The 118,433-nt window shown below is 54.5% G+C and overlaps 7 protein-coding genes across 7 annotated transcripts; 5 read left to right on the top strand and 2 right to left on the bottom strand.

Moving 5' to 3' along the window:
- The first annotated feature begins 13,049 nt into the window (after window positions 1–13,049).
- On the top strand, window positions 13,050–42,933 carry COL7A1 (collagen type VII alpha 1 chain). Its single transcript, XM_054281206.1, has 120 exons — window positions 13,050–13,108; window positions 13,836–13,926; window positions 14,035–14,215; window positions 14,298–14,457; window positions 14,551–14,644; window positions 14,728–14,886; window positions 15,087–15,250; window positions 15,349–15,478; window positions 15,556–15,678; window positions 16,204–16,353; window positions 17,042–17,161; window positions 17,279–17,425; window positions 17,584–17,700; window positions 17,775–17,924; window positions 18,171–18,299; window positions 18,384–18,530; window positions 18,694–18,819; window positions 18,889–19,032; window positions 19,114–19,239; window positions 19,313–19,459; window positions 19,540–19,668; window positions 19,746–19,892; window positions 20,060–20,179; window positions 20,264–20,410; window positions 20,486–20,622; window positions 20,704–20,830; window positions 20,908–21,051; window positions 21,122–21,279; window positions 21,372–21,413; window positions 21,554–21,580; window positions 21,696–21,740; window positions 21,952–22,044; window positions 22,359–22,430; window positions 22,720–22,755; window positions 22,830–22,883; window positions 23,080–23,148; window positions 23,233–23,346; window positions 23,645–23,671; window positions 23,816–23,869; window positions 23,986–24,048; window positions 24,170–24,229; window positions 24,371–24,406; window positions 24,532–24,576; window positions 24,774–24,809; window positions 24,911–24,955; window positions 25,062–25,097; window positions 25,177–25,203; window positions 25,304–25,333; window positions 25,507–25,578; window positions 25,676–25,735; window positions 25,832–25,867; window positions 26,003–26,083; window positions 26,208–26,243; window positions 26,543–26,587; window positions 26,676–26,747; window positions 26,872–26,916; window positions 27,021–27,047; window positions 27,124–27,165; window positions 27,754–27,834; window positions 27,987–28,022; window positions 28,118–28,153; window positions 28,239–28,319; window positions 28,494–28,529; window positions 28,689–28,760; window positions 28,959–29,003; window positions 29,187–29,222; window positions 29,367–29,402; window positions 29,494–29,598; window positions 29,757–29,792; window positions 29,972–30,007; window positions 30,176–30,223; window positions 30,342–30,377; window positions 30,620–30,751; window positions 30,886–31,095; window positions 31,188–31,223; window positions 31,370–31,414; window positions 31,582–31,653; window positions 31,775–31,819; window positions 31,960–32,022; window positions 32,109–32,153; window positions 32,515–32,550; window positions 32,832–32,867; window positions 33,052–33,096; window positions 33,308–33,340; window positions 33,496–33,558; window positions 33,643–33,678; window positions 33,766–33,846; window positions 33,934–34,002; window positions 34,087–34,122; window positions 34,215–34,256; window positions 34,389–34,433; window positions 34,966–35,010; window positions 35,127–35,162; window positions 35,272–35,331; window positions 35,457–35,582; window positions 35,716–35,787; window positions 36,162–36,197; window positions 36,430–36,489; window positions 36,642–36,686; window positions 36,763–36,798; window positions 36,911–36,946; window positions 37,035–37,091; window positions 37,294–37,365; window positions 37,615–37,686; window positions 37,773–37,808; window positions 37,888–37,968; window positions 38,042–38,095; window positions 38,310–38,363; window positions 38,438–38,500; window positions 38,589–38,651; window positions 38,923–39,039; window positions 39,391–39,468; window positions 39,548–39,601; window positions 39,801–39,849; window positions 39,946–40,059; window positions 40,414–40,503; window positions 40,852–40,935; window positions 41,028–41,144; window positions 41,696–41,863; window positions 41,977–42,933. The coding sequence occupies exons 2-120, from the start codon at window positions 13,845–13,847 to the stop codon at window positions 42,024–42,026; spliced, it is 9,147 nt and encodes a 3,048-aa protein (XP_054137181.1). The 5' UTR covers window positions 13,050–13,108; window positions 13,836–13,844; the 3' UTR covers window positions 42,027–42,933.
- A 2,259-nt stretch (window positions 42,934–45,192) lies between these two features.
- LOC128939948 (urocortin-3-like) lies at window positions 45,193–45,642 on the top strand. Its single transcript, XM_054281205.1, has one exon. The coding sequence runs from the start codon at window positions 45,193–45,195 to the stop codon at window positions 45,640–45,642; it is 450 nt and encodes a 149-aa protein (XP_054137180.1).
- Window positions 45,643–47,773: 2,131 nt separating this feature from the next.
- On the top strand, window positions 47,774–67,289 carry COPG1 (COPI coat complex subunit gamma 1). The gene is made up of 24 exons (XM_054280836.1): window positions 47,774–47,927; window positions 50,465–50,517; window positions 51,273–51,353; window positions 51,451–51,522; window positions 52,314–52,393; window positions 53,629–53,704; window positions 53,823–53,915; window positions 54,248–54,334; window positions 54,484–54,641; window positions 55,275–55,408; window positions 55,975–56,042; window positions 56,769–56,957; window positions 57,413–57,508; window positions 58,911–59,154; window positions 59,524–59,599; window positions 59,899–60,002; window positions 60,115–60,240; window positions 60,636–60,704; window positions 61,061–61,203; window positions 62,637–62,808; window positions 63,772–63,869; window positions 65,184–65,322; window positions 66,271–66,369; window positions 66,931–67,289. The coding sequence occupies exons 1-24, from the start codon at window positions 47,891–47,893 to the stop codon at window positions 67,059–67,061; spliced, it is 2,625 nt and encodes an 874-aa protein (XP_054136811.1). The 5' UTR covers window positions 47,774–47,890; the 3' UTR covers window positions 67,062–67,289.
- A 137-nt stretch (window positions 67,290–67,426) lies between these two features.
- HMCES (5-hydroxymethylcytosine binding, ES cell specific) lies at window positions 67,427–80,086 on the top strand. The gene is made up of 6 exons (XM_054280872.1): window positions 67,427–67,609; window positions 76,596–76,739; window positions 77,075–77,194; window positions 77,738–77,898; window positions 78,355–78,547; window positions 78,962–80,086. The coding sequence occupies exons 1-6, from the start codon at window positions 67,427–67,429 to the stop codon at window positions 79,166–79,168; spliced, it is 1,008 nt and encodes a 335-aa protein (XP_054136847.1). The 3' UTR covers window positions 79,169–80,086.
- Window positions 80,087–81,635: 1,549 nt separating this feature from the next.
- On the top strand, window positions 81,636–83,277 carry LOC128939725 (histone H2A type 2-B). The gene is made up of 2 exons (XM_054280871.1): window positions 81,636–81,673; window positions 81,745–83,277. Exon 2 carries the CDS (start codon window positions 81,810–81,812, stop codon window positions 82,188–82,190), a length of 381 nt encoding a protein of 126 aa, XP_054136846.1. The 5' UTR covers window positions 81,636–81,673; window positions 81,745–81,809; the 3' UTR covers window positions 82,191–83,277.
- Window positions 83,278–87,099: 3,822 nt separating this feature from the next.
- Window positions 87,100–88,247, bottom strand: LOC128939724 (histone H1.10). Its single transcript, XM_054280870.1, has one exon. The coding sequence runs from the start codon at window positions 88,179–88,181 to the stop codon at window positions 87,525–87,527; it is 657 nt and encodes a 218-aa protein (XP_054136845.1). The 5' UTR covers window positions 88,182–88,247; the 3' UTR covers window positions 87,100–87,524.
- Window positions 88,248–97,731: 9,484 nt separating this feature from the next.
- RAB7A (RAB7A, member RAS oncogene family) lies at window positions 97,732–102,110 on the bottom strand. Its single transcript, XM_054280873.1, has 5 exons — window positions 102,008–102,110; window positions 100,809–100,935; window positions 99,818–100,036; window positions 99,184–99,312; window positions 97,732–99,065 (listed from the first exon to the last, which is right to left on the bottom strand). Exons 1-5 carry the CDS (start codon window positions 102,058–102,060, stop codon window positions 98,970–98,972), a joined length of 624 nt encoding a protein of 207 aa, XP_054136848.1. The 5' UTR covers window positions 102,061–102,110; the 3' UTR covers window positions 97,732–98,969.
- Between the last annotated feature and the right edge of the window lie 16,323 nt (window positions 102,111–118,433).

Raw genomic sequence — 118,433 nt, 5'->3', positions numbered from 1 at the left:
TCAGGCTCAGCTAGGCAATAACTGAGAACCTTCTCAGGCCTGAACCCATAAGATAATCTCTAGATCTGAGTAGTTGGAAGAGCTACCCAGCTCTGCCTTTTTGGAGTTAAACTGGTTGTTGCTCTGTTGTCTTGCCTCTGGGAAGCTGGAACATGGAACAGAAAACTGAGTAAGGGGCATGGAGAAAAGTTTCCCACCAGGTGGCACTAGCCTGTCACAGCTCCCCTTGGAAGCTGCGAGGTATTCCTGTTTGATTTTCCTCTTTGGGATAAATGTCTCTGAGGTTCTCATTTAATTTCCAGGTTCTGCCCTGACAAGGGAGATTTAAAAATAGTGTAGAAGTTTCTCAGAGTTAGTCATTACACTTGAGACTAATCCAGTGTACTAAATCATTTGTGCTGAATCTGGATTCTTGATCAGAGAGTCAGTGTGTCTGAGCCCATTGCATATACTAGGCAAGTTTGAAACTGTTAAATGCTCTTGATGCAATTTGGGTTTAACTATTGTCACAAGCTCTGGCTTGTTACAAGTGCACTGAGGGCTGAACAACTTAACAAGCTCACTTATGCCTCCAGCCTTGTGGAAGCAGTAAATGGTTCTGTCTTGGTTTTGTGACTGCAATCAGAGTGTAATCCTCTTTTATCTTCCACTGCTATATACTTTCCCCTCTTGGTTAATTTTCCAAAGTGTTATGCAGTTGGTGAGAAATACAAGGAAAGAGATCCTTGCTTAGCATTTCCTACAAGTTTTCTTCTTTGGAGGTATCTCTTTGAGAATGTATGTTTTCCTTGAGTAATTAATTCCTCAGGCTCTTCTCTACTAGTTTATTCTAGGAACACATTCAAAGCCCTCAGCAACGGATGCTTTCCAGGTTGCTCTGTTTTTCTGGAAAAGCAGCTGCCTGTGCTGAGCCTTGCTCCCAGCACTTCAGCAAGGACCAGCTCCTGACCAAAGGCTGCAGGTCTGCTGGGCTGTCTGGCTTATGCAGCCTTAAATGGATTTTGTAGATGCTTTTTTCTTGTAGAACTCTGAGTATCTGGGCTGATCTGGATGAGGAATTGTGCCCTGGTGAGTGGCACTGGATGCAGAGGACTGTTGGGTGCCTGTTAAGAGTTAAGGCTGAGCTGTGCCCGGGATGTTGGCACTTTCAGGCTGCAGTTGTGGTGGCACTGTGCCTTGTAGTGCTTGTTGTGTTTGTGTGCTGTGGCAGTCCATGCCTCCAGAAACATGAGTGTCTCACCAGCTCCAAGGATTGAGAGGTTTGCCATATTATTTTTTTCCTTGGTAAACAACAATTGGGGATGTAAAAGGTGGGAAAGGGAAGCCCATTCAGGAGTCAAGTGTTCCTGCTTGGCAAAGTCACCCATGCTCTGAGCCTTATCAGGGGCTTGGGAAGTGTAACCTGGAATTGGTGCAGAGTCATTAAGCATTTGGCAGCCGAGTGCTTTGATACTGGAGGAGCTGAAGCTCTAATCTCATTGGCAGGTCTCCTGCTTTTGGAGCTGTATGGGGGTGTTTCTGTTCCTCCAACAGAGATTCCAAACTGGGAAATGTCTGGCATGACAGAAGTGTCCTATCTCAGCTTTTCCTGAACCTTGAAAAAGAAATCTTTTGCTGGACCTCTCCCCCTTCCCTCCCCGCAGTTTCCGCTGCCCAGTGAAGGACAGTGCCAGAGGATGGAGTTGGAACCATCCCTAGAAGCATCCCAAGTTCACTGTAACTGGAGTGGCCTGGGTGACCTAATAAATCTGTTTCCTGGCTCCATGGACAATGCAGGATTGTTCAGTGGGGCTCTTTGACCAGTTTAGTTTTCAATGGCTTAAGTGTTTTATTTTGCTACTTGGAAGGTTACTTGGGATCCCATTAGTCTGTGCTGATAAATTTAGCCTGGTGTATGGATTGGCCTTTGCTCCCTCCCCTCCTGCATGGTCTTACCCTCTCCAGGTTAAGTGCCCTCTTTGGAGCTATTGTGATGGCTTTTACTCCATGACACCTTGACATTCCATCTGTTGGCTGCTAAAGGAGAGGATTTGGAAAGCTGGATACTGTGTGCACCCTGTGCAAGGCTCTGCAGTTTCCTGGACACAGGATTTCAGTGGCTTGTCTCCACTACACAGAGCTATTCCAGGAATGTAAATCTAGCAGTGAAAACGGTGGGTGCTCACTAGAGCCCTGTGCTGAGTGCTCCATGCTGTCCTGGCCTCTGCAGGCAGAGCTGCTGGTACCCCCAGTGCAGGGCTGCAGGGCCCAGCAGATGCACAGGGTGGATCTGCCTGTGGAGCAGGCAGCCCCTTTGATATGTGAGATGCTTGTTTGTGATTCGGGTGCTTGCCAAGAGAGGGGCCACAGCAGCCAATTGTCAAGAGTTGCCTCACCTGAGCTAATTACCCACCCTGGAAAGTACAGTTGATACTCATCATGGGTGCTGAGCCAAGCCTGTCCTGGGGAAGCAGGGAGCTGCAGGGAGTCTTTCACAGAAATGAGAGGCTTGGAGCTGTGCCATTCCTTGGTGCCAGAGAGCTTTTGGGAGGAGAGCCCACAGCCCTCTGGGCCTGCTTCTCTACCTGCTGTCCTGCCAGGGCTGGTGAGAAATGGCAGTGGGAGCCATAGGTGAGTGGGGTTTAGAAGGCAGGGCAGCTCTGTGGTGTCTTGTGTTGCTGGAGCCTTGCTGTGCTCAGCCCCCTGGTGATTGACTGAGGTGTTGGCATGGCTGTGACCAGGGGCTTTGTCCCCCATCCAGCCCCTGTCTAGTGTGGTTTGCCCAGGAAAGGGATGGGTTCTCCCTGTGATGGTGTCACCCAGGGGAGCTGCAGCATGGCCAGGCTGAGGGAGGTACCTGGTGCTTGGTAGTGCTGACCAGGACTCCTGCATTTCACTGCTGAGGCTCTCACCAGGAGAGAGGAACAGTGAGCAGTGATATCTGGACACATATCCAGCAATCCTGTTTCCTATTTGGGAAAGGAAATGCCTCATGTAAAGCTTTTAGTGTATTCATTGCGTGGAAAAGCGGTGGACAAAAGGCCCATCCAGGCCTGACTGCCAGCAACAGCCATCCCAGGCTGCTGTGAGGCACGAGCATGGTGGCAGGAGCTGCCTTTGTCTGCACTGCTGTGCCTGGAAGGGCTGAGCTGCAGCCCTGAACACCCTCATTAAAAGCTGCTTTACCCCACACGCCATCCACAGAGGTTGGATGGTTCTCACTTTTCCATGCAAGTCTCTGCTTTCCTGTCTTTTCCCCTTGTACATTTTCCTTCCTTGGGGCTGTGAGGTTTTAGTGGGGCTGCCAGGCTGAGGTTTGGCTTTGTTGCCCATTCAGACCATCACTGGGGGTGCCCAGAAAAGCTGTTTGAAGTGTGGGGTGTGGAGAGGGATCTGCCCAGGAATGGAAAATGGAGCTGCTGGGATGGCAGCCTGGGGAGCTCCCAGCCCTGACCTGTGGGAGCAAGAGGGATTTTTTTCTGTACAAAGAGGTGTCAGCAGTACCTGTGCTGGATCACCTGCCAGTTGCCCTGGAGACCCTGCTGCTGCTCAGTGTCCCACCATCCACTGCTGAGCCTCTGCCATGGTCTGGGCTTATTTAAGGCTCCATATCCTGCTGTAGTGAGAGAGCTGCACAGCAGGGACAGCATGAGGACAACGAAGGAAGCAAGATTAAATGCCTGAAGCAAGGTTTAAGATACTGAAGAATGAGCCTGAATACCTGAGTGCTGTTCCTGGTCCCACCAGGAGCCTGCAGTGTGACGTGGAGCATTCAGATTTTGGGGCACTGTGGGTGCTGACACCAGGTGCAATGCACAGAAATAAAGCTGCTCCCCATGCACTGCCCTCAGCACAGTGACTCAGGTGCGCAAAGCATTTTGTAAAGCAGCCCCAGTACTGTGCACTGCTTTCTGCTTTGCATGTGGCTTTTATTCCGAGTAGGCACTTGGATAATGCTCTGAAGGGAACGTGCTGCTTATCTTTGATTTGTTATATTTAGGGAAGAATGAGTTGGCTCTTCTGGAGGGGATTTTTTTCTTCCTCATTTGAATGTTTAATCTAAGGAATTGCAGTGATGTTGCTTCAAGATTTAGCAGTGGATGTATTTCAGCTTCAGGAAAGTGCACTCTGAGTTTATCGGGGTGCACTGTAGGGCTCAGCATTGTGCAGATTCCTGAGTACCAAACCCATGGGCCCCATTCAGGTCATGTCACTCTCAGAGTGATGGAGGAACAGGCTCAGTGCTACCCATGGCACATGGAGGGTGGGATTTCCAGGTAGGGATCACTGCCTGTGCCAGGGGGTCTCTCACAGGAACTTGGTGCAGAGTGGCTCTGGGAACTGGAGCAGCATTTGTCTGTGGCAAGTTCCTGCCTCTGGTCCCCTGGCACAGAGGATGCCCTGGCACAGCAGGAGGCTGTCAGGGGGAGGAGATGGCAGGTGAGTGTGCTTGAGTCTGGGCATCCCAGCTCCACGTGGCAGTTCTGCTTTTTGCACCCCTTCCCCCACTGGCCGCTGCGAGGCTGGAGGTCCCTGCTGCCCCTGGCTGCTGTCCACTCTGGTTCTGTGGCTTCCCCTGCTTTGTTTACTGCTGTTCCAGATGTGCAGCACTTGGCAGGAGCCCCTATGACGTGGGAACACAAGCATCTCCTGTTCCTGCCTCGCACGAGCAGCACTGACTCACAGGTGACCTTGCCCCAGCCCTGCTGAGGGGGACGGAGGATGAGATCCTCGTGGTTCAAGGTGAGTCCTGGAGGTGGTGAGGGGGCAGAGACAGGATGCTGTGCTCTTCCCTTCTTGGCGGCAATGCAGAGGGGTGCAGAGGCGCTGGTGATGTGGTTTCTGCAAGGACCTGGAGCTCTGAGAGCCCCGAAGTTGTCACTGCTCTGGGGGTGCACTGTGCTCAGCCTTGCCCTGGAGCTCCCCAGCACCTGCCCCACAGCTGGGGGGTCCCTGTGTGGCATGGACGTGTCCCCCCGCCCTGTGCCATCCTGGCGACGCCCTCCTGCTCCGCGAGAAGTGAAATCATCCAGGGGAGGTCTGGGGAGGGAGGAGTTCCCATGGTGACAGACAGCGATTCACCCGGCAGGGCAGGGCGGGTGCTTGGTCCTTTTGATTCCTTTCTTCTGGAGTCGGGCACCCAGCCAAGGAGCTGAAGGAGCAATGGCACAGCCTCGCGGGGGAGAGACACAGGACAAGTCTGGTCTCGTGAACTGCATTAATCCCTCTGGAGCAGCTTCCCCTGCAGCCTGGCTGCTGCCCCACACGTTGGGTGAGCCTGACCCTTCCTGCAGCGTCGATCCCCTGGGTGCTGGCTCCCTGCAGCCTCCTCAGCACCCCAACAGACTGACAGACAGACCTTGATCCTCCTTCCCATGGATCATCGGTCATGTGTGAGACATTAGGGCAGGATCCTGCAGCTGCTGAGGATCCAGCACTGTTAGCCAACATGGACAAGTGTGGGTAAAGAGCTTTGTGCCATCCACGTGCCTTTATCAGCGCCCAAGGCCTGCAAAAACCCCTTACCAGAGGCTGCAGCATGGCCCAAACTCTCCAGGGGTAAGAGCCCCTTCCTGAGCCCCTGGCCGTCCCAGGCAAGGCCCTGCCACACCCAGGTATGAGCTGTGCCATCCCTCCCTGGGAGCACTGCCTGCAGGTCCTGGCTGGGCTGCCCATCCCAGATCCCCTTGTGCAAGCAGCAGCCAAGCCCTGGGAGAGTGGGACAGGGGCTCTTTCATGAGCCCTGCCAGAAATTCATATAGAGCTGCAGCTAGTTTTTAGGGGAGTTGATGCAGGTTGTGAAACACTTGAGTAGAGGTAGAGAGGAAGCATTGAGCAACCACCCTGTCCTCCCAGCCATCAGGCCTGCATCCCAGATACAGAAGTGGGAAAATGAGAGCAGGATCATGCAAAAGAGGAGTGAGAAAGGGACAGCTTTCCCTGGCACAGAGACTGTGAGAAATCTGGATTTGGAGAGATGAGGTGGGCAAACTCCTTCTTGTGCAGCTCCAGAGTGAGTCTCTTGCTGTCACTTGTGAGCACAAGCTGGTGTGCTGCTCTGCCAGGGCCAGTGGAACCAGTGCCTGTAGGCTGGCAGCAGGAGGGACTGAGCACAAGGCATTAGTGACTGGTTATTTCCATGTCTTGGGAAGGCAGAGTCAGTCCACTGTGAGCTGTGTGCAGCAGCAGAGTCCAGCATGTCCATCCTTGGGGGGTCAGGATAGAATCCCCTGAGGACTGGCTCCTTGGACTCACAAGGAATAGCAAAGGTACTCCTCCCCTGGGAATACAGCTATCTTGAGCTCCTGCAGTCAGGGAGGCATTTGTTGCTGCCATTGAAAGGAAGAACAAATATACCCAGCCCCATCAAGCTGTGCAAAGCCCCTGCAAGGAGCAGCTCCTTGCAGCACAGCTGGCAGCATCCCTGGAACAGCTCCAGCTCCCTGGGCCCACATGCTACCTCTCTGCCCTTCTTCCCCCATACTTGGTCATTGCTGTCACCACCCTACTCCCCCCAGCAGCCCATGCCATGCTGCTGCCTTCTCCTGCAGGTTCTCCAGGGTCCATGGGGGCTCCCAGGGTTGGGTTAGCCTGCAGCTGGCCTTCTGTCCTTGGGTGCTGTGCTGGGAGCTGGGCAACTGCTGCTTCCTAGAAAAGCTCAACATTAGGCACAGAACAGATTCCATGTGCAGGGAAGGTGGTGCTGCCTTGCCCATCTAGCCCTGTACCACCTGCTCCTAGCAGTGTGGGGAAGGAGGGATGGGGCAGCCATGGCTTCATGGTGCTTGTCCCACTCTAATGGGGAGTGGAGATGGTGCTGGGTTTGGGAACTGATGGCAGCTTGTCCCCACATGTGGCAGGGGCTGCTGTGTTCCTCCTGCAAGTGCCCTGGCTCTGCAGCTCTGGGCTCTGTCCTGGCCTTGGCTGCTGCTGTGTGCCCCTCCAGTCCCCTGAAGCCGTGGTGCCCCTGGAAGCCAAATGTGGGGCAGAGCACCTTGCAAGGCAGGAGCAGCCCTGCTGTGACACCTCCCAGCAGCCAGCAGGGCCTGAGCTGTCCCATCTGTCACCCACCTTCTCGGCGGGATGCTGCTGAGGCCAGGAGACGGCCAGAGGCGCGGGTGGCACCGCGCTGTTTGCAGGTAAGACATTTCCTGGCTTTCCCGGCGCTCTAGGGAAGCACCGGTGACCCGGCCTCGCCCCGAGCTGCTCTCCCAGTGCAGGAATGCCACCTTTCACCTCTGCATCCCTCCCCTGGCCCGCGGCAGGGCCGGACAGCGCTGGGAGCCCGCAGAGCACAGAGCGCGGGGCAGCGCTGCTCGGGCTCAGCCGCCTGGCCCGGCGTGTCCAGGCCCGCCCTGCGCACCCCGGCCCAGCCCGCACATGCCCCGGGCTGTGCGACGTGGGCTGGCAGCGCTCCCTCGGCTTCCCTTCGTCTCCTCCTTCCTGCAGGCACCGGGAGGAAGGGGAGCCGCTCCCTGTGCTCTGCCGGTGCCGGCTCCTGCCCTGCAATGGGTCCCTGGGTCTCTCTTTGGGTCCCTGGGTGTCTCTGTGCACCCCAAGCCCGGCTGTGCCCCAGGGGCTGCCGGCCACTGCCTGCTGCTCCCTGCACACCCTGCAGCCAGGACTGGGCTGGCAGCACCTCAATCCTCATAACCCCAGGGCAGGGAATCTTCATCTGCCCCTACAAAGAAGTAGGAGGTTCCTTTTCACAGCTGTGTGTGCTAGGCTGGCTGGGGCATCTCTGTGGCATAAACCCCATGGGATTGTCAGCTTGAGCAAAAGGCAGCACTGCCCCCATGCAGAGGTGCTGGGGGAGCTTTGCTGCACCTGGGCCCTGCATTTCTGCCATCTCCTCCATGCCCTTTCTCAAGGGCAAGGTGGGTTGATTTTACTGAGCCTGGACCCAGCTGCAAGTGGGGGCTGCAGGGCCAGGAGTGAAGGGCAACAGCTCCTGCCTCAGTCAGTCGAGGAGCTGGATTCCTGCAGAACAGCCAGGCATGGGGGTTTCAGCCCCTGCCTGCATTCTGCTTACACCTTCCCCTTGCCTCCCCCTGGGTCCCTGACACCCAGCCCCAGCCTCTCTGGGTATCCCCAGCATCATCCAGAGCCCAGCCACAGGATGCAGCTGAGAGCAGCTTTTTAACTAGGGACTCTAGAGCCCCATTCACTGCTGCTGGCTCCTTATCCTGCTTCCATCATCCCCATTGTCACCTTCCCTTTCTGGCATGCTGGCCCCATGCCATTGCAAAGCGCTGCCAGCCCTTGGCAGAGCACTGGTAGTGCCTGGCTCTCCCCTCACTTGCTGTGCCTGAGAAGCAGCCTGGCCTCTGTGGTTGGGCTGACCAGGGCTGCCTTCTCCTGCACTGCTTGGCCAAGGGGAGGGTCACGTCCCCGTGGTGTCACCATTCCCTCCTGAGCCCGTTCTGCACGGCCAGCGGGGCCTGGCCACAGCCCAGCACAGGTTCGTGCGATGCTGGTGTGCAGCTGTGCTGGCAGCTGCCTCCAGACACAACAGTTTACAGAGAGGAAAAGCTTTCCATCCCTCCACAGCAGCCGTGGGAGAGCCAGGACATGCACCCACCCCGTGGGGAGCCCTGGTGGGGGGGCACAGCAGGCTCAGCCTGACCCCAAGCTTGGCTACAGTGACCACTTGGCTCCATCTTCATTCTGTCACCAGACTGCTACTTGCTGCCTCCACAGCAGCTAAGGTCCCCCAAAACAGGAGCATCCCCTTAACTTTGGACATTCCAAGAGCTGCTGGGCAGAGAGGGAAGCTCACTGGTCGTGGCTTCATCCTGATATCGTACTTTGACTCCTTTTGCCACAGGGATGTGGCCTTGGGCAGCAGCAGGATGGAGGGTGCTCTGGCACAGAGGAGCTGTTTGTTTCTGTCTGTTTCTCTTGTGAAGTGCAGCTTGGAGGGCTGGCATGGCTTCTTCCTACCCCAGACCCATCAGGGTAGGTCAGCAGGAGGTAAGGGCCGACCATTTCCCACCCTGGTCCATTTTGTGGTCTCTTGGGTTGCTGGGTTGTCCTATGGGGTGGCACAAGCATTCCCCAAGGCTGCACTGTGAGTGTCACCCTGTCCCTCTGGGCTCTCCCTGAGCTGACTGGTATAGCCAGGGGTTATGGGCCCCTTTTCTAGGATGCTGGGCTGGGTGGCTGGGTGCCACATCATGGAGCTGGCGGTGCCTGGTGCTGGAAGACATTCCTGGAGCATGTCTCAACTGGCCTCTGTGGCAGACAAGGTTCCCCCTCCAGGCTCTGGCCAGCTCCTCCACCCCTCCCCTGCCTCGGCACTAGCCCCTGCTGCTCCCCTCCCCAGTGTGAAGGGCTGGGAGAGGTGGCTTCTCCCTCCCAGCAGCCCCAGAGCTGCCCCATGCATCCCCACTGGCTGGGAATGCTGATGTCTGCTGGGGTGGGGAGCACTGCAGGAACACAGCAGGGCCAGAAAACTGAAATCCTGTAAGGGTTGTGCTGAATCCCAGCCCATGGCAGATCAGCACCAGAGGCAGTGGAGAGGGTGGGCAGGGGATGGGGGCAGCAATCCCCACAGCAGCACAAGTGCAGCAGGCTCTGTACCCCACCATGGAGTGTGACTGTGCAGCAGGCTCTGTACCCCACCATGGTGTGTGACTGACTGTGCAGCAGGCTTTGTACCCCACCATGGTGTGTGACTGACTGTGCAGCAGGCTTTGTACCCCACCATGGTGTGTGAGTGACTGTGCAGCAGGCTCTGTACCCCACCATGGTGTGTGAGTGACTGTGCAGCAGGCTCTGTACCTCCCCACGGTGTGTGACTGTGCAGCGGGCTCTGTACCCCACCATGGTGTGTGACTGACTGTGCAGCAGGCTCTGTACCCCACCATGGTGTGTGACTGTGCAGCAGGCTCTGTACCCCACCATGGTGTGTGAGTGACTGTGCAGCAGGCTCTGTACCTCCCCATGGTGTGTGACTGTGCAGCAGGCTCTGTACCCCACCATGGTGTGTGAGTGACTGTGCAGCAGGCTCTGTACCTCCCCATGGTGTGTGACTGTGCAGCAGGCTCTGTACCCCACCATGGTGTGTGAGTGACTGTGCAGCAGGCTCTGTACCTCCCCATGGTGTGTGACTGTGCAGCAGGCTCTGTACCCCACCATGGTGTGTGAGTGACTGTGCAGCAGGCTCTGTACCTCCCCATGGTGTGTGACTGTGCAGCAGGCTCTGTACCCCACCATGGTGTGTGACTGACTGTACCCCACCATGGTGTGTGAGTGACTGTGCAGCAGGCTCTGTACCCCACCATGGTGTGTGACTGCAGCAGGCTCTGTACCTCCCCACTGTGTGTGACTCATCCCGTCCCAGAGAGCTGAAACCTCACCTGGGGCTGAAGATTTTCTTCTTTCCCATTAAGGCAGCAGTGAGGCCTCATGCCTGGCAAGCAGGGGCAGGGAAAGGCTCAGCTCCTGTGCTTCCCTTGTGCACACTCTCAAACCAGGGGGTTCCCTTCCCAGGGGTAGCATGACTCCTGTGAGGCTCAGGGTTAGTGCTTGCCTGGGCAGTGCCCTGCAAAGACCAGGGTTGTGGAGGTGTCCTGGAATGTCTCACGATGTGGCCAGCTGTTGAGTGTCATTTGGGAGCCAGGTTGGCATGCACAGGTGAGGATCTGGGGTCAGGGCCAGCCCTACAAATGTTGTTCAGTGTCTGCGCAGAGGAATCAGCACGCTCTGGGGCCGAGCCAGCTGGGAGATGGGGAACCCCAGGTCTGGGCTGTGGCAGTGACTGGTGGCTGGGCTTTGAGCAGGCTTTCCAGCCTCTCAGGCTGTCCCCGGAGGGGCTGGCGTGCAGCGGCGCGGGGGTGCCCGTGAGTCACTCACACCTGGCGCTCTCCATCTGCACGGGCAGGACCGTCCCGCGCCGCCGGCCGCAGATTCCTTCCCTGCTCCTGGTATGCGGAGGGAAGCTGGGAAACACCGCGGAGGCGGAGACACTCCGGTTCTGGGGACCCAGCAGCCCTTGTGCCCCGCTCCAGCGCACATGTAAGGGCAGTGCTGCTGGCAAGGTGGTCAAGATGCTGCCGTGGGTGGCTGGGGAGCACCCCAAAGCAGTGCCTGCCGCAATCCTGGCTGCCCAGGCGGTGGGCAGAGCCCCTGGCACGGCTGTGGAGTGTCGCTGTCCCGGTGTCCGGGTGCCGCTGGGCGCTGCCCGCCCCGGCGCTGCCCCCTGGCCGCGGTGACCCCCGGCCGCCCGTGCCCCGCCGCCGGCACCGCGCCGTGGGGCGGCTCCGCAGCTCCGGGCCCGGGGCCAGCCACAGAGCCCTTGGCAGGCCCCTCCGCTCCCTGTCTCACCAAGCCCCCGGTCTAATTGGGACAGCCGCCCTGTCTTCATTAAACGGGCTCTGGCGGGAGGAGGCTCTGGGGACGGTGCTGACCTGAGGATGCTGGGCTGCCGGCCGGACCCGCAGCGCTGGGGCAGGCGGGGGCACAGCTGCGGGCACGGCGAGCTCCGGAACCCGCCCGCCGGCCCTGGGGGCCGGGGCTGAGCTCTGAGGAGAGGAAGGCTAATGAAGAGGAGGGGATGCACTGCTTGCTGTACCTTTAAGAAGAGCGAGGGCATCGCCGCTCCTCCCCTGCCTGGGAACAGCTTGTGCCTGGGAAAGTTGCCTGCAGCCGACCCTGGAGCATCTTTGCTCGGTGGCCGGTGGCCCTGCCCCCGGCCCCCAGCTGTGAGGTGGCCCTGGGCCCCAGAGATCCCCACTGTTGCTCCTCTTGCTGCCCGCAGGAAGATGCCTCTGGAGCCGTCTGTGCATTGCCCTGCCAGGAGCCGGAGGGGAGCCCCTGGGGCAGTGCCCAGGAGGGCACAGGTACGTGGGGTGCTGGGGACAGGGAATGAGGACTGACCAAGGGGACAGAGGACAGGTGGCAGGGGGTGCATGGCAGGTTCCTTGAGGCAGTGTCAACCCCAGGTGAGCTCAGGCACCAGTGGGGAGGATGAGGTGCTGTGTGATCTGCCCCAAGGAACGCTGTGGTCCCACAGGTGCCCTGGGGGTGAGGAGTACCCTAAGGGTCAAAGGTGCACCCTGGGCTGAGGAGGAGCCTCAGGGGACTGTTCCAGTCCCTTCCACCAGTCACAGGATGGGCAGAAGTGAGACCAGGGCAACACGAGATCTCTGCCTGCCTTGCTGGGCATTTTCTCCCTTTCTCCTCCTCCCAGCAACTGCAGCCACATCACCAGTGGCTTTCCAGCAAGTGTCTCCAGCTCCGGGGTAGGTCTCAGCCACAAGCCTGCAGTGAGATGGTGTTTTGAGCAGGGCAGGATGATGTTCCCACAGCTGACTCCAGCTCAGTCCCTGTACTAGATCCATGGGTGCCAGGGTCCCACATGCTGGGTACCCCCAGACGGGTGTGCAGGAAGGATCCTGGACGAGGCCTGGCTTCCTGCAGCCTGGTGGGAGCTGTGCTGGCATGGGGAGCAGCCCTTCAACCCCAGTGCCCTTCCCAGGGCTGGTGCTCAGAGCCAGGCTATAACCCAAATTGTGTCAGGGGCTCAAGTCCCTGTGGCAGCTCCAACCAGGTCTGCCTGGATCCAGGCCCCAAGTCTCCGGGACACATTCCCCTGGGATGGATGGATGGATGGATGGATGGATGGACGGACAGATGGATGGAAGTGGGTGGCCAGCTCCTGGCTGGCAGGTTCTAGAGCTGCTCACCTTCCCGAAAGATGCTGGAGGGAAAACTGCCTTGAGCCCTACTGGAGCCCACTCAGCCCCTCACGGAGGTCTCGGTGGCAAACCCAGCCGCAGCCGTTCCCGGGTGTCCAGCCCTGTCCTGCTCCATCCCCATCCCGGCGCCGCTGCACGCCGTGCAGCCGCGGGGCAGCCCGGGTGGCCCTGGAGCGGGGAGAGCCTCAGGAGCTGCTTTCCTTCCTTCCTTCCTTCCCTCTCGGGAGCGGTGGGAAAAGCCCTTTGGGAGGCCGGGCTGGGCGGGGGCCGCGCCGCTCCGCTCCCCCCGGCCCGTGCTCCGGGCCGCCCTCCATAAAGGGGCGGGAGCGCCGGGGGCCGGTGCGCGCCGGCACCGCCTGCGCCCGGCACGGCTCGGCACGGAACGGCTCAGAGCGGTGCGGGACGGAGCGGCCCCGCGGGGGCGGCGGGTGAGCCTGGAGCTGGGGGAGGGCACCGCGGGGAGGTCGGAACCTCCTCAGGGGCACCGCGGGCACTCGGCCGCGCTCCGCGGCGGGGCTGGCACCGCCCGGGCCGGGCTGGGCTGGGGCTGGAACCCGGCGGAGGCACCGCGGCGGTACCGAGCCAGGTGCCCTCCGTGCGGCGGGGCTGGGGCTGGAGGCAGGGCTGAATTGCGGCTGGGACATCGCGGCGGTACCGGGCCAGGTGCCCTCCGTGCGGCGAGGCTGGCACTGCCCGGGCCGGACTGAGCTGAGGCTGGAACATCGCGGGGGTGCCGGGCCAGGTGCCCTCCGTGCGGCGGGGCAGGGGCTGGCAGGCCGGGCTGCCCGCGCTGCTCCCCTGCCCTGGAGCGCCTTCCCGGGCCGTAGGAGCCCCTGCGGGCGGGGGCCAAGGGCGCTGATGCCCATGCCGTGCCGTGGGGCAGGGGAAGGGGTGGCAGAGGCAGATCCCGGGCTGTAGCCGGCCCGGGGCTCTCTGCATTCCCCCCACCGGCTGTTCACGGGCCGGCTCCCGCCGCCTGTCCCGGCCCGGAGCGGGGCTCTCTCCGCGCCCTGGGGTGCCCGGGGCGGCGCTGGCACCCTGCCCGCCCAGCGCTGCCAGGCGTTCTGGCACGGGCGGTGCTGGGAACCTCCCGAACTGCTGTCCCCAAGGCTTGGGGCTGGTGTGGGACCGCGGTGGCAGCATCCTGTCCTGCAGGCTCCCACGATGAGCAGCCAACTCCTGCTCCTGGCTGTGCTCCCGGCGCTCCTGCGTCCTCCAGCTGCCATGGCACAGAAGAAGAGCCAAGGTAGGCGCTGAGTACTGGGTCCACACGGTGGGTGGGACAGTAAGAGGGCTTCAGCACCAATGTGCCACAGCGCCAGTCTGTGCCCTGAGTGCTGTCACTGCTCCGCAGCAGTGTGTGAGGATGTGCTGGAGGCTGACATCGCCTTCCTGGTGGATGGCTCATCCAGCATCGGAAGGAACAACTTCCGAGCTGTCCGCACCTTCATGGAGGAGCTGGTGGGGCCCTTTGTGCAGGTGGTGGGTGAGAAGGCAGTGCGCTTTGCCATGGCACAGTACAGTGATGACCCACGGTGAGCCCAAGGCAGGGGGCATGGGTGGGGTGCAGGGTGGCAGGGCTGGGTGACAGTGACAGTGTCCCCCTATGCTCTCCAGGGTGGAGTTCTCATTCTCCCAGCACACTGATGGCACAAGTGTCCGAAGGGCCATCCAGCAGCTGAGCTACAAGGGTGGCAACACTCGCACAGGCGCTGGCTTCCGCTACATTGCTGATAACTTCTTCGGCCCCACGCAGCGCCGGCCTGGGGTCCCCCAGGTACGTGCAGAGCAGTGACCCTGGCAACATGGGGAGAAGTGTCAGGTCCATGGACCCCGTGCTGGACCCCACAGCCCTTTCCTGGCCCTGCAGATCTGCATTCTCATCACGGATGGCAAGTCCCAGGATGATGCTGAGGGGCCAGCAGCAAAGCTGAAGAGCCAGGGCATCAAGGTCTTCGCTGTGGGTGAGTGAGGCTTCTGCAGCACGTGAAAGAGTCTTCTGCTTGGTTCAGGTTCCCCCCTCACCCATCACCTCCCTGTGTCCCAGGGATTAAGAACGCTGACCGCAAGGAGCTGGTCCGTGTGGCCTCGATGCCTACTGACGCCTTCTTCTTCTATGTGGGTGATTTCAAGCTGCTGGACACGCTGGTGCCACTGATAACGAGGAGGGTGTGCACCACTGCTGGGGGCACCCTGCGCCTGCTGGGTATGGGCCGCCATCCTTCTCCCAGGGGCACAGGGGCTGACAGTGCTGGGTGCCAGACTGTGCACCTTTAGCATCCATCCCACCCCCAAAATGGCCTTCTGGCCATCCCATCCCATCGGGCACACATGTGTGCTGCCACAGCAAGATCTCCTCTCTGCTTCATGCACTGTGGAGCCAACAGCCCCTGTGCTACCCCACAGATGGGCCAAGCCACACTGGCCCCTCCAACCTGGAGATCCCGGAGCGGGGCCTGGACCATCTGCGGGTCCGCTGGAGAGCAGCCAGCGGCCCCATCACCGGCTACCGGGTGCAGTACGTGCCGCTGACAGGGCTAGGGCAGCCTGTCCTGGCAGAGAGGCAGGAGGTGAGTGCCCCCAGCTGACTGCTCAGAGCTCCTGGGGGTTCCTGGTGGCTCCACGTGTGGCCTGGGGAAGATGGGGGTGTGACATTGTTCCTGCCCAGGTGAGCGTGGGGCCGCGGGAGACAAACGCTGTGCTGCGGGGACTGCGTGTTGGGACAGAGTACCTGGTCACTGTCACCGCCCAGTACGCCAACAGCATCGGCGAGTCTGTGTCCGGCCGAGCACGGACCCGTGAGTGTCCATGGCTGCAGGGATGGGTGGGTGCAGGCATGGGGCTGGGGACTCATCCCTGCTTCTGTGTGCTCCAGAAAGCCGTGCTGGCTCCGTGCTGGATTTTCGCGTGGTGGAGGCCGGACCCACCTTTCTGCGGCTGGCCTGGCAGCCTGGCCCCGAGCCCCCCCGGGGCTACAGCCTCAGCTATGCTGTGCAAGGTGAGGGCATGGGCCCTGTGAGGGCAGTGCTGCCTGGGCTCCCTGCCTTTGTGCAGCCCCTGGGCAGAGGGATGCAGGGATACAAGCCCAGAGTGCTGTGGGTGTGTATCCACCCACCCTCACACAGCAGCCGGCACGCGTGTGCTGGGTGTGGGGCGCGTGCTGTGCAGGCAGCCTGTGTATTCCTGCACCCCGAGGCTTCATGTGCAAGGTTCAGGGTGTGTGCTTCGGCATGCACAATGGCTTGGGGCCTGGCGTGTGCCCCCATGGCTGCTGCACATGGGGGGCAGGCAGCAGACCCCCGTTCCAGCCAGGGACGGGGCTGGAGCCACACACCTGGCAGCCTCACCCTGGCCTGGGGCGCTGCAGGGGGTGCCCCTGCCCTGGCCCACGTCCCAGTCTCTTCCCAGTGCTCCCCACCCCTGGCACTGACTGGCATCCTCAGGGCAGGGTGCAGGCCCACAGACACCCCTTCCCTGCTGGGCCTGGTGTGTGCTATGTCCCTGTGCCCCCACACCCCTCCAGGAGCACCTCAAAGAGAGGAGAAGAGCCTGACAGCCAGCGCACAGTCAGCCACACTCAGCAACCTGCAGCCCAACACTGAGTACGTGGTGATGCTCCAGCCCCACTATGCACAGCAGCCCGCTGCCCCTGCCACCCTCACCGCCCGGACACGTGAGTGCTGTGCCAACCCCTGGGCCCAGTCAGGGCTAGGAATAGGTTTCCAGCCCAGGAATGCTCCCCTCCCATCACTATGCCCCATTGGGATGGGGCTGCCTGGCCTGTTGCTGCCTGTGGGAGTGGGATGGGGACACAGGTGAGCATGGCTACAAGGCGATGCTCTGGGCCCCAGAAGTTGCTCCCAGGGCAGAATGCAGCACTGTGTGCTCCCAATTTCCTTTGCAGCCTTCTGGGAGTGTTTCCACCAGAGCTTTCTTCCCATGATGTAAAAAATGTTGACTGAAAAAAATGCAGGGTTTGAGTACAGTGCTCTGTGGGAGGAAAGTGTGGTTTCCACCAGGGCAGAGGCTGTTGGAAAGCATCTCCGGGTAGGAGTGGGGCTGAGGCCCCAGGGCAGCACCTTTGCAAGCATCTGATTTTGGCAAACCATTTCCTTCAGCTGCCCCAGGCAGTCTTAACCCACAGAAAGTATTTAAGGCATTAAGAGGAAGACATTTGAGCTCCATTTTGCACAGTTTGATGCTTTGAAGGAGCCGCCTGAGCGCGGGCTGCACACAGTGACCTCAGTGTGGTTGGCATTGGTGAGCAGGGCAAGGGGGTTCCTGGAGACAGCGGTTTACAGGTGAAGGTGCTTCCTGCTGCCCCATTCCCTTGGAGATGGACAGTCACCTCACTTCCACAGGGCACCTGGTGGGCGTGCAGCACTTGACAGTGCACAACGTGTCAGCACAGAGCATGCTGCTGGCCTGGCAGCCTGTCAGCGGCGCCACCGGCTACCGCCTTTCCTGGGCAACCCGCACAGGTAGGTGCCTCTCCCACAGCTTGTGCCCCTGCTGCTGGTCCCTGAGGAAGGACAGGAGGGAGCTGGTGGCACCTGCTGCCTGACCTCCCCAAGGGACTGCTGCACTGGCTCCCACAGGGCAGGACAGGCACAGGGTGGACCTGGATGCCGGGCAGATGTCACACGCACTGGTGGGGCTGCAGCCCAACACCGACTATGTGGTGACGGTGGCCCCACTCTTCAGGCAGCTGGAGGGGCCCGCAGCCACTGTGCGGCAGAGGACAGGTAGGTGTTGGGTACAGGTGATGCCATCCTGCTGCTGTGCATGGGAGGGGGCTGGACCAGCCCTCATAGCCCCTATCCTTGTGGGGGTCAGGGACATGGGCTGGGTGGCTGCAGCAGGGTGGCACAAGGTACTCTGGCCCATGGGGTCCCTCTTGCAGAGGCAGGTACAGACCAGACGCTGCAGACCAACATCCTGGGCCCCACATCCATCCAAGTGCTCTGGACCAGTGCCCGTGATGCTCGTGGCTACCGTCTGGAGTGGAAGAGAGCCACAGGTAGGCTCAGGGTGCCTGTTGCCCCTGTGGGCCCTCCATGCCAGCAGCTGGCTGTGATCCTTCCCTTCCTGCAGGACCAGAGCCCCCCAGAACAGTGTCTCTCCCCAGCAGCACCAATACTTACCAGCTGACGGGGCTGAAGCCGGGCACCGAGTACCGCATCACCCTCTACACGCTCTATGATGGTGGGGAGGTGGCCACCCCTGTCACCACCTTTCAGACAGGTCAGTGCTGCTGTGGGTCCCCTGAACTGTCCCCCAGCATTCCAAGCCTTGGGCATGGAGGGATGTAGGATTTCCCAATGGGCATTGCTCAGCCTGAGGACTGCCTTGGCCATGAGAACCCCAGCTGTATGGTCACAGCCCAGGATGAGTGTGGGGGTTGTGCTGAGTGTGGGGGCTGTGCTGAGTATGGGGGTTGTGCTGTCCAGGCTGTGCCACTCCAGCTGTGCCTCACGTGTCCCCTCACAGGCGTGGAGGCACCCGTGGGTGCTGTGTCAGACCTGCGGCTCGTGGAGGAGTCGGGCAGGCGGGCACGGCTGAGCTGGACCGCTGTCCCTGGTGCCACCGAGTACAAAGTGGTGCTGCGCAACACCCAGGGTGAGTCTGTGGGCAGGGCCAGGGTGGCACCAGGGGGATCCTGACAGCTGGCACCCAGCCGCTGCACTGCCCTCCTCCTGGCAGATGGCACGGAGAGGACGAGGCGTGTCCCAGGCAGCCAGAGGGGGCTGGAGCTCGGTGATCTGCGGGAGGGTGTCCCGTACCTGGTGCGTGTCTCGGCACTGGCAGGCAGCCGGGAGGGCAGTGCTGCCACGCTCACCGTCCGCCTCAGTAAGTCCACAGCAGGGTTTGGTGCCAGGAGTTCTGGTACTGCATGGTCCCACTCTGGCATGCAGCTGTCTCTATCCCCCTGCAACCCCTTGGGATGGCAGCCTGGCTTTGGGGTCCCTTTGGACTCCCCAGGGTGATGCTGTGGTGCTATGGGGTGGTGCAGAGTACCCAGAGGTGGGCAGCGTCTCAGATCTGCGGGTGATGGAGGCCGGTCCCAGCCAGCTGCGGGTCACCTGGCGAGGGCTGCCAGGTGCTGGGGGCTACCTGCTGACGTGGCAAGGCAGTGATGGTGAGTGTATGGACCATGGGGTACTGGGGCAGCACTGCTGGAGCCCTTCCTATCCCAGCCATTTTTCAGGTGTGAAGAAATCCCGCTTCCTCCCTGCTGACCCCACCACCTTCACCATTGATGGGCTGCACGCCAACATTGTCTACACTGTCAGTGTCTCAGCCATTGTGGATGGCCGTGAGGGCAGCCCTGTCACTGCCACGGGACGGATAGGTGAGGTAACCCCTACCTGACAGTGCTGTCTGGTGCCATCGGCTGTGACCCATGATGACAGTGGCCCTCTTGGTGTCACAGTGCCAGAGCAGGTGGGGAAGGTGACGCAGCTGGAGGTGCAGGCATCCAGGAGCAATGTTGCCCGTGTCACTTGGGTCGGTGTGCCAGGAGCCACTGCCTACCGTGTGGTGTGGAGCCGCAGGGACGGTACTGTGGGACGGGGATGGGGGTGGGCTGTGAGGGCAGCAGGGTGGGGGCCTCATGCCACAGTCCTTGGCAGGGGGTTCGGAGAACAGCCAGCGAGTTCCTGGCCACACCAACTCCTTCGACATCCCCAACCTGGAGGGAGGCGTCTCCTACACCGTGAAGGTGACGGCACTCATTGGCAACCGGGAGGGGAACCCCGTCTCCATTGTGGTCACCACCCGTGAGTGCTGGGGCAGGGGCCATCACCCCAGGATGGCACTGGGCACTCCTGTCCCTGACACCTGCCCCTCTGCCCCGCAGCGGAGGCAGTGCCCCCACGCCCCGTCAGCGGCTTCCAGGTGACCGAGGCCTCGGAGCACCGCCTACGCCTGGCCTGGCTGCCAGTGCCTGGCAGCACCGGGTACCGCCTGTTCTGGCGCCTGGCTGAAGGTAAGCACAGCTGACTGGAGCCCCTGCATCCCTGCCAGCCCCACCCGCACCCCCTCACCCCTCTCTGCCCCTGCCAGGGGGGCCCCAGCAGAGCCAGCAGCTCCCAGCCACCTCCAGCTCTTATACCCTGTCGGGACTGGAAGCAGGCCGGCACTACCACATCAGCATCACCAGCCTGGCTGGCGGCCGGGAGAGCGAGCCAGCCACCATCACTGCCATCACCAGTAAGGGACTGACTGACTGCCTGGGGCCAAGGCAGCATGAGCCCCCTGACATATGGCTTGAGCCCAGAGGGGCACCCAGGGATGGATTGTCAATGCATTGGGCTGGGGAGGGAGCACGCTGCGGGTTGCATCATGTAGCTGGGACACCCTTTCCTCCCCCTTGGTAGCTGCCCCGAGCCGCATCACCAGCCTGCGGGTGACAGAGGTGCAGAGGGATTCGGTGACTCTCACCTGGACCCCGGTGCCCGGTGCCTCTGGCTATGTCCTCTCCTGGAGCCCTCCCGCAGGTGAGACGAGTGGGTGGCCCCAGGACGGTGGGCGGCATCCCCGCAGGGGCCTGCTGATCCCTCTGACTGTGCCCTGGGCGGCAGCTGGTGGGGAGAGGGCGCGGACGCTGCCCAGCACTGCCAGCTCCCAGCAGGTCCCCGGGCTGCGCCTGGGCCAGCGTTACACCTTCACCCTGCGGCCGCTCCTGGGGAGCACTCCGGGAGCCGAGGTGTCCGTCAGCGAGCGCACAGGTACTGGGGGAACCTGCAGGGTGAGCTGGGCTTGTCTGCACCCTGGTGGTGGCTTCACCCCTTCCCATCCCGCAGTCTGCAGGGATGCCCTCGGTGACGTGGTGTTTTTGGTACACGGCACCCGCAACAGCTCCTCTGGAGCCAGCGCTGTGCGCACCCTCCTCTCCAACACCGTGTCAGCCCTGGGGCGCCTGGGCCCCGAGGGCACACAGGTAGGCTGCTGCCACAGCACTGGGGGAACGGGAGGGTTGTGGGTGGGCCCTGGTGCCCACTGCTCCCCTGCACCCTTGCAGGTGGCCCTGGCCACGTACAGCTACCGCAGCCTGCCCTGGCTGCTCCTGAACCGCTCCAGTGACCTGCCCGCCGTGCTGGAGCAGATCCGCACCATGCGCTACGAGGAGCCCAGCGGCAACAACATCGGTGAGGGGCGACTCTAGGAGCTGGGGCAGTGTTTCTGGGATCCTGCTGACTGTCCCTTCTTCCCTCTCCCTGTCTAGGGGCAGCCATGACCTTTGCCAGGACGTACCTGCTGAGTCCTGGCGCAGGGCGCCGTGCCGGGGTGCCAGCAGTGCTGGTGGTTCTGGCTGACAGCCCCTCGGGGGATGATGCCATCACTGTGGCCAGGGATGTCAAGGCTGGGGGTGAGGATTAATAGGGTCTCATCAGGGTGCGCAGGGACTTCTGTGGGTGCTGAGGGTGCTCTCTGCTCAGGGGTGCAGGTGCTGGCAGTGGGCATGGAGGGGGCAGACCGGGAGCAGCTCCGGCGCATGGTCACCAGTGAGGACCCGCGGTACCTCTACCATGGCAGAGACCTGGCAGAGCTGGAGGGAGATCTCACCGATGACCTCTGCACCATCATCTCCACCAGGGTAAGGGCCAGAGTAGCTTGGGGGTGTGGAGGGGGAGCAGCCCATGTAAGGTCTGATCCCTGGATTCATACAGGCTTGTCTTTTCTTGCCAGCCGGAGCCAAAGCCAAAGCCCTGCACTATGAAGTGCCCCAAGGTGAGCTTCTCAAGGCTGTGCCATGCTGTGCCACAGGTGCTCAGCATGGGTCATGGACCCCTAGCTGCTGACAGCAGAGGCCCAGTGGGAGTTAAGCACAGGAGTGCCAGTCCCTAACCCCTTCCCTCTGTCCCTTGCAGGGCGAGAAGGGAGAGCGCGGTGAGGCTGTGAGTGCTTTGGGGACACCCTGCCACCAGCTGGTGGCTTTGGGAGGTTTGCATGTCCCACACCAGGCTAACATCAGCTCACAGGGGATGCTCACTACTGGCCTTGTCTCTGCAGGGACTGCAAGGACGGATGGGACCACCAGGCCTCCCTGGGCAGCCGGTAATAACCTGATGGAGGGGGGCACAAGAGGGGCAGCTCCCTGCAGAGGGCAGTGCCATGGTCCCCATGTCCTCGTGTTCCCTGGTCCCTTTGTCCTGCCAGTGGGTGGGTGTGGGGCTAGGACCTGTCCAGCCCCTGCTACAGGGGTGGACAGGCAACACCTCTTGACCACCACCTGCCACCCAACCTGTCCTCTCCCCTGTGTCTCCAGGGTCGCCATGGGCTTCCCGGCTCTCCAGGACCACCAGGGCCACCGGGTCCACCAGGAGAGAGTGCCGAGGGTCCGGGCAGGAAGGGGGACAGGGTGAGTGCCTCTGGCCCTCACCTAGGCACCCCAGGATCTTTGGACAGTGACCTGGCTCCATGGGGCCTCTCGCTGCCCCTTGTCCCTTTGGTCTCCACACCTACGCTGGAGGAGAACTCCTGGTGAACAACCCCAGCCCCACGCTGCACCCTCACACCCCAGCTGAGCACATGGGGAAAGGCAACCTGGAACCCAGCTCTGCCTTGAGGCTGCCCTGAGCTCCCAGGGCTGGGGCCAGCACTGCCTGGGGCACTGAAGGAGTCTGCAGTGCTGGGGTACACCAGATGCTGGCATGATGCTCCTCTGTCCTGCAGGGATTTCCTGGAGCTGATGGGGCACCAGGAAGCCCTGGACGCCCTGGGAATCCTGGATCACCTGGGCAGCCCGTGAGTAAGGGTGTCCCGTGGCTTTGCTGCTGCACATTGGGCTCTCCATGGCCCTGCCTGCTCCCTGAGCCAGCCCCTGCTTCCCTGCTCCCTGTGCTGGGGAAGGCTCAGCAGCTGGCAGGGGCACTGCTGGCTCCTATGTGTGTATCCCTGGCAAAGTGAACTGTCTAGCCTTGCTTTGGCTGGCCATGCCATGCCATGCCGTGCCACCCCATTCCATCTCATCCCATCCCATCCTCACTCCCTGGCTGGCAGGGATGTGTTCACCTCGTGAGCTGTTGTTTTCTAGGGCATCCAGGGCATCCCTGGTCTTCGAGGGGATCCTGTGAGTATGGCCCCAACCCTCCCCAACCCTTCTCACACCCAACACCCCCCCTCATTCCCATCTTTCCTTCCCAGGGAACACGTGGGCCCACGGGACTCCCTGGCCCAAAGGGGGAGAAAGGTGACCCGGTAGGTGATGGGTGGGGGGCTGCCCCACAGAGGGGTCCCTGGGGAGCTCTGGGGACCCTGGTGGGCACAGCTTGGTGCCTGGCATCTCCTGGCCCCAGGGCCTCCCCTTCTCCCTGCCAGACCCCTGGCACTGTGGCCACAGCAGGGCACATGTGGCACACGTGGTCACTGATTTTTCCTCCCCATCCTGGTGCAGGGAGAGCCCAGGGTGCTCACGGATGGAGGGCAGGGGCTGCCAGGCCCGAGAGGGGAGCCAGGTGTGCCGGTAGGTGTGGGGATATGGGTGTGAAGGGGTCTCTGCCAGCACCCCAGCCCACACCTGAGCTGATGGAGCCTCTCTGTCCTGCAGGGCAGCCCTGGCCCACCTGGGATCCCTGGCCCACGGGGGCCCCTTGGTGACCCAGGCCCCCCTGGTCCCCTCGGACCCATGGGGCTACCAGGACCTCCTGGGGAGTTTGTGAAGGTAAATCCCCCAGTGCTGCATGGGGAAGGCTGGGGATGTGTGGGCAGAGGGATGGGGAGCAGGCAGCTGCTTGGAGCTGCTCCCTGTGGGCTCCTGCTGGCCCTGCCTGTGGGCTGTGCCTGCACAGGATGCTCGTGCCTGAGCTGATGCTGGCACTGGGCATTGTGGGGAGAGGCACATGGCGTGCACATATCCTCATGCCACTGATGATGGCTCTACCCAGTATGTTCCTCTCCTGTTCAAGGAGGGCATGGGAACAGCCCAGAACTGCCCTAATTTGCTTTTTTCACCCTTGCAGGGAGAGAAGGGTGACCGAGGGGAAAGGGTGAGTGGCTGTGCATTTCCCTGACTCCTCTACCCTACTGGATGGAGGTTCCTTGAGTGTCCAAGGGCACTGCAGCCCCTCAGGGTGCTGGGGAGGACTGAGCCCTCAGGGCAAGCACACAGGAGCTGACCTTTCTCTCTGCAGGGCCCCCCTGGATTCGTGGATGGGGCAGTACCTCGAGGGGACCCTGGACCCCCAGTGAGTTGAGCCCCCAGGCCCACAGGGCTGGCAGAGGGGATCAGGGCTGCACTGGCTGTGTGTGCCCAGGGCTGGGTCACATCCCAGGAGCTGAGATGGACCCTTCTCTCTTGCAGGGGCTCCCTGGGGACCCCGGGCCTCGGGGACCTGCTGGGCCCCCTGGGCTGAAGGGAGAGAAGGTGAGAAGGTGGCAGGGATGCTCCCCACTGGGGCTGGGCCTCTCACCACTCTGAGTGAGGATTCCCATCTAATGGGCATCCCTGTGTCATGAGCATGGCTCTCACCTTTCCGCACCCCCAGGGTGATGGCACAGAAGGTTTCCCAGGATCACCCGGCCGCCCCGGGGACCCAGGAGACAGGGTGAGTGTCCTGGGAGAAGGAAAGGCAGGCAGGAGCTGCCCATGCCAAAGCCAGGCCCTGAGCTTGAGCCCTCCTGCGCTGGGCAGCCTGGGCATTGCCTTGTCACACCAGAGGTGACAATGTCTCCCTTCTCCTCTGCAGGGTCCTCGGGGGCCGCCGGGGGAGCAGGGCAGGAAGGTGAGTGGTGCAGGGACCCAGGGATGCTCCTGCCATGCCTTGGCAGAGAGAAGGGGATTCTGGTTCTGTGCCAGCATGTCCCCAAAGGTCCTGCTGCCCCTGACCCTTTGTTCCTCCTGTACCAGGGAGACCGTGGGGCGCCGGGCGAGCTGGGAGAGACGGGCGAGAAGGTGAGAGGTGCCCAGGCAGGGTCCTGGTGTCCCTGGGAGCTGCTGGCGGCAGTGCCTGGGCATGGCTGCCACAGCCCAGGCGTCTTGGGTGTGATCCAGGGCTGACTCGCGAAGAGCTCTGGGGCAGTGTGTGAGATGGGGGCAGTGTGATGCAGGGGGAGGAAGGCTCCCTGAACCCTCCTCTCTTTGCTCTGCAGGGAGACCGTGGTGTGCCAGGCCCACAGGGTGAGAAGGTAGGTGCACCTAGGGTGTGGTGGAGTGATGCCCACTCTGCCCTGGAGCAGCCAGGGGGTGGCAGGATGCCCCACACCTTCCTCTTCCTCCTCTCGTGCAGGGTGAGATGGGAGCCCCCGGACACCCGGGGCCATCAGGCAGAGAGGTGAGTCGGGGTGGTGGCTGTGCTGCTGTGGAGCCAGGGGCTGCCATGCCCTGGGTGCACATTCCCAGGCACTGCCAGCCCCCTGAGGTCTCTGATGTCACCACAGGGCGCTCCAGGACCGAGTGGCCCCCGGGGGGAGAAGGTGAGGGCAGAGGAGGGTCCTGGTGGGGTGGCAGGGGTCTGTGGGGAAGGGGCTGGCAGTGACACCTGTCTCTCTGCAGGGTGACCCAGGACCACCTGGCAGGCCAGTAAGTGATGCTGCCCAGCAGCTCCAGCTCTTCCTGCCCCAGCCCTAGCACAGGGAGCCATGGGCAGTGCCCAGCATGGTCTCCTCTGCTTCCCCTGCAGGCTCCCAGTGTGGCTGGTGTTGGAGAGAAGGTAACCCTGGCCCAGCTGTGCCCTCCAACCTCTGGGCATGGCTGTGGGCATGGCTGTGGGCATGGCTGGGGACGGGGATTGCACAGCTGGGCTCATCCTGGTCCTAAGCCTGGTGCATAGCTGTCTTGGGTGGGGAAATGGGTGGTTTGGGGTGCTGATTTTGTCTGCTCCAGGGTGACAGAGGTTTCCCAGGACCAGAAGGACCTCCTGGCCCCAAGGGTGACACAGGAGATAAAGGTGCCCGTGTGAGTACTGCCTTGAAGATAGCAAGCACAGGGCACAGCCCTGCCCAGCCTCATGGTGCCTGTGCTGTTGCTCCATGCTGTGTCCTTCCATGTTTAGGGTCCCCCTGGCCTGAGCATCCCCGGGCCAGCTGGCCCCAAAGGCGAGCAGGGCGATCGGGTGAGTCTGGGGGCACCCTGGGGACCCCTCCCCTGGCCTGTGCTCACCGAGCTGCCCCTCCCCAAGTGACGCCTGCTCTTCCTCTCCAACAACCAGGGCATCGTTGGCCTCACAGGCAGGAGTGGCCCAAAGGTGATGTCACTGCCCTTCCATTCATCTGTCTGTCCATCTGTCTGTCTGGCTCTAGAGGGGCTGTCCCTGCAGCTGTGCCCCTTCTCTGCCCAGCTGCCCAGCCTCTGCCTGACTGTTGTCCCTTCCCCTGCCTAGGGTGACCCAGGAGAGCCGGGGGAGAAGGGGGAGCCGGGCCGAGCGGGAGCCCCGGGGCAGCCGGGGCTGCGAGGCAAGGAGGTAGTGTGGGACACGGGGCTCTGGGCACTGTGGCCCTGAGCACAGCGGGGCTGCCAGGGAGCAGGGGGATGCTGCTGACTTGTGCTCTTCTCTCCTGGCCGGTGCCCACTGATTTGTGCCTCAGGGAGAGCGAGGAGAGAAAGGTGACGAAGGCACCCCGGTGAGTGAGGGTCCCCAGGACCGCTGCCCCTGTTCCCCCTGCCCCTGTTCCCCCTGCCCCTGCTCCCACTCCCCCTGCTCCTACTGCCCCTGTTACCACTGCCCCTGTTCCCACTGCCCTGGTTCCCACTGCCCCTGTTCCTACTGCCCCAGTTCCCACTGCCCCTGTTCCCCCTGCCCCTCTTCCCTCTGCCCCTGTTCCCCCTGCCCCTGTTCCCCCTGCCCCTATTCCCCCTGCCCCTGTTCCCACTGCCCCTGTTCCCCCTGCCCCTGTTCCACTGACCCCCTCTTTCCCCACAGGGAGAAGCAGGCCTGCCTGGCAAGCCTGGAGACAGGGGTCCCCGGGTGAGTGCAGGGCTGCTGGGCACCCTGGGCAGGACAGAGCCTCATGGCCTCTCCTGCTAATGCACAGCTTCCCTTTGCCCCCACCCAGGGCCTCCCTGGCTACCGTGGCCCCCCCGGGGAGAAGGGTGACCTGGGGGACCCAGGACCTGAAGGCAGGAATGTGAGTAGCCCCTTGTGTGTGCTCCATGGACACCCACCAGCCCTCACAGCTCACTGCCCCACAGGACCCACACCCCACGGGTCCCCCATTCCCTCCCCTCTGACTCCATCCCTCTTTCCTGCAGGGCAGCCCTGGAGCACCAGGGAGCAAGGGTGACCGTGGGGACCCAGTGAGTGATGGCAGGGCCACACGTGGTCCCCCACCCCAGAGCCAGCTGTGCCCTCCCCAGGGCTGTGCCAGCTCCCCTTAATCTTTCCCTTGCCCTTCTTTCAGGGGCCTCCCGGACCCCCAGGACGAGTTGTAAGTTCTGCCTCCCTGTTCTCCCTGCCCCTGGGCTGGTGTCCAGCCCCATCCACAGCTCCTCTCTGCCCCACAGGTGGATGTTGGGCCCGGAGGAGTGGGGGTAAAGGGTGAGAAGGTAATGACTGAGTGCTTGGGATGCTGGCGTGGGATACCCCTGCTGTCCTCTGGGCTCTGCCTGCCCACTGGGATCCATCAAGCCCTCCCTGCCCAAAACAGCCTCTGCCACGAGCAGCTGATGTGCCCCACGACTGAGAGGCACATGGAACTCAGGGCACAGGGGCTGACACTGATGCCCTGTGATGGAGAGGCCCTGTAGGGCTGAGGTTTCCAAAGGAGCTGGTGTGCTCCTGGCTCCCCAGCCCCACAGGGGTCCCATGGCAGCACCCAACTCTCTGGGCATTCTGCTTTTGCATCCCAGCTGAGGCTCAGGACAGTTTTGGCCACAGGTTGTGCCCTGTGCAGGGTGGCACTGTGTCCTCAGCAGTGGCTCCTGGCTCAGCAGGTGCCTTTCTCTGCAGCCACTCCCTGACCCCCACTGCCCAGCAGGAGCTGCACTGAGCCCAGCCACCTCATTTTCAGCCTGTGCCTCTTATTTTGAGACTGTTCTTCTCACCCCAGCCCTAAACCACACAGCACCAGCACTGTGCACTCTGGCGCAGGCTTGGTACAGCACAGCTCTGACCACTATGCCCTTCCCTGGCAGGGGGACCCTGGGGACCCGGGCGAGGACGGTGCCAAGGGTGCCCGGGGTGATGCTGGCTCCCCTGGCGTGCCTGGAGAGAGGGTAGGTGCTGGGTGCTGGGGCTGCTGTGGGGGGCACTGGGCAGCATCAGGGGTGATGTTCTGCAGAGCTGGGGGTCCTGGCCTGCAGGCACTGCCTGCTGAGCAGCCAGGATCCCTCCATGCCCCACTGCTGAGGGTGTCTCTTTTTTGCAGGGTGTGGAGGGCCCTCGTGGCCCCCCTGGCACACGAGTGAGTGTCCCCTTTCCCATGGGGTCTGAATGGGGACCCCGCCCTGTGCAGCTCCTGGTAATGGGAGATGATGCTCACTTCTCTTTGGCCTGTAGGGTGATCCTGGGGACCGAGGCCTGCCAGGAGAGAAGGTGAGAGGGCTGGGGGCTGAGGGCTGCCCCACAGCACTCCCATCCTACCCCAGAGCTCCCACCACCCTTCCCTGCTCTCCCACAGGGGGACCGTGGCCCGCCAGGGCTGGATGGCCGCAATGGGCTGGAAGGCAAACCTGGGCCCCCAGGGCCTGCTGGGCTGAGGGTGAGTGTGGGCCAGCCTGGGGGAAGCTCTGTGCCTGGGTGGGAGCTGGGGGGCACAGGGATGATGGAGGTGCTGTCCCCATGGACACCCCCTGCTCCAGGCTGGGGATGCTCTGCAGGGGGAGCCTTTGGCAGGGTAGCAATGTCCCTGTCCTCACCTCCTCCTTGTCTGCAGGGGGACCCGGGGAAGCAGGGCGATCCTGGTCGGGATGTAAGTACCTCTGGAGAGGGCAGGTTTGGGCTGTGTTCCTGCTGGGGCCACCAGTGTCCTGTGCCATGCTTCTCCCCTGTCCCCAGCAGAGTGCCACTGCCAGTGACACTCCCTGCTCCCAGGGCTGCCCTGTGCTCCCACCATCTCCTTTCCCCACAGGGGCTGCCTGGGCTGCGTGGGGAGCAGGGACCCCCTGGCCCCGTGGGTCCCCTGGGGCCACCTGGCGTGCCTGTGAGTACCACCAGCTGCACCCTAGGGACACATCCTGTCCCATGCCCTCTGTGGGTCACAGCTGGATCCATCTGGCAGGGCTCACCCTGTGCCCCGCTCCCCCTTCCCTGCACCTTGAGGCTCCAGTGGGGCCCAGGCACCCCTGGCTGGGGTGGGACAGCCTGGGGGGCTCCCTCACTGCCTTTCTTTTCCTGCCAGGGCAAACCCGGTGAGGATGGCAAACCTGGCCTGAATGGCAAGAATGTGAGTAGGGGAAACAGGGCTTGACTCTGGGGCTCTCCCAGGATGCTGAGGGATAGTGATCCCAGTACAGCGTAAGGGAAGGGGGGCGTGTGGTAAAGAACCCTCATGCTCTGAGCCATCCTCGGGTTTGTACCCATGTTGAGAGAGTTCAGTGGGGCACTGACAGGCAGCCTTCGTTCCCAGGGAGAAGATGGGACACCAGGAGAGGATGGGAGGAAGGTAAGGAGGTGATCCATGGGTGGTTCCTGTGTGGTCCCCATGTGATCCGCACAAGCCTGGTGGCTCCACCCTGCCCAGACCAGGAGCACCCTCCTGGGGCAGTGCATGGGCAGCATCCCTCCAGCTGCTTTCTCTCCTGCTTAGGGAGACAAAGGTGATGCAGGACTGCCTGGGAGAGAGGTGAGTACTCCCCAGGGAGGAGTGTGTAATGGGGTGCTGGGTGCCTGGCCCCTCAGGCACAGACCCTGGGGTGACGCTGCTCTCTCGGCAGGGCCGCAGCGGTGCCAAGGGCGAGCAGGGGGACAGAGGTGTGCCAGGCCCCCTCGGCCCCCCGGGCCTCCCCGGCGTCCCAGGGCAGGTTGGCCCCCCAGGCCAGGTGTGTAGTTCTCTCTCCACCCCATGGTGCCCCTCAGCACCAGACCCTGGAGTCCAGACTGCTCTGAGGCAGGCAGGACCCCCATCCATGGCTGCCTCAGGGCACTGCCCTGTGTCCGTGGGAGCTGGCTGCTATTGTGTCACCTCTGTGTCTTCTAGGGCTCCCCAGGCCTCCGTGGGGTTCCTGGACCAAAGGTAAGTGTGCTCCTGCCCCCCAGCCCCCCAAGGCAAAGGTCTGGGGAGGGAACCACATCCCAGAGGGAATAAGTCCCTGGCAGGAGTCCCCATCCCAAAGATAACAGGGCTGGACCCTGGTGCTGCAGCTGGTGCTGGGCAGCCTGACTGCTCCCCTTGAACCCTTTGCTGTGTTTCAGGGGGACCCAGGGGAGCCTGGACTGCGAGGGGAGCCGGTGAGTACCCAGCACTGAGCCTGACAGGCTATGAGCACCCCAGTCACAGCCACAGCCCCTGGCAGGCAGCAAAGTGTTAACTCTGAAACCTACCAAGGGAGAGCACTGCTCACCCCTTCTGCTGCACCTCTGTGCATCTTCCCATTTCCTCTTTTCCTCCAAACCTAGGGGCGACCTGGCAACCCTGGAGCACGTGGAGACCCTGGCACTACAGTGGTGAGTCCCTACCCTGACCTGCTGTGCTGGGGCAGCAGCCTCAGCCCTGGGGGACAGAGAACCATCCACAGCCTCTGTGGTGGGAACCTACTTTGTTTTAAATGTCTTTTTATTGCAGAACATTGAACGTAGCCTGGAAGCACTTGGCATCAAGGTGTGTATTTCCTCACTGTCAGGCTGGGGCTTTTTCCTGCCACATGGCAGCAGGAGGAGGGTATGGCAGGTGCTGGGGGATCCGAGCAATTTAGGACGGGTTGGCAGGACTGTGGGGTGCTGCTGCAGCTGGTTCCATTTATGCTCTCTCCTCTTTCCCCATGTTGATGGGGCAGCATCATGGGCTGGGGCTGAGGATGGTGTTCAGCAAGGGCTGATGGCACCTGTCTTCTTCCCTCCCAGGTTTCATCCCTGAAGGAGCTCACGGGTGCCTATGATGGCAGCTCAGACTCGTTTCCGCCGGCCATCGAGCGGCTGCGGGGCCAGAAGGGCTCTCGGGGGGATCCAGGAGAAAGGGGGCCCCCGGGCCGAGAGGTGAGTGGAGCCAGGCTGGATGCCAGGCCCCAGCACTCTGCCCCACTCCTGCTTTCTGGGCTGGCTGGGTATTCATGCAGACGGCTCAGCCCCGCCTCAGGGCTGGCTCTGGCAGCGCAGCTTTTGTCTTGCAGGGCTCCTTAGGCTTCCCTGGCGAGCGAGGACCCAAAGGTGACAAGGGAGACCCAGGTACCCCCGGCCCCCAGGGCCCCATGGGCCGGGCCGTGGGTGAGCGGGGGCCCGAGGGCCCGCCTGGGCAGCCAGGGGAGCCTGGCAAGCCAGGCATTCCTGGGGTGCCGGGCCGGGCTGGGGAGCTGGGGGAATCCGGGAGGTCCGGCGAGAAGGTGAGTGTGTGTGGAGGTGTGGGGTGAGTCTGGGGGACCTGCTCTGGGGGCCTGGGGACAGCCCCGTGACAGCCACCACGGTGTTTGCACAGGGCGACCGAGGCGAGAAGGGCGACCGAGGGGAGCAGGTGAGCTGGGACATGGTGCCCTCCATCCCCTCTGGTGCTGTGCCCCTCTTGAGGGGATGCAGGGCTCTCTGTGGGGCAAGCAGATGCCCATTTCCTCTACTCTCCCATGCCCTTTGACACTCACCCTATTTCTCCACCCTTCTCAGGGAAGGGATGGCTTGCCTGGACCCCCGGGGCCCCCAGGGCCCAAGGTAGGTGATGGCTGCTGCTGGGGATCATCATCAAAATGCCAGCCTGCCCCTCTGGGGATGGATGGCCGCATCCAGTGCCTTGGCTCAGGGGCCTGGGGAGGGCTTTGCCCCTGAGGGATCCTTCCTGAGGTGCCCTGGGTGCTGGCCCTGACTTTGCCTGCCCACAGGTGGACGTGGTGGAGGGCAGCCTGATGGGCCTCCCGGGGGAGCGTGGCCCCATTGGACCCAAAGGAGCCAAGGTGTGTGGCTGGTCTGAAAGGAGAAAGCAGCTGAGATAACCAAGCTGGGGCAGCATCATGGGCTGGGGCCGAGGATGGTGGTCAGCAAGGGCTGATGGCATCTGTCTTCTTCCCCTCACAGGGTGAGCCCGGAGCTGAGGGCGAGCGGGGACCCAAAGGAGACAAGGTCTGAGGTTATAAGTCTCCCCTGTCAAAAGGGAGCAAAGCCCTGGGTGAGGGCACTGCTGGGCACAGCCCTCAGCAGCCCTGGGAGGCCATGGGAAGGTCCCTGCCTGCCCTGTGACCCTGTGCCTGTCCCCACTGCAGGGTGAAGGTGGCTTGAGGGGTGACCGAGGAGAGCCTGGCGAGAAGGGCAGGGACGGCAGCCCGGTGAGTGCCACACTGCTCCCCTGCCTGGCACTGCCCCCAGACCTGCCTGGCACTGACCCCATCCCTGTCTCCATCCTTTGCTCCAGGGCCTCCCGGGTGAGCGAGGGCTGGCAGGTCCTGAGGGGAAGCCGGTGAGTGGAGATATGGTGGAGAGATGCAGGCTGGGACTGGGGGAGCTCCTGTGGTGTCACACCAGCCAGCACCAGCAGGAGTGTTTCTGCCTAATTCACCTCCTTCTGCCCATGCAAGGCCTGGGATTTGAGGGCCTCTTCGTATTCCTGCCCCTCCTGAGTGTTCTGGCTGGGTACCACACTGGGAATGGGGGAGCACCCCTGGGGGGCAGCAGGGCTGTGTGGAAGTGTGGGTTTCCCCTTGCCCACTGACCGTGATGTGGTTCTTTGCAGGGCACGTTGTGGTTCCCTGGGGGGCAGCAGGGCTGTGTGGAGGTGTGGGTTTCTGTTTGTTTTCTGACTGTGATGTGGTTCTTTGCAGGGCGTGCCAGGCTTCCCTGGCGTGCTGGGACGCCCGGTAGGTGTCTGTGTGTCTCCCATGTCCCCATGTCCCACCATCTCAGCGCACAGCTGGGGGCTCCTCGCTGTGAATGCTTGGTGAAACCGTGGGGGTCACCTTGCTGCTGGGCTGGGTTCTTGGCCCCCTGCATCCTAGCAGGACCTGTTCAAGCTTGTCTTACTTGGTGCTTACAAGAGCTGCTGGCACTGTCTGGGTCTGCTCTCCCTGGGGACACCCCCTGCTCCCACTGGGGAAAACCCACTTCTGCAGTGATCCCATTTCTTCCTCCGTCCCTCCAGGGTAATCAGGGAGAGCCAGGACCCCCAGGACCTCCGGTAAGGAGCCACCTTGCACCATGTGTCATGTCACTGTCATGCAAGGATGGTGTCAGCCAGGGTGGGCATTCCCCAGGGAGCAGAGGTGGGGTGGCACTGCTGGGACTGAGTGGTCCTGCTGCCCCCTCCCTGCTCTGTGCCACCAGCAAGTGCCACCCCAATAATGTCTCCTTGTCCCCTGCAGGGCAGCACTGGCCCCCCAGGGACCCAGGGCCCAGCTGGTGCCAAGGTAAGGCAACTGCACTGCCACTCCAGCCTGGCAGAGGGAAAGGGTGCCTTGCCAGACTGGGAGCTGGAGGGTGGGCCACATTTCAGGAAGTTTTGGGCTGGGGGAGGGACATTTGGCTGGACCCCTCCTGGATCCAGCTATGAAGATGTGCCTGTGACCACAGTAGCTGGGTGGTTGGGGTGGTCAGGCTGATGCAGTGTGTTCTTCCCAGGGTGATCCAGGGGAACCTGGCTCCAGCATCCGTGTGAGTACTCATACTCCCTGCCTGTACCCACCTGGCTGCCCAAATCCATCCAGCCTCCCCAAATCAGCCAGTCCCACCCCAACACACCTTCCCACGGGGGCAGCCGAGGTCCTGGCTGTGCCATCCCCTCTCTGATGTGGCTGTTTCCATTGCAGGGCTTGCCTGGCCCCCAGGGCAACATGGGCCTGCCAGGACCCCTTGGCCCCCCTGGCCCAGGGGTAGGTGTTTGCAGCACCCCAAATACCCTTTGGCTGCTCCTGGTGCTGGGATGCTGCCTGATCTCTGCTCATGTCTCCTTGCAGGGCCCGCCGGGTGTCCCTGGGCTGCCGGGACAAGTGGTGAGTGTGTGACCCCCACACCTGGCTGCCATCAGTGAGGGTGCCTGGGCTGCCTGCACAGCCCAGCCCCACTGTCACTGCCTGCAGGGGGAGAGTGGGAAGCCAGGAGTGCCAGGCAGGGATGGTGTGCCAGGGAAGGACGGCGAGGCAGGAATGCCAGGGAAGATGGTACGGACGTACTCACCCTGCCCCATCCCCACTCAGCTCAGCCTGGCTTTCTGCAGCCAAGGCTGAGGGCTGTGCCACTTGTGCCAGGGCTTACCCGGACCTTCAGGGCCTGCTGGTCCCAAGGGAGAGCCAGGGGATGCTGGAGCCCCAGGGCAGGTGAGTGCAGAGCTGCCTTGGCCAGGATGAGGGGAGCATGCCTGTGCAGCCCTGCTCACCTGCCCACTTTGTCCTCTGCCCCAGGCCATCACCGGCCCCCCTGGAGCCAAGGGAGAGAAGGTAAGGACCAGGCTGGGAGGGCTGGGCTGGGCAGGGGTGTGCTGGGCCCTGGCACCCACAGTGGGCACTGAGCACCCATGTGTGCCCTGCAGGGAGAGCCGGCGCTGCTGGAGGGTGTGCTGCTGGGAGAGCCCGTGAGTCACTCCCACTACCCTCATCTTCCTCATTGACCCTTCCCTGTCATAACCTTATCCACCACCCTGGCCTTGTGAGGGGCCAGCCAGCCCTGTGTGTGCCCTGTGCCCTGACACTGCTGTCCCTGACAGGGCTCCAAGGGTGACCGAGGCTTGCCAGGCCCCAAGGGCGACAAGGTGAGCACTGCCCTGGGGGTCACTGGGGAGGGGTCGTGTGGTCCTCAGCTCCCTGGCTGCTTGGCCACCCTGTGAGGATCTAGCTGCAGCTGCTTGTCACAGACATCTTTTATGAAAAAACCTTTCCTTAGGGTTTTTTCTCCTGAGAAGCTGAGAGGCCTCAGGAACAAAATGTAAAATGATTATCTGCTGCTGTGGAATGCAACAGGTGCATCTTTGATTGGTCCATGGTGGTTGTTTCTAATTAATGGCCAATCACAGTGCAGCTGGCTCAGACTCTCTGAGAGTCAGAAGCTTTTGTTATCACTCCTTTTCTATTCTTAGCTAGCCATCTGATGAAATCCTTTCTTCTATTCTTTTAATATAGTATAGTTTTAAAATAATATATACATCATAAAATAATAAATCAAGCCTTCTGAAACATCAGATCCTCATCTCTTCCCTTGTCCTGGGACCCCTGTGAACACCACCACAGCTCCTCCCCCAGTCCATAATCCCACACATCTGCTTTTTCCTTCTTTTTCCCTGCCAGGGGGAGCCAGGAAAGTTTGGAGAGCCAGGAGATCCTGGGGAAGATGTGAGTAGGAGACATATTGGGGTGGATATTGGAGACAGAGGATGCTGGTGGGGGCTGGCATCTGTGCCCCTGCCACCTACTGCCCAGGTCCTCCTGGGGGCTTGGTGTCTTCACAGGGAGCCAAGGGGTCCTCTGGAGCCAAAGGGGAGAAGGTATGTCCTCCCTGCCCCACCCTGGGGGATGCTCTGGGTGGCACGATGGCCCTGGCACCCCTGTGCCCCCAGCCTGGTGATGTGCCACATGCTCTGTGCCACCTTGCAGGGATCAGTGGGTGTCGGTGCACGGGGACCACCAGGGCAGGATGGGCCTCCAGGTCTGAAGGTAACCCCTGTCCCCATGTCACCCTGGCTCTGATCATGTCCCTGATGCCCCAGTGATGCTCTGGCTTGGCTGGCTGAAGGAAAAGCAGCTCCTGAGGAGCTTCATCTTGTACTTCCCTACCTCAGGGTGACACCGGCCTGCCAGGATTGCCAGGACCCCCAGGCTTGGCAGGCCCTGCTGGGATGCCAGGACAGCCAGGCCTGAGAGGGGACAACGGACAGCCTGGCCCTCCAGGTCCCCCAGGAGAGAGGGTAAACACTTCAACCAGAACATGGCACCACTGGTCCTGGTGACCCTGGGCCCTTGTGCAGTGGCACTGAGATCCCTGCAAGCCCCACTGCTTCCCAGCCCCAGGCTCTGCCCATTCCTGCTTCCTCCCTGCAGGGTCTGATCGGCTTTCCAGGCAGGGATGGCGCTGCTGGACCACCAGGACCTGTGGGGCCCCCAGGGCCCGCTGTGAGTATGGTGGCACAGCATTCCTGGGGCTGTGGGCTCTGTCCTGCTGGCTCAGACAGGCTGGCAGGGACAGCTGGCACCTCCCTGGGCCCTGGGGCAGGCTGGAGTATGCAGTGCCATGGTGGGACTCTCAGGGATGTTTTACAGGGTGCAGGCTGCTGCTGGAGTGTGCAGTGCTGTGGTGGGACTCTCAGGGATGTTTTACAGGGTGCAGGCTGCTGCTGGAGTGTGCAGTGGCACTCTCAGGGATGTTTTACAGGGTGCAGGGTGCTGTTGGAGTGTGCTGTGGCCTGGTGGGACTCTCAGGGATGTTTTACACGGTGTCTGGCATTGCTTTCCTCCTGTGGCTTGCTCACCCTTCTCCTTTCTTTTAGGGCATGCAAGGGGCCCCTGGCCTGAAGGGTGACAAGGTAGGACCAGGGGCAGCCCTACAGCATGAGGGGTGGGAGGTTGGTTCCCTTGTGGAGTGTCCCTGCAGCCTGCTCACCCCTGAGGGTGCTGAGCCCGCTCTGGATGGTGGCACATGGCACCCAGAGAGCTGGTGGGGACTGTGGGGTGTCCCTGGCATGTGGGGTGTCTGGCAGGGCTGGGAGGAGCTGTGGGCAGTGAGGATGGGGATGAGTTCCTGCCTTCCTCTGGCAGGGGGCTCCAGGGGCTGGGCTGCCGGGAGCCAGAGGTGAACGTGGTGACCCAGGACCACGGGTAGGTACTGCCACAGTCCCCATGTCCCCACAGCCAGGGACAGGAAGGCTCATGGTGCCTGACAGGTCCCTGAGCCAGAGCTGCAGCTGTCCCTGGCCTGCGGTGATGCTGGGGTGCCCCAACCCCCTTCTCACATCCCTTCCCCCTTGCAGGGTGAGGATGGACGCCCAGGGCCAGAAGGGGATCGTGGGCCAGCTGTAGGTACCCCCCTCCCTCAGCTGCACCCTGCTCTGGGGGATCCCTCCCTGAGCACTCCTCTCTTGTCCCCCACAGGGCGTGCCTGGGAACCGTGGGGAGCGTGGGGACAAGGTAAGGGACTCTGTGCTGGGGACAGTGATGCACCTGCAGGTACTGGGGTGCTCAGGGAGGTGCTGCTGCTCCCTGCTGTGCATCACTGCAGCATCTCCCCTCATCCTCACAGGGAGACCTTGGGGCCCCAGGACCCAAAGGAGACAAGGTGAGTCCTTGGGGAGGGGGCAGTGGGGAGGCACGCAGCAGGCCCTGGCCCCCTTCTCACCCCCCCTCTGTCTGCTTTGGGTGCACAGGGTGATACTGTGGTGCTGGAGGGGCCGCCAGGAGCACGGGGCAGCAAGGGGGAGCCGGTAAGAGCTGTCCCTGTCCTCCCTCTCCTCATCCTTCCTGTCCCTGTGGGAAGAGCTGGGGGAGCTTTTCCCCGCTGGGGGACCCTCCCTGGCAGAGTGTATTGTCCCCTCTCCTCCAGCCACCCCACAGACCCCATGTTCCTGCTCCAACCCTGAGCTTCTCCTCATCCCCTGACCCCTCCCTGTGCTTCCTCCTTTGCAGGGAGAGCGTGGCCTGAAGGGCACAGAAGGGGACAAGGGGGACAAGGGGGAGCAAGGCATGCTCGGAGAGAAGGTACAGGGCTGGGGGGAGCTTGTGCAGGGCTGGGAGCTGCTGGGGTGGGGATCATTGAGGGCAAGGGACAGGGCAGGGGACAGAGGAAGCAGGGCATGACAGCATCCCTGTGCCCTCTGTGCTGCTGTTGCAGGGACATGGTGCAAGGGGACCATGGCCTGGAGGTGACTGTGGCTGTGCTGTGGCCATGCAGAGGCTGTGGCTAGAGCTCTCCCTCCTAGCCTGTGCTGATCTGGGTTTCTGTTGCAGGGCACGAGGGGTGAACAAGGAGAGAAGGGCTCCATGGGCTTCCCTGGGGCACGTGGCCCCAGTGGGCAGAAGGTATGAAGCTGGGCAGCCCCACTGCTGGGTTTGCTGGGGGGCACCATCCCCTCAGCTGCCCTGACTGGTGTTTCTGCCTTCCCCAGGGAGAGGTTGGAGCACCAGGAGAGCCTGGAGAGCCGGTGAGGAGCTGTGTCTGTGCCTCTGCCACCCCTGTGCAGGGCAGGAGCAGACCCTGTCACACTCTGTGCTCTCCCACAGGGCCAGCCTGGCCGTGATGGCATCCCCGGGGCCCGGGGAGACAAGGGGGACATGGGACCCCTGGGCATGCGTGGCCTCAAGGTGGGTTGGCTTCTCTGGCAGCCAGCATTCTCCAGTGCTGGCTTGGCAGGGCTCTGACTTCCCATCCTTGCAGGGTGAGCGGGGCATGAAAGGTGCTTGTGGCCTCAATGGGGACAAGGGTGACAAGGTGAGTGGGTGCCTGCGGGGTGCTGCAGGAGCCTGGATGGTGCCTGGGGGCTGTGGCCCTTTGGATCCCCTCCCTCAGCCAGGGGAGTGGGAGATGGCTGAGGCCACACCTTGCCCTGTGACAGGCTCAGGGGTCCCCTCCTCTGCCTGTGGCTCTGGGGTGAGCACTGAGGGGTGAGGGACTGACTGCCCTGCCTCTCTCCTGCCTGCTCTAGGGAGAGCCAGGGATCCCAGGGCGCCCAGGGCTGTCAGGGAGGAAAGGAGAGCCGGTAAGCACCTCAGTGACAGCAGGGTGGGACAGGAAAGCATGGCTGGGGGCTGATGGACACTGCTTTGTCCCCAGGGAGAGCTGGGCCTGTCAGGACCACCAGGCATTCCTGGAAAGGAAGGGCTCATGGGACCCAAGGTAGGTTAGAGCAGTGCTGGAAAAAGCTGTGCTGGCACTTCATCCCCCTGCTGTGTGTCCCCTGCTGCCTGTCCCTTCCTCTTTGCAGGGTGACCGGGGCTTTGACGGGCAGCAGGGAGCCAAAGGAGACCAGGGGGAGAAAGGAGACCGGGTGAGCAGGCTGCAAAGGGATGGGATGCATTGCACCACACTGCTTGTACCAGGACACAGCCTTGGTTGGAACCACATCAGAGCCTGGTGCTCCCAGAAGAGTCATTCAGCGCTGCTCTAAATTATGGCACTAAGCAAAGACTGAGAACAGTTCCCTGCTCTTTATCAGGAGGCACCAGTGCTGGTTTTTGGGGGGTCAGAGGATATCCATGGCATCTGCTCTGAAGCTGGGGGCTCTGATGCCCCTGGCCTGACCCTCTGCTCTCCTCCAGGGTGCCCCAGGCGTTATGGGTGGCCCTGGTCCCCGGGGCAGTGACGGAGCTCCTGGCCCCCCTGGGCCCTCAGGGAGCGTTGGCCCACGAGGTCCTGAGGGCATGCAGGGCCAGAAGGTAAGGCCTCTCCACAGGTGACTGCTCCCCTGGGGCTCTGGGGATGGGAGGGCCCAATTCCCCTCGTGGGTGAGGGGTGGGTGGCATCTGGAGTCATATTCCAGCTCTGTCCTGCCCTCCTAGCTTGCTGGCTTGTGTCCTCCCTTGTGTCCCCCTGCCCAGGGGATGGAGTCTGAGGGAGGGAGTCTGGAACCCTGCTTGTCCTTGAGTTGGGCTGGAGCTGTCCCCATGCCCACCTGCACTGGCATCCCTGGGGTGCAGGCCTGGGGAAAGCAGCACCTCCATGGTGCTGGGGGAAGCAGAGAGGCTCCAGCAGCCAGCAGGCAGATGCTGAGCACGTGTCCTTTGCAGGGGGAGAGAGGCCCCCCAGGACAGTCAGTGCCCGGCGCACGGGGCATGCCTGGCATCCCTGGTGAGAGAGGAGAGCAGGTAAGTGTCTGGGTGCCTGGCCCTGCCTGGATGGGCTCCAGCCAGGGCCTGCTTCCCACCTCCTTTCTGCTGTCCCCAGGGCAGTCCTGGCACCCACGGGCCCCGTGGGGAGAAGGGGGAGCCAGGCATGACGGTAAGGAGCCAGAAGCAAGCCCTCAGGCTTGTAGCACTCAGGTCACTGTGGTGGGAAGGGGTGCTGGATCCATCCCACTGCCACTGAGGGAGGGGTTGCCCTCACCTCTGGGCTCTGCTAGACCCTGGAGAAAGGGCTTTTCCTCCTCTTGAACTGCACCACCCCCCATTGCTACCCTTGCCCCTCGTGTGCCCGGCAGGAGGAGGAGATCCGTGCCTTCGTCAGGCAGGAGATGAGCCAGCACTGTGGTGAGCATCCCCCCTGCTGCCCTGGGGCTGGGGGCACACCCTTACCTGCTCCCCTCTCTGGACTCTGCCCCTGACCCCACCCTGTCTCTCCCACAGCCTGTGGTGGCCACTTCCCACGGCACCAGGACTCACGTGAGCACTCAGGTTGCAGCTCTTCCTTCCTATCCCCCTGCTCCAAACGTGTGGCACAAAAGGAGCCCTGGCACCCAGGTGTGCCACTGGTTTTGGGGAGCTGGAGGTGGCTGGCACCCTCCATGACCCCTCAGTCAGGGTCATCATCAGTGCAGGGCCCTGCACAGGGAGAAGGGATGGTGTGTGGCAGAAATGATGGCACAGGGATCCCAGGGACAGCTGGGATGGTGCCAGTGGGGTCTGGGTGCTGCCAGCATCTGCCCAACTGAGGGGATCCCAGGAGCTGTACCCCTTCTATTCTTGGGTGTCAGAACTGGGGCAGGGGTCTTGCAGGGATCAGCAGTGCTGGAGGGAAGGGTAGGCTGGAGGAGTGGGATTGGAGGGATGGAGGCAAAGGGTGGGCTGGGATGAGGTGGGTGCTTTCTCTCCAAGGAGGCTGGGGGGCTCAGGCCAGGAGCAGCTTCCACTCTGCCCAGGGAGCAGGAAGAATCGTCCGCCAGGAGAGCGAGCAGGACCAAACAGGTGATGGAGAGTCTGGAGGGTCTGTGAGATCTGGTGACACGGGCATGTGTGCCTCCCTGTGCCCTCCCCCGTCCGTGTCCTGCTGGGCTCTCAGTGGCTGCTCTCTCTGGGCCTCCCCTGCCTGTGCCTCCTCCAGAAGCCCCCATGGCAGCTCTGGTCTGTGGTGCTGACAGGGGAGGGGGAATCTCCCCACCCACCATCCCTGTGCATGTATCCTGTCAGGCTGCAACAGGGTTGGGCAGTGCTGCACTGCTCCACACCTGAGAGGGGTGGTTTTCCCTTGGGAAATAAGGGGAAAGCAGCCTAGACTCCTTTGCCTGTTCCCTGATTCCTGTGTCCCCTTGACAGGATCCTTCTCCACTCAGCCATTCCTTGCTAGCAGCGCTCACGTAGTCCCTGTGCTCAAGTTGTCACATGCTGAGGACAATGAGGGTGTGTCATCCCTGTGCTTTCAGTCCTTGTCCCCCTTTTTCTGTGCTCCATGTGTGTGGTGAGGACTGCTCACGTGTGGTGCTGTCTCCCAGGGCAGGACAAGCAGGTCACGCTTGATGACGACGACCTCGCCTATGACATGGAGGGAGAGGAGGATGACTACGACGAGGTCCCGGAGATGGACAGCTTGGAGCAGCCCACAGGGGATGGTGAGCTTCCCTGCACTCACCTGGCACTCAGAGATAAGCTGTTGGGGGAAACCATGGAGCTGCCCCGGGTTTTGCTGGGCAGTGGGTCCCTGTGCCATCTGTCTGGGGGATTTGGGGTTTCCAGCCCTCTTGCTGGTACCTGGGAAGGTTGCACCTTCTCTGTCACTGTGCTGCCCACACCATGCAGACCTTGTGCTCTATCCCCCTCACTGAAGCCATCACCAACAGTGATGGGTGCTGTGCTGGGCTGGTGGGACCTGCTGCCCTGGCAGGTTTCCTGTGCTCTGGTCATGAGCCACAGAACAGATCCCAAAGGCCCCAGGAGATCTGGGAAGGGGTGCTGTAGCCATCATGTCCCCATCTCTTTGCCGGGAGATGTCCCTGCAGACAGAATGGAGTCTCCTGCCCTCAATTCCAGCACTTGGACAGAGCACAGAGAGTCTCCTCCAGCCAAACCCTTCCCATGCTCAGCCTTGTCCTTCTGGGCTTCCCCTCCTGTGCCTGGTGGGTCTGGCATCCCTGCCTGCCCTGACAGCAGGGTTTGCCCACAGCTGAGCCCTGCAGGCTGCCCCTGGATGAGGGGCACTGCCAGCGCTACACCCTGCGCTGGTACTACAACCAAAGAGCCACCGAGTGCCGGCCCTTCGTCTACAGCGGCTGCCAGGGCAACCCCAACCGCTTCCAGAGCAAGGAGGAGTGTGAGCTGCACTGCAGGACAGGTGGGCAGGGCTGGGCACTGCAGCACCTCCACCCTGTGCCCCGGGCTCAGCCCTGCAGAGCTGGGGACAGCGCTGCTCCCCGAGCTCTGACAGCGCCTCGCTTCTCTCCACAGCTTCCCGCGGCAGTGCTGGCAGCAAGGAAGGAGGGCAGCCAAAGCTGTAGGTGCAGGCAGTGTCTGGGCAGGCTGGGCTGCCTGGAGCTGGCCCAGCTGCTGCCCTGGCCGGGGCTGGGCTGCCCATGGAGGCAGCAGCCATGTGCCCACCAGCCCCAGCAGGAACCTGGTGCTATTTCTAACCTGTCTTTATGCTGCTCGTGGGTTTTTCATTTCATATCAGTGTATTGTCATTAAGGTGAAATTTATGTCAAATGGGAAACTGCCTCCCAGCAAGGCTCTGAACCCCCTTTCCCACTGGGCTGTTCTCTGTTTGATTTTTAAATTATTTCTGGCCAACAGAAGGGTTCTTAGCCCTGTTCCCTCTCTCTGAAAGCAGAGGTAGGACTTGGCATAGTTGGGCTCCCTCCCCTCCCATAATACCCTTGTACCCTTTCCTGCCCCCCACAGACCCCCAAACTCCCTCTCTGTTCCCTGTCTCTGCTGGGAGAGCTGCCCACATCCCTGTGCCAGGCAGTGCCTCCCTGCACAGCATCCCTCACCCTGCAATGAGCTCCATCTGAATAAATTTCACCTTTACCTCAACTAGGGCCCAGTTCCCCTTTTGTGGCTGCGATGGTTTGGCAATGACCTGTGGGGAGACTGGAGGCTCTTGCCGTGTGCTGCCCTCCAGCTCACACATCTGCCAGCAGCACATCTGGCTTTAACCTGGGGGATCTCACCTGCCCCCCCAGGCCTGTCAGGGACACCCTGAGGATGGTGCTATGTTAGAAGCAGTTCCTGCTCGCCCACACTTACTCTCAAAGGCTTTGTGAATGTGATGTTGCAGCCCCTGCTTCCCCCCATGCCCAGGGCTGGGTAGGGACGTGCCCTTCACTGCCCCAGAGCCCCAGGGCTGCTGGCTGGGCTGTGTGGCCCCACACGTCCTGCTGTTCTCTGTGTATGTTATATACAGCAAATGTCTATGTGTACCAATGCAGGGGGATGTGTATTAAAGCTGTGCTCACAGGGACATGTCACATTCTTGGCTCGTTCTGGAGATGCCTGTGGAGTTTGGGGACAGCTCTTGACTCACCATGCCCCCTGCCCCTGCCAGCTGGGCTGCCCTCTGCAGCTGCCCACTGCACTGGCTGGCAGGGCTGGCTGAGGTCCCTCACCCTCCCAGGGAGCCCAGTGCCCCATCCCTGTGCCCAGCACGTGCCCAGCTGATGCAAGCCAGGCCATGACCCCCTGTGCAGGCCCTGACGTGTCAGCACGTGGCTCTGTGCTGCTGCATGACGTGCTGTGTGAATCAGTGCTGCCAGCTAATTTTGGCTACTGGGTGTGAGTTCCTGGCTGTCCCTGGGAGGAGGAACAAAGCTGGCATTATTTCTGTTCCCTGCTGTCCTGGGGAGAGTGGCATAGGCTGGGTCACCCATGGGTTCAGACCACAGGGGTGGGCAGAGCCCTGGGTGGTCTGAACCCTGGGCACCCTGACTCCTGCCCTTGGCTGTGGGGCTGAGCACCCACAACTCTCCTCATGTGGTGCCCACACAGCCTCAGAGCCTTGGGATGCTCCCACACTCCCTAAGGGGGGAATTTTGGAACAAAATCCTTGTATAAGGGGCTCACCCCACTTGGGCAGCTGGGCCAGGCTGGAATGGTGCAGGTGCCTGCAAACCACTGGTGTCCCAGCTGGAGTGCATCAAGGTGAGCTGCAAGCCACTGGTGTCCTGCAATCCAGTGGCCAAAGCAGTGCCTGGGTTTGGCACAGCAGGGAGGTGACATGTCTCTGGACATGCCCTCCATGTGGCCAGGGAGCCTGTCAGGACACAGTGCCAAGCTGGCACCAGGAGCTGTCCTTATGAGGCACAATGCCCATGGTCCCAGCAATGTGCACGTTCTCTCCCTCCCTGAAGTGATCACAGAGCCTGACAGGAGTAGGGAGGCCTAATTAGATGGAGAAAAAACATCTTGCAAGTCAAACATGGAACAATTAGAACTGAGCTCTCCCAGGTTCCCGGAATCCCCTTCAAACAGCTGGGGGAGCTGCAAGGGGGCAACATCCACCCACATCCTGGGATGATTTCATCTGCCATTAGGCAAAATGTATTAAAAACATTTCCACACGGCCCCCCCACCTTCCCCCTGTCACTGTCACCCCCTCTGCGGGTCAGAGGTGGAGCTGGGACAGGATAAGAGCCAGGGCTTGGCAGGGAGCAGAGCAAACCCCCAGCCTGTGGTCCCTGCAGCCTGGGAGCACTGCTGAACATCGAGGACACGAGGACCTGCTGCAAATGGTGAGGCTGTGCCCTCAGGGGTGCTTCTCAGGGGCTTTTAGCTGGGAAATAGGTTGCAGGGGGTTAGGTGCTTTTCATTCCTCACTTTGCAGTGAGTTAACGACCTCTGGCTGCTGATTCTGGTGCTTTCCAAAGGGTTTCACCCCAGAGATGCTCTGCTGGGTGACTGATTTTAGGGAGAGGCAGCTATACAGCAGGATTTGTGTCCCTACACCTGCTCTGATCCCCACCCCACACCCCAGCACCCCGATCCCCACCCCATAGCTCAGCATCCTGCAATCCCTGGGGCCCTCCCTGTGACCAGGGCGAGGCATGGGCTGGAGAAAGTTGCTGAGGCTTGACACAGCTCAGGACCTGTGGCCAGTCTCCTGCCCCAATGTCCTGTGTATGCCAGTCCAAGGGGCTCGTGTCCCACCTTGGTGGGTGGCTTTTGCCCTAAAGAGCCCAGCAACACAGTGGGGAATGGCACTGCCCGGGAAGGCGTGGCAGGAAGAAAGCTCCACTGCCTGCCCTGAAACCCCAGGCAGGCATTTCCCTGGCCAAAGGGCAGGAACGGGCTGGGGAGCAGCCGCAGCACCCTGGCAGGACAGGGCTGTCTCCTTCCCTGGCTGACAAAGGGCTGAAGGGTGTGAAACTGAGGGCACAGTGTCTGGCCAGGGGCTGTGTGAAAGGACAAGGACGCCCAGGGGATTTGCTTCCCATGCCCCCTTCAGCCTCCCCGAAATTCCCCACCCTGTTCAAGGGGGTTACAATCAGAGAGGAATAATGAAAGACTCCTGAAAGGAGGGTGAAGCCCCACCAGGTGCAGGGAGTGGAGGGGTTCTGTGGGGGATGTGACCTGCCGGGGGGCTGTGGGGCAGTGTCAGGGTGATGGGGGTGATGCTCAGAGCCAATCCACTGCTCCCTGCAGGCACCCCCGGGCACGCTGCGAGGCAGGATGCTGCTCTCCCGCCTGCTGCTCTCCTGCCTGCTGCTCCTCGGGCCACCAGCAGGGGCCCGGGAGGGACCCAGCCGTGAGTGGCTCTCAGCAGCCCCCCGAGGTGTGGATGGAGGGAAGCTGCTGAGGCAGGACAGCACCAGCCACAGCAAGATGCTGCCAGGTGTCTCCAAAGTGAGGAGGGGTGACGATGGCTCTGGGGCAGGGTCTCATCCAGATGAAGCCAGCCTGCCACTGCTGGAGGGATCAGAAAGACAAGCCCTGCCCTGGCTGATGAGTCCAGCCACTGAGAGAGCAGCTCCAAGCAAAAAGAAGAGGAAGGTGTCCCTGTCACTCGATGTCCACACTCACTTACTGAAAATCCTGCTCGACCTGGCCCGAGAGAAGGAGCTGCAGGCCAAGGCAGCTGCCAATGCTGAGCTGATGGCCCGGCTGGGGCGCAGGAGATGAACTGTGCTGGGACCCAGCAGAGCTGGAGAGGACAGCAGGGCTGGCACAGGGTGGAGCAGCATCGGTGTGTCTGTAGGGAACTGACACAGCACCTCACTCCCCTGGCCCCAGTGCTCGTGGCACAGGCAGCAGCCATGGCAGGACGTGGTTTAACAGCTCTCACCTCAGCACCACTGAGAAGACACAGCTGGGTTTACCTTGGCCAGAGCTTGAGCACAGCTGGTCCCAGCCCCAGGCACTACAGGGATTTCTGTGCTGGGCTTTGCTCCCTGCCCATCCAACACCCAGATGTCTCCAAAGGGGCTGCATCCAGCCAGGCAGCTTTTCCTGGGTGTTTCTTCTCTCTGGGTGACTGAAGAACACAAAATCCTCCACGAAGCCTGGCCAAGCCTCAAAGCTGGAGTTTTGAGTGAGTGTGCACAATAAAATGAGGCACCAAACACACCTTGTGCTTTATACCTGTTCTGCACCCCTGTCACAGACATCTTTTATGAAAAATCCTTTCTTTAGGATTTTTCCTCCTGAGAAGCTGAGAGGCCTCAGGAACAAAATGTAAACCATGGTTATTTGCTGCTGTGGAATGCAACAGGTGCATCTTTGGTCTGATGTGGTTGTTTCTAATTAATGGCCAATCACAGTCAGCTGGCTCAGACTCTCTGTCCAAGATACAAGCCCTTGTTTTGCATTCCTTTTTTTTTTTCTATTCTTAGCTAGCCTTCTGATGAAATCCTTTCTTCTATTCTTTTAGTATAGTTTTTATATAATATATATCATAAAATAATAAATGAAGCCTTCTGAAGCATAGAGTCATATCCTTGTCTCTTCCCTCATCCTCAGACCCATGGGAACACTGTCACACACCCCTTTAGGCTCCCATGTTGTGTTCCTTTTCTCCAGAGGTGCTGTGACGGCATGTGCTCAGCCAGGGCTAGCACGGAGGTCATTAAATTCCACATGAGGGGTGTCAGACCTGGCACCAACAGCAGAGCCTGCCCAGGGAGCCCACAGTAGCTCTGGGCCAACAGGGAACTCATGTTGTGCCCCTGGAGCTGCTGCTTCCAGCCCAGCTGGGAGATAAGAGCAGAGCAGAGCAGAGTGCGGCCGCCCCGTGCAAAGTACAGGGTGGTGCAAGCCAGGCTGAGGCAAGAGACACCTCCAGGGGGGCCACTGGAGCTGCTGGGGGACACGGCCATGCTCTTTGAGGACTACCTGCTGCAGGGTGAGTGAGCCCTCGCACTCTGGGGTGGGCATGGCTCTGGGAAAGGGGCAGAGGCGACTGGGGTGACCCCACATTCCACGGAAGGGACGGATTTCAGGAAGGGACGTGCCAGCAGATGGTGGGTTGGGGTGAGGTGTCAAGGTGGGTAAAAAGGTTTTTTGCCATCCCTGCTTGACCTGAGGCTCAGGTGATGCCCGGGCAGTGCCTGGCCCCTTGAGATACCCCCTGCACCCACTGGGAGTGTGCTGTGGGGCTGAGCCTGGAGTTTGGGGTCCAGGGTAGAGACAGGGTCCCAGCAGCAGTGGGGGACAGCGGTCATAGGAAGACCTGCCAGAGCTGGTGCACCCAAGTGGGACACTCCAGGGCAGGAAGCCTGAGTGACAACTGTTGTCCCTTGCCACTCCCAATTATTCCTGGGACGCTGAGCCCGCGACGATCTCCTCATTTCCATGTTCTGCTCCCGCGTCTCATCTGTCCTCCCCGAGACCCAGCGTGCCCCCACGGTTCAGCCCCCTCTGCCTCTAGTGCCCCCTCACCTCCCCAGTGCCCTTCCCCTGCCCAGCTCAGGAATCCCAGTGCCACCCTCATCATCAGTGTTTCCTCTGTTACCGGTGCCTCCTGCCCTGCGCTCTCTCAGCCCCAGAGCGCCGAGCAGCGTCCCAGTGTCCCCAGGGCTGCCCCTGCAGTCCCGGTGTCCCTCCAGCGCGGACCCCTGCCAGCCCCGCCCCCGCCCTGCCCTCCGCCAATCAGATCGCGCTATTGCCTTTTGGCCCCGCCCCCTCCCTGTCAGTCACGGTTCCGTGCCACGCCCTGCAGACGTCGGCGGGGGCGGTGCTGCGCCTGCGCAGTGCGGCGGTCACGGTGACAGTGACAGGCTGGCAGGAAAGGGCGGGGGCAGGAAGGGGCGGGGGCCGTGCCGGGACCAGGATCGGGATCAGGACCAGGATCGAAATCGGGACTGGGACCGGGACCTAGGCTGGGACTGCCACGGGACGGGAGGGCTGCAGCCACAGGCCCCTCGGTAGCACCATGCTGAAGAAGTTCGACAAGAAGGACGAGGAGTCGGGTGAGGGGAGGCCGGGGGCGCTGTGAGGGGAGCGACCCCTCTGAGGGCACGGGGGGGATCGGTGAGGGGGAGCCCTTCGTGGCTGCGGGGAGAGCTGGGAGGGAAGAGACCCCTCCTGTGGAAATGGGGGGGTCTGTGAGGGACAGGGGGAGCTGGGAGGGGAGGCTCGGTGCCAGCTTGGCGGCGGGGGCTTGCTGGTGTGCATGGAACCGGTGGGGAGCACTGTGGGAGCACTATGGAAGCACTATGGAGGCACTATGGGAGCACTGTGGGGGCACTAGAGCAGTCTGCTGCCTCCTCCTCGCAGCCGCGGCCGGAGGATAAACTGGTTGTATGGGCACAGCACCCCGAGGTTACTGCCACATCAGCAGGTGCAGAGCCTGGGACTAAATGTTGAGCACATTAGCGCTGTTCACAGCTGCCCAGCTCTGGAACCAGGTGCATTATGGCCGGGTAGAATCCAGTTCGTCGTTTCTGGCCCCACAATCACTGCTACTTTCAATGGATCAGGAAATCTGAGAGCACCAAGAAAACACAAAGTTTCATGCCTGAGTTTTCAGAACTTTAGGCCGATTAGTAAGAAAGAAGTTGATATTTTATGTGGTGTGTAATTCAGGTGGAAGCGTTGTATCATAAGACAGTGTTTTCTTTCATGGTTTAGCTTTGTGGTATCTTTTTCATCTTCCTATGAAGTCTTCTACACATCTTGCTCTGCATAACAAATCAGTGTGTCCTGAAACAAATTGATTCAGCATACATCTTGGTGATTGTTCTGTGTGGCTGTGCTTTCTTTTTATCTTAATGGGCATTCAATGCTTTGCCGTTGTTTCCCTTTTCCAAGGCCTCTAGTGACATCTTGATAAGCAGAGAATTTAGTGAGGCAGCTGTTGGAGGGGAATTGCTCTTGGCTTTAATTTTGGGGATTGTCCTTCATTTGCACCTTGCCACACCCATCAAATTATTGACATTACCTATGGCTAGGGCTGGCAGGAGAAGCACAAATCCAGTTAATTGCCTTCTGTGTCTTTGCTTTCCATAGTTTTGCTGGCCTTGGATGACCTGCTCCCACTCCCTTTGACATGTCATTTTGGCCACAAATTTATGTATCTCTACAAATCAGAATAAATTGTTGTTAGTTAGCCAATATTAGGAACTTTATGAACACACAACCTTTGCTCTGCCCTCCCTCTCCATGGAAGAAAACTAATGCAGGGTGCTGTGAGGACTGGGACCCCATGTACAATGTATTTTGGGATCCTTAGTGCTATGAAGGATAAAGAGGTGATGCAGTGTTATTCATGGCTGATTTAAGGATTGTAGACATGCTGGACCATGGAAATACTGGGCTGCTGGGCAGATTTTTGGAACACATTAACATATTTATCCTAGAACTGGTTCATACTCATACTAGAGACATTTTTGCACTTTCCCCTTGCTTTGTTCTACCTCTTCAACCTCACATAAGTGTCTGTGTTTTGTTCAGCCACCTGCTGCCTTTGCAAACTTCTCCTGAGCCAGAGGAGGGCATGTTATGAACCAGGAAGGAGCCAGAGCAGAGATGTGTTTGCTTTTGTATGTAAGGCTTACACTAGAGAGGGCTCCTGGCACCAGCCTGGGATGCTTCAAGCTTGGGTCAGGTCAGATTTTGGCCCAGGAGAGGTTCTCTCTGGTGGACCAGGCTTTGGAACAAGCACTACAACAACCCTGAAAAAGGCTGCATTCTGTCCCAGGGCCAGGCAGGACATAGGTTCTAATTAAAACCTGCTTATCAATAACTAGCAGCTTTTGAAAAGCTGCAGCTCACAAATACTTGGGAGGCAATCTAATAGAGACCATGCAGAATGATAGTGCTTTTCCCTCTGATTATTCCATCCTTAATTGCTGAGGGATTCTAATTATTTAGTAATAATTTACTATGTATTTAGTATTAAATTAAAAATTAAATTATTTAGTAATAATTTACTAATAATAATTTACTCTGTTAAGTGGAACAATGAAAGTTACTTTGTGTCCAGCCTATCTAGTCTGCTGTCTTGTTCTCTTAATTTGTGATAAAGCCAAAATACTTTACTGGTGGATTTTTGTTTGGTTTATATGGGAGGGATAAAGCACTCCTGACTCACCAGTCTGGCAAGCAATTCCTCTTTCTGTCTAAGCTTTTGTTCCTAGGCCTGTCCTTTGATGCTCTAACTGCCAGCAAGCTCCAGCCCAGGGTGGAAATACGTCTTTGGGGATAGAATGGAGCACAGTTATTTTACAGCTGATCAGTCTGCCTCAGCTCACAGCAGTTACTTCTGGAGGGGATGGCAAATTGAAGAATGGTCAAATTGAAGAATGTCCCATCTGCTCTGCCTTCCCTGCCTGCCATGAAGACATCCAGTTAATATTACTTCAAAGGAAGTTCTCTCATTGCTTGGTGTTCATGGAAAAAAATCACCCCAAAATGCTCAGACTGCTTTCAAAGTATGGGCATGGTTAAAAAATTGCTTTCCCATGGCACTATCCTTGGAGAGACTTTTACTCTCTTTGTTTTGCAGGTGGGAATTCCAACCCATTCCAGCACCTGGAGAAGAGTGCAGTCTTGCAAGAGGTAAATCTCCAGACCATGTCCTCTGTGTACCCCACTGGAGAGAGTCTCTCCCTCTCTTGAGTAGGTCACTGGAGAACTTCAGCAAGGAAATGAGGATTTGTTACAGTCCTGCTTGCTCTGAAAGAGATGAGCAACAGTTCTTATTTTATTACTGGACAGATAAAGGAACAAGGTTGAAATGGTCTCTGTAACAAATAAAAGGCTGTGAACTATAAATAGTAATAAAAGGAATGAAATTATCTGGGAAAGCTCACCCCAAAGCAGGAAGATTGGGAAAGTGCCTTGGACACCCCAAATGCCTTTTGGACGACAATATTAGTGAGAGGGGTGTGAGTGGTTATTAAAGAGTTTTATGAATTTTCTCTGAAGAAATGCCATTCTCAATCCCCAGCCCCTGTTGTTTCAGCATTCTCTGTTTGCTCTGAGGTTGGGACTGGTGTTGGCTCCTGTAGCCTCAGTAAGTTCAAGTTTGTCTGTCAGAAGGGTGGTGTTTTAGCTAGCACACAGTGCAGACCAGTGTGGGTGAAAGTGTGATGAGAATTTAGCCTTTAAACCTCCATTGCTCATGGATTTGTAGTCCCAGACTGCAAAACCAGCTGTTTGAAGGGGTCCATGTTTAAGAGGAATAAAAGGAAAATTTGATCCAAAGTCATTATGTGCCTTGCCATGCCTCACTCACGGTGTGTAGCTGGGACAGGCAGGACAGTGTTTGCCAGGGGGGTCAGTGTCAGTCCTTGTCTGTGCTTTGTTTCCAGGCTCGAGTGTTTAATGAGACTCCCATAAACCCACGAAAATGTGCTCATATCCTCACCAAGATCTTGTATCTCATAAACCAGGTAAGAGAGAGAAAATACACATCTATACAGACATGTGCATCAGGCCCAAAGCTGGCTGTGATATTTGGGATTTCCTTTCTTCTTTCCACACAACTAGGGGGAGCACCTTGGTGTCATGGAAGCCACCGAATCCTTCTTTGCTATGACCAAGCTGTTTCAGTCCAATGATGTAAGTCTGCCTTTGGTTTTCTCTATTTACCTGGTGGGACAAGTTGTCCCTTGAGATATACAGTTTTGTACAATCAGCTTTTCTGTCCTGTCTCAAGCTACCTGATCTGAGTGGGAAGAGTAGGGTGAAAGTTTAGAAATGGTGATCAGCTTCCTAGCCCTTCCCAGATCTTGTAGCAACTTAACTGAAGTATGCACTGCTCTTAAGGCAGAGATTCCTCTCTCTAAATTGCCATTTAACTCTGAGATTGTGGTAGGCAGGTGGATTTTAATGTGCTTTATGTCCAGCATTAAAATATCCTGCTGACAGACAACAATTGTGTGTTTGGAGGAGGCTGAGAGTTAGTGCCCACTCACAGCAGTAGCACTGTCATTAGTTGTCCCCCAAACTGCAAGGCTTTAAAATCATGAGACCAGTGCAGAAATCCCCAGACTCAGGAATAGAAATTGTTTGCTTTCTTGCTTTTGGAGCAACACAAGGCTTTCAACCACCAAACCATCAAATAGTTCCAAGGCTTTCTCCTTGTTCATATGAATGACAAGTGGAAGATGAAACTGTAGATCCAGCTAGATCTGGTATCTCTATGGCCTCACCCTAAGACTGAGGGATTAGAAGAAGAAGAGGTGTTTTGTTCATCAGTCTGGATTTTGTTCATCTTTTACACTCAGGGAGTGATGCACTCTGAAGGTATCAGGATTGTCATGATAAAATTATGTAAGCAGGGAAAACTGAGATCCCTTCCTATCTGGGACCATCTCAGCTGATGTTCTCCTTGCTTTTTTCCTTGCCAGCCAACTCTTCGCAGGATGTGTTACCTCACTATCAAGGAGATGTCTTCTATTGCAGAAGATGTGATCATTGTTACTAGCAGGTCAGTCACTTCACTTTTCTTGCTGTAATGCTGACATGCTCTTCAGTAATGTCTGTCCAGCTTCTTGAAGTAGTCCCTGAGCAGGGTGATGATAGGGAATGCCCTTGGTGAGGAAAAAGCTTTCCTTTATAAAAGACCAATAAAATACAGACATTAAACTCGTAGTGATGTGTGCAGAATATGCTGTGTCCCCATATCCCATGCCCATGGATGTCTGGAGTGTCTCTTGGTTACATGATATGGTAGCACTGCTGGCTTTGCCCTTTTTGCAGTTTTTTTCATTAACTCCTGTCTGAATGCCTTGAAATGTTTTGAAGAATTCTGGCATAAATCCCAAGGTAGACAAGGATTTACTTCTGTAGCAGCACTGAATGTGACTTCACTAGGGAACAAAATTCCCTCTGTGAGTTATTCCTAAATTGCTGATCATGTGTTCTGGTTTGAAAGCAAAACCAGTGAGAAACTCTAAGTCAGAAATACAATTTATTAGGAAAAGGGAAAAAAACAAATACATGCAATAATACAAAAGAAAAAAAACCACTGACAGAGTCAGAATACAACCTAACACCCTGCTAGTTAGGGTGGTGGTAGCAGTCCAGATGAAATGGTCTTGTTGAAGTGGTGGTCTTGTAGAAAAGATCTGGTAGCTCTTGTCCTCTGGAAACCAGTGGGTAAGGGCTACCTGTTCTGTGCCAAGGCCCAGATTATATCCAGGTAGGGATGCTTAGCTCCTCTCCCCTGGGCACAGCATCTCACAATGGGCTGATATCCGAGTCATGTGGTGGGTCCTTGATATCTCTGAGTCATTGGCAAGGCATTGATGGGCCCATTAACAGGAGATAAGGAAAAAATAATGCCCCTCCTGTTTTCAGCAGCTCTTGAGGATGGGAATAGATTACATCTTTGTGTTGTAACCTAGGACATCATGCCAGTCAGATGTCCTGTTGGCGAGTCAGGAGCAGGTCAGTGTAGGGTCTATAGAGGGCTGAGGCAGAAGCCAGGCTCAGGTGCTGCAATATGATGAATTCCTGGCCCTTCACAGTTGGTCTCCCACTGACCTGAGTACTGATCTTTTGCTCCTGCCTTCCCACTCCAGTGGGATTTGCCTGAGACCTGCAGCTGCCTGCTTGGCATTCAGCCGTGATGCTGGCTGCCTGCTGCTCTGTGTGCTCTGTGTGTGCACCTGAGAGCTGCTGGCTCAGGAGTGCCATATTGAGAGCTTCCTGTTTCCCCAGCTTAACCAAAGACATGACTGGGAAGGATGACAATTACCGAGGCCCTGCTGTGAGAGCACTCTGTCAGATCACTGATGTAAGTGCTGCTTTTCCCATGGGGCAGCTCTGTGCCCTTCACTTTTTCCTACTTTACCCCATGCCTTTCACAGTCAGAAAGGCTTTCCCATGTCAGTGCTGTTTCCCTCTCCCTGCAGAGTACCATGCTGCAGGCCATTGAGCGCTACATGAAGCAGGCGATCGTTGACAAAGTGCCAAGTGTGTCCAGCTCTGCTCTCGTGTCTTCCTTGGTATGTACTCCCTGCAGCACAGGCCTGAGGGACAATCAGCCAGGGAGGCAGTTATCTGTGGTGGGACTGGACATCTTGGGAGTTTCAGGATTTTGTTGCTATTCCTGTCTTTGTGAACTGAGGGACTGGCGCTGACTTTGTTAGAGATCATCAACCTCCTGAGGCTGCAGCTGTCATGGCCAGATCTCTGCAGGCTGATCCCTTGTTCTTCTATAAATTGCTGCTACCAGCACATTCATGGGGAAGGCTCATTTCTTCTTAAGATAAGCTGAAATTCCCAAAGCTTCCTCCAGTCTTATCTCATGGGTTGTTGTGGCTCCATCTCCTTCCAGCACTTGCTGAAGACCAGTTATGATGTGGTGAAGCGCTGGGTGAATGAGGCTCAGGAGGCAGCTTCCAGTGACAATATCATGGTGCAGGTAGGACACCCACCTCCACCAGGGGAACAGCCACCAGCAGCTGGGCATGGAGCAAACTGCTGGAGCTCAGCCAGGCACCTCTGGGTGACAGAGGGGACAAAGGGGGAAGAACCCACCGTGGGTTTGTGACATTCTCTTTCCCTGCACAGTACCACGCCCTGGGCCTGCTGTACCACGTGCGGAAGAACGACCGCCTGGCAGTCAACAAGATGCTCAGCAAGTTCACACGCCACGGCCTCAAGTCCCCGTTTGCCTACTGCCTGATGATCCGAATAGCCAGCAAGCTGCTGGAGGAGGAGGCTGGCAGGTGAGCAGGCTCCTTTGCCCTGCTGAAGGAACTTCCTGGTCCTGCTTCCGTCTCCTCTTGCAGACTCACTTGCCATCTCATTATTTCTGTCTTTGAAGAGCAGCATGTATCTTCTACCCTCTTACTGTTGCATAAAAGCAGAGAAATTATAGGAAGTCTTCCTGGTTGTTTTGGGATGACTTCTGTGAGTCTTGCTTGCACATCAAATACTACTTTGTTTCTCTGGACTGTTTTGCATAGCTGTTCTTTGTTTTACTTCATTTTCTCTGTCTTCTGTAATTTATTCTTCTGTAATTGTTTATTCTTCTGTAATTGTTTATCTAGCATGTATGCAGTGTGGCCTCCTGATGGATAAGAGTTGTGGTGTGTACAGTCATTTCCTACTGTGTGAGAATTGAGGGGGATTCCCTTTAGGCTGTAAGGCAGAGGGTGTCTTCTCAGAAGGCAGCCTGACTGTCAAGCATGCTGGAAGTACAGTATAATAACAACTGCAAAATCTGGGGACGAAGTGGGTTTATGGCTGCTTTTACCTTTCCATGGGCTGTGGGACCTGCCCATTTCTGCTGCTGAATTCTTGATTTTTCTTGGTACCTTTGTTTTAATTCAGTCTTGTGGGGTTTTTTTGTCCCTTAGCCGCGATAGCCCTCTGTTTGATTTCATTGAGAGCTGTCTGAGAAACAAGCATGAGATGGTGGTGTATGAAGCTGCATCTGCCATTGTTAACCTGCCCAACTGCACTGCCAAGGAGTTGGCTCCAGCTGTCTCAGGTAAGTGTGGTGCTCATGGTCATGGAAAGGGAATTGTGAGCCTCCAGTGGTGACCCTGCTGATTGCCCCAAGAAACAAGGGCCTTGTGTAGTGTCAGGCTTTTTATGCTGTTCTGTCCTTTGTTGCTTTATGCTGCTACTGAGAGCCTGTGGTGTGTGGGAATTGCCTTGTTCTTGTAAAGGTATTTCCTGGTGTGTTCAAGTGTTATTACTTCATGGGTCAGTTCTGGGAAAGGAGCAGGGTTTGCATGAAATAGAGAACAGCAGTTCAAATTAATAGGAAAGATGACAAGGTGATGAATTTGGCTTTCACAAGGAGCAGAGGATAGCAGCACTGTGGAAGAAGGTGGAGATAAGTAAGAGTTAGTTGTCAGCAGGGGTGTGACAAAGGCAAAGGGGAAAAGAAACAGGGAAGAATCTGTTACAAGTACAATTGCTTCTTAAGCATTTTTCTAGTTACCTTATGCTTGCAGCTATCTCTTTGCTAAAGCTCTTGCTTTAGGTATGAAATGCTCTCAATAACAGAGTGCCTAAACATCTGCCTGTGTTGGTTTTCCCACCTTGCAGTTCTGCAACTGTTCTGCAGCTCCCCGAAAGCAGCACTAAGATACGCAGCCGTCCGTACCCTCAACAAGGTAGGAGCCAGTCCCTTGGGAGCTCCAGTAGTGCCTCATGTGCAGGAGGTGCAGACTGCAGAAGAAAGCAGTCAGATTATGTGAAGATTTTGTGTGAATAACCTCTGTCTTGTGCTACAGCCTTACATTTCATTGCTTTCTGTCTGGAATAAAACCTCAAAGAGCACTCTACAGAAGAAAAAAACCCCTGGTAGTTTTCACTGGTCTCTTAGAATGTCACTAGTCTTAGTGTTACTGCTTTCCCTTCTGAGCTTCCCATGGTGTGGAAGCTCCTTGTAAAACAGGGATCAAACCTTGGTGATGCTTCTTGCCTGCTCTGTGGCAGTCTTTACTCCAGCTTTTCCCTTCTCCTTATAAACACTATAAAAGAAAAAGAGAATAGTAGTGTCTGGTAACTGCTGTGCTTCTGCCTACAGAGCTGTTTTGCACAGCTAGTCTGGCTACATTCTTGTTGGGAATTCACAGCTTTCTTTTCTTACTATATAGAGCAAAATCAGAGAGTTAAAAATAATAAAAGACTGTTTACTGCTACTGCTTTTCTTCCAGCAAGGGGTGCAATTCTGCAGGAAACAAGAGCTGGTTACCTTAACTCCAGATTAGCTGAGATGTCCCTCATGTGCAGTCTATGCCACTCATTTCTATGGGAAGGAGTGAGTTTTGCTGGGTTTTGCCAGCTGGGCCTTTTGCATCTCTTGAGGGATTTTTATTCTTCCCTGGCTGCTGCAGGTGGCCATGAAGCACCCATCTGCTGTGACTGCCTGTAACCTGGACCTGGAGAACCTTGTGACAGACTCCAACCGCAGCATCGCCACCCTGGCCATCACCACGCTGCTGAAAACCGGCAGTGAGAGCAGCATCGACCGGCTCATGAAGCAGATCTCCTCCTTCATGTCAGAAATCTCAGATGAGTTCAAAGTAAGGAAGTGGGAGGAGGAGGGACACCCAGATTCCTGAAGAAACCTTATGGTCTTTGTCCATGTTTGTGTGTATGCTCTAAACCTGCATGGAGCTGCTTCCAGAAGCAGCAGAATATTTGCAGGGAAGAGAAAGTATTTGAGGCTGTCTGCCTAAGCCATGCCTCAGTCCTACATCTCCAAAGTCACATGCTCTCTCCTGGGGAGATGCCTTCTGAGAATTAAATCTTTCTTCTTTCCAGTGGGTGTGGGCTTTCTTTATGGGCTGGCCAGTGCATAAAGATCTATCTCCTCCAATTGTTAATATTGTACCTCCTGGAACTTCATTTGTTGAATAAACAAACACAAAAACGTGATTTCCAGCCTAGGGAGGCCAGCAGAAAATTGATACAACTCGGCTATTTTTTCCTGCAGGGTGAAACAGAATTGTTTTTTGCTTGCCCCCTTTTCCTGCAGGTGGTAGTGGTGCAGGCCATCAATGCTCTGTGTCAGAAGTACCCTCGCAAGCACGCTGTCCTCATGAACTTCCTCTTCACTATGCTCCGGGAGGAGGTGAGTGTGCAGGACAGCTGTGTGGTGAGTGTGCAGGACAGCTGTGTCTGCCTTGCTTGTGGGCATAACAGTGCTCCCTATGAGTGTCAGGCTTTTACTGATAGGGCTGTGCAGTGAAAGCCTCTCTCTAATAGGCTTGCAGTCTAACTGCAGAAATGCCCAGCTGTGCACAATTGTTATAAGCATACTGCCAGGCATATTTTTAGTGTGGTTTTCATTCTGTGATTTTTTTTTTATGGGGGTTTATTAACTCTGAAAGCAAATGCAAGCAACAGCAGATCTGTTGGCAGTCCATGTGTGTTTCACATTTGAACCAGCTTTCTTTTATACTTTGACAGCAAATTCCAAGAAGTTTTGTCTTGTACACAAAGATTCAATAACAACCTATTTATTGATGACACGGGACCACTTTTGTTCTGGTGTCTGTGCTCTGGCAGTGAAGGGATCACGAGTACCTATAACCATTCTCTGCATTCAGTCAGACAAAAATCACAGAAAGACAGCTTTACAGAGGTTTGCTGAGGCTGTTTCTAAATGATCCAACATGTCTGCAGCACAGCTGGCACCACTGCTTGCTCTGACATCACTTCCTGCCAATTACAGCCTCTCAGTTGGGAACAAACTGGAGCATCTCATTTTACCCCTGTGAAAAATGGACCATTCTCCTTTCCCATATTTTCTGTGGGTGGATGGTATCATTTTGAATGTGGTTTTGTACTTCAAAGCATTCTGTTTTAAAGCTTTTTTAATCTGAAGTAGCTCAGAAAGATCCAAATGCCCAGCACTGTGCATGTAATTGGCAGAGGGTAGTGTGCAGTTTAATCCCCTGGTGTGTACTGAGGACATCAGTAAATAATGTCTGAGATTGCCAAGCATTACTGGCATGTCAGGTTGTGGCTGTACCTGGGGAGGTATTGATTGCCTATCATCCCACACTAGTAGAGCTATTTGCTGTGTCCTGCTGTGGCAGATACAATCCTTCATACGTTTCTCTTGTGATTCATCCTCAGATGCCTAGTGCTAAAGGGGAGAGGGTGGGGTTTTTTCTCCTTCCATATGGCTGGTTTTAAGCACTAATTCTAGCAGCAGAGGATTTTGATGGAGACAAAAACCCTTCAGCCAGATTAATCCTTTTACTCTTAGGTTAGGACTCAGGTTTTTTTTTTCTCCAGTACAGCCATTCTGAAGGGAGCTGGCAAGAGAGCTTGAATATTAGCTGGCCCTCTGGGTGTAAAGAGGGTCAAAAGCGAGGGCAGAATTACTGCCCTCCTCCTTTCAAGCACACATTAAAAAGCACTGAGTGTGAGTGACCTTTCAAAGGAATGTTTCTCCTGTCTGGCTAGCTCAGAGTCTCTAAAATACTTTGATGTTTCCAGCTGAGCAGTTCCCTTTTGCTCCTCAGGGTGGCTTTGAATACAAGAGAGCCATCGTGGACTGCATCATCAGCATTATCGAGGAGAACTCAGAGAGCAAAGAGACAGGCCTGTCTCACCTCTGTGAATTCATTGAGGACTGCGAGTTCACTGTGCTGGCCACTCGTATCCTCCACCTCCTGGGGCAGGAAGGGCCCAAAACCAACAACCCCTCCAAATACATTCGCTTCATCTACAACAGGGTTGTTCTGGAGCACGAAGAAGTCCGGGCAGGTAAGTGACAGACCTGGAAAGTTCTCTGCCCTTACACAGCCATAGTGTATGAATGCCTCTGCTTTTGAGGGTTGTGATTTCCTCTAGGCCTGAGCAGATTGTTTTATACAGCAAAGATACTGCAGTAGTATTGATGGAAGAGACAGCCTGTGGCTGAGAAGTGGGAAGGCATATGCACTGGTTCTGAAACCAGACAAAGGGTTGCAGGCTAACACTTCACCTCTGCTTCTTTCTAGTCACAGTTTTACTAATGTAGACAGTTTACTAGTGTAGCATCTCTGACATGATGTTTGATCAAGGCTGAGAAATGGAGGAAACTTCAGCTGATTCCTTTGCTTTCTAATTCAGTTTTCATGACTTTTGCTACAGGTGCTGTAAGTGCCCTTGCAAAGTTTGGAGCTCAGAATGAGGAGATGTTACCCAGTATCTTGGTGTTACTGAGAAGGTCAGTTGGGTCTCAGAGTCTTTCAGCATCCTGTGTGAAATACCCTGTTTGCTTGAGAGCTTGTCTAGTCTCTTCTACCTGTGGGTCTGAGAAGGTGCACAGGGTACCTGTGATTCTGTGACAGGATCACCAGTGCATTCAGCACTACAAAGTGGACAGAAGCCATGTGTGGCAGATTACTGCTTTTCTAATATAATTGCTAGGAGATTGCTGGATTTCCCCTATGGCATGTTTTTACTGACCCTGTGATGTTTCTTAGTGATGTGGATTCTGAAGAAAGTTTTCCACTTTCCCCTCAGGTGTGTGATGGATGATGACAATGAAGTGAGAGACAGAGCCACCTTCTACCTGAATGTTCTGGAGCAGAAGCAGAAAGCCCTCAATGCTGGCTACATCCTGAATGGTACTGCAGGAAGGCCTTAAAACAAGTCTGCTCCTCTTTCCTGGTCTAACAAGAGTTAAACTAAAGACCTGGCATTGTTGTGGTTTCAGTGGCCTGTCCCTTCTGTCCCCAGGGTTGACGGTGTCCATTCCTGGCCTGGAGAGGGCTCTGCATCAGTACACCCTGGAGCCCTCTGAGAAACCCTTTGACTTGAAATCTGTTCCTTTGGCAACAGCTCCCATCATCGAGCAAAGAGCAGGTGAGGAATCAGGTCCCCTGAATGCTGGTGATTCCCTGCCCTGGGCTTGCTGAGAACTGCTGGGCTCCATCCCATTTGAATTTTGTGGGATTGCATCTCCTGGAAAGACTAAGGCCTGCAAATCTGGTTGCTCTCACATTAATGTTTCAGTTTAGTCCAACTGCTAATAATAGTAGTAGCTGGCAATCCTCAGTGGAGCTGTTGCAGTTTTAAAGCTGCTTAGGAAGCCAAGTAGGGGTGTCTAGTCTACATCAAATGAGAATGAGCTCCCTTGCTTTCCATAGTCAAATTCCTCTTTAGACATTGATCTGTTTTCTGATTTAGTGATTTCTTACTCTTCCCCTTCAACTCTTTTGGGTTTGTTTTTGTTTGAGTGCTTTCTTTCTCATTTGCAGAAAATGTCCCCGTCGCTGTAGTGAAACAGCCAGAGAAAGTGGCAGCAACACGGCAGGAAATATTCCAAGGTAAATTGATGGAAGGCCTCTGCTCTGTCCATGTGGGAGAGCTCTGTAGCCACCTCTTGCTGAGCCTGCCTTAGCCCCTCTGGCTTCTTACCTTCTTATAGGAAGTGACATGAGCTCCCAGCTTAAGGTCAGCTGGTCACTCCTGGAGGGGGGGGTGCCTGCAGTGCTCTTTTTTCTGTCTAGCAGTAGTCATGAGCAAAGGATGACTCCATTTTAAAAGTCTCTAGGGAATGTTTAGGAGTATTTGATGGATAGTTCCTTGCTGTAGCAGCTTCTGGCAGCTGAAACAAGGGGTTTGACACTGCTAACACCTCCTTGTGTCTTGAGAAGGCAGTAATTTGTGTCCTCTATTTCAGAGCAACTGGGGGCCATCCCAGAGTTCCGGGGGCTGGGCCCGCTGTTCAAGTCCTCCCCAGAGCCTGTGGCCCTGACAGAGCTGGAGACAGAGTATGTGGTTCGTTGCACAAAGCACACCTTTGTCAGCCACATGGTGTTTCAGGTGGGTAGCTATGGGGGGTGCTGCTGAGGGCTCTCAGAAAATAAGCTCCTGACTGGCTAAAAGCTTCGTTGTGAAGATATCTCTCAGGGATATCATAGAATGGCCTAAGTTGGAAGTGACTTTAATGATAATCCAGTGTCAGCCCCTCTGCCATGGACAGGGACCCCTTTCACTGGACCAGGTTTCTCAGAACTCCATCCAGCCTGGCCTTAAACACTTGCAGAGATGCAGCACCCACAGTCTGTGTTCAAAGCACAACACTGCAATGAGTAGTGCTTAATTTCTTATCCATGGTAACAGAACCCCAAAGAAAATGAATAAGGGTGGGGGGAGTGTGTCTGAACAATGCTTACAGGTACAATCAAATCCAACAAGCACTAGGTGGGGCTGTTCTCACTCAGGAGTTGGCAGGGGAATCTGTTCTTTCTTCTATGGTTTGGGCATGAAAGAGTGAAGCTTACTTCATCTGAGAAGCTGAAAAGGGTACCCAAGAAAGAGATCCAGTGGGGGAGAGCTCTTCATCTGCTATGTTTTGTTTTAGCCTGTAGCACAGGTGGTTTCTTCTGTACATCCTAGCTTTGGCTGTACCACACTGCTGCTAAATGTGGGATGTTAGGATTGATGTGCCAGTCCCCTTGCCTGGGCTTCAGGAAGTCTGAGGCACAGTGAGTCCTTTGCTAGCTTGTGAGCTGCAGTGTTTTGTCCTTAGCCAGCTCCTTCCTCAAAGCTCAGAACTGCTTACACTGCCCTCACAGGGCTTGACCTTTGTTTCTGTTGTCCATCCACCAGATGTAATTGTGTGAGCTTAAGAGATTTGGCATTGCAGCTGGAACAAATCTGATCAGCAAGTTTAGACTTGCTGAAAACTTCAGGCTTGCTGAAACTTGCTCAAGCTGTACCTTGTTCAAGCCATGCAAACAGTCATCTTTCCATCTGCTGTGAAGGCACTGTGTCCCTGTAGCTTCAAGTGGGATGATGTAGGCAACACAGTACTTGCATTTCTGTAGAGCAAAGAATTAACTCAGGAATTACTGGAAATTGAAAGAAAAAGTTCCATACTAACTGGTGGAACTGAAACAGGCAAAATCTGACACATCCCTGCCCTTACTGAATTTGTGATCCTGCCTGATTTGCAGAGGGCAGGCCTTGGACTGGTGTGTGCTGGTTTAAGTCTTGTTTCCTTAAAAAAGAAAGCTTGCTGGAGCACTGGACTCCCCAGCAGGGTTTCAGTTTCTCCCCTAAAGCATTTAAATGAGCACTTTTTAGTCAAGTTGCTCTGTCATGAGCCAGCTGATGGTGAGGTGCACCATGGAAGCACAGAGAGCTGGGGGTTCACAGGCTGACACCAGGCTCCCCCTTGCCTCAGCTGGGGCTGCTCTGCAAGGAGTAGTGAGCAGCTTCAAGCTGTTGCTGCTTTCCCCTTTCCTGTTTAGTTTGACTGCACGAACACCCTGAATGATCAGATCCTGGAGAATGTCACAGTGCAGATGGAGCCAACAGAGGGCTATGAGGTCATTGGCTATGTACCTGCCAAAACCCTGGTGTACAACCAGCCAGGTACCTGCTACACACTGGTGGCACTGTCTGAAGAGGATCCAACAGCAGGTAAACAGTCTGCACTCTTTTCTCCTGTATTGTTTATCCTCACACATTCTACCTTCCATCCCAGCCAGATATTTATAGCCTGTGTATGGGTGCAGCCCTGAGTGATGCTGAGTGTGACTTGTCTTTGCTGTTTTGGGGGCTGTCAAGCCTTCCTTCTCCTCTGCTGGTTCCCTTGTGCTGTAGCACTGCCAAGTTGAGCCATGAGAGCTGGCAGATGAGTTGTCTTTTGTGCACCCTGGGCTGTCCTTCAGCCTTTGTGTTAGACATGGGGAGGCTGATGCTTGTAAAATACTGAGTGTGCCCAGATGCTCTGGGTAGCAAAGGGGTATTTCAGACAAACTGCTAGAATTTATGGGATGTCTGTTTGAATTGAACATCCCCCTCCTGTTTTGAATTGAACATCCCCCTCCCTGTTTGCCACTGTCCAGAACATGAATCAGGCTTTACCTGTGCTTTGTTTCTCCCTGGTTTGTGCTCTGGAACTGCTCTGCTGTCGGGTTGCTGCTGTTCACTCAGCAGTACCATCTTCTAGGGATGAGTCATCACTTCTCCCAGCTGAGTGGTATTAATGAGCTGCAGCATTGCAGTGCAAGGGGCTTTCACTTCAGAGGCACAGGAACTGATCCCTGTATGTGGATCTTGCCTCTGCACAAGGTGCTGATGGGACATGTTTAGTTAGTGTTCCCAACACAATGTCAGGTTCATTAGTAATAGCACTTGATCTGAGGATTATAGTCTTGTACAACCATCATGAGCCTGTCTTTATCACTGTTTGCTTAATATTATAAATAAAGAGCTTGTCCTTGAGAGACAGAAACTGTCTCTCTAGGTCAGTGGCTAAGCCTGTGCTGCTGACAGTGACAGGGAGAGCCTGGCTGCCCCAAAGCTCCCAGGCCCATTCTGCCTCAGGGCAGTGTGGCTGTGGTGGTGATGTGAGCTTTGCCTTTGCTTTCCTGTCTCCAGTGGCCTGCACGTTCAGCTGCATGATGAAATTCACTGTCAAGGACTGTGATCCCAACACGGGCGAGACGGACGACGAGGGTTATGAGGATGAGTATGTGGTAAGAAGCTGAGCATGTACCTGATCCTGGAAACTGCTGTCATTTTGTGGGGTTTTGCAATCTGAACTTGGATCCCTGCAAGCAATGATGTGATCACCATCTCCGAAGAGGGCAGCATCATGTAGAGGGAGCTCTTGCTGTTTCTGATGCACAGGGGAGTTTGCAGAGTTTCCTTTGTCTCATTTGGGTATTCTCCTGTTGCACTGTAGGTGGACACCTGACTGTGCAGGATATGTGTGTTTTGGGAGGCCATGGTGCATCCTCCAGGTTTGGCTGACTGTGCCTTATGGGCTCCAGCAATGGCACACTCAGGGTTATGGAGACAGAGGGCTCTCAGGCATCTTTTGTTCTCCACAAGTTGCTCCTGTGGTGGCACAGTTAATTGTCTAGAGGCTTGCCTGGCAAGTTACCATCCTCATTCTTAATTCTGGGGAAGGTGGAGCTCTGGAGCTCTTCCCTCCCCAGCACTGACACTGCTGAAAGCAGTGCTGCTGCAGAAGCACCTCTCTTCCTTGGAGAGGAGGGGATGTTCTTCACAGCCTCAGCCTGGCCTGTTAGCTCCAGAGACAGTTTTCTGTGCATTGCCTGTCACTGCTGTGAATCTGATTAGAGGCACTGCTGTGCAGTGAGTCACTGTCTTCCCAGAAAGAGTGGGGAGAGTTTTTCACAATGGAACATACAAGGTTAACACTTCTTTCAGCTTCCTACCAGTCACCAAGGCAATTGAGTGATACTTAAACTCTTCCATGTGTTTCAGCTAGAATCAGGAGGAGATTCTTTTCTGCAGGAATTGTTGGAATTAATGCAGGCTGGTGTCCTTCAGGGCATTGCCTGTCCTTCATTACACACTCTGGAGGGCCAAGCCTGGTTCTGCCTTGCACAGGTGCAGTCACAGCAGCTGCTCAGCTACCCTGGTGCCAGTGTCAGGTGATGGCACATGTCTGACAGTGTCTCATTTTACCAGCCTACAAATTGATAAGCCAGAAAGGAAAAACACAGGCTTACATGCATTTCAGGGAAGCAAATGCTCAAGCAGCTATTTATAAGCTTTTGTTTTTCCCTCTGTTTTGGCCATTTGTCCAGTGCTTTGATCTGTCAGACCAAGGGCTGTGCTCAGAGCAGGAATGTGGTTTGTAAGCCCTGGAAATGGCATCACTGTGCCTTTCTCAGGCCTAGCAGTTGCTCAGTAGCAAACCAGAAATGGAAGTGGAGGCAGTCTCCTGCATTCACCTGATCTTAGGGGATCCAGTCTAAAGTCTGAGGATTTCAGGGTTAAGAACAATCGTGTTTCACTTGAACCTCTTCTACCACCAGCTTGAAGACTTGGAGGTCACAGTGGCTGATCACATCCAGCGAGTTCTGAAGCCAAACTTTGGAGCAGCCTGGGATGAAGTGGGTGATGAGTTTGAAAAGGAAGAAACCTTTACTTTATCTGCTATTAAAACCCTTGAAGGTAAGGAAGGGTGTGTGAGCACAGCAGAGCTCTTATTTTCCCTCTTGCAGGCAGAGTCCAGAGGCTCAGCCTGGCTCACTTTAGATCTGTCACAGAAAGGCTAATGGGGCAAAACCCTTCACAAGCTTTGCACCACAGCTGTTTAATAGGGAGCTGCAGTTACTGTCATAATAAGTTAGTTCAGGTTTCAAAAATACTAGTGAGTGTTTTGTGACCAGTAGAGACCAGGCTGGATTGTGGAGGCAAGAGAATAGCTTGCTTTGCTCTTGTATTTAACCCTTCTAAGCATACAGACCATAGTTCAGTTATGAATTCCCACCATTCTTCTTGAGACCAGTGATAAAAAATGAAAACATCAGAAGACATGAGGCTGGTGAGGAGGCTGGTGGGGTAAACCCTCTTCTCTTTCATCATGTGTCAGAGTCCTTCTGTTTTACTCACAAACCTGTGAAAACTCAGATCTTTTGATGCCTTACAGAATGTCCTTGTCCTGTAGCCATTTCTGTGCTCCCTTGAACAGCCCCTTGAGGTTTGAAATACTCTCCCTGAGGCCTTTTCATATTTCTCCTGAAGACCTGTGTCTCCTGCAAAACATCTCCTCCCTTTTCAAGTCTCCAGAGAAGTGAGCAGGCTGACAGGGCTGTGCAGTAAGTGCAGCCAGCTGCATTCTCCTGCCCTTGTCTGACTCACTCCCCCTCTTCTTTCTGTTGCACATTTGCTACATCAGATAACAGAACTCTCCCATGGTGGTGGGGGTTTTTGTGTGTTGTCTTTTTAGTCCTTGTGGCCTCCAAAACCATGATTCTGACCAGTGGTGTGTGTCCCTCAGGACAAGGAATGTGAACTCTAACATGTAGGGAGAGCTTGAGTCACTTTTAGGTGCCCTTTATGTGCCCCTGTTAAGGTATCTGTGACACAGAGCCCATTTTATTGCTTTTTTTCTAACAGAGGCAGTGAGCAATATTGTGAAGTTCCTGGGGATGCAGCCCTGTGAGCGGTCAGATAAAGTGCCAGATAACAAGAACTCTCACACACTGTACCTGGCAGGTGAGCTGTGGGCTGAGGTTCTGCTTCAGGGGCAGCTCTGGGAGGTGGCACAGAGCTGCCTGTTGAAAATCAGGGCAGGAGTTCCTCACTGTGCTCTGGGTTGGATTCTGAGGTTTGTTCCTGCCATGATTTCTGTCTCTGCAGCGCAGAGCAACTGGTCTTGGGATCAGGGAGGGTGCTGTGGTGGAGGGGATGTTGGGGTCAGCCCCAGGCTCAGCTGGGTGGAATTTGCTGCCTTTGTGATCTGTGGCATCCTGCTTTGGAGTGAGCCTGGTGTGGGAAAGACAGCAGCCTTACCCAGCAGAATAGATGAGTACCAGAGCTCTTGGACAATCCTGGATCTCTTCTCACCTGCCTGGAGTTTATTTTACACTTTGGTTTCATGGGTTTTACAGTAGCAGCAGTCCCAGGTATGCTACAATGAATGGGAACTGAGCTGCTTTAGGGTCTCTCCTGGCCCAGTACAAGGACTTGCCAGATTTTGCAGTAGTGTTCATCTTCAGACTTGCAGGGGAGAGCAGCCTGCAGCGTGCTCACTGCTTCCTCCCCTGTCCTCCGCAGGTGTGTTCCGGGGTGGCCATGACCTCCTGGTGCGGTCTCGCCTTGTTCTCACGGACACCGTGACCATGCAGGTCACGGCCCGCAGTGCGGAGGAGCTCCCTGTGGATGTGATCATGGCCTCCGTCGGATAAACCCCCTTTCCAGGACTGTCCTAACTCTGAGCCCCCACCGACAGCACTATAAGGATCACGGTCACTACAGCAGCTTTCGTGTTCTCTGCAGTACAGCTGTACTTGGGGCTTTGTCTATAAAATCACCATGTTTTTAATCTCCGGCTGCGCCGCGCTCTGTCCCCGCGTCGCAGCGTCGCAGCCGCCGCTCCCTGTGCTCCTCCCGCTGTGGTTCCAATAAAGCAGTGTTGTGGCTCTTCCTGGCTGTGTCGGGGGCGGGACCGGCGTTTCGGCGGCGGGGGCCGGCCCTGTCCCCGGCCGCAGCCCCTCCCCGGGGCGGGCGGGAGCGGAGCGGAGCGCGGTGCCCCGCAGAGCGGGCGGGAGCGATGTGCGGCCGCACCGCCTGCTCGCTGGCCGCCGACAACCTGCGCCGGGCCTGCGCCTACCGCGACCGCCGGGGCCGGCAGCGGCAGCCCGAGTGGGTGCGGCAGGAGCGCTACCAGCCCTCCTACAACAAGGGCCCGCAGTCCAGCGGCCCCGTGCTGCTCTCCCGCCGCCACCTCCAGCAGGTATCCCCTCCCTGGGGCCGCGGGCGGGGACGGGGGCTGGGCATCCTGCAGCTCGCACCGGAGCGAAGGGAAGGAGGCCGTGCCTCCCCGGGGGTGAGGGACTCGCTCTGAACGGCCGAGGTTTGTTTCGTTTCGCTTTGCTGTACGTGGCAGGTATTGAATTTTCTAATTGCTGAAATGTCGCTTCTTGTTAATATTTACATGTTCAGAAGGAGGAGGGGAATCGTGTTTCCACCACAGTGTTTATGTTTTCTGCAAAAATTTGTATAAGTGCTTAACCTTAGTAGAGTTTTTTGGCAAGTGTCTGTAATTGCTCTGCTGGTTTGAATTGGCTTTCCTGAGGCACCCTTTTTTTTTTTTTTTTTGATTTCATAACTCTGCGGCATGTGTCCAGGTCACATTGGTAATAGGAGAGAGTAGAGAGAAAAAGAAAATCTCAACTCCGGAGCAGAACAGTAGCTGTACACCTGTGGTGACTGTTGTCCCGCATAATTTAAGCCTTATCTGACCCCCCCCCGGACAACCTGGGCAGCCTGTACGGCTGTTGATGCTGCTCATTTGGTTTCACACACAAGGGGTGCCCGGCCAACTGCTGCTCTTTGGCGTTCAGCGGGGTGAAACGGGGTGTGCTCAGTCGGAACACCCCGATCTGGACCCGCTCTGCTGTCCCTCCCCAGCTGCTGGGGCAGCTGCACTTCGCAGCCGTTACTGGCACTGGTGATCAGGTTAATGTGGGAGCCTCGGTGGGACCTCTCAGGAGTGCCCTGGGCAATGCCATCAGCCTCATGCCCTCCTTTCCTGCTTTAGGGGTCCCACATCCCCCTGAGAGCAGGCAGTGGAGCTGCTGGAGCAGAAGCATATGGGGCAGGGAGTGTGGTACAGGTCACAGGCAGACACTTGCTTAGTTGTCCATCACCGTTCACATTGTTGGGATGCTGGTGCTGTGCAGGGTGTCCCTTTTTGCCACTCCTACTCTGAGGGACCTCTGAAAGACTTCACAGAACTGCACACATACACGTCCCTGCATACACACAGCTACAGTAGGTGTGTTTGTGTGTGTGTCTGCTGCAGTCCTTTGGGAGCAAACAGCCCAGCACTGGCAGATGTGGGCAGAAAGTGAGAGCAGCCTGGAGGAGAATCGAAAGCCACAAACTGTTTCCATTGTCCAAAGGCAGGTAATATGCAAAGCACAAGCAGTGAAAGTGCACCAGGTCAGCAGAAATCACATTATTAAAATGAAAATGAGGCTTTTGCCCCTTTGGGATTTTCGGTGTCTCCAGGGGAGGCTTTGAGGACTTTGACACCAGCCTGACATGGCTGTTTACTCAAGAGCTCTGGAGTTCATGTCTCCAGCCATTTCCACTAAAAAGAAGCTGTGTTAATTCTTCCAGAGAAAAGACATTTTATTTATTCCTGTGATGCCAAATTTTGCCCCAAAAGGCGAGAATAACTGCCTAAGAGACTCAATTTAAGTCAGCATAGACAGGAGGTATTTTATTGCGACGCGTCGGAGAAATCACAAAAGGGATTTCTGAGTGTCTCGTAACCGAAGTAAGCCTTTTATACAGTTTTGATTATGAAGTTACATCATATCACATGCATAATCATGTTTTTGCATACATATTCATAAGAGGCGTGGTGTAGGCGGAGCGTGGGCGGAGATATCTCATTTGAGGATCATTTTGGTGGTCGTTCCGGTTGCCTTCATCATGGGCAGGGGTCACCTGATGAGTCTTCCTCCTTAAACTTTTGAACTCCTATCCTAATATGGCCAATTCCCGGTGTACTTGGCCTGGTCCCATGGCTTGGCAAGGTTATTAGGGTCAGTTTGACTTTGTTGGCTCTGAACATGCTTAGCCCATCAGTTCCCCTATCCCTATCTCTCTTTCTTGTCATAGTGTTCCATGCCTTAACTGATTTATTGCTCTATATGTTTCCTAAGTGCTAAGCTTTCTTCGAATGTTTTACATTCCATGTTTTAACTCATTATTTCTTGAAGGCTATCTGTTCTTGGAGTAAGTCTAGATCTGGATACAATGGGATTACGTCTCCCGGTAATGCCACGTTATATCTGAAAGCACGCTGAGGGAATTGAGGGAAACTAAAGCCTAGTTCCAGCGTTTTCAACTCCCTTTCACATGTGAACATCATCGACTGATCTAATCTAAATGCCATCTCACACTGTGCTCTCCCTTCCTCAGGACCACTAGATACTACAATCTTTCCCGCAGGAGAGAGAAGAGGGTGGGGGTCAAAAGTTATGTTTCGAGGATGTAATTCCCCAAGCGAATCTTCTGTATAAATTACAGAGCTTCGGGGTTGTGATCCAGGTGGATCTTCCCTGAAGTCACTCCACTGACATGAAATTGGGCTCTTTTGCTGGGTCCAGACAGTGGGTTGGCCCATCTTTACTGGACTAAAAGTAATTAGGTTATGTTCAGAGGCTGGCATCAAGGGTTTAATTGTTAATACTAGCCGCCTTGTTTTTCCTTCTACCGGGTCAAGCTCTCGACACCCAATTTGGATTTGGTCTCCCTTATATGCTACCATGGAGGGCTGATTCCATACTTCACTCGCGTATGGCTGATTGTTACGTAAGGCATAAACCTCAAAATAGGGTCCCTTCGATTCCGTTTCCAACTCCGGGTGGATACACTGGTGTGCATTAGACCATGGGTCTATTGGGGCGGGGTCTTGGGGAAAAACTATACTTATCGAAAGTCCAACGATCAAAGTTGTAAAGGTTTGAGGTGGAGTCAGGATCATGATGTCTACTCCTCTTGTTTGTTCTCCGGAGCTTTCTTGACCCGTGAGTAATGGATCCACGTAGGTCGCTCCTTGATCCGAACCGCGGTGAAGGTAGTCAGCAGCACTTGGAAAGGTCCCTCCCACTTCTCTTGTAGGGGTTTTCCTAAAAGATTCTTAACATACACCCAATCACCAGGATTAAACGGATGCAATTTGCAATCAGGTTGTTTAGGTTGGTGTTCCATTATTACAGTAGCATTTTTATCAAACTGTTTCCCCACCGTAGTTACATAATCGTAAATGTACTGATTACCAATTTGGTCTATGGCGTCCCCATTTACAACTTGCATAGCATAAGGTCTACCATACAAAATTTCAAAAGGGCTTAACCTTTCTTTTGATCTTGGTTTGACTCTCAGCCTCAGCAGAGCAATAGGCAGAGCTTGATACCACTGCAAATTAGTCTCCTTGCATATTTTGGCAATTTGCTGTTTGATAAGATGATTCATCTTTTCCACTTGCCCACTGGCCTGTGGACGGTAAGGTGTGTGTAATTGCCATTTAATTTGTAATGCTTTGCTTATTGCTCTCACTACTTTTGCACAGAAATGTGTACCCCTATCCGAAGATATGCTCTTCGGTACTCCAAACCGTGGAATAATTTCATTCAACAATACTTTAGTCACTTTTCTTTCCTTATTTGTCCTGCAAGGGAATGCTTCAGGCCACCCAGAAAATGTATCAGTTAATACCAACAAGTACCGAAACCCCCCTTTTCTTGGGAGTTCAGAAAAATCAATTTGCCATACCTCACCTGGAAATTTACCTCGATTTATTGCTCCCTGTTGTATCTTAGTCCCTGTATTCGGGTTGTTCTTCAAGCATCGCTCACACTGGGATGTGACACGTTTTATGGTGGTAAATAATTTCGGTCCTGCTATCCTAGCTTGCAGGTACTGATAGAGCGGATCCAAGCCCCAGTGGGCTTTCTCATGTTCTGCTTTTATAAGCTGCCACATCACGTTTCCTGGTATTACTAACTGTCCTGTTTCCAGTTGACCCCAACCATTCTCTAGTATTTTGCCCTTATTTCTTTGAATCCATTTATGATCTGATTCCTGGTAATTTGGCTGGATGTTGGTATCCAGTTCTCCTGGTATTAGGGCCGTTACTTTCACTTCCCTAGCCCTTGTGGCAGCCAATTTGGCTTCTGTATCTGCCTTCCTGTTCCTTATTTCTGGAATAGTATTGCCTTTCAGGTGTCCCTTACAATGTATTATGGCCACTTGTGCTGGGAGTTGGACCGCCTTTAGCAGTCGCAGAACCTCCTCTGCATGCTTGATTGTTTTCCCTTGTGTAGTCAACAGTCCTCTTTCTTTCCAGATGGCTCCATGAGCATGTACAACGGAAAAGGCATATTTAGAGTCTGTCCATATATTAATTTGCATGTTCTCTGCCAATTCCAGGGCTCGAGTCAGAGCTATTAGCTCTGCTTTCTGGGCTGAAGTCCCTGCAGGCAAAGGGTTTGACTCAATTACTCTTTCTGTGGTAGTGACTGCATAGCCAGCCATTCTTACTCCCTGCTTCACGAAGCTGCTGCCATCCGAAAACCAGTTGTCTACATCTTCTAACGGCTCCTCTTTGAGGTCCGGGCGACTGGAGTAGACGGCTTCAATTGTTTCCAGGCAGTCGTGTTCGATGGGTTCTGCTGGGGCTCTCCCTTCTAGAAATGAAGCTGGGTTCACAATGTTAGCTATCTGAATAGTTACGTCATCTGATTCAGCCAGGATGGCCTGGTATTTTAGGAATCTGGAGGGCGACAACGAATGATTGCCTTTCTGTTCCAGCACAGCCGACACAGCGTGAGATACTAGTACAGTCATTTTCTGACCCAACGTGAGCTTCCTGGCCTCTTCTATGTTAATTATCACTGCGGCTACTGCCCTCAGACAGCCTGGCCATCCTTTACTTACTTCATCTAGCTGCTTGGAGAAGTAGGCCACGGCTCTCTTATGTGGTCCCAACTGCTGTGCTAGGACTCCTAGGGCCATCCCTTGTCGCTCATGGGAGAACAGCCAGAATGGTTTTGATACATCTGGGAGACCTAAGGCTGGTGCTCTCATTAGCTCCAGCTTCAACTTCTTGAAGGCCCCTTCTGCTTCGGGAGTCCAAACTAGGACATTCTCGGTTTCCTTCAACAAATCATACAGTGGTTTATCCATAGCCGACACCAACCTGTCATCCCCAGAAAGGCGTGTAGATCTCTCACCGTCTCTGGTTTAGGCATCTGGCAGATGGCTTCTTTTCTAGCTGCTCCCAGGGATCGCTGTCCTCTGGAGACTTCGTATCCCAGGTACACCACTTCCTTTTGCACCAGCTGTGCTTTCTGTTGAGAGACTCGATATCCACTTAAACCCAGGAAATTTAGTAAGGAAATAGTCCATTCAATGCATTCTTCCTCTGTCACTGTTGCTATTAGGAGGTCGTCTACGTACTGCAGAAGGGTGCCATCTCTCAGCGGCCTTTCCCACTGTTCTAATTCTTTGGCTAACTGGTTCTTAAAAATTGTGGGGGAATTGCTCTACTTTTGGGGCAATACCATCTAGGTAAGTTGAGTCTTTCTTCTTCTATCTACAGATTCCCATTCAAAAGCAAAAATCTTTTGACTCTCGGGGGCTAGAGGAAGGCAGAAGAATGCATCTTTCAAATCTAATACGGTGAACCAGGCCAAATTATCCTTTAGTCTAGTTAGAAGCGTGTATGGGTTAGCAACTACCGGATGTAATGTCTTGGTTATTTCATTTACTGCCCTCAGATCTTGAACTAGCCTATAAGCCCCATTAGGTTTCTTTACTGGCAAGATTGGCGTATTAAAATCTGATTCGCATTCTACCAATAACCCTAGTTCTAAAAACCTTCTGATTATAGGTTCAATCCCTTTCCTATCTTCTATCCTCAGAGGGTATTGTTTTCTTTTCACCGGTTTTGCCCCAACTTTAAGTTCAACAACAATCAGTGTTGCTTGTTTTGATCTTCCCGGTATATCAGTAGCCCAGACTAATGGGTATGTCTCGCTTAGAATTCACTCGGAATTGTGATTCTCAGGTTTGGGTTCCACACAACTGATTGTTAGGCTTAAAGCTGTAATCAGTTGTTCCTCATTTACTTGAAATTCCAATTTGTCTTTGTTGAACTTTATTATGGCTCCCAGGTTTTCCAACAGGTCTCTCCCCAATAAGGGCTTTGGCGAATTTGGTAAATACAGGAATTGGTGAATTCCCATTTGTTTCCCGATTTTGTATTTAATAGGTTTCAAAAAGTAAGCCTTTTCTGGTTGGCCTGTTGCTCCCACAACTTGTACAAATTCATCACTTTTGGGTATCAATTCCTGATTTAAAACTGAAAAGGTTGCTCCAGTATCAATCAAAAAGTTCAATTCCTTTTTACCTTCCCCTAGCTCCATTTTAACCAGTGGGTCTGCTAGGGTATGGCCCACCGGTCCCCCTCATTCACTATCCTGATGTGTGGAAGTAGTGGTGGCCATCAGCCTTTCCCTTAGTCGGGGGCATTCTTGCTTCCAGTGTCCCATCTCTAGGCAGTAAGCACACTGATTTGGCCCTACTCTAGTCGGGTGAGGTTGGAGCCTCCCCCTCCCTCCTACTGGGTTGCCTCTACCTCTTCCCCTAGTTCCAGCTTCTGAGTAACCTGTCCTCTGAGCTGCTACTGCTACAGCCACTACTCGAGTTATCCTCCTGTCCTCCTTTTTCTTCTCCTCAACTTCTCTATTATTGTATACCTTCCATGCCTCATTCAGCAGTGTCTCCAGGTTCTTATTTGCTGGATGCTCGAGTTTTTGTAATTTCTTCCTGATGTCTGGGTTACTCTGTCCCATCATCAACCCTAACAAGTGTTGTTTCCCTTCTTCTGTTGCTGGGTCCAGGGGTGTGTATTGTCTCATCGCTGCCCTAAGCCTGTCCAGGAATTCCGATAGGGTCTCATCTTTTCCCTGTCTGATGTCATATAGCATTGATCAATTGATAGCTTTAGGAATCGCATTACGCAAGCCCATCGCTATCAGTTTTCTATCTTACATACACAAGAATTACAGTTGACACAAAATATCGAATCCTTGTCCCGCAATTCGAACTCACGTCTTAGCAAATCACAAAATGCTTGCAGACAACATAACAATATTAGACAAAAGCATAACACAAATCTTTCCTCAAAACCTTATCAGGGAAAGGGAAAAATTGGACAGGGTCCTGGGCTTGGCTGGATACGTTCCCGGGCGTAGTTCAAAGATCCAAACAAAGCAACAACATTTAGAGATTCAAACAGAGCAACAACATTTAAGACGAAAGAAAAACACACTCTTTTAACAAATACTCCGATTCCAAATGGGGCTACACAAACCCGATTCCAAAGGGGGACTCTAACCCCAATTCCAAAGGGGACTCTAACCCCAATTCCAAAGGGATTTTGCCAAGGCGTCCCCTGGCTTTCCCGTCGGGCGACCACGTCTGGTCCCTGTTTCCCAATTAAAGCGCTTTATTCCAAAATCAATAAGCAATAAACAATTAAAATACCTCTTAATTGGAGCAGGAGATGCAGGAAACCCTTCGTCCACCAAAGAGCGCTGGTCCGGGGGGGGAGTCTCCTCTGACAAAATCTGTCAGGGGCGCCCGGAGGGTCCCGGCCCCGGGCTCGGCTCCGGGGGACTCCTTAAGGCCCCGATCTCCCGTCTGTTCGTCCCATCTGGGTCGCCAGAAATGATGCTGAATTTTGCCCCAAAAGGTGAGAATAACTGCCTAAGAGACTCAATTTAAGTCAGCATAGACAGGAGGTATTTTATTGCGACGCGTCGGAGAAATCACAAAAGGGATTTCTGAGTGTCTCGTAACCGAAGTAAGCCTTTTATACAGTTTTGATTATGAAGTTACATCATATCACATGCATAATCATGTTTTTGCATACATATTCATAAGAGGCGTGGTGTAGGCGGAGCGTGGGCGGAGATATCTCATTTGAGGATCATTTTGGTGGTCGTTCCGGTTGCCTTCATCATGGGCAGGGGTCACCTGATGAGTCTTCCTCCTTAAACTTTTGAACTCCTATCCTAATATGGCCAATTCCCGGTGTACTTGGCCTGGTCCCATGGCTTGGCAAGGTTATTAGGGTCAGTTTGACTTTGTTGGCTCTGAACATGCTTAGCCCATCAGTTCCCCTATCCCTATCTCTCTTTCTTGTCATAGTGTTCCATGCCTTAACTGATTTATTGCTCTATATGTTTCCTAAGTGCTAAGCTTTCTTCGAATGTTTTACATTCCATGTTTTAACTCATTATTTCTTGAAGGCTATCTGTTTTGGGGCTTCACCTGCAAAATATTAATGTGCTTTCTGAAGATTAATTCTTACATGAAGGCTGTTAAGAATATGCAAAGGGTTATAATTAGTGGCTATTTCTGCATGGCTTGTGAGGGAGGGGCAGTGAGCCCCAGCTTGTCTCTTGGCAGAGATGCTGGCCAGATCCCCACTTTTAGAGGGCAAAGCCACTTCCACAGGACTTGCCAAAACACCTCTCTGAAGCTGTGGGGATGCTCGTGGTCTCTGTGACATTGCTCTTGATGCCGAATTTTGCCCCAAAAGGCGATAATAAGCTGCCCAGAGACTAGATTTAAGGTTTATAGGCAGGAGGTATTTATTGACAACGCGTTGGAGAAATCACTAAATGGATTTCTAAATTAGGTACAGCAAAAGCAGGTTTTTATACAATTTTGAACAAGGATTACATCATTTATTACATGCATATTCATAGGCAGGTAGGAATATAGGCAGAGTCTTCCGGGAACTCTTGGTCTTCCTTGGTTAAATTTTAAGCTTCTCCTAATTTGGGCATTTTCCTGTTATCCTTGGCATGTTTTCCCATGGCTTGGCAGAAGTCACTGTTGCACTTGGCTTGATTCTGGCGGCTTGGCAGGTCACCTTAACTTATTGGCTCCCATTCTTGCTTCTTCAAATATTCTAATTCCAAAGTTTTCTTCTGTGAGTGTATTTTAGATTACTTATCTAGGTATCTGATCAAAGTTCTCCCTAACAGTGTATTTTAGGTTATTTATTAACTTCTGCGATTCCCTTGATAATACTTTAAGTGTCTTTTAATTCTTTTATTTCTTCAGAAACTAATTTTTATTATAATAAATGGCTTCACTCTGACCTGAGGGTGTTTCTCTGTTCAAAGGATGCTGACTCCTCGGAGCGGGTGCTCATGGACATGCGCTGGGGCCTGGTGCCCTCCTGGTTCAAGCAGGACAACCCCTCCAAACTGCAGTTCAACACCTCCAACTGCCGCAGCGATACCATGCTGAGCAAGTCCTCCTACAAGGTGAGCTGCTGCCACCTTTGTGTCCTGCCTGAAAAATCCTGTAGTCAGCAAAACCAGGGCAGAAACATCTGCTGGGCCAGTCCTGGTCACCACTTGCCATTGCACAGGGGGGCAAGTCCCTGTACTGCAAAGCTGGGGGTTTCACTAAAACAAAGAACTGAAAAGGCACTTACTGGAAAAGCTCAGTATAGCACTGCTGGTGACATTTGTGCATCCCAGGAATTTAGGAAAGTCCTCGGAGGGAGTGAGAGGGCTGGGTGGTTGCAGAAGCCCTTCTGCCATTGCAGGCTGCTTGGGGCTGCTGCTCACTGCTCACTTGTGCTGTCTCTCCCCAGGGTGCTCTCCTCAAGGGCAAGCGCTGCGTGGTCCTGGCCGATGGCTTCTACGAGTGGCAGCAGCAGAGTGGGGGGAAGCAGCCCTATTTCATTTACTTCCCCCAGAGCAAGGATGCCACGGTATGGAGTCCCTTGCTGTGTCTGAGCACTTGCACCCAGCTCTGGGCCCCTGCTCCCTTCAGCTGCTTGGGGAAAAGCCTTCTTCCCTCCTGCTCTGCCCATCCAGCAGGGCCGTGCTCTGTGCTGGCTCGGCACTCTGTCACCCCCTGTGGCTGGCGGTCCCCATCGCAGCGGTGTCCGGGCTGTGAAAGGTGACACAGCGTCCCTGCCGTCACGGTCACTGCTCCCCACGTGCGGATATTTGCATGGGCGGGCAGTGTGGCTCACAGGGGACTGGGCTGGGAGTTTCACTACCTCTTTCATTTGGCTGAACTGGTGGCTGGGATATTCAGACGGGGAGGAGAGCACTGGCTTGCCTGTGGGAAGATGAGGGTCCTGGTACCTCTCCTGGAGTCACCTCAGATCAGTAGAAAGACTCCTGGAGAGCCTCAGATTAGTTCTGATCATGACTCAGATCCGAGTCACTGACCTGCCTCAGCACTGGAGATCTGTGCTGCTTTGGCTGATCGTGGTGACCAGGACAATGGGGACTCTCTCCTGCAGGACAAGGAGACAGAGGGAGATGAAGAATGGAAAGGATGGAGGTTGCTTACTATGGCTGGGATTTTCGACTGCTGGGAGCCACCAGGGGGAGGAGAAATGCTGTACACTTACACCATCATCACTGTGGACGCTTCCAAGGACGTGAGCTTCATCCATCACAGGCAAGTGACAGCAGGCAAGGGGGTTGCAGGGTGCAGGGGGATAAAGTAGGAGAACTGCACCTCTGGACACCAGTGTGGCAGCATGCAGGCACGGAGTGCAGCAGCCTCCTCCTGCTCTAGGGGAGAAGTGCCACGTTACTGACTCATTTTGGGCCACCAGCTCATGCCCTTTTCATAAATCACCATCTCTGTGCTCTGTGGATGGCAGTTGGAATTGGATCACTTTCTGGAACTGGTCTCTGTGCCTGATCAGGGCCTGGCAGTCAACTCCTCTGCCTCTTCCAGCAAATCAGCTACCTGGATGAAGTGAATGCACCCTCTGCCTTGCAGAAGAGCATTCTGCTGCTTCCCTGTTTCCCCCTAGATGCCAGCTCCTTGCTGGCTCAAAAGTCTGGCTTTTGCCACCACACTGACATATTGCTGCTGAGCTTTGGCTCCAACTGTCTTATCCCTTAGGATGCCAGCCATCCTGGATGGGGATGAGGCCATCAGGAAGTGGCTGGACTTTGCTGAAGTGCCAACCCAAGAAGCTGTTAAACTCATCCAGCCCACAGAGAACATTGTTTTCCACCCAGTGTCCACCTTTGTCAACAACATCCGCAACAACACGCCCGAGTGTGTTGCAGCCATCGAGCTGGGAGCCAAGAAGGTGGGTGCTGCTGGGGGCTTGGCAGAGGGGAGCTCAGCCACGAGGATGTCTCTGAGCTGGGTCAGAGCTGCCAGGCTGCAGGAGGAGTGGCAGTAGGCAGTGTCTGCGGAGCATGCCCATGCTTGATGCTGGAGTGCTGAGCCCTGGACAGATTCCCTTCCCTCTGCTTCCAAAAATAAAACTGGCAGCCCATGCCAGGATTTTGCTGCCAAATGAGGCAAATTCCATGTGAAATGGGTCTTGGAACAAGCCTGTTCACAGCAGTCTGGGGAACCTCCCACAGATGTGCCTGGTTGCAGGCAGGGCTATTGCTCCAGCCTCCACATCCTGCTCTGGACCAGCTCTTGCAGCTGGCTGCCTGCCCTGCTCCCTCTGTGCTTCTGACTTCTCTCACACTGTCTTTTGTCTATGCAGGAGGTGAAAGCCACCCCAAGCAACAAAGGGATGCTGGGCTGGTTAAAAAAATCCCAAGAGAGCTCTCCCCAGAAGAAAGAAAACGATTTGCCCAAGTGGACAAGTCAGTTCATCCAGAGCCCTTCGCCCAAGAAAACCAGCGCAGATGTCCTGCAGCAGTGGCTGGGGAAGCAGGGACAGCCACCTGCGAAGAAGCACAAGGCTTAGGCACCAGCTGAGATGGCTGGCCATCTCTTTTACCCCTGATTTCCTAAGCAGAGTGAGAAATGGTATTTTTGGAAGGCTTTGCAGACTGGTGTTGAAATTGTCCAAGCCTCTCAGGTGTTGATCTGCTGCTCTAGGTTGTTATCTGTGTTCTTTTTGTTTTGTTAAAGGTTGATGTCTGTAAGGATTTTAGCTTTGTCTTGTGCTGATGGGAGTGAATATAACCTGTTGTGCCCTCCCTCCCTGCCAGTCATGCAGGGAGGCAAGCTCTGAGAGCCCTGAGAAGCATCTCAGCCTGCTGGGGAGGCACTCTGGCTCCTGACAATGTTCATAGTTCATGTCTCTTTCTGTTTGGTTTTCTCTTCCCTTTTTTTGGTGTTAAACTTATACCTCTTTTCCACTTAATTCCACACTGATTCTGTGAAAATTCCACTTCAATGCTCTTGCCCTCAAAAGATGGCTGCAGTGCTGAGGAACAAGCAGTGAATATTATGAGGAAGCCCCAGGCTGGGAAGATCTGCACCAGCATTGCTATGTGTGTTCATGGCTCCTGAACAGGGAGATGTTCAGGTGGCACAGGGAGGAACTGGACCTGGTTTAGGTTTCCCTGCTGTGGAACCAGTGTGTCTGTCACGTTGTTTGTACAATCATTTTGTTAATGGGATTTGAAGACTTAGAGAGGATTTCCTTGATCTGGGGAGGGATGCACTCTGCCTTATTTGAAAAGGCCAGTCATTAAAGCCGAGATAACCTAAGTGCCATTACAGAACAGCATAGGGCCGTTGTTTTTGAGGTCAGGGATTTTGTAAACAGAGCCAGATGTTACAGACCAAAAGCCTTACACACAATGAAATCCTTGCTAGAAATCAGTGCTTCCTTTGTGTTGGAAACAATAAATTGGGCTTCACTGGCTGGCTGTGCCGTGCCCTTGTCCATGTGTGTGTCTGTGCCCTCTTGCCCACTGCAGCCCCAGTGCTCCTGCTTTGCAGGCAGAGCTTGTACCTCCTCTCCATCTGCTGAGGAACCAAGCACCTTCCCACTGCTGAGCTCTCGGGGTCTGAGCTCTGCAAGGCCGTGTTGGTGGATTGTCTATTTGCCAGTGGTAAATATTCCCTGAGGAGTGATTCTGGGGCTCCTCTAGAGTCATCTGTCCCTGGGGAGCTGCAAGGGTGGCTGTACCTGAAATGTGTCCCTGGGGGGGGACAGCAGAGCCAGCGCAGGAGCCACAGGATGGACACTTGGGGAGACCCAAGTGCTCTTGGAATGAAATCTGCCCCTGAATCCCTCTGAATCCCTCGTGTGCTCCGGAGGCAGCTGAGTGCTGGTTTCATGACTTAGGGGAAGCTGGGATTAGGATTTCTATCCAGAGAGCCTGTTGCTAGCTGGCTCCTCATCGCTCTCACCGTGACTTGAGGCAAGAGAATCACTGTATTAGCAGCTCCTGGCAGAACAGACCTTCGGCTGCTGGCACTGTCACCTTGATGCCTGTCCTTGCAGGAGCCACAACGGGAGGTTCCTCTCCCTGCCTGCCCCTTGCTGTTCCAGCATGAGCTGCTCAGCTGCCCCAGCCTAGTCAGTGCTAACTGCAGATGAAGCTTTTCTAAAGGTCACCAGCTCATCTGGAATTCATTTCAGGTCTCCAATTGCTGTGGAGGGAGTGAAGATGCTGAGCACGAGTGGAGGGATGCTCAACTTTCCCAGCTCTTGAGAACATAATCCTTCCCCTGGGGATGCAGGGGTGATGCAAAGGCACAGGGTACAGGTTATCTCCCTCCAGACTGTGAGCACCACCAGCATGGCCAAAAAACCCCCTACACTGAGTGTTTAATGAGGATGTGTTATTGCTGAGCTACATCACCCTTAAACTGGAGTCTGGCTGCTCACCCAAGGCTGTTTGAGGCAGTTCCTCTAACCTGGTGCAGCAATGACCACAATCAACCCGGCCTGTCCACAGAAACTGGTTTGGGAGAAACTTTCCCCTTTGATACCTGAGGAGACAAGGGAGGGTGGTACTCGCTGGGGGTTGCCCTCCCTATCGAGGGTTCTTTCCCCATAGCATCGCCCTCGCTCGCAGACTTTGGTACTCTCCCAGGAGAGACATCCCGCTGACCAAGGAAGGGCCCGGGGGTTTGGCCAAGGCAAACGGGCACGGCTGCCGAGACACCCACGGGCGCTCGGGCCAACACCCGTTCCTCCATCCTGGGCCCCGAGGCCGCCAGAAGGAGCTGCAGGGTGCAGGAGCTCCGGCGGGCCCCGGGGCTGACCGAGCGCAGGCAGAGCCGCCTCGCCGCCCGCCCTAGGCGCCGGCCCGCGGCGGAGCCGGGGCGCTGGGAGCCCTATGCAAATCAGGGATCGGCACGATAACCAATCAGCGCCGTGGCGGCAGCGGCGCTGGCCAATGGGAGGCGGCGTGCGGCGGGCGGGCGGCGATATCCGCGGCGCGGCGGCGGCGGGCCGGGCAGTGCGGCGGCGGGCGGCGCGCAGCGCGGAGCGGCGGGAGCGCTTGCGGTAAGGGCGGCGCGGCGCGGGCGGGGACGGCGCGGGCCCCGCGCGGTGTAACTGCGTTTGTCTCCCCGCAGGCGCCGGGACCCTCTGTGCGGGCGCTGCTCGAGAGGCGGGGGCGAGGGGCTGCTGCCTGCCGGCCATGTCGGGCCGGGGGAAGTCCGGCGGAAAGGCGCGGGCCAAGGCCAAGTCGCGCTCGTCGCGGGCCGGGCTGCAGTTCCCCGTGGGGCGGGTGCACAGGCTGCTGCGCAAGGGTAACTACGCGGAGCGGGTGGGCGCCGGGGCGCCGGTGTACCTGGCGGCCGTGCTGGAGTACCTGTCGGCTGAGATCCTGGAGCTGGCGGGCAACGCGGCCCGCGACAACAAGAAGACGCGCATCATCCCGCGGCACCTGCAGCTCGCCATCCGCAACGACGAGGAGCTCAACAAGCTGCTGGGCGGCGTGACCATCGCCCAGGGCGGCGTCCTGCCCAACATCCAGGCCGTGCTGCTGCCCAAGAAGACGCAGAGCTCCAAGAAGTGAGCGCTGCCCCCCGTCCCCCCGCCCCCAGCTCCCTTGTCACCACTGCCTCGCCTCTCCTCCCGCCGGGGCTGCGGTTCCCCGTCCTGCCCCTCAGCCCTGGCCGGGTGGTGAGCCCTGGCAGCACCCACCAGCCCTTCACTGCCCCTCTGGCCTGGGCCGTGGCACGGTGCTGGGTGAGCATGGGTGAGGTCAGGCCCTGCTTGTGCCCCCACTCTGCCTCTCTTCCCCCTGGAAGAAGTGGTGTTGGAGGAGGCAGCTGGGTCGCAGTTGCTGGCAGCGGTGACATCTGGAGCCGTGCGGTTGGGTCACGATGCAGAGCTGCCGGTAGCTGCTGAGCATTGGTGTAGCTGGCCCAGGGATGGACGCGGGCACCCCCGGCTGCCTCTCCCCTCCGCCAGCCCCGGGACCGTGCAGGGCCCCCCCTGCTCGCCCCGGTGTGCGCTCGCTGCTGCCGTGCCCCCGCCTCCATCCTCAGCAATGCCATCCTGGCCGCACTGCAGCTGCGAGGGCAGGGGGCTGGAAAACGTGAAGAGGAGAAAAAGTTTCTCCATTGGCAAGGAGTGGCTGTTAGTCTTAGTTTTGTTCATGGTAAAACTAGTGCATTGCCTACTGTAAAGAAGCTTTAGTCCTATTTATTTTAAGGTCTCTATTTTTGGGTACATCCCTGTAAAGCCGCCTCCCCGCAGCTCCGTGGCTCGGTGGGTGCTCGGTGTTCCCACAGCCGTGGGTCCCGGTGCAGGGTGGGGTGGAGGCTGCGGTGACAAATCCCCTCGGAGAGCGTCGCAAGGTCAGGCGCCCGCCGGGAGCGGGAGCTGCCATCTTCTGCCATGGCTCCCCTCCTCTCCCAGCTGCACAAGCCCTTCGTCTCGCTGAGAGCTGCCCTGTACCCTGGTTGCACTTCTGGAAATTACATACTCTGTCTCTTTTTTTGTTGTTGTTGTTTGTTTGTTTGTTCAGCACTATTTCTGGCTCTGAGAAATAAAAGTGATGATGATATCTGTTAACTGTAACCCTTTATGGATTAATATTTCTTTTGAAAAGCACTAGAGTTTGTATTAAAGCCCACTCCTGGCTAGTGCCATGTTTATTTCCTGGCTGTGTGGCTAATGTTGAGCATGGGGGCAGGATAGCTGTCCCGTGACCCCGTGAATAGGTGATGCAGAGACAGCTTTCCTGCTTCTGTGAGGCTGATACTCGTGTGCATGCAGCAGTGTCGAGGCAGTCCCACCTAGACCTTCATCACATGGTTTTTAAGTAAAAAAAAAAAAAGAGTATCTTCTATTTATGTGCTGTAAGTAGCATGTTCAACCTATTGAATCATCTGTTAATCTTGTGGATGAAGTATCTTACCCTGGATCTGAGTTTAATGTTACCTAGAGTAGAACCTGGATGCTTGTCAGCTGGTTAATGCAGGGGTTTTCCATTGGGGTGTGTGGGAGCGGTGTGTGCATTGGTGTGGTGCTGATGGGGGTCTGGGGGTGTCCCACCGTCCCACTGGGGTGGGGACAGCAGGGCACAGCCCCCCTGCAGCAGCACAGCCCCCTGGGAGCTCTCTGCCTCCTGCAGGCTGTTGCCATCAGCCAGGTGGGGATGAGCGGGTTCCTTCCTGCTGCCCCGTATCCTAGTGTCTGTATCCTAGTGTCTTGTTCTCTCCCTCTTGTTTTCTCCAGGACCAGCATTCTGTAAACCTGAGAGTGCTTTGTATTTCTTAGAAAAATGCAGAACTTGTGATTCTGAAAAGAATGGTGCAAACCTGGTATCTGATTAAACTGGTTCCCTGTTGAATACTCTTACATGTGCTGTGTCTTGTCACCTCACCAAACCCAGGGGATCTGGCAGGCTCTGGTGTCTGGGCTCTGTGTTCTCCAAGGAGAAGGACTGGTAAAGCACCAGACAGCACCACTGCCAGCCTGTGGGTTTGCCCTTCACTCAGACAGAGCCTTTTCCTACCCTGGGAGAGGATAATGCTGCTGTGTGGTTCCTTTCCCTGCTGTGGGGATGCCACACTGCCTGCTTGCTCTGTCACAAGTGCCAGGAACCTTCAGCTGCTCCTGCCTGGATGCAGGGGAGGCGGAGGAGTGAGGCTGGACCCAGGACCCTCCCCAGAGCTAAGGTGCTCCAGGAGCCTTTGGGTGACCTTGCAGAGATGAGAAAATTCCCTTCAGAGATCCTGGAGGGAAGGAAGGAGCCTGGAGCTGCAAGGCTGTTTGTTACCCTCACACGCTCCCCTTTGTTGGACGTTCCCAGGTGGCTGTTCTGGAGGCTGCTCTGCACCAGTGCTGTGCCCTGTTTGGGTGTTAGGGAGGAATAAGGGTTGTGGGAAGCTTGGATGGCTCCCAGTGGTGCTAGGTTGGTCTGTGCAGGGCTGTAGGAGGTGTGGGTGCAGGGCAGTGTCAGCAGCTGCTCTGCCAGCACAGGCTCTGCTGCCCAGTGCTTGCAGCCTCCCTGGGTGCTGTGTGACCCTGCTGTGACCGGGTGCTGGTGGCACACCGTGCCCTCCACACTGAGCTCCAGCCGGGTTCTGAGCTGCCTCTGCTGGCATGTGACAGCCCAGCTGGGAAAGCTGGGATGGTGCAAGGCAGACCGAAGGAAATCCTGTCTGTCACAGCAAGCATGGCTGAAGTGCTTGGCCTTTATCACCTCGTAAACTTCACAGCTGAACACTGTTGTGACCGGCAGATTTGGAAATCTTGGTCTTTACTATAAAGTTGGAATAAATGTGGTCACTGTCAAGCCTGCAGCTTCAGGGACAGGTCCTGTCCTTTCTGGAGGGCTGACACTGTTCCTGGCTCTTCTGAATGCTTCAGAGCACCAGAGCTCCTGTGAAGGACTTGGCTGAGCAGAGCCTTCCCCAGAGGTCAGGTGAGCCTGGAAGGGTCTCTTGGTCTGTGCTTCCCTTAAGGAGAGGGCTGGGAGGCAGCAGGATTGTTCCCTTGGGTACCTGAAGCTGGGTTGAGCACAGACTGGGAGCTGAAAGCTGCCGGCTGTGGGAGGCTGCTGTGCATCACCACGTGCAGCACAGTCTCTGCCAGCTGTGTCCCTCAGCTCTGGCATTGGATGAGATGAGTCACTGCCTCTTCAAAGTCCCCAGGGCTTGGGTTTCTCTCCAGAGTCTGCTCCTCAAGGTTGGCAGCACCCAGGGGAGCTCACTCAGGGATGCCCCAGCATCATGGCTCTGGCAGGGCCAGCCTGTGAGGTAAGGCAGCTCCAGCTGGATTGGCACAGTGTCACCCTGCTGCCTTCCCTGTGCTGGGCAGCTGGAGGGTCACTGCCTTGTTTCTGCCTTTATCTGCCCACAGGAACGTGCCTGCTGTTCTGCCTGGTTAGTTCGCCATGCAGAGGAGAGCTGAGAGCTGAGCTGGGCTTGGTTTAACCTTCCCTCCTGGGGAGCAGGGTGGCCCCTGTACCCCTGTGTCCCAGCCCCTGGTGAGGGCATCCCCTCTGATCCTCCCAAAGCTGCAGCTACTGGCTCAGGACACAGAGCAGGGCAGTGCCAGAATTTAGCAGATGTGTCCCAGGCTTGCAGTGGGCCAGCAGGATGGGGCCTGCTGCTCCTGAATACAGGCCTGGAGGGAGGCTGCAGCCTCTGGCACACCAGGGCTGGTCTCTTCCAGGAGCATGGCTGCCTTCTCCTCTGGATTAGCAAAAGGACATTTCTTCAGGGACTAAAACTTGCTTCCCTTCTCCGTGCTTGTTCTGCAGGGAACAAAGGGATAACGCAGGCCTGACTGGGGCCCTGAGGAAGGGGCTGTGCTTCCCCAGGGGTGCTGAAAGGACTGGTGTGACAGTCCCTAGGCCCCTCTGGCTGCTGTCCCTGTCACCTGCTCCCGGGGAATGCTGGATGGGCCTGATCCATGCTGTGTTCCCTAGCACCGGGAACACGTCGATGCTCCAGCACAGGGCTGGAGCATCCCTCGGGCAGTGCTGCTGCTGAAACTCTCCCTGGCTGTGTCAGCAGCGGGGCAGGACCGTGCTGTGGGGTGGGAGCTGCGGCGATGGCAGCGCTGCCAGGGCTCACCCAGCCGGCCTGGCGGTCCCTGCACCCCTCCGTGCCCCGCTCCCCACCCCGTGCTCGGGGCCGGGCTGCCCCTGCTTGTCCCCTCTGCGGCAGCCCCGGGGCACGCAGGGCGATGAGCCTGCTCGTCCCTCGGTGCCTCCCGTAGCCGGCAGAACAAGATGGCCCAGATCCCGCCGGGATTTACGCAACCGCGCGGGGCCGCTATAAATAGACAGCGCCGGGGGGGCGCCGGCTGTGCCCGGCTGCTGCTCCTGCTGCGGGACCGGGGAACGCTCTCGGCCGGAGAGGGGCGAGGGCCGTGCCCCGGGAGCTGCCCTGTCCAACCGGGTGCTGCGGGGGATCGGTACCGGCTGTGGGGGTGTGTGTGCTGCCCGTGTCCGCCGGGGCTGCCCCCGCCTCGCTGCTCCGGGAGCGCAGCTGCGCAACCATCGCACTCCTGCCCTGCCTCCATGGCGGGGACCCTCCTTCCTCTGCTCCTGTCCCCCACTCGGAGCGGGGTGCGGGCTCTGCGCATCGGCACCCGCACGGACCCCGAACAGAAGGAAAGCCCCCCTGGGACCAGCCCCCTTCCTGCCCGGTCCCTGACGCCTGCAGGCAGGGAGCACACGGGAGAGTCGTTTTGTACCAATTTATTTGAAACGACGATAAATGAAAAGGAAAAAAAAAAAAAAAGAAACCAAAAAACGACCCCACTAACCCAAACCCTCCCCACCCTCCCACCCCAGACCCATACAAAAACATTAAAGGCCATTGCAGGTGCGGCCGGCGGCCGCCAGAGGGCGCCGCTCCCGCGCGCCGGGCCGTTGCCATGGCGGCGGGGCCGCTTGCGGGCCGCCAGGGGGCGCCCCGGCCCTATGGTGCGGCCGCGAGAGGGCGGCGGGGGGGGCGGGGCCAGGCGGGGCGCGCGCGGGCGGCGGGAGCGGGACCGGCCCACGTGGCGCGGGGGGGCCCCGTGCAAAATGGCTGCTATGGAAACCGGGCGGGAAAAATCCCCGAGAACCGGGGGGACGGGGAGGGGGTGGGGGCCGGGAACCGTCTACAGGCGGGGAGGGGCACGGCCGAAAACAAAAGGGCGCGATCGGGGAAAAGCCGCGGAATGGGATGGGGGGAAAAGGGATGGACAAAATAAGGCGGCAGAGAAGGGGAAGGGGGGGCGCTGGGGCGGCCGCAGCCCCGCTCACCGCGCACGGCGGTGGCTGCGGAGGCGAGTCAGCAACACAAAGACAAAGCGGGTCCCCTGGGGTCTGTCCTCAGAGCAGTCTGTGCCGCGGGGCTCTCAGCCCGGAGGGCGGCGGGAGGCTCCCTGCGCCTCGGTCTCATGCCTTCCGGCTCTTGAGCGCCTTAGGCTTTGCCGACTTCTTCACCTTCTTGCCCCCGGGGGACGCGGCTCCCTTCTTGGTGGCCTTCTTGGCTTTGCCCTTGTCTTTCTTCGCCGCCGCGCTGCTGGCTCCCTTCTTGTGCGATTTCTTCTCGGGCTTCTTGCTCTTGGCCGCCGGCTTCTCCGCCCTCCGGGTCGAGGAGACCGTCGCCTTCTTGAGGGACTTGTGGGCGCTGTTGCCCGCGCCCCCCTCCCCGCCGCCTTCCAGCTTCTTCCTGTTGAGCTTGAAGGAGCCGTTGGCACCGGTGCCCTTGACCTGGAGCAGTGTGTCGTTCTGTACCAGTGCCTTGATTGAGTACTTCAGGTAAGTCCTGCCGTTCTGCTGGTCGAACCAAGCCACTTTCTTGGCCTCGTTATAGATCTTGGCCAGCGAGGAGCCATTGCGCTCCCCCAGCTTGCGGATCGTCTCCACCACTAGCTGGCTGTATTTGCCCGGCTGGTTCTTCTTCTTGTTGTTCTTCCTTTTCTTCGATGGCGACAACGAGGCGCCGCCGCCTCCTTTCGCCTTCTTAGCAGCCGCTTTCTTCTCTGGGGAGAGCGGCGCCTCCTCTGCCTCGGCCATGGGCAGATCGGTTTCTTCCAGGTCTACCGACATGGTGCGGGGAGTGGCGGGCCGCGGGCCGGCGCGGGGGCGGGCGGGGGCAGCGGCGGCGTGGCGGGGCCCGGCGAGCGCAGCGCGCTGTCTCGGCTCCACTCGGTGCGCGTTCTGCCGGGGCGGGCGCCGCCGCCGCCTCTTATATGGGCGCGGGGCGGACCACGTTGAGAACAACAACAGCCTGGTCCGCCGCCAGCCCCGTTTGTGCTTCTTGGGGCTCGCTCGCGGGGCCCCCGCGCCGCCGCCCGGCCCCCCCGCGCCGCCGCGCCCCCCCGGCCCGCGCCCGCCACCGCCCCCGCCGAGCGCCGCCCGAACACCCCCGCCCAGACTCTGGGGGCGCGGCCGGCGCGGCGGCGGCAGTGAGGAGGGGGGCGCCCAGTACGGCGGCGACTGGGGCCTCACCTCGGCTCCCCCGCCCACCGCCGGCGCCGTCACCCGCCGCCCAAGAGGGGCCTCCGCGGGCGGGGGGAGGCGGCGGGGCCCGGGGGGCGGTGGCGGCGGCGCTGGCCCTGGGTTCTCCGGAGGGAACTAACACAGGCGACGCCCTCCCGCGGCCGCCGGCAGCAGCGCCGAGATGCCCCGCCGTGGCCGGGGGTCCCCGCCCCTGCGACTGGGGCCATCCCCCCACCGACCCTCACCCCCTGGTCAACGGGGGGAGGCCCCCGGGGGAGCCCTGCGTGCCCGGTGTGACCCTCCCCACTCCCGGCGGAGGATGCGAAAAGGGCGGCGGGGCCGGGGAGGGGCCGGGAATCCTCCCGAGCCGGCTCAGGGCCGTGTGTGCGGGGGGAGTGTGTGAATCGTGTCCGCCCCTGCAGCCTCTGCCTGCCGTGGTACCGGGGCGGGCGGGGGGCTCGAGCTCCGCTGCAGGCGCAGCTTCCATGGGCGGGGAGGAAGGGGGCAACAGCGATGCTCGGAACACCGCCCCCCCATCATTCTCCATAATTCACCCCATCACCCCAAACCCCACCGGGGAAACGCGGCTGAGGGGGAAGGGAGTGCGCGACGCCTCCCTGGCCGAGCCCCGGCGCTCCCCCCGCTCCGGGGAGTGGGATCCGTGCGCCCCCGCCGCGGGTGGGCCGGGACACGGGGCACGGGGCACAGGCACGGGGGCGTGCCCGGTTGTGCACACACCCCTGCACACTCACACACACACACAAATGCATACTCACACACGGGCACACCCACACACGCTGTCGCACCCGCCCCCTGCCCACGCACGCCGAGTCCGCACAGCCCCGCCGCCCTCCCTTCCTCCTCCTCCTCCCCTCTCCCCATCCCCGGCTCTCTCCGCCATTTCCCTCGCCCGCAGCCCCCGCCGCCGGCGGGACGAGTCCCCGCGGTCCCGGGGCTCCGGGGGCAGCAGGATCTGCCCAGCCGGGTCTGTGAGCCCATCCCGAAGCGCAGCGGGTGCCCTGTCCCCACCCCGAGCAGAGAGCCCCCGAACAGCGGGGCTGTGCCCCCCGGCAGCCGTGCCAGGCACCCTGCGATGAGTTCTGCCCGCCCCCGGAGCCGGCCGGCGCTCGGGCACGGAGAGGGCGCAGCCAGCCCCGGCATCCCCACCGGGAAACCCCCGGAGCACCGGGAGCATCGAGCAGCACCCCAGCACACCGCTGCCTCCGCCTGCACGGCTGCCACCGGGGGGTGAATGATGTGTGCGTGTTTGTAACATGCGGACACACACCTGCACTCGTGTAAATGTAACCCTGTGGCCGGGTGGAAGCTTACAGCAATGCCGGCTGTAGAGTGTGGTTGGTGTGTCTGTTGCGTCTGTTATATCTGATAGTTGTTGTTTAATGTAATAGCTACAGTAAATTTAAAATAAGTGTAAGTAAATGCATACACACAAAGACATAGTTATGTATTTGAAAATATTGACATAAACATATGAAAATTTAAGAACAATACACGTGTGTAGGTGGGTGGGTGTGCGAGCAGGGCTGGGCAGTGAGTGCCCCGATCCCAGCCCGGCTGTGTGGCTGGGAGCAGCACAGGGAGCCAGCACACCAACCCCCAGCACAGAGATACAGCGCTGTCAGTCAGGGCTGCTCTCCCTCCCCTCCAAGGACAGGGCAGGGAATGGAACACACACGTGGAAATATGTGTGTGTGAATAGAATGGGTGGGGGAGGCTGCTTGTGTGTGTGAGAGAGGGAGAAAATAGCCCGAACACACACAGACACACACACACACACACAACACACACACACACAAAAAACACACAGACACAGATACACACACACACACATACACAGACAGACACATACAGACACACAACACACACAGACATACACACACACACAGACAGACATTTTGTTCCCATATGAATGCACCCACATCTCCACACAAACACAAACACAGAGACACACAGACATTCTGTCCCCATATGAACACACACACATTCTGTCCCCACATGAACACACACACTTACATGGACACAGCCAGACTTGCTCACACACACAGCTCTCACATACATGCATGCACACACAGATATCTACAGAGGCAGTGTGAGAGGCTCACAGGCAGCTCTCTCTGGCTATATATACCCACACACTGGCATTTATAGAAACGGGATGAGAGCGAGCGTGCTGTTCAAACATTCTCACTGTGCACACACAGACATACATAATGTGTGCAATATGGACTGATCTGGGGACAAGCTCCCACACTCCTTTCTCCTGCCCCTCTGTGTGCACACAAATACATGCACACTATTCTCTCACACTATATACATCCATTAGGTGTGCATAGAGACACGGACTGAGAGCTGATCACACACATTATTCTCTCCTGCTGTCTATAAATACATGTGCATATATACCTGAGGAAAAGAGCAAGACCTATTGTCTCACACTATTGTCTCACACACATACATTTTCTATCACTCTCTCCCTGCCCTATATAATTGTATAATCTCTGTATAATTCTTTCTCAGTATGTGATACATTATGAAGAGAGAGAGCAAGCTTTTCTCACTCAGAACTGGCTCTGTATAGTGTACATGTGTACAGAGAGTGTTCTCTAATAATTATCTATATATTAATCTATACTATATAATTAGAGAAAGCATTGCTTATACATATTGTTCTCTGTTCATATATATGCATATATACCTCTATACTGAGCTGTTTTCACACATGACAGTCCTTTCTGTTCCTGTATAGATATGTATAATGCATATATATATATATATATATATATATATATATATATATACACACACACACACACACACCCCCTTATAGACACAGCTGTTAACACATAATTCTAAGAGAACATAGAGAGTTAGGGGAGAGCTGTTCACACACATAATTTGCTCAATACATGGGTATACATATACTATTTAGGGAGAAAGCTGCAACATTATATATATGTATATAAAAAATCTGTAAGAAAGCTGTAACAAATATATATGTTATATATATTATATGTTATATATGTTTTTATATATAAATAAATAAATATATGTACTTCTATATGTAGAGAGAGCCTGTTTTCTCACATAATTCTCTACATATTTATACATACAATATACATTATACATGTATAATTTGGGAGCCAGCACACACACAACTCTCTTGTTATATATAAATAAATGCACACACACACAAAGATCTTCACTCAGCAATAGTCTGTGTGAATAGTTCACACTAACAATAGTCTCTGTTCACACATATTGTCTCTTTTGCCATATCTGTAGATTTAGACATATATAAATAACAAAATGAGTGAGCAATCCATACACACAAACACAGTTTCCATGACTCTCCATCTCTTTGCACCCCCTCCATATAAACTCTCTGGGATACATCAATATATGCATATCTATGTACATATGGTGATATATTCTCTCTCCGTATGTACACACATGAGCAGAGCTAGCGAGAGCCATTCTCACACACAGGACTCTCTTGCCTTATATATGAGCATATAGATGCATAAATACATATTATACAGATTTCATGCACAGTTCTCACTCTGTATGGTACTTAAAGGGCTGTTAACACTCACAGTTCTCTTCCTCTCTTCCTGCACACAGATATACATATTTATATACCTGTATCTATAGAGAGACAGCTGTTCTTCCATACAATTACACAACTTTCTTGCTTCACACACGTGCACACACTCCATATATATACATATATATATATACATATATACTTAGATACTAGGGGGATGATCTAGCAGGTATGGTATTTATAAAGTATATTTCTATATTATATAGGCTATATATTTGTAGATGTGCATATATACACACACACTGAGAACTGTTTTCGCATACAACACTTTCTGATATATATTCTCTGCATACGTTCTCACCCATGAAATGCCCTTTTTTTGTAACAGACTATATACATACATATATTTGTGTATATATATATAAACTTCACACAGATAATTCTCTTTATATAGGCATATATACACATATAACAGGAGAAAGCACTGTGCACACTCATGTATTTTTATAGAGCAAGAACCTGTGAGCTGTTCACAAATGTGCATAATTCTCTCACTCCATGTGCCTACATAGATCTGTGTTTAGAAAGGGATGAGAGCTCTTTGCATACAAGTTCACCTGAAATATATTTATTTATTTATACATGCACACATAGGTATATATGCATCTACAGAGAGAGAGTTGTTCTCACACACACACTTTTCCCTTTCTATAAATATACACACACATATATGCACATATACTATATATGGAGGGCCGAGTAACCTGTTCATTCACCTCTCTCTGCATGGATGTGGATATGGATATTCACCAAGATTGCTCATACTAAGACACAATCTCTTTTGCTATATATCCACATATATATCAATACATAATTCTGTATATTATTACATATTTATATATATATATATATATATATATATAATTAGAGATATTCACACCCACACACTGTATCCTTAAAAATACACAATGCCCTTTTCTCTCCCTGCATGCACATACACATATATGTGAAATTGTTAATATACATAGAGTGAAATTGTGAGCTGCTCAGTCTTTCTCTTGCTGCACACACACACACCTATGTGTATGTGTACAAATATGAAGCACACATGCATTACCCACACACACAGAGCATTCCCTATGTCTCCAGCCACACACATTTTATTTAAACATTTACTTTAAAATGTAACTAATTCTTATATATGTAACTGATTGTTACATATATAAGAATTAGTTTGTGTCTGTTTGCTAATGTTCTTCCCATTTTTTTCCCCCAAGAAGGAAAGAAAGACCTACACAGAGCATGGTTATAAATACTCCCATCACATCCCTCCCCCTGTAAAAATGCATGTGGGGTATCTGTGTGTGTGTGTGTGTGTGTGTGTGAGAAGCTGTGGTGTCTCCCACCTCCCTTCTGCCCCCATATGTAATATCTGGGATGCATAAGCAGTGTGTGTGTGCATGTATTGATCTGGGCATATATTCTCTGCCTGCATGCATGTGTATATGGAGCAAGCACAAGGGAGCCAGTCATTCCCCCTCCCAACTCACACACAAATGTTCCCATATCCGTCTCTACATCCAATTTAATTAGATGTTTATTTATATGTCTGTATTTCCTTTCATTTTCTTTCTCTGTCTCCCTCCCCCTCCTCTCTTTCTCAAAGAAATATAAAAATAGCTAAACTACACATACAGAGCTGCATGTAAATGACCCTTTTATATAAAGACCAGACAGTAATAAAGAAATAATATGCAAATATATAAAAATATTTATATATATACAAAATAGACACAGAGAAGTGTATAAATAGTAAGAAAAATCTCTGCATGTAGACAAAGAGAAAAAACCCACACCCATAAAAATACAAGCATAAAATCATTTAAAATGTGTCTGAATGTGTGTGATCATCTCTGTCTCTCCATGTGTGGGGGCAGTAACTAACACACAGACATACACACCTTTGTATATGTGCATATCTATTTAATTAATATTTCAATTTTCTTATATAAATATATAAATATATGAATAAAGTATATATGGGTGTAGCCAGATCTATGTTTGAGACAATTTTTTGTCCTTTTCTGAGTATATATATATATACATATATATATATATATATGTATATGAAGGAAAAGATGTTTTATTCTACATGTGTTTACATGGGTAAGGCTGCAACCACACGTGTCTCAAATAGAAACCTGTAATGACTCATTCTGTCTCTGGGCCTTTGGAGATTTGCCTGTGTAATTCACACTCACACAACTCTGTGCCTGTGCTTCTTTGTGCTCTCCTGCTTCCCCTGTGGTTTTGCTCTCCAAAAGATGTGTCCTGGTAAATAAATACATACACACTGTGAAAAATGCGTATTTTATGATTGGCATTTCACAAATATTAAAATGAATATGTGTTGTTAGAAAGTAATGCTGTACTAATTCTCTTAAGTAGTGTGTTAGATATAGTTTTAGGTTATAAAAATCTTAAAATAGAAATGATGCTATGTAGGATACTTTTTTTTAAAGAAAGGACTCACAGCAAGATAGCAGCCACAGGACACCTGAATCTTTCAGAGAAAGAAAATTTATTGCCCTCTTATCAGAAGAAATGAACTTCTTCCCGCCTCGAAGGCGCTGTTAGGATTCAAAGGAAGAAGTTGACCATGACCAGACAGAATCCTGTGTTTGAATGGAATTTATGCATCATGTATGAAGTGTATGAATGTGCAACAGGATATTCTTTTTAAGGGTTAATCCTCTGTTAACATGTGTCCTATTTCAGGCTCGTGCTGCCCAGAAAAGGTACCTGGACGTCCGTAACTCTTTGTCTCTATTGTCTCATATTGTCCTAATTCAATTTGTCCAAATTATTATTACTCTAATTGTATTACTATTTTTATAACCATTTTATTACTATTAACCTTATAAAATTTTAAAAACAAGTGATTAGCGTTTTTCACACACACATTCCTGCCGGTGTAACTGTTTGGGTGTGCAAACAGCTAAAGCCCTTTGGTGTCCCTGTAGAACCCCGACCCCGTTTGTGTGTTTGTGTCACACATTTCCTTTGGTGCATCTGTAGAACCCCGAGCCCGTGTGTGTGTTTGTGTCACACATTTCCTTTGGTGCATCTGTAGAACCCCGAGCCCGTGTGTGTGTTTGTATCACACATTTCCTTTGGTGTCCCTGCAGCACCCCGAGCCCGTGTGTGTGTTTGTGTCACACATTTCCTTTGGTGTCCCTGCAGCACCCCGAGCCCGTGTGTGTGTTTGTGTCACACATTTCCTTTGGTGTCCCTGCAGCACCCCGAGCCCGTGTGTGTGTTTGTGTCACACATTTCCTTTGGTGTCCCTGCAGCACCCCGAGCCCGTGTGTGTGTTTGTATCTCCCATTTCCTTTGGTGTCCCTGCAGAACCCCGAGCCCGTGTGTGTGTTTGTGTCACACATTTCCTTTGGTGTCCCTGCAGAACCCCGAGCCCGTGTGTGTGTTTGTGTCACACATTTCCTTTGGTGTCCCTGCAGAACCCCGAGCCCGTGTGTGTGTTTGTGTCGCACATTTCCCTGCGGGCCCCGGGTCCCTGTGCACACCTGGGGCTGGGGCGGTGCCGCCGTTTGGGGCTGCAGCTGTGCAGGGCCGGGGCTGGCACCGAGCCCGCTGTGGTGGATGAGCTGCAGGCCCTGGGCTGGCAGGAGGCTCCTGCTGGGGCTCCGGGCAGCTCCAGCCCCGTGCCCGGCAGGAGCCGCGGCCAAGGCGTGCGGGAGCGCTCCCGCCCCGGGCTCCGCAGCTCCAGCGCCGGCGGTCGGCCTGGAATCCCTTTGGCACGGCTGCCCCCCGCAGCCCCTCAGCACAGATGTGTTTGTGTGATTCCCCAGCTTTCATGTGTGCATATCACACAGCACAGCTGCCTTCCGAGCCGTGCCAGCCCTGCGGGAGCAGCAGCCGCACCTGCCTGCTCTGCCCACCCGCCCTGCCGCCGCCTCCTCAGCTTCACCCACTTCTGTCCTGAGCCGGCTGAGGCTTTTCCCTCCTCTCGTCCAGCCAGGCTCCTCCTTTGGGTCTCTTCCTTCTGCTCTCCCAGGACTTGGGCAAAGAGGAAAACCACGCCTGAGCTCAGCTGCCTCCATGCACCAGGGCAGGGTTTCCTCTGGGATGCACCCAGCACCGAGTCACCCTTGCACCCACTGTCAGGGTGGGTTTTTACATGCATTTTTACACTGTCACTGCAGCAGCAACAGAGGCCATCACAAAAGTAAAAGCCATGACACTCCAAGGGTGCAGGGGGTGGCTTTAAGTGTGTGTGTTGCCTGCAGCAATAGTCAGCCCAGCTGGTTTCTCCAGACCACAGTGATGACAGCGATTCATGCAGAACACCAGTCCCCATCTGTGACACCACCAGCCCTGAGTGTAACAGCAGGACAGCAGTTCCCATGCTGCTTGCCTTCTGTACTGGATTCTGTACACTTGTGTGTATTCCCACCTGTAAAAACACTGATATGTAGGTGGCAAATGGAATCCTCCCCTTAAGCATCCATAACATCCTGTGGCAAGGAGCGCCACAGCTGTCCCACCTCATCTGGAGCACTCTGCCTTGGGTTATTGCCAGTTTATCTGACTGGAAAGACATTAAACATAAGGTCCCTTGAGGGCTCAGCCACAGCCCTGGCTGCCTCAGCCCCACCACCCAAACCAGGCAGAGGGCTGCAAAGTTCAGAGCATCTCCTTTCCCCAAGAACTTCAGGGTTATTGTTCCCCCTCCCCCAGCCTGGCTTTCTCCACATTCCAGCTGTGTCCACAGAAAACAAGTGCAGAGCAACACTTTAAATGAAGATGAGCAGAAGGTCCAAGTCTTTCAAAAAGCACAGACAGAAAAGTGGTCCCAGCAGGACACGTTGCTAGTGCAGTTATTTGAGATTGATATGGACAGCAAAAGCCAAGTCAAGTGAGAGAAGTATGATAGGACAGCACTATAAAATAGGATATGGAGCACAAAAACTGTTAGAAAGCTCTTGAAATAACTGCCCTCATTTCACTAAACTCTGTTTTCCATCTTCCTCTGGGTACAGTTGTCAGCTCAGCCTTGCTGAGTGCAAGCAGAGGGTCACAGCCAGCATTTAGAAATTAAAAGCTTTATTTGACTAGGCTGGAGCACAGAAAGGCCCTCAACCCACTCCAAGGAAGCCCAGGCCAGCCCTGCTGGGGAGCAGGAAGGGCTGAGCCTGCTCTGCTCACAAAACCCCTGCAAGGGGAGGGCAGCAAAAGCTTTAACAGCCTGTCCCAAAACACAGAGGCTGTCCAGGACACACACCCAGAACAGGGCTGTGCTCCCTGAGGGATCTGATCCAGCATCATTCCTGCCCTGCAAGCAGATTGCAGAGAAGCAGAGGGGTAACTCTCTAGCAGTGCCCCAGCCAAGCAAGCAGGGCTGGCTCACTCCTCTCAAAAACCAAACTGGAAGGCACAAACTTTATAGTAAGGAAGGAGCACAAATGTCCTTCAGTTAGCAGGCACTGGCTTCCTGGAATGGTGACTAGACAGAGGAAAGAAAGCATGTTAGTGGAGGAAAAAAAGAGCCAGAAACAGGAGTAAACAAGAAGGTTTGTTCTTGTTAAGTTTATTGGCATCATGTTTGTTTCTTTACATAAGAGCTCAGCCTACGTACTAGAATGTAGACCTCTGGAAAACAGGTAGAAGGGCTCCATTTAAGCAAGCTACAAATGCAAGAACAAATACCAGGAAGAAAGGAAGAGAGGAAAGGGACTAGATTGCCAAGTTTTTCCATACCAAAAATCCAGATTAGCAGTCAGTAAGAAGAAAGGGAAGATTCATAGTCCAGGTCATTCATCAAGAAACAGCTACCACAGCCCAGGTGGGAGCTCCTTCCACAGCACAAAGAGCCACAGGCACACCTCAGCTCTGGCTCCTCATGCTCGCTCCAGGATGTCAGGAGTTAAGCAGTAGGGGAGGTGAACAAATGAGGTCATTTCATAGCTGTATTTAATTTTAAATCCAATAATCCAGTGTGCATATCAATGCTGTTATGCAAATCTGAGAATTTAGATACAAGGAAGCCAGACAGATTTTTCCAGAAGATGAAGCCTTTTTGGCCTCAAAACAAGAAGGCTTACATAGTTCATCTCTACTGTACAGAATACTGCCTCTATCTGGACTCTGTGTTGCTAGCACGCCGCAGGTCACAAGTGTCCTCCTCACTTTCTACACAACCTGTGTTTCAGTACTTGAACATGTAATTCAGGAATTTTACACTAATTTATACATTTTTAATTGGTTGCATATATTAACATGTACTATAAGATTTTTCCTAAAGAAGCATTACATAATACATGGATACTGTAAAAAGATCTGATTAGTTAAAAGTAACAAGCATTAACAGAGATACATACAAAACTCAACCTAGTCTGAGTGCTGAGCTTGCAATGAACTATGGGTAATCAGCCTTTCCAATTGCAGCCTTCACAGGGGAAAACACGAGACAGTTAAAAATGTATGTAACTTGTTACACAGATTACCTGTAAACAGTTTCTCTCCATTGGACACCTGGAATTAGATTCAGTTCCAAACATACATAACAGTTTCCATTTTAAACTAAGAGAAAGGTCTGTTACCATGAAGTGTGATGTGGATGGTGTGGGGACCTGAGCTCTGAAGTGCAGGACTCAGATGCTCATGAGAGATGGGTGGATTTTGGCAGCTGGAGATGCAATTTTTTTTTTTTTTTGTAATTTCATTTTAAACACAGAAGAGGGGCTGTGTGTTTGAAGGCCTAAGTGTGATATTTGTTTGTGAAGGACTGTGCTCAACCCCTCCCACTCCCCTCAGCAGCTGCAGCTCTCTGCAGAAGCCTTCGCTCGGTCAGTCTTGTCTAGTTTGATGGGTTCGGGGAATTCATTGTAAAGTTCCACTTCGGTTTCCTAGTGGGAGAGGAGGAGGAGTTAATGCTCTGCACACAGCTCCCAGCATGCAGGGATCTGGGCAAGGTGGGGGTGAGCCCCAGCACTGGGGCAGGGCTGCACACTGGCCCCTCCCTACCTGTTTAAGTGCATTTCGTGCAATCGTCTGGAAAGCTTGTTCCACGTTAATGGCCTCCTTGGCACTGGTTTCAAAGTAGGGGATGTTGTTTTTACTGTAGCACCAGGCTTGTGCCCGTTTTGTGGTGACCTGGGTGGACAGAGAACAGCATCACTGCTATGCAGGGAGGGGTTTTATTTTCAGGGCAAGGCCAGAGATCCCTCATATCCAACCTGAGCAGCTCTGACCTCATCAAAGCCATAGCCTTGAAACACAACACAGGAGACCACTTCCCATCACCTGACAGACCCAGCCCCAGGACAAGGAGGACCCTGCCCCAGGGCAATGAGACCACAGAGCACTGGTTTGCTCCCACAGGAGCTGCTCAGCACATCTGGGGGAGGAGGAGCAGCTCCTCTCCTTGCACCTCCCTCCCCAGGAAGCTGCTGCAATCCTTCCACCAGTGGGCAGGAGCACGCTGGGCACAGGGGCCTGACCTCTCCAGGCAGGAGAAACCCTTCTCCGGTGGCAGACAACATCTGAGCCACTCTCAGGCACCTCCCACTCCCCTTTCTCAGGTAACCCTCCTGAGTTTCCCCAAGGTCTCCCATTCCAGCAGCGTCTTAAGAGGAGGTTAGTAAGCCCCAGTACTCACTTGTCTGTTTTCTAGGTCAATCTTGTTTCCCAGCACAACAAAAGGAAAATTCTCAGGATCCCTTGGACTGGCCTGAATGAGGAATTCATCCCTCCAGCTGTCTAGGGTTTTGAACGTGTTGGGAGCCGTGACATCGAACACCAGCACACAGCAATCTGCTCCCCTGTAGAAGGCAACTCCCAGAGACTGAAATCGTTCTTGGCCTGCTGTATCCCATATCTGGAGCAAAAGACAAGGCAGATAAGCCAGTTCTACTCTGACACAGTCAGTCTGCAATTAGGGCATTCATTCCAAAACTCCCCACCAGGCATATATAGTCCCCAGCTGGGCAGATAGCAGCACCTGCAGGCTTGGGGATTTCTGTAGGCACTAAGCATCAGGAGCCAGAAACACCTTCTAAAGATAGTTGACCCTTTTTGTGTTCAGCCTCAGCCAGGGACATATCCTTGTCCTGGACAAGCAGGACTTGGGTATTAGGGTCAGCAGGTGACCTGTCTGCAGTGCTTGGATGCACCTGGATAGCAGCAGAGTTCAAACACCCCTCTGAGGGCTGCAGCTTTTGCTGCCTTGCAGTCAGTTTCACCATGGAGAGATGAATGCTGCAGATACCAGAGACATAAGCAGGCTGGCAGGTTAACACTGCACCCATAGGACTTGGGGTGACACAAATGGTTGACCTAGGGAGTCCTTTCCAGTTCTTGAACACTAGGGAAGTGAATCTTTGTAACAAGACCTAGTTTACTGACAGTACCAAATCCAGTTTTTTAAACAGGGCCTAGCAACACTGCTGTTAACTAAACCCAGATTAATCTTTGCATTCCCGTGTTCAGCCCATGCAAAAATTTGTAGAGCAGCCCAGAAGCACTTATGTCTAACAGAAGTTCAGTGCAAACAAGACTCACGCCCAGGACACTGATCCCTACCCCAGAGCAGATGCTTCCTTCCACACAAGTGGGGTGATGGCAGCCCTTGCAGCAGAGTCCCTCCTTACCTGCATTGTCACTAGCCTGTCATCCACCATCACCTCTTTTGTCAGGAAGTCTGCACCTATTGTAGCCTTGTACTGGTTACTGAATTTCTTGTTCACATACTGGTTCATGAGCGATGTCTTTCCCACCCTGCACAGGAACACAAAAAAGACAGACTTGGTAGGCTGTTTCTACAACAGTGTTTGAGCTGACCACCCTGAAGAGAACATTCCAGTGCCCTTCACTGCCCAAAACCTCCTGGCTTTTCAACCAGGGAAAAAGCCCCCACCTCTGCTAGCAGGGCCTTGCACACCAAGAGATGCTGAGGCACCAGCTGAGTAAGAGCATTGCCTACCCAAGGATACAAAGGATTACATCCTGAGAAACCTCACCTCCCCATCACTAATCTGACCCTTGCTAAGGAACAGACATCAATTTATGACCATGAAGGCAATTTTAGAAGATGAAGTGCTTCAGAGAAACCCATCATAAACAGCAATCTTCAGCCTCTGCAGAAGGAGGAGGTGGAAACCAGACAATCTCAGATAGCAACAGCTCACAAACACATCTGCTAGGCACCCAGAGGTGGAGATCCTCCCCAGAGAGCAAGCTTAGAGGCTCACATGCTCTCTGTGTGGCTGAGAAACACTCCCTGAATAACAGCTTGCTGGGGACAGCAGTATAAATAAACCTTATGTCATGGGAATCAGGTTACAGCCTGCACAGCCAGCAATGTGACAGCAGAGCAGCTCCTTGCTGGGAGCACAGAGCAAAGCCTTTCACTCCAAGGGGAGTGCCCCAGCCAGCCCAGAGGAGCACAGCAGATGGCTCAGTACAGACTATGTCTCTGACAGAGTTTTAGGAAGTCACCTAAGAATGCTTACTAGTGGTTTTGGGGCTTTTTTTTTTTTTTTTTTATGAAACACTCATTCCAACAGCACATGTCCTCCTTGCAGAAGGTTATTCCACTCTGCTACTCCAGTGGCCTGCCCACCACATTTTCCCCATTTAATATTGTGGCAGGACCTCAAGATACTGCAGGGACACATTCAAGACAGAGGGCAGTGAAGAGTTCTTAGACCTGAGGTAGCACAGCTGTCATTGGCTGTAAAATCTCTCCTCCCAGCACTGCTCATTTCTTACAGTGCATCCAGGCTCCCACTAGTCAAGAGCACTGCTCTAGCCAGATACAGATTAACATCTTAAAGGCTCTTCCACTTACCCAGAGTCTCCAAGGATGATGACTTTCAGTAACACTTTCTTCCTAGAAGTCATCTTTCACACTAGAAAGGAAGAACAATCCCATCACAAACCATTAGTATGTCATTCCTCAAGAAAGCAAGCAGCAAGTTTGGAGGCTGGAAACCTGACCCCCAGCAAGGAGCCAGGGACAGGCAGGGCCCAGCACTCCTGAAACCAGACTCCAGTTCAAGGCTGCACCCAGCTCTGCCCAGGTGTCTGCCCACTGCACAGGCTGGGCCATGCCACACCAGCAGTGGCAATTTAATATCAGATGAGCTGAGCACTTGTCACTTACTGTACCAAGGCCCTTCTGGATCCCATTTCCAGGCCATTTGGTAGACAGACTAGCCCAGGCCATCTCCCTGGACTTGAGGCAGTGCAGTAAATCATACCAGCTCCCAACACAGGCTAATAATTCTTACACATGCCACAAAATGAGGGGTAAGCAGGCATGTGGCTAATACCACACTCAAGCTTTTTTCTGTGCTGTTCAGTAGTTTCCCTGCAAAAAATTAGGAAAAAAAAAAGAAAAGCATTTCCTCCATCATGAACTTGGAGAAGTGGAAGCTTTCTCCAGCAGCTGTGTTTTGTGAAAGAACCAAATACCAAGGACATGCTGTGGTTGAAACAGCTGCAACAGCCACACAGGGCAGCTGAATTGCAAAGCAAACTGCTGCCAGACTGTGGCTTCTCTGAGGGCACAGGAAGCTGACTACTGCCACCTCAGCTTTGGGGTAATAAGGTTACAGTGACAAACATCACCATTCAGCCCACTGATGGCCATCTACTCCATCAGATGATGACTTGTTTGTCAAAACCTCATAGGCAGGAGGCTCTAAACTGGCCACTAATGGTGCATCCAACTAAAAAGAGAGCTGAGCTTCAGAGTTCCACACTCATCTGCTCCCAGGTCTCCTCAGACCAGTGAGGCAGCTACAAGTTCATCAGCTGCAGCAGGCCTGAATACACTCCTGGATATTCTTCAGCATGGTGAGAGCAGGTACAGGGTCTGTCCAGTGGCTGAGCACACCCTCCCTACCCTAAGGCCCTGCTCCACACCTCTGGGGAGGGGGTGGGCCACTCTTATGTGCTGGATCAGATCACAGACCCTGTTTGGTACTGACCTGCTCCACAACACAAGGACTTGGCTTTCCTGAGGGAGCCCTGCAGGTTCAGTACAGCAAGAGGAGCCACAGGATGGCTACAGCTGAGCTGCTTGACCCCAAAGATCCTTGACAACAGGCCTTGGTATTAAGCCCTTATGTATGGACTTGCCTACCCTAAAATTCCCATCCTGCTATACCACATTCATTACAGCACACAACTCCTACTCTTCAGGAGCTATTCCTGATTTTCACAGCTCAGGAGGCCTTTGCTTCTACAACAGGGATTTATGTCTTCAAGCAGCTTGATCCTTATGTGCTTCCTGGGATACACAATAGCCTTTAGTGCTAGATAACTACACCCATTTCACCCCACTACTACAGGAGGCTTCAAGCTGTAAAAGCCACTCACTACATGCAGTCCAGATGCAAAAGATCTCAAGCTTTGAGGGTTAGAAGACATGAAGAGCTTTAGCCAGTGGATGCTGCAGAAGCTGAAGGAGCATCCCTGCACCACTGCAGTGATGCACCTACAGCTACACCTCTTTGGACTACACCCACCTCACAGTCACAGGGTTGTTTAAGTTGGGAAAGGCCTCTAGGATCACCCATGCCCTGTACATGTTGCATGGTGGCATTCAAGATATCTGCTCCATAACCTTCTCTGGCACCAGGGTCACACTAACAGGCCTTCCACAGATCCTCCTCCTGATTCTGACCCTTCTTGTAGATGGACATTTCACTTGCTAACTTCCAGTGCACTGGGACCTCCCCAGGGAGCCACGACTGCTGGACTGAAAGGGGCTCAGGGAGCACTTCCAGCAGCTCCCTCAGCACCCACTCACAAAGGCACTGAGTCTTGAGTGTCTAAGTCATGTAGCAGGCCTCTTCCTCTTTATCAGATGTGGAGGGAAACATAGTGATAAAGGATGGGGATGCCTCTTAGCTCTCATTTGTTACTAATGTACAAAAACACTCTTTACACATTTTATTCGCTTTTACAGCAGTAGTCAGATTAAGTTCTAGTTGGGCTTTGGCCCTTCTGGGTTTTTTTCCTATATAACCTCATGAGATCCTTGAGATACACCTAAACAGGACTCAGTGCTGAGGAGATAAGAGCCAGGGGCTGTGCAGTGAGCAGCAGTGAGAGGTCACCCACAGGGCTGATGCCACCCTTAGATGGGTGCTAGCAGATGCCAGAGAGCATGTGGAGGAGGACAGTTTCTCCAAGTGTCAGCACCTCTCTTTTCCAGTGGGCTGCATTGTCCCCTGATCCAGCTGACAGCCCAGCTATGCTCACCCAGACAGAGCCAGCTGAAAGTTGTCACCAGCACCAACACTGAGCTCTGCTTCTGCTCCTGCCCAGATGCTCACACCACTGCCTGTCTCCCCTACAGCCATGGGCAGAGCAGAGCACAGAGGCTCCTTCAAGCCTGCACCTCCTGTGTTCACAAAGCACATAACAAGTGACACTTCTGCCAGTCAAGCCAGAGACTTGTGCAGCACAAACAGCCCAGATGGAGCAAGAAGCAAGTGAAGAGAGCTTTAAAACGGCCTGAAGACAGCTGTGTATACTGAACTGTCATGAAAAACATCTGCAAAGGTTCAGGCCCAGTGCAAGTCACCTGATTTCCTCAGGACAGAGGAAAACAACTCACCCAGAAGTGGCTGTGCCAGAACCCAGCATGCTTCTGGGAACTGCTTCTATTTTCCTCAGAGTATTTCCAATATCACTTGCTGCTGTAGCTCACTGCCTCCTGGTATTCGAAGCAGCTTTGGACAAGCTGGCATTAGTTCTCCTGCTTAGGAGGGATTTGCAGAGCCCTAAATTGCAACACTAAATCACACTGCATGCTTATCTCCCAAGTTCAACATAGCCTGAAGTTCCACTCTGAGGGGAGGGAAAACTGCTCTGTCAGGATTCATTACCTTAGCAGTAACTCAGCTAAGCAGCCACCTGCAGACATAGGAAGTCAGGCTGAGTCAGAGCTGCCACTGCCTTCTTGTCATAGCTGACAGGTTACCCAGCAGGGTGAAGGGCTGTCCCTGCCCCATCAACACCAGGCAGGTGAGACACTCAGCTTCCATCCCAGGTGATGCAAAGGATGTGAGCCACAGCACAGGAAGAGCTGCTGCAGCTTTGTACTTAGTGTGGGCCATGGGACAGTGAGGAGCTGCAGCCCTGCCAGGAGCAGCATGGACACTGCCCAGTCCCACACCCCTGCTCTACCAGCCTTGGGTGATGCTGCCCTGAAGTAACCCTGGTCAGCTGATGGGCCAAGCCCTCTTTAACAATCTTCTATTGCAGGTATAAACTGACCTACACTTCAGGGTTATTCCTTGCCCAGTACAACAAGGAAACATCCTCAGGTCCTGTAGAGAATGGTTGAGCTGAGATAGGCTGGGGTCCCACTGACTCAGCACTAAGAGTATTTTGCCCCATAGAATGCAGCTTGTCTTGCCTTATGGTATTTGACACAATGACTCCAGAGCAGCAGCCTGCTGAGGCACACACCCTTCAGATGGCAGTGTGAGAGCTCACATGGGGCTTCTGTCCAGTCCCAGCAGCACTTCTGAACAAACACTTCCTTTTTCAGAGGTATCATGAAGAAAAACTTGTTTGTTAAGATTTGATCCAAGACTCAGCTCTGTTTCACACTACATGAAATCTTTTGGAGCGAGGTCATCTGCATGACTGCTCAGAACACAGCCTGGAGCAGCACACCCTGCTCAGGAGCCACCAGACACGCCTCATCAGCCAAGGGCTGATCACCACAATCATTCCTCCTCCTGGCTTAACAGTGCCAAAGAAATGACACAGCTGTCTCTAATACAGGAGAGGAAACCTTCCACTCCATTTTTAATGCCTATCCTCTAAGCAAACAAGCCATTAATGATATGCTGACCCTCAAGAAATGAAGCTGGTATAGCACACTCTGTCCCACAATAGTGTTATACCTTTAACACCTGCAGCACTAGCAAGGGAAAATTGCTGCAAGCATCACTGGTTCAGCTAATCTGAAAGGAAAAGTCAAAACCCATCCTATGAAGCTTCATAGCTCTACAGCTCAGATGCAAGAGCAAATAAAGCCTATGCCAAGTCTAATTAGGTTTCCCTTGTTGCTTCAGAGCACATTACAACTGTCCTTTCCCTTGCTATATTAAGACAGCTGCTTTAACTCAAAGCAGAAATGGAGGGTTACAAATTCCTTAGAGATGTTCACGTGTCAAGTCACAATGTAGGCATTTTAATATTAATTGGGTTGGTACAAGCAGGAACAGAAGCAGTTTGCATTGATGGCTCACCAGACCTCAGATCAGCTATGCTTTAACAGAAGCAGGCCTTGCAAAAGGAATATTCTAAATGGCTCATGGACAGTTTCAGTGTGAGAGCATCCAGCCCTAGGGGAATCTCACCTCCTTGGAAGACAAGGCTCCCTAAGCAGCAGCATACCCATAGCAGTTTTGAGCAGTCTTGACTGTTTCAGCTTTGCTATTGAACAGCTGGAATACAATCCTAACATTTCTATAGAGGATGAAATGTTTGCCCAGGAGCTCCCTGTTACTGCAGCTATCAGCCTGCCACCTGCAGCCTCTCAGCAACCAGCTCAGTGATGAAGTGAGGATGCTGGACAGCACATCTTGCCTTGTGTCCTCTGCCAGGGATATTTAACACCACACCAACCAGGCACAAAGTGGCAGGGCAGCAGGCAATGAGCACAGCTAAACTCAGAATTATGGATGCCTAGTTTTGCTCCCTGTCCCAGCAGGCATCCCACAAAAAGGTGTATTTGAACCTGAAGCCCTGCAGCTCTGTTCTGGGTGCCATGGCTGATAAGCAGAGCTTCCACTTTCCTGCTATACCACAGGACCTTTAGCAAAAACACCCAACCATGAACAAGCTGATGTGGACAGATCAGGTGTCCATTAGGGGCCACCACACACAGCAGCATGCTCACCACAGTGACCAGACAAGAGCTACCCTCGTGCTCTGGAAGAACCTTCTGTCCTGAAGAGTGTCTCAAAATGCAGCCAAGTGCACTTCTGACACAGAAACAGCACCTCTACTCACTGTTCTCTTGCATGGATGTCTCTGTACTACAGAGAGCTATTTTTATTCCCTCCCTCCTCCCTCCCTGGGTTCAGCATTTCTTCAAGGAAACTGAAGCTAGAAATATTATTCAGGACCAGCTCAGTCAGACTGAACCAGTTCCCTCTCCAAAGTATCAAGTTCCCTAGCACGTTTGGCATCTCAAGGCCTTATGTCTGCTTATATGTTCAGCCACTGAAATGAGATGGTCACTGAATGTTTATCCTGTTTTTAGAGGCCCAAGAACACCAAACAGCCTGGCACAGACCACCTGCCCCATGGTCACAGTGCACCTTGCCATGCTTTAGCTAAACCTTACACAGTTTACATCATTCAGATACATGAATTTGCTCCAATTTTTCAGCTACTAACCCTAACCCTCTGAAAAAGCAAGGATTCATCCTGAGGAAAGCCATAGCCTATTATTGCCACTCATTGACCAGAGTCACAGTTCCTGTTTGCAGAGTGTCCAAGCAGTTCAGACACCCTTTGTACTGAAGCCTCAAACCCCACCTGCAGCAGAGCCCCAGATAGGGCAGAAGAAGCTTTACCAGTTACAATTTAACAGCAGCTTGGTCCCCACTGGCTGGTCAGACAGATCTTGCTAACAAGGCATCAACCAACACAAAGCTACAAATGACTGCCTGAACAGTTCAACACAAACCTGAGACCAACATTAAACACGTCACTTGCATTTCCCAAGAGTGACACAACAAGTCCTGTCTTTTCAGCTGGGCAAAAGCACAGCAGTAGTCAGGAGACAATCAGCAGGGGCTATTAATTTCATATCAACGTGGCTTCAGAGATGCCAAGCTGCCTTCAAGGAAGAAACTAGGAATATGGCTGCCTTTGATGTTTTTGACTGCTAGAGAGCCTGCACATTTTCCTTACCAAACCCAGGTGCTCTACAGGTGGAACATGTATCCAGCATCCCCACAGGGAGCACTACTGCAGAGGCACAGGGAGTTATGACAGCAGGCTGAGTCTTGCACTGACAAAGGCTGCACAGGCAGGACAGCACTCTCCCACCCCCATGACAGGACCATCAGGAGCTCAGCTTCCCCAGCTCACTGGAAAATACCATAGAGAAAAGCCTCACATTTCATGGGGACACGTGCTGTGTCTAAAAAGGAAACCAGGAACATCTCGTAATTTGGGCTGACAACTTGCAAGAACTGCTCCCTGTAAATAGGTTGTTTTTGAGGCAATGGGCTCTACAGTCCATACAATCAGAGGTGCCTTCAGGCCTCAGATGCACCATGGAGCAGCAGTCAGTTCAAGCAGAGCCCACACCAAAAGCACCTGGCAAGATATTCTTGTGACAGCTTCACTGAAGGGTACACTCTAGCTGCTGTTCCACAGTAGCATCTAAAAACTGATTTCCACCTCCTTCTTCCCAACACGTTTATGTTGCTGCTCTAACCAATATATTCCCTCCTGCTGGTACCCAGCCAAGAGCTCAAGCACAGCTCCTCATTCCCTCCTCAAGAGGAGCAGCTCAGCAGGCAGCTGAGCTGCTCCACCAAGAGCAGGCTTCTGTCCAGCTGGTACCTTTCCCAGACAGCCCTGTGAGGCAGAAACTACCTCTGTTCATGGAGCTGAAAGCCTCAGCTACAACTTAATTTTTGATACCTTGTGTAGAACATTATATTGCAAGCTGTCAGATGTAAATACACTGTCCAGTACATCCCACCCCCATCTGAGTCCCATGCCAAAAGCTTCACCTTCCTGAAGAACAGCCTGGAGCTTTAGATACCTGCTAGCACACTGACATGGCTCAGATCAAAACTGAATCTGAGAACACGGTTCAGTATCCCAGAGGAATTAGCTTTTTAGACCACATCTGTCTGCAATAAGTTTCCACCTCCTTTTGAGGGCAGAGTTGCAGCCTCTAGCTGCTCTAGAACTGAGCGAAGCTTAGGAACCAGCAACAGCAGCTCAGCCACATGGCTTCAAGTTCTGTTCACTGTCTGCTTCAGCACAGGCACCAAATAAGTGTGACACAGTGCTAAAAGCCAAATGACATGGTCTGAAGAAGCTCCCAGAGGGAGCTGACACCAGGCCTGCACAAACACTCTGCTGGGTCCTGTTCATGGGTAACACGCTCTGAAGACAGTTCAGTGCTAAAGGAAGAGAATGGTGGGGCAACATGCAGCTGGACAAACAGGCAGAAAATCCAGCTGGGAAACAAACTTTGGAACAGTTTTGAGCATAACAGATTCCTGGTGTGATCAAGGATGCTCCAGAGCCAGGGCTGGGTTAGACACTCCTGTCAGTGGTGGTAAGGTTTTAGTTTGCCTCAGACATCCCCTCAATGCTCAGCTGAAGGCTCCATCACACATCCCTTTGTGGGCAAGGACTCGGAGCTCACCAGAAGGAGACATGCCAACATCCAGCCTGCCAGAGTGCAGACAGCACAGGGAAGGCAGAAGCAATGCCATGGTAGGAGCCATGTCTGCACTGACACTGCACGACTTGCACAAGACAAGGGGCCTGCCCTGCCTGAGGTCTCAGCTCAGCTGTGGCTCCCTCAGGGCTGAGATTTGGAGAGCACTGCATTCCTGAGAGGCACTGATGCATAGGATCAGTTAGGCTCAAAGCCCAAGTTCTCAAAGCCAAGCTCTTCAGCCCAAGCCTCACTGATTCAGGCCTGTTACACCTCCTGGCATTTCTCCAGATGAGAGTTGGTCTATGCTGCACAAAGTTTAAATACTAGCTGTGGATCTAAAAAAGTTTTTGACTGTAAAGCTGCCATAATTAATTGTGACTCTACCCTAGGAAAGTCCAAACTACACAGGACAAGACCCCACCCCTAACGCCAAAAACTGATCTCTGATTTCTGCTGGTTTAGACATCACAACAGCCACCTTCTCATGAGGAGGCATCATGCTGATCTGACTACATGGTTTGCAAGTGGGAGCAGAACAAGCATGAAAACACATTTGCTTACAGTACCACAGCATATGTTTGTCCATGTCCAAGCAGACCAACAGTGTGCTTAGGAGCAGGGGGAAAGGTCTGGAGGACATTTATTGCTGTCTGTGGGAACAGTACAGCATCCAGGCTGCTGCTGAGCCTAAGATCACAGGAGCACATGCAGGACCTTCCAGGTGACAATGACACTGAGCCAAAGCAATGGAAGGAAGAGACTGAAGAAAACGTCCCCAGGGATGAAGCCATGCTGGGCAGCCACCCTGGGTGGATCACTTGCTCCTCAACAACGTGAGGATGATTCCCATCATCTCCACAGAGAGTAGCAGTATGGGAGACTGCAGCTGTGGCAGGAGAAGAGGCCACAAAGATCCCTTTGAAGCCAATGCTACACAATAACAAGACCAGGATTCCCAGAAATCGAGCCAGGGCTGCTGAAGCAGAAGTCTTCTGCTTATAGGAAGACATCTTAAGAAGAAAGCCAAACCCAGAAACTTCACTGAAAGCTGGATGTTTCCAGTCATGAAGTTTTAGTCCACTGATTCCTCCAGCAGCTAAATGGCCCTTACACGACAAAATATCCTCTCAGGATTGGGCACACATACCCTAACAGAGCAAAAGCAAGTGTCCCAAGATCATCTACCTTCTCTTGGAAGCTCAAACCATGTCAAGAATCAGTGTTGCTATGCCCCTACCTTCCAGTAAGAGGCAGTTCCCCTATTAAATCCCTAGGATTTCAGGTAGTTCCCAGCAGATTTCCCCCAAGGATAAAGCTGTTACAAGGCATGCTTGCTTTAACACCCCTCCCCCTTTATCAGAGCAAGCTTAACTTCCCCTATTCTGCCCTGGGGGAGACAATCTCAGGATGTGGGAGGAGAGTTGAGCACATAGCTGGCTGCTGGGAGACACCAGGCAACAAGCCATGTGTCTTGACTAAGGGCCTTGCCCACGCACAGCGCTGCAGCTACACCAGCACAGCTTCCATGGTGCCTCCACCACCAGCCCTCCCTGGTGGACAGCTTTCCAATCTGCAAAAAAAACCTTGGGCTAACTGGAACACAGCCACAGTGCTCACCCAGCCCAGTTTATACAGTGGTGTTTGCTGGTCTTTGGGCACACAGCACCCAGCTAGTGGAGCCAGCCAACAGTTTCAGTAGCCCTGACACAAATATCAAGAGCCCAGCACAGTTCTCACATCAGGCCCTACCCTGAGTGACAACTCCCTTATTGCTTTCTAGAAAACAAACACAGTCAGAGGCAGCTGGGCTTTTTTAATCTATGTGTCCAGAAGATAAGGCTGTCCAATTCCAAATATTCTAAGTTAGCCAGGCCACTGACAAACAGTTGAGTTGTTAGATTTTTACCATATCTAACAGTATTTTTAAAGCGCACAGATTAATTCTAGTTTTGACTACGGTTTAAGTTTTCACAGATTCCTGCTTTCAGTTTCAGAAACACAGATAACTTTTGCAGTGGTAAGCAAAACACAGATCTTAGACCTTGTCAGTGGTAAACAAGCCTTGTTTATCCACCCCTGGCTGCCAGAGTTCCTAGAGGCTGGGCAGGAAAGAAGAGACTGAAGGGAGACTTTGACCAAGTCAAATGACAGCCCTTAGGAGGTCTGCCAGAGGCTGCAACTTACACCTGATACTCAGATCTGAGAGTGAATATTGTGTTTCCTACAGGAGTAGAAGCTTGATAGAGAAGATACTGATGAGAGATGCTATGAGCAGATGTAGGGAAGAAGCAGACCAACACTAATGGCAAAAGCATTACTCCTCCTTCCAGGAGGTCCTGTTGGCAGTAATGAGTCTTCTAGAGAGGAAGCTTTCTCTAGGGACAGGTTGTAATCTAAGAACTACACCTTGATCTGTGAGCAGAACTCTTGATCCTCCACACACTCAATACTATGCTAATGTGGTTTGCAGAGCAGGAAGGACGAGTATTTCAGTACCAGGGTGGGAGTGCAACAGGTAGCTTGCCATGACAGCTGAGTCAGTGACTAACAAGGAATTTTGTATTGTGGATATTCAGGTTCACACTCATACTTCATACCCTCATACCTCTCGCACAGATCCTGCATCAAGACTTCACCACTTCACCTATTCTCTTGATGAAGCTCCACAAAGGTCCAATGAAAACCTCACTTGCATGGAGAGGTTAAGAGAACTCTGTGGGCAAATGGCATCTTGTTAGGCAAGGGAAAAGGTTCAGGTCCAGGCATGTCTCAGCTAAAACCCTCTCACTGCTCATGCTCGGGACAATGCCACCACTGTGCCAGTTTGGACTCCAGATATCATTATCCATGTCTGGGAGCCGAGTGACTCAGCCCACTTGAGGGAGACAAGCACCAGACAGGTTACTTTGAAGAGGATTCTGCTTCCAGCTGGAAAGAGTTCAAGGGCTCAGCACAGACATGTTAGATAAACTGGCAGCCCAGTAACCAAGGTCCAGGTACTCCAGGCAGGCTGGCTCTGAAGGCAGCTCCAGTTACTGGCCTCCACTTTTGTCCACCTCATCTCTCAAATGACCAAAGTGACAGTATATAGGACAGACTCAAAAGAACACTGGGCTTTTTAATTTACATTTAATTTCATTTAACAATTTCTGCTTAAAACTCGTGCAAGTACAGTTAGACACAATTAGTCACCTTACATTTTCATTTTAAGTGGTTATGCAGAAGAAAGAGCAAATCACTCACTGTATCAAGTGCCTTTAAATCATACAGAGAGAAATCTGTGCCACAGGTTTACACTTCAATCCCATCTCAAAGGCAGTGCACCCTGTCCTGAAGCTTCACTGCCCTGTGAAGACAGCTGTGGCCTCAATAACAGGTTTCCTGGCAAGAGAAGTCAAGGCTACTGGAGATAAGCTGCAAATCAACACACTTGGGTGGCCTTGACGAGCCTGCTTCCCTTCCCAGGGTCACTGCCATGAGGGAGCAGCAGCAGCGTTGACAAAGCTTCCCCCACAGCCAGCGCTGGTTGCTGGCACGGGGAGGAGGAGCAGGAGCAGCCTCGCAACAGCGATGACATCACCAGGGCAGATCTGCCAGCACAAAATGCAGCAAGCAGCACGCTGGGCTCAGAGCTGCATCCCTCCCATCCCCACCAGCACAGAGCAAAAGCAACAAGCACACCGGGAGCCAGAGGGGAACGAGTGACACACGGGGATCCCTTCAGCGCCTGCTATTTCTGGGCAGCACGTGGGCACTCCTGACCTTGGACGCTCATTTGTGAGCTTTATTCAAGGTGCATTTAAAGAGAAATGGGACCTTTAATCGAGCTCCTCACTGAACAAATAAGCATGGTGTATTGTACTGTCATTCAATTAATTATCTATATCTAATTCAGTTTTGAGATGCACAGCTCATGTTTGGATTGATGCTGCAGAGAGAGACACTTTTATCCTCACCATCTCTGGTCACAGCTATATCTGAAGGCAGACTGTTACACAGCAACTACAAAAGATCATTTTAGGAAGCTGCAGAGGGAAGCCAACTCAACCCTAACTCATGAGGCAATTAAATTGCAATTATCAAGACAATGCTGTGCAAGAATGAAGTAGTTCAGCATCTGAAGGGTGCAAGACTGCTGCCAGACAAGCAGCACATGCTAGTGCCCAACCAAGCTCAGCACTTAGGTAAGGTCTTAGCTGGACTCTCTTCTGTAGAGGCAGCATTTTATTCTAAAGCAAATTATTCTAAAGCCCTGCAAGGGAATCTTAGGTCCACCAGGGCCCAGTAACAGGGACCTCAGAGCAGGTCAGGTCACAGCCAAGGAGAAGCCCAGATGACATAAGGAAACACTGGCACCATGCAAGGTGAGGGCCCTGCACTCATTTCACAAAGGTTCAATTTACTTCAGTTACTAACAAAACTGCTGTATTCTGAAGGCAGGGACATGCAACAATAAGTACCTGTGAGCCCACATCATCCACCAGTTTCAGTGCCCTATTGCAGCCCTTATTCTTGACCCAGGTACCTGCAAACTTTCTCTCACAATGCAGCATTTAAAAGCACACTCTAACCAAGCACAGCCAAATGTTAAGTTCTGCATAAAGTAGTCTCATTTTCACACAGAAGTCAGACCAAAATCCCATACATGTTAGAGACAGAGCTATTTATAGTTTTGCACAGATGGTTTGATGGTAATTGTAATGTTTCCTCAAGGACAAGCTTTGCCAGGGATTTGCTCCAACAGGTAATTCTCGCAACCTTCCAACACAAGTATCATAAAACATGAGCTTGAAGAGGGTGCTGCAGAAAATAAATCTGGTAACCCTCCTGCTCACAAGCTTTCATTTTGATCAGCAAACTAAGCAAAGTCATATCTTTCCCAGGTCACTTCAGAGCAGAGCATTTTACACTTTCAGCTGAGGATTTATCAATGCTCTAACATGTCTGTGCTACTCAAAGAGTTGGATTCCCTGCCTTCAACAGGGGGGGCAGGATGCCTGTACTGCAGACTCTGCAACACAGTTATTTAAATTCTTAACTTGTCACCCTGAAGGTACAACTCAGGGTGCCCTGTTCCCCATCTCCTCACTCTGGTGACCAGTGACAGGATCAAGGAAACAGCATGAAGCTTTGTCAAGCAGGTTTAGGCTGGATACAGAGAAAAAGTTCTTCACCCAAAGGGTGGCTGAGCACTGGAACAGGCTCCCCAGGGAAGTGGCCATGGCCCCAAGCCTGCCAGAGCTCAAGAGCACTTGAGCACTCTCAGGCACATGTGGGAGTGTCCTGTACAGGGCCAGGAACTGAACTTTTAGCGTGAACATCTGTGATCCTTGTGTGCCCCTTCCAGCTCGGAATATTCTGTGATTCCATGCTGAGCTGTTATCAGGATATTTGAGTTTGAGCACAGGGACCACTGCAGGACACCACAGGAAAGAAGAACATTAAACACAGCAACTCCCTTCCATCTTATCAGTTATACTTCACACTACAGGTTGGGAGAGCAAGAAACTGCTATGAGATTTCAGAAGTCTCCCTTATGGAGGGGTCAGATTAGCCCCATAACAGCTTTTCTACACCAGACACAGGGTATTAACATAACAGCACAAAGAGTAAAGAAAAAATCCAAAACAAACACACCCCAAACAAACAAACAAGGCAGGGCTTGAAAGTTATCAGTATTAGAGCTGCTTTACTTCTGAGGGCTCAGGCCAGGCAGGCATGGTGGGTCCACTCATTAGTGCATGGAGGGCAAGTCATGTGTTCAGTCAGCTGTTGGGAGTCACAAGGGAGAGGGGGAAAGAAAAGTATACTTGTTCTTCCTGAGTAAGTACAGCAACGAGGCCTTGATTATTTAACAAGGAATATTCAAATTACTCCACCCACTTTAACCTCAAATTCAGCTCCTGAGAGAGCAGGGTACACTGACTCCAGCAGCCTGGTTCTACTGGAACCATAGCCAGGCTGCAGCTACTGTTCACACACCACTGGTACCACCACAGCCTTTAAGTCACAGACACACAAACACTGGCACAGCTACTTATATACCATTCCCCTAAAAAACAGAATCTCCACTTCCTCAAACCCAACACGCACATGGATACACAGGCTGTTAGGCACAGGACAGAGCTGGCCAGCCAGCGACAAGTACTGGAAGCTTTGAAGGTTCCATGCTGGCAAGTGACAAACAAAGAACAGCTTGCTTACAGCTGGGAGGGGACTGCATTCTGTCATGTGTTCTCAGTTTACATATAAGAACCTCGTACAGACCACAACAGCTCTGCTTATCAGCAAACATTTGGAGTTTTCCAGGAGATAATGCTGAAACTTCCAGCTTTGAGAACAAAAGGCTTAGAGTGCTAGGTGAGACACACATTTTGATGCTGAGGTTACCTACTCTACTTCAGATGAAGATTGCTGTTTTTGCTAGCAAAATAAGCTCTCTATTTACAGGGAGTGCAATTGTCTTAAGTACAACCACCAGGCATTTCCATATTTATTAGTCTCTATATATATGGAAACTAATAATGATCTATCACTTAATTTACCTTATTACACACTCACAGACAAAAGCACTTCTACCATCCACTCTAATAGTTCCTAGCACTGACTCAGGCCTTACACACACCGACAGCCCTTTCGCAATAACTGCCAGCCTCCCGGGCCGCCTCTCCGGTCAGTTTGATCGCTCCCGGGGCTGCCGCTTCACGTTACAGGCGCTCCCCACCGACCCCGAGCAGCGTTTCACCGTCCCGACCCAGCGCCCCCCCACCGGCCACCCCGAAGCCTCTTCGGGGTTCGGGAGGAGCCACAGCAGCTCCAGAGGCCCCAGACAAAGCGCTCCCTGCCCGGCGGCACCGCTCGGGCCGCTCCGCAGAGCGGGCTCCACAAAGGCCGGGCCCAACGCGCATCCTGGGAAAGGCCCTCGGGGAGGAGCCGGGCCTGGGGAGACCCCCCTGCATCGTCCCGAGCCAGCGCCTGGCCCGGCTCCAGGGAGTTCGGCCGCCAGAGCCCGCCTCGGGGCGGGCAAACGAGCCGGGCCCCGGTGCAAAGCCGGCCGGGAGCACCGAGACGGCGCCGCCTCCGCCGCGGGCCCCCCGGTGCCGGGGAGGGGCCGCGAGCGGCTCCCCCATCCCGAGGCTCGGCCGCCCGCCCGTCCCCGCAGGCAGCGCGCGGTACCGCCGGGCTCACCTGGTGCTGCTGCCGCCGCGGCCCGAGCCCGATCGCTGCGCCCCCCGCCCGCCTCGTCGGCTTTAATGGGCCCCGCCGCCTCCCGCGCTCGCTTCCGCCTCACCGACAACTTCCGCTCACGGGGCACGGCGTCACCGCGCGCCGCACACGTGACCCGCCCGCCATCTCAGGGCGCCGAGGCCCAGCGGGCCCGGCCCCGTGCGGGTGGGAAATAAAATAAATAAATGTTTCTGGAAAATAAAATGTTTGTGGTACCACCGGAGCCCGCACACAGGGGAGGGATGGGAAGGAACCCGCCTCTCCCGCGGGCTTCCAATGAACACCGCGCCCTGGGCTGAGGGGAGGTGGAAAGGGCCAAAGAAACCTTCATAAATGATGAGAACACATAGGCACAAATCTGTTTTTTGGTGTCTTCTAAATAGCACTGAAGAAATAGCACGGAGCTCTACAGTTAAATTCCTATGTGAAAAAAAAAAAACCCCTTAGTTATTGCTATTAAAAATAAAGAGGCAACATTTTAGATTAAGTATGTTTAATATTTATAAATTTTTACTCGTAGCTGTAATCTAAAGTGGGGTAGTAGCACCAGCACTTGTCAGGAAAGAAGATAAAAGATGCCAGTTGAATTCATTCATACATTCAGATTGATTAACCAGGCAGTTGTCAGCACCAAGAGCAATAGTGCAGGGAGTGAAATGGGAGCCTTTGAAGTGTCTGCACCTAAATCCATAGGGTAACAACTATCCTGCTGGTACAAGTGAAATCTGTATTTCCTACTCTCTGTTGGCAGCAGGTTCATTTTGTTACTCAGCAATTACTTGAACATTATTACTCATCCAAGTCATGTGACTGCTGTGGGTTTAGTTAGCTTATGAACTCAGGAAAGCCACCATGGGGGAAAAAAAAGTATTTTTAAAGCTAATGAAAGATAATAAAGGACCGAGGCAGTATTCCAGCAATATTAAAAAGAAAATCACACAATGACAGACTTGTTGGGGTTGGAAGGGACCTCTGGAGATGACCCAGCCCAGCCCCTGCCAAGGCTGGGTCACCCACAGCAGGTGACACAGGAACATGTCCAGGTGGGACCTGAATGTCTCCTGAGACTCCACGCCCTCCCTGGGCAGCTGTTCCAGGGCTCTGCCACCCTCAACCTAAAGAATTTCTTTCTCATGTTGAGGTGGAATTTCTTGAGTTTTCATTTATGGCCTTTGCTCCTCATCCTGTTGCTGGGCACCATCAAAAAGAGTCTGGCACCATCCTCTTGGAGTTATCTTTGAGATATTTGTATGAATTACAGATCCCCTCTCAGTCTTCTCCAGGCTACACAGGCCCAATCTCTCCTCATAAGAGTGATGCTCCAGACTCCAAAGAAGGAAAATTTTAGCAACAGTTTATTAGTGCTTTTAGGGTGCCCCATTAGATGCAAAGAGCTGCAGAAAAACCTGGTATCAGTCAAAATGGAGACAGGACAAAATAGGGAAAGCCTTCAGCACATCAGCAGCTGCTGGAGCAGAGCACTGGCTTGTCCCAGTGCATTGCTTCTAACAGGAGACCCACGTGCTGGGCTCCTATGGGCAGACATTAATGGCAAATAGTGGGTGTTCCTCAGCTCTCTCTTCCTACAAGTTTCCTT

This window comes from Melozone crissalis, unplaced genomic scaffold (assembly GCF_028551555.1).
Source record: "Melozone crissalis strain CALT ecotype California unplaced genomic scaffold, PUWL_Pcris_2 ptg000029l_1, whole genome shotgun sequence".
Classification (NCBI taxonomy): domain Eukaryota; kingdom Metazoa; phylum Chordata; class Aves; order Passeriformes; family Passerellidae; genus Melozone; species Melozone crissalis.
This window is presented reverse-complemented; position numbering and strand designations above follow the sequence as displayed.

Bases quoted from the DNA above. Each gene is read 5' to 3' on its own strand.
- COL7A1 (XM_054281206.1), top strand. From the start codon at position 13,845: ATGAGCAGCCAACTCCTGCTCCTGGCTGTGCTCCCGGCGCTCCTGCGT. The intron at 22,756-22,829 runs GTGAGTATGGCC...TTTCCTTCCCAG, and splicing joins CTGGTCTTCGAGGGGATCCT to GGAACACGTGGGCCCACGGG. The intron at 23,149-23,232 runs GTAGGTGTGGGG...TCTGTCCTGCAG, and splicing joins GAGGGGAGCCAGGTGTGCCG to GGCAGCCCTGGCCCACCTGG.
- LOC128939948 (XM_054281205.1), top strand. From the start codon at position 45,193: ATGCTGCTCTCCCGCCTGCTGCTCTCCTGCCTGCTGCTCCTCGGGCCA.
- COPG1 (XM_054280836.1), top strand. From the start codon at position 47,891: ATGCTGAAGAAGTTCGACAAGAAGGACGAGGAGTCGG. The intron at 61,204-62,636 runs GTGGGTAGCTAT...TTTCCTGTTTAG, and splicing joins TCAGCCACATGGTGTTTCAG to TTTGACTGCACGAACACCCT. The intron at 66,370-66,930 runs GTGAGCTGTGGG...TGTCCTCCGCAG, and splicing joins TCACACACTGTACCTGGCAG to GTGTGTTCCGGGGTGGCCAT.
- HMCES (XM_054280872.1), top strand. From the start codon at position 67,427: ATGTGCGGCCGCACCGCCTGCTCGCTGGCCGCCGACAACCTGCGCCGG. The intron at 76,740-77,074 runs GTGAGCTGCTGC...GTCTCTCCCCAG, and splicing joins TGAGCAAGTCCTCCTACAAG to GGTGCTCTCCTCAAGGGCAA. The intron at 77,899-78,354 runs GCAAGTGACAGC...CTTATCCCTTAG, and splicing joins GTGAGCTTCATCCATCACAG to GATGCCAGCCATCCTGGATG.
- LOC128939725 (XM_054280871.1), top strand. From the start codon at position 81,810: ATGTCGGGCCGGGGGAAGTCCGGCGGAAAGGCGCGGGCCAAGGCCAAG.
- LOC128939724 (XM_054280870.1), bottom strand. From the start codon at position 88,181: ATGTCGGTAGACCTGGAAGAAACCGATCTGCCCATGGCCGAGGCAGAG.
- RAB7A (XM_054280873.1), bottom strand. From the start codon at position 102,060: ATGACTTCTAGGAAGAAAGTGTTACTGAAAGTCATCATCCTTGGAGAC. The intron at 100,936-102,007 runs GTAAGTGGAAGA...GTTCCTGTGCAG, and splicing joins ATCATCCTTGGAGACTCTGG to GGTGGGAAAGACATCGCTCA. The intron at 99,066-99,183 runs GTAGGGAGGGGC...CTCTCCCACTAG, and splicing joins CACGAAATGCACTTAAACAG to GAAACCGAAGTGGAACTTTA.